The sequence below is a fragment of the Rattus norvegicus genome, chromosome 6 (assembly GCF_036323735.1).
Source record: "Rattus norvegicus strain BN/NHsdMcwi chromosome 6, GRCr8, whole genome shotgun sequence".
Taxonomy (NCBI): Eukaryota; Metazoa; Chordata; class Mammalia; order Rodentia; family Muridae; genus Rattus; species Rattus norvegicus.
The window spans coordinates 130,648,475-130,792,653 of record NC_086024.1 but is presented as its reverse complement, the minus strand read 5'-3'; the positions used below and the strand labels follow the sequence as shown (position 1 = coordinate 130,792,653).

General features: G+C 46.8%; 1 protein-coding gene across 17 annotated transcripts; it reads right to left on the bottom strand.

Moving 5' to 3' along the window:
- Positions 1 to 46,564: 46,564 nt before the first annotated feature.
- On the bottom strand, positions 46,565 to 113,254 carry Vrk1 (VRK serine/threonine kinase 1). 17 transcript variants are annotated; one of them, XM_063262129.1, is made up of 15 exons: positions 113,085 to 113,171; positions 112,717 to 112,769; positions 109,971 to 110,118; positions 84,208 to 84,372; positions 78,137 to 78,192; positions 70,873 to 70,942; positions 69,930 to 70,017; positions 65,932 to 66,040; positions 65,725 to 65,817; positions 63,848 to 63,980; positions 63,175 to 63,295; positions 62,289 to 62,347; positions 59,248 to 59,426; positions 51,268 to 51,412; positions 46,565 to 46,934 (listed from the first exon to the last, which is right to left on the bottom strand). In XM_063262129.1, the coding sequence occupies exons 4-15, from the start codon at positions 84,365 to 84,367 to the stop codon at positions 46,903 to 46,905; spliced, it is 1,245 nt and encodes a 414-aa protein (XP_063118199.1). In that variant the 5' UTR covers positions 84,368 to 84,372; positions 109,971 to 110,118; positions 112,717 to 112,769; positions 113,085 to 113,171; the 3' UTR covers positions 46,565 to 46,902. The 17 variants fall into 17 exon arrangements, with proteins under 17 accessions (XP_063118199.1, XP_038968462.1, XP_038968468.1 ...); XM_039112534.2 differs by having other exon boundaries at positions 112,717 to 113,254; XM_039112540.2 differs by lacking the exon at positions 112,717 to 112,769 and having other exon boundaries at positions 113,085 to 113,206.
- Positions 113,255 to 144,179: the final 30,925 nt, after the last annotated feature.

The window sequence follows — 144,179 nt, the reverse complement described above, 5'->3', positions numbered from 1 at the left end:
TCGCTCTCTCTCCCCTCTCCCTCCTCCCTCCCCTCCCCCCTCTAAATCCCTCCTTCCCCCTCCCCCCTCAGTTGATAACCTACAGGATCTGTCAGAGACCAGTGCATCACTCTACTCTGTTCTCATGGGGCCTGGCACAGTGCCTAGAAGATACCTCCCCTATGGAAGGGTAGGAAAAGAACTCTGGCAGCTAAGTACCACCAGGGCCACTGACTGTGCCGGATGCTCTGGCTGAGAACCCTGAACATGGAAGGTCCCACACGGAAGCTCTCAGCTAGCGAACGCAGCAGACTCCACTTCCATACACATCTGCTGAGTCTGATTATTTGTGCATTCAGGTCACATGCTGGGGCAGGGCACTGGGAATGAGATGAGGTCATGAGGGAGGAGCCTTTACTCAGGAGTCCCATGGAGTCAGGTCCTTTAACCAGAGAGGACACATAAAGAAGGTGCCATCTATGACCAGATTGCAGAATCTGTCACTGCCTTGGTCTTGGGCCTCCTGGCCTCTGGACCGTGAGAAGCAAAAATTCTGTCATCTGGGAGAAGCCCTGTTTGTGAAGTTTGGTTAGAGTCACACTTCAAACAGCACTGGGTCTGTTCTGAGCAGTGTGCACATTAGCTCACAGAGTTCTCCTCACATCTCTGATGAGCATGCACCAGTTTAATTCTCATTTTATGAAGAAGCTGTGACAGTCAAGGCCAATCAACAAACCCCAAGTCAACCCAGTAGCATCAGGACACAGACCCAGGGAGGATCCAATCCGGCAGTCCCCAGTCTGGACAGCAGTGTTGGCGAGGAGAATTTAGGTGCAAACCTTGGGCTATCTAATGTCCCACAAAGAATGTTTTAATTGATGTTGCCCTCTCCAAAAGGGTGCTGGACACACTCAGATTCACTTTTCATACACTGTGGCCAATCCTCTGTGTGTGTGTGTGTGTGTGTGTGTGTGTGTGTGTGTGTGTGTGTATGTGTGTGTGTGTGTCCATGCTTGCATGTAGAAGTCAGACATCAGCTGACTGTGTCTCCCTTGATTGTTCTCCATCTTGTTTCTTTGAGACAGGGTCTCTCACTGCTTCTTGTCCTTACTGGTTGGTTCAGTTAGACTGGCTGGCCAGCAAGTTGGTGTCCTCTTGCCTCTGTCTCCCTGGCGCTGAGAGAACAGGCACACACTGTAGCACCCATTATGAGAGTTGTACTCTCAAACCTTCTCAGAGGAATGCTAGGGACTGAGCTCAGATTCCCCTCTCTTGCACAGCAAGCTCTTCACCAACTGCACCATCTGCCCAGCCTGCTTTGATGGCTTGATCCTTCAACGTAACCACTGTGCCACAGCCTAGGCCCTCAGACAGATGCTGGTCCCCAAGGCCACACTCAAGAGTGCTGAGCACAGCTGTTGCAATTCCGGCTTCCAAGTCTCAGCACCCAGACACCAGCCCGCTGCTTCCTGAACTGAGAGATGAGGGGAAGTGGGGTGTGGACAGAACAGAAAAAGGAGTGGCCAGCTTCCTCTAACCCTTGAAGCCAGGGGATGGCACACTCAGAACTTGGTAACATGGGATGCCACTCGAATAAGCTCAGCAGAGGAGACATTTATTTGTTTGTTGGCTCTATTTCTTTTTTAAAGATTTATTTATTTACATATACTGCGTTCTGCCTGCATATGTGACTGCAGGCCAGAAGAGGGCACCAGATCTCATTACTGATGGTTGTGAGCCACCATGTGGTTGCTGAGAATTGAACTCAGGACCTCTGAAAGAGCAGTCAGTGCTCTTAACCTCTGAGCTATCTCTCCAGCTCCTGTTGGTTCTGTTTCTAATAGAGTCTTGCAATGTAGCCCAGGCTGGGTTTGAAACCACTATGTAGCCCAGGCTGGCCTAAAACCCACTAATATAGAAAAGTCTGTCCTAGAATTTGCAATGATTCTGCCTCTGCCTCTCTGCCTGTGCCTGTGCCCGTGCCCGTGCCCGTGCCCGTGTCTCTGCCTCTGCCTCTGCCTCTGCCTCTGCCTCTGCCTCTGCCTCTGCCTCTGCCTCTGCCTCTGCCTCTGCCTCTGCCTCTGCCTCTGCCTCTGCCTCTGCCTCTGCCTCTGCCTCTGCCTCTGTCTCCTCCTGAGGGCTAGAGTTACAGGCATGTAACACCCCATTAAGGAAAGTTACTTAGAAAGAAACAAGTATTTTCTCTTTTCCTAGGGCATTTTCTTTTGTTTAAGCCCCCACATATCCATGAAACATGTTCTGAGCAGGCAAGTGGACGTCAGGCCTCCATGCTTTGGACAGGGAACGTTAGGGGAAACGCTGTAGGAGCGGATGTGTAAGTGAGTCAGAACCATGACGAGTTCTCCAGAGGAAAGAAGACACCTTGGGCCTCTCCACCTGCCTCAGAGCTGCCAAGGATAAGGGACATTTAGTAAAACAGAGGAAATCCACAGCTTGCATGGCCCTCCTGGAGACCTAGCCAGTGCCGCAAACGAGCAAAACCAGAGAAGCAGATCAAGGTCACAGACCCTCCCCTTGTCCCCAGAGCAAACACAGGCTGGCACACCTGGTTCTCAGACATGAGACCGGGACCGGGGACCTGCAAAGTCACACACATCTGCCCCAGGCCCTCTGCAGTACTCTCTAACACTTACACAATTGGAGATACGATTCATCTGCATTTTACAGATAGGTAAACAGAGGCAGAAGGAAAAGTATTTGGGTCTCATTGGAGGCCAAGAAGACATGGTGTGAGCTTGAATTCCCCTCAGGTTAACACAAAGCCCCAGGAACCTGGGTGGTAGGGACGGTTTATTTGTGGTTTTCTTTCCATGTGTCGGAGATTTTCTGAAGCTGAGTCCTGGGGAGAGAGCCAGCCTTAGGAGCTGATAGTCTTTTTGCACTTAGCAGATAATTAGCTCACTTCATGATTATGCCCTTCCCAACACTCTGTGCTCAGTGGTCTGTCTTCAACTTCCTCATGATGGTCTCATCTCCTATTGAAAGCATAACCCAGGTCGGGGGACCTCTCACCTTTGCAGAGCAGTTTCCCAGGTCACAGCGGACTTCTCGCCTTGGCAGAGCAGTTTCCCAGGTCATCTACAAGCCAGGCCTTGCAGTCACACAAGAGGATGACCCAAGGTGCAAGGTGCAAGAACAAGATCCAAGGGTGTCCTGAAGGCAAGCGGAAATCTTTCACCCTGTGGTGTGCAGCTTAGGCCTTGTTGCGTCTTGGGCATCAATCCAAGAGACAGGGAGACAGGGAAGCCTGCTCCACATGCCACGGTCCTCTTTGGACACCAGCCCCTGTGTGGCTTTACAATGGCCATGTGCCAGCAAGAACTGTGAGAGATAGTCAAATGCCCCAGTGCTCCCCTCCCTCATACACCAGCATTGCTACACACACCCGCATATCAAATAACTCTTTCCACACTGTACCTCCCAGCCAGGTCAAGTCACAAGTTAGGAGATGAGAGCCGTGGCCTCCTTGAAAAGAAGGTACTCCTTGATGGAACAGAATAAGGCAGGGAGCCAAAGGCTGGCCACACCCTCTTCCCATGCCTTCATCCATCAAGAATCTCAACCTGACTGCCCCACTGTACAATGCTGATAGAATAATGTGATCAGTAAAAATGGGAGCTTGGAGACTAGTGACCCATGGGAAATCCTCTGTGGGTAGCAGGTGCTGCACAGGTGGAAGGAAAACACCTGGTCCTGCTGTGTGCTCTGCAGGGTGTCCGTTGACCCTAGAGGTCAACTCAAGGAGGGAAGGCTTCATCAGGCAGGAAAGTCATGGAGGCAAGAGATAGAAGAGCTGGTCACAGTACATCCACAGTCAAGAAGTAGACATAAACGCTGGGGCTCTGTCTGGGACCCCAGTCAATCTCACAGTGCTGTTCACAGACAGGGTGGGCCTTTCCCCGGCAGTTAACCTAATCCAGACGCTCCCTCCCAAGGCTTGTCTCCTAGGTGATTCTAGATCCGACCAAGGTGGCAGTCAAGATTAATCTTCACATAGGGTAGCTATGTTACATGCGTCTCCAACTTAAAGCCATTTTCGGCTCACAATGAGCCTCTCCGAGCCCCCTTTCAAGTGTGGGAGCCTCTGATTGCTTCTATGAGCCTTGTCCCACCCCAACCTCTTCTCCTAACAACTAACTCTTCTTTATGTTTTATCCTGGTACCATTGTCCTTCCAAAGCCCTCAGATACCCTTGCAACCATGCATAGCCTGCTGAGGCACTGTCTGCTCACTTAAACCCTGGACCTTACACATAACGAGTAGTTAATGCTGTTTGCTGGCCAGGCTCTGAGCTGCTGAGGGGAGGATGTCAAGAATGGCCTCTGTGTGTTTGTTAGTCGTGAGCCATGAGCTGAGAGATAGCCCAGCAGGTGGGCAGAAGACTGCCTGCACAGTAGCCTGAACTAACTCACTCAGTATCTGGTCCTGAGGTAAGACTGAGGGAAACCTCTTAGCTTAGCTACTTAATGACTATCTAGAATCTTGAACATGGTTCTTAAACTCTCTGCCTCAGTTTTTTCATCCATAAAAATGACTTCTGCGAACATTTCATGATTGAAACGCACACAAAAAATGAACATGGAGAGGCAGTGAAGCTGGTCCCTTCGTGTGGACAGCATGTGATTTTACTGTACAAACAAGCCTGCCGGTGTAATATAAGGGGCTTAAGTAAAACAATCCCCCACTCTACATCTCCCGACCCCACAGTTCATTTCAGAGGGCCATTCAAAATCCTTCCTCAGCACAGCACTGTCCAAAGTCATTTTGTTCCCATGGTTATTTTCTCCAGATTGAAACATTTCCACCTAGAGGGAAGAAGGGAACACAGAAGAGCAGGAAGTAAACATATAAGACTCAGGAAGTAAATGAAACTCACAATGCCCTGAAAGCTCCTTTAAAAGTTACAAGATTCATAAGGTCTGCTGCCCCTTATATAACCCCAAAGGTTATGTAAGCTGTAACAATTGCTGGGGCAAGGGGACTCTGATCTGCTGAGCTGTCACACTCATGAGTGTGGCCCATGCTGGGGTGGGTAACCTCACAAACCTAAGCTAGATGCAGATGATGTTATTTCTGTGGTCTGTCACAAGTTACCTATCTGGGAGGAGTAGACTTGGATTGTGACTCAATGGGGAAAGTTACAGAACCCATATCCAGTGCCTAAAAAAAAGACTGCAGTATGCAGAAGCCAGGGAGGCTGCAGTAAGGCAAGGACACCCCTCAAGGTGGACAAGCAGAGTGATTTGAGCCAAGATTTGCTGCTCTTCCTAGAAGGCTCTGGTTCGTCTGTTTTTACCACATTCAGGTAAATATTTGTTTTTGTGCCCAGAAAGCTATGGTGACAATTAGGATCCAGTTCTATAACAATGTCCTCTCCACAGCTGTCCCACACTCCCTGCTTGTTAAGGTGAACCCTTTGGCTTTGCAAGTTGTGTCAGAGAACAATGAAGAGAGGGTGCCCACAAGTGTCTGGGGCTCACTTCTTCCCCAGACAGCCAGCACCTCCCCTCCACCTCGCAGTAGGATTCCTCCCTTCCCTGGGCAGGTGAGGCAAATGCTTATCCACCACCTAATTGTTGAAAGGGATAATATGCTGGATTTCAAAATAATTAGGCTGCTGGTAATGAGAGTTTGATGGCTTCTGTGCAATTAGACGGATGGACACAAACACTTTGTTTTTAACCTATGCCGGGGTTAATGACCTCAGGAGGGAATATGACAACATTGCCTTATGAAAAGAGGGGAAAAAATATCCTGGGAACTGCAAAGAAAATAAATCACTGGGTGGGCTCCTTCCCGCGGTCTGTTGCTCTGGATACCGGGCCAGATGTTCCCTAGACATCAATAATGAAGAGTCTCAGGCGCCAGAGGAGCCGGCTCACTCTGGGCTCGCGTCGTCTCTGATGCATTTCATGGACTGCAGGCTGGAGTGTGGCACTGGCCTCATCGGACCCCAGATGTCTAGCTGTACAATGGGGATGATGGTTTTACTTCATGGGGCTGCTGGGATTTCCCAGCACCAAGGACACGTAAAGATGTGGTAGGGGCTAAGAAGGCAGGATGGACGAACCAGTACATATACATATATGTACACATCATGTACATCATATATATCACACATACATACATATATGAAAGAATGGAGAAGGGTGCAGGCACAGTAGCACATGCCTTTACTCCCAGCACTCAGAAGGCAGAGGCAGGGCCTCTGTGAGTTCAAGGCCAGCCTCATCTCCATAGTGACTTTCAGGTCAGTCAGGGCTACACTGTGAGACTTTTTCTCAAAACCAAGGTAGAACGTCCTTTTCAATCAACAAAGGAGAAACTCAAGACTCAGCGATGTTGGCTGTTCAGAAAGTCCCTCAGAATGGAAGAGAAAGTTGCCACTACAGGGCCGTGATCTGTTTTTAAAAATAGCCTCTCTTCCGTGAGCCTCAGTTTCTCTGTGGTGTCTGGAAAAACCTAGCTTGTTCTCCTCGCCTGACAGCATTTAGGAAACAAGATGCATGAGGTCGGGCTTGGTGACAGGAACCTGAAAGCAGAGGAATGGACAGGGGCAGGTGGTGTGGTGGCTGCTGGGAGTCCTCCAAACAGGTGCCAGAGCAGGTTAGCAAGTGATGAGCTCAGGGTCTGCACAGGGGACAGCACCGGGGAGGAGTTTATCTATCAGACACTTGTCTTCTGAGTCATTGCTCCCAGAGCCCAGGGCTTGGGGCCAAAAAGAGAAGAATTGGCACCCAGCCCTTGGCATGAGCTGTCACAGCGCTGACAGGCATTGTACGTGACATCTGAAACAGACAGGGGGCAGAGCGATCAACTTGGGGTGAATCAGAGCTGGCCCTTGAAGAATGAATCTGGGTGGTTGGGGGGTGGTGGAGAAGAAGAGAGAAGAAGAGGGAGGAACAAGAGGGGAGGAAGTAACGCTCCTGGCAACTGCGATACGAGATGAAGCTGCTTTTCTTTCTCCTAATCCATCATGGCTCTGACAGCCCCTACCCAGTTGTCCCTTAGCTTCACATACTTCTTCATTGTCTTGCCACCAATAGGCTAAAAACGCCGACGGAATGTGGGCCTGGACTCACCAGTGCCTAAGGAGAAGGCCATGAGAGGATGAGGGATGAGCCCATGGTGGGTTCTAACAGTTTAACTTAGCCAAAAGGTAGTGATAAGACTAGACAGGGTGAAGACTGGAATACAGGATCTCTCATGTCATCAAGAACAGCCATGAAGGGCCAGTGCGATGGTTTTCAACCTGGGCCATAACCCTTCCACAGAGGTGACCTAAAACCTGTGGGCCATAACCCTTCCACAGAGGTGACCTAAACCATCAGGAAACGTGGGCATTTTACTTTATGACTCATAACAGTAGCAACATTGCAGTTAAGAAGTAGCAACAAAAAAATAATTCTATGGTTGGGGGCTCACCACAGCATTAGTAATTGAATTAAAGGGTCACAGTATTCAGAAGGCTGAAAACCCACTGGCTTAGTGTTACAGAAAGCCTCACAGCATTCTCTTGCTGCCTGAGTTGAAGCAAAGACAGCGGGCAGTGGGCGGTCAGCACCATGGACAGAGGCATGAGCGCTTCCGCCCCTGGTCCTTGTGCTCAGGCTTCCATCCCGGGTTCTGATTCGTTTTCCTCCTAGGGCATTCCTCTCCTGCTAGCAAACCTGTTTTGCTGGGACTCATTCACATTTACAGGACCACACTGGGAAAACCTTTCTGGGTACTATTTTGATCCTAATTGCAGAATCTCTAATTAGATGGAGGGGTAGCCCAACACCCTTTGTGAGTGGTGGGGGTGGAAAACAGAGCCCACCAGGATTGTGAGTGTGGGGCCAAGGGGAGAAACAGGGCAGACGTTTAATTGATGACAAGGATCCAATGGCTCTCCTGGGACCTACTGAGTCCCAGGCTGGCGCTGCCTATAATCCCCCCATTATAAAATAAAAGCTCATGGGGCCTTGCACTGGTGGGCTCTGGCTCTCTTCTGGCCTTGGGGAGCTGTATCCCCCACAGGAAAGCTGGGGCAGCTTCAGAGAAACTCCTGAGTAAGGACTGTGCTTCAGGCAACTCCACGGAAGAACTGAAGCTTAAGAACCTAGGGTTGATCTAAAGCAGTGGGGGTTGAGGGGACACACGAAATAACCCATCCACATGTGGCTCAAATGTTTTCTTCCTCTGCAGCAAAAGCTGTGTGGGTATCCTGAGCTCCTGCTGTGAATACAGCTTTGTTCAAGGCATCAAACTAGAAGCCAGCCAGTAGTTCCCACAAAGTCTACCGCTAGCAGGGCGGAGCTTGGGAGAGGGACGAAGCCAGTCTCCTGGTTATGGCCTCATGGAGCCAGTTCCTACAGTGTGGACACTGCTCTCCTATGACCCTCTGCCGCTCTACTGGCCACCTTGATGATGCTCAAGACAGGTGCTTGGATCACAGGGTAGTTAGACGCATGGGCAAACTTATCAACACTCTCCATTTCTCCCCATCCCCTATGTCTCCCTGGGCAAGGCGGCTAACTCAGTGGCATCCCTTAGGGGTAGCCCACGATGTCCTTGATGTATGTGTGTTTTAACTTGGGGTATACCGCTACTTAGGGTATCTTCAGCACTACCATATTAGTCAGATCACTGCCGTGTGGTAGGCAGAGCAATCACACATGGCCAACCGTCCTGTGTAACTGAAGACCTTTCCAATCCACCCAGAGTCAGTGGCTCTCCGTGTTCTGAATCTATGGCACAGCCAGGTGGCTAACATGTAACAAGCCAGGGGCTTCACTGGGGAAATGAATTTGAAGATTGAAACTGCCCCAGAACCAGAACGTTACTGCACAGACATAGTCTGCTGTTAGGAAACTCAGCATCACTAAGCTCCCATGCTGCTTTTCCAAGGTACAGAAGCTGGGAGAGACAAGCTTAAGATGGAGGCTTAGCTCCGGCTTCAGTGAGGGAAAACTGAATCTCACCCTCCCTAACTGTGGAGGGCTGAGGGCTGAAGGTTGGAGGAGAAAGGGTGTTTGCAGCTGGGGTTGTGGATTCACAGAAGAGGGGACACTTCATAGCCTGGAGATGGAGAGATAGGCAGAAAGCTGTCACCTAAGAAAGAATGCGTGCGCAGGAAAGAGTGTTTGGGTTTGGCCAGACTGCCACACCAGGTCTCACTGGCTCTTCAAGCCCAGTCTCTGGGATCACCCAGGACTGATTGATGTCTGTGGAGTATCTCAGGGATCACAATTTGAATGCAGAAGCAGACCTCTGATGGACCCACGAGTCCATAAAAGGGTGTGTGTATGCGATTGAACAAGGAAAGATCACGATGGCCTTTGCAGGAAGGGAGCCACAGAACATTTGAGAGGCACTGCTGTGGACATAGGGGAAATATGAATTTAGAGAGGGGAGAAGCAAGGGCCAGACTTTATGGCATAGAATTGGCAGAACTCAACAATGATTGGATGGAGAGGGTAACTAGGGCAGACAGAGACATCTTACACAAGATGCCTTTGACTGTTTTTAATATAAAAGATAAATGTGAACTCACATGATTATATTCCTTAGGACTTCTCTGATTTGAAGAAACAAGCGCCTATCTCTCAGCGCCTAAAGACTCACAATGACTCAAGACGATGTTAATAACGATGTTCTTTACAGCATCTGAGCTTGGCCTTCAGCGGTGCAGGCATCAAAAAGTCAATATGAGTAAATTGGCAAGCTTGTCAATGAATGAAATTAATTTTCCCTTTCTGCTGCATCACTAAACAACATTTCAGGACGCCGTGGTAATATTTGCTGGCCATTATCATGGCCATGTGACAGAGAGAGAGTTGAGATACAGAGAACTCTTCTTCCAGTAAACTCCCTCCTGGATGAGCATTTGTTCCAGTGGCCACACGGCCCCCAGGATCTTGTCTCTGAATTTGTCACAGTTGCAGCCGAGAGACCTTTGTCCTTTGAACGTGAGGAAAAAGATTTTAACACATCTCCCAGTTTTAACCTAGACCCGAATTCTATCTAATAGAACAGATGGTCTGGCCTACAGCGAGACCTTAGGGATCAGAGAGCCCTGCCTCCTTGTTTGAAAACCAGAAAGAGACTGAGGGAGGATGCCACATGGTGGGGGCCAGATTGGAACCTGAGGCTTTCTGAGGTAAATCCAGCCTGGATCAGTGTGTCCTGTTGGGGATGGGAGGAGAGGGAGGTAGCCATTGGACAGTGGGAAGAAACAGTACACTCCTGGCATGTGGGCGTGGGTACATACATACATTCACACACACACTCACACACTCACACATACACACACACTCATACACTCTTACATTTTCTCACACACTCTCACACACACATACATACACACTCGCACATGCTCTCTCTCACACTTACACTCACACATACATGCACACACACTCATACACTCTTACATTTTCTCACAACACACAACCACACTCTCACACACACTCTTACAATACACACTCTCACACACACTCTTACATATTCTCACACACTCTCTCACATACACACATACATACACACTCGCACACGCTCTCTCTCACACTCACACACACTCTCACACACATTCACACATGCTCTCACATACTCCCACATACACTCTCTCTCACACACACACCTACACACACACGCGCGCGCGCACACGTTCTCTCACACACTCCCAAATACACACTCTCTCTCACACACACACACTCTCACACACATTCACACACACTCTCACATACTCCCACATACATTCTCTCACACACACACATACACACATGCACACACACATTCTCTCACACACATTCACACACGCTCTCACACACAATCGTACACGCACACACACGTGCACTCGTGTGCAAGCTCAGAGCACCTGTGACGTGCAAGTGCTTAACAGTGTCGATGTCGTCCTCTGAAGATGAGCACAGAGCTTCTCAGAACAGGCAGCTGACTTAGCCACGTGAGAGTCAAAGTCAGAAATCATGCTGCAGCCCAGGAAGAGGTGCTTCTAACATTTCCAGGCACCCCAAGCCCTCTGCCAGGTCTGCTCTAGCCACTCCCCGAGGGCAGGAGCTAGAGGTGCACAGGACGCCAGGGACTGGGGACTCCTGAGGTTCTGGGGGAATGAAGGCCAAGAGCGTGAGGAATCCCTTCATTCTGAAACTAGCTTCATACTCAGTCCCAACTCCAACATCTACTTGACTGTATCTACAATCTTCTTCTTTCCTTGTCTACTGGGAAAAAAAAATAACAAAAAAAAAAAAAACCTGCCTTCTGCTTTTCTCTTTAATGGCTAGAAGGGGGTTTTTGTTGTTGTTTTTGTTTTGTTTTTGTTTTTGTTTTTTTTGCCCTCTGGCTGACAATGTAGAGGACAAAGTTTAATTTGCAAAGAAGCGTTTGTGTTCCTGTGTGCGGGACTATGCAGTGGGAAGAAGGCAGCTGGATAACGGGGCCCCTGTGGGAGACGAGCCAGGCCCTTGTTTTTCTGCACCTTGGTCCTTTTGGACCATGCCACTAATTGGAACTTGCAGTCCCATTAATGAGCATTCTCTCCAGAGATCCCTATGACCATTTTGCTTCTAAGTCCCTGCCTAATGGACTATTGAATAACAGAGGACCTCGTGGCTTTTGTCCCCATTGGACATTCAACAGTCCCCAATTAACCCAGGGCTTAAAACCAGGGCAGCACAGCAACCCCCAGACCAGCCCTCGGGAGAGGGCTGATGTCATTTCTTTCTATCCCAGGAAAAGGACAGCATGGCTACCATCTGAGCAGTGGACACCAGGCTCCTTGGTGACCAAGAATCAATTTCCACCCTTTGGATGTTGTAGCTCCATCTGAAGTCATTAGGAGGCTGACCCTGACCTCAGTGGGTTAGGCCCTTGGGACACACTCTTCCCCTTGGCTGCCTGAAAAATGGGGTTGGTCATAAAAGTCCAGTCCACAAAAAAAAAAAAAAAAAAAAAAAAGATCAGCCCCTGAGGATCACCCAAAGGGAAAGGCGTCTCCCCCGCTTGGATTACAGCCACCAAAATTCAAAACATGTGGCACTCTAATTAAAGACATATTAAAATCAGTCTGGGCCTGCTCATCACCCTTCAATGGTCCCCTGTTACCCCTGGAGTAAAATACAAGCTCCTGGGGCAGGACGTGAGGCCTCAGTCTGCATCCCCACCATAGTCTCAAACGGTATCTCTGGAAATCCCATCACCTGTGGTGTCCAGACGCCTTTGTCTTTTCAAACCTGGGCCTTGGCTCCCACTGAGTCCATTCCCCGATGTCTTCATTGGTCCTGTCTCTCCTCCACATCTCACTGCAGGCTCGTCCCCTTGAGGAAAATGCCAGTTGAGCCCTCCCTCCCCAGACTCACCGCTGCTCAGGACTGTCTCTCACCTGCTGTTCCCACAACCGTTCTACAGACCACACTCACTGCGCACCCAAACCAACAGCTCTAGTGTCTGACCAGATAGACCAGCAACTTCCCAATTCAACGTAGTGACATCGGGGGGTCTGTGGACTACTGTGACAAAGAAGGGGGTCTCCAGGGATCACCAGGCATTCTGTGGGGTGAGAAGAGATCCCCTCGTTGACCAATGGGACAGACCAGCATTAGTGATACAGAGAGTCAGAGTGTGGAGAGAAGTGTGACTTCTCCCTGGTCTCAGGCTCCTGGTCTGTGAGGAGAGGACAATGAGACATGGCTTGCTGGCTACAGAGATCGAGCGAGCTGTCGATGCAAGAGAGTAACACACGTCCTTCTGCTTCTCCCACTGTCCCGCTCCCACCTTGACTACTGTCCATTTTGGGCCTGAGACTCAACCGAGATCTGAGACTTTACCTTGGTAATATACCATTGGGGTCACCCTTTGCCTCTAGGTCAGCCAGTGTTTCCAGAAACCAGCAGGTTCCTCCCCGTTGCCATTCTTCCTCAACCCCCAGCCCATGCCAGTTCCTCAGCTCCTTTTTGTCCCATCATGGCTCCTTCTCACAACCCAGCAAGAGAAAGATCATCTCTTTCTCCAGTACCCGGCTGAGCACTAACATTCACTCCATGGTGGGATAGACAGACGGACGGACAGATGGATGGATGGACAGATGGACAAACACACAGATGGACGGGTGGACGGATGGACATATGGAAGGACAGAGGAAGGACGGACATCTGGAGAGATGGATAGATGACTGACAGATGTGAGGTGTTCAGTAAGTGCAAGAGGAAGAAAGAGGAAAGAACGTCCTTTGCAGTGTTTGTACTGGGATATTCCAGCACTGAGTTTGAGAACTGTTTACTGAGTTTCTCCAGGTCCCCTCTCGTGGCTCCAGCTTCTGTGGATAGCTCTGCATCTCTCCCTGAGTTCCCCGGGGAGAGAGCGCATACACACACACACACACACACACACACACACACACACACACACACTTCATGCATGCAGAGTTCTGAGCATCTCACCCAATTGCAGTTCTCTCTCTAAAACCAACAAATAGATTCCGGCCCCACGATCATACCCGGCACCAGCAGGGTATCCTGGCAGAGTGGTGTACAAGTGTTTGCCCCAAACCATCCTTTCTCCCAAAACAAATGTAGAATCAGCTGCCCGCCTTGTCCCCTCCACCCCTGAGAGAGGCAGGGAGGAGGGATAAGCAGATCTGTGGGAGCCTTCGTGACTTACATCTCAGGCTCATCTTTACGAAAGGAGCCGTGTTTGCTGGGAAATATTGTACAAAGGATCTCTTCCCACAGGCGGAAAAATGTAATCATGTCTTTAGTGAGGGAAAAAAAATGCAGTCCCTTAAAAACACAACCATCGCCTGCATATGGTCTGTTTAAATGCATTTTATTAAGATTTATACCACTTAATGGTGGCTCAAAGAATGGCTACATAAACAATATCATTTCGATGTGGGAGGCCTGAAAATAAGTCCTTGCTGGAGCCAGTAAAAACTCAGAACTTGAGCATGCTGGTGTGGTAGCATTCAATTAATGCCAGGCCTTATGGGTTTCAATCTGGCTGGAAATATATTTAAACAAATGAATAGATACAAATGTTGGCTCTTCGGCCAGCCAGAGCTTTAAAAAAAAAATCCATTTTCCATCCCATTTATAATAAGAACTAATTTGAATGTAATTTATCTAAAGCACGACATTCCCTAATTTTTACACGCAACCATTACTTACAGCTTAAGTAATAGTTATATCCGTGGATCTCGGTGCCCTTAATTGAAAGTAGATGCTATTAAAATGCAAGACTTAATCCGTCAAAAATAAAAAGCGTTATCCTAAAGAATAATTGAATACGGAGGCTCAGACCAAGAGGGAAGAGTGGGGAAGGGCTTTTTTTTTTTTTTAAAGAGAAAAAAATACCTCCCCTTTAAATACAGCACTTCTCTCTCTTTACGGGGTATTAGAATTATGTCAGAGTGAAATTAGCCACTCTCAACCCGCTATTTCAATTCCGATTACCGTCGCCTCTCATCCGAATGTCAGACTTGGCACAGGAGTCAAATCCGTCTGCCGAGCAGTGACATGTCAAGGGTGACAGTGACAAATTGTCACTAAGTGGGGAATAACACATGACAGGGCGTGTGTCCGTAATGAGGCACATGCATGCCAGCCAGCCTCGGGACGCACGAGGCTGAGGGGGGATGCTGGAAGCACTCCGGATGCCGCGGGTTCTCATTAGGGCTCTGCGCCTCCCTGGATGGGGGCTCTCGTCATTAAAATAAATAAATAAATAAGTTAAATAAATAAATAAGTGTGCCTAAACGGACAACACACACACAAAGCCCCTCTCTGCATTGTTGTTTTAAAACAGAAATCCGCACTTTCGCGAACTTTGTTTTGGAGCGGAGAGCTTATGAATTAGGTGAAGCCCTTCTTGGAGACCTTCCCTCCAGCAACACGATGGGTTTCTTCATGTTCCCCTTCCACACCACCAAGATCAAGGGAATGGGAACGGCAGCGGGGAGAAGCGCCCCCTCATGCGTTCACGGTATCCCCGAGAGCACTCTGAGAAATGTCTGTCTTACCATGAGGATCTGCTTCACAGAGTTATTTAGACTGTCCTCTGGTCTAAATAACTTTGCTTTCACCCCAAGCAAAATGGAAAACAGGGATGGGGGGGAGGGGGTGGCAGGCAGCAAAAGCAGGTATGAGGTGTCTGTCCCAAAACATTGACTCGAGAGACCACGGGATGGGAAAAATTAGGAATGGCTGCCGGGTTAGTCTCATTCCGTTCTGTTGTCTTTCATTTCCCACAGGAGTTCACTGAGGTGTGGGTCCTTCCCATGAAAAAGCTTTTTATACTCAGCTGTGCAGATGTATAAAGTTCTGCTGGATTTTATTGGATGGATGGATGATGGATGGATGCATGGATGGATGCATGGATGGATGGATGCATGGATGGATGGATGGATGGATAGGTGGATAGGTGAATGGGTGGGTGGATGGGTGGGTAGGTGGATGGATAGATGAGTAGGTGGGTGGGTGGATGGATGAGTAGGTGAGTGGGTAAGTGGGTGGGTGGATGGATGAATGGATGGATAGATAGGTGGGTGGGTGGGTGGGTGGGTGGATGGATAGATAGGTGGGTGGGTGGGTGGATGGGTAGGTAGGTGGATGAATGGATGAGTAGGTGGGAGGGTGAATGGATGAGTAGGTGGGTGGGTAGGTGGGTGGATGAATGGATGAGTAGGTGGGTGGGTAGGTGGGTGGGTGGATGGATGAATGGATGGATAGATAGGTGGGTGGGTGGGCAGGTGGATGGATGGGTAGGTAGGAGTAGAAACCAGATGGGTATTTGGGTGGAGAGAACAGTAGATGAATACAAAGTGGATAGCTGGATTGGTGGAGAGTGGATAAGTAGATGAACAAAGGATGAAAAAGAGATAGACGGATGAATGTATGAGGGCCAGGCAGGGGGATGGGTGAGAGATGGATGGGGGATGGGGAGGTGGATGAACGGAGGATATCTAGACTAACAATGGATAGGTGTGTGGATGGGAGGTAGGCGAGCACAGGACACGGATAGATGGGTGGATAACAGACAGGCGTGGATGAAGGATGGAGAGTTGGGTAGAAAGAACATGGGTTTGTGGGTGGTGGGTGGATGGGTGGGAAATGGATTAGTTGATGAGTAGTAGTGGGAAGATGGATGGATGTTAGATGGATATGTGCGAATTCGAGGACATGTCATGAACGGGCTCACAGGTATGTCTGGGACAGATCCTTGGGAGAATCAATGATCACGTTGAGAGCTTAGACCATGTCAAGGTTAGGGGGTTGAAGTCAGAAGTAGCACAGTCAGGCCTGTGTGTAGAAAGATGAACTCGCTTCAGCATGGGTCATGAGTGGACAGATGAGGTAGAAGCTGGATGACTAGAGGGAAGTCTATGACCAGCATCCACGCATAATGTGACCAGGCGTGGAATGAAGAACTGAGGTAGAGAGAGGCGTGCCGACAGACAGGTGACAGAGCGAGCAGCACTGTAGGTTAGCTGGCTGAGTCATCAAGGGGAGAGACTACACTTTGTTCTCAGGGGGCACCCGTGCTGACCGCGGGATGATGTTGGAGTCCAAGGACACTGGATTTGGGAGCACTTGGGCAGAATGAAAACCAGAAGGGCAGAAGTGGCCTCTGGTCAGAGCAAAGCTGAAAAGGAGCCAAGGGCTGTGCTTACTCACTGCACGGTGTGCACTTCCTGCCTTTCTTCTCCAGTGTAAAGGGGACCCGTGGTGTAAATATCGGATACTGTATAACTGCACTTAAGAAAAATGTCATAGGCATTTCCTTTTTATCACTTTTTTTGTGATATCATTTTAATGGGTGTTCCAAAGACTGGAGACACCCTCAGTTCCCATTGATGGAAGCTACTTAATAATACCATGCCAAACGATAGAACACATTTTTTGTCAGAAAACAATACTCACGTTACGAGTATATTCAAGTTACTCAGGCTCAGACCCTGGTGTTCCCTGACATGCTTGTCTTAGCCTAAAGATGTGGACTGATGAGAGGGCACAATGGGTGTACGAGCTGGCTTTGTGCGTCAACTTGACACAATCTGGAGTTACCACAGAGGAAGGAGCCTCCCTTGAGGAAATGCCTTCATGAGACCCAGCTATAATGCATTTTCTCAATTAGTGATCAAGTGGGGAGGGCCCAGCCCATTGTGGGTGGTGCCATCCCTGGGCTGGTAGTCCTGGGTTCTATAAGAGAGCAGGCTGAGCAAGGCGGGGGAAGCAAGCCAGTAAGTAACATCTCTCCATGGCCTCTGCATCAGCTCCTGCTTCCTGACCTGCTTGAGTTCCAGTTCTGACTTCCTTGGGTGATGAACAGCACTGTGGAAGTGTAAGCTGAATAAACCCTTTCCTCCCCGACTTGCTTCTTGGTCATGATGTTTGTGCAGGAATAGGAACCCTGATGAAGACACAGGGTAAAGGCACCTGGCACTAAACCTGATCCTATATGATGGAGGAAGAAAAAGACACACACACACACACACACATACGTACACACACTCACACATACACACATTAACACACATACACACTCACACATACAAACACACATACACACACAAACACACATACACACTCACACAAACACACATACACACTCACACACTCACACATACACACACTCACACATACAAACACACATACACACACAAACACACATACACACTCACACACAAACACACTCACACACACTCACACATACACACTCACACACACTCACACACACAAACACACATACACACACAAACACACATACACACACTCTAACACACATACATACTCTCTCTTGAGCACACACACACTCACACACACTCACACATACAAACACACATACACACACAAACACACATACACACTCACACACAAACACACTCACACACACTCACACATACACACTCACACACACTCACACACACAAACACACATACACACACTCACACACAAACACACTCACACACTCACACATACACACTCACACACACTCACACATACAAACACACATACACACACACAAACACACATACACACACTCTAACACACATACATACTCTCTCTTGAGCACACACACACTCACACACTCTAACACGCATACACACACACACACACACACACACACACACACACCACACACACACCCTGGGACCACACTCCAGCATGTCTGCAGGAAGTTATGTTAAAACAGTCACCCCTGTGCCTCCAGAAGCCTGAGAAGGTGGCACCCCTGCAAGGAGCCTTTCTGAAGATGCTCCTGCTCACACTGCTGGCCATGGCCTTTGGGTTCGAGTGGGAAAAGCAGAAAATGGTTTTAGGAAATTGTGCGACTCCTCGGGACAGTTTCCAGGATAACACCGGGCTTGAACCACTGCTGCCATACTCAAGCAGCTCTCCTACAGAACTCGACCCGTACTTCCCAGCCTGGGAACCAGCCTGGGACCACACAGTTCCAGCTGGAAAAGCACATTCATGTTGGAGCCCACTGTCCTGGGAACCCAGAGAGCGGTGACTGTTAATGGGAAGAAGCCACTTCCCTGCTGGCTGGCACTTCTGCCTCCCTGTAGGATGGCTCAGCAGAGGCATCTGCCCACCCCCTGTCCCCACAGGTTTGCCCTCTGGTCCCAGGAAGTCAGAAGCTCCAGAATGGCTGGTCCAGTGTTGGCACAACGGTGGGTGTTCGAGGACATAAAAATCTCTATATAGTGTGCCAGCAAACTCCCTGAAAAGGCCAGGGTGGGAGAGCAATCCTGTGCCAAGCTCAGTGCTGGCAGGGGTGAGTCTCCAGCAGAGAGGGAGGCGCAGAAAGGCTCCGGTCCACCTAATTAATTTCAAGTGTTTGGGGAAATCAGAGAAAATTTGCTGAAGACAAATCCCAGGCCTCCAATTGGACCATGGCTCCCCTTGCTCATTCCCCCCTCAAGTCTAGTTCTCATGCAAATGTGTCCCCAGCCAACCCCTCTCCTCCTGTCATGGCCCCTCCCAGCCACCAGACTTCCGCGGAGGAGGGGGTGAGGTGGCTGCACCTCCCTCATGGGGGCGCCTCAGATTTTACAATCCTGGCAACATAGGCTGCCAGCCCTCGACCAGGCAACAAGTAAGACCTTCCTGCTTTCAGATTTGGATCTGTGACTTGTTTTTGGCTCTAGATGTTCCCCACCTAGGGATGCCCATTCGAGGAACACGGGCAAACACTCACTACACTCTGATCGCGCCGTTCTTGATGGACTTCGTGTCTTGGAACTAAAGGAGACACACCTCATGAAGCAGGCAAACTCTTAACACAACACATAACACCAGAGAGAGGCCGCCAGAGCTGTGTGAAGACAGTGGGAAAACGCCCTAGAGGGGTTGGGGGTGGGGTTAACATCCGGGGCAAGACAGCAGCGTGCTCGGTGAGCTCGCTGTGTTCCAGAAACTGGAAAAAGTCAGACTGCCAACAAGGAAAAGAATCAATACAGGAGCAGACTTGACCGGCAGCCCAGGGGCAAGCAAGGTGTGATTCTCTTCAATGCCGCGGGGGTCTCCAAGGGTAGAGAGAAGGGGCACCAGTCCTTTAGATCTGCCACTGCTCATCGTCAAACAGGGAAAGGACAGAGTGCCAGGCTCAGCGGGTCTCTACATCTGCTGGTTCGCCTCACTGACGATGGACAATACGGCTCAAAACCTGGTTTTCTTTCATCGTTATCTCTTAGTCGACACAACAGATATTCAGTCAGCATTTACCTTGTAGTTCTAGAGGTAATTCTAGAGATGACTTAGGATGCAGACTAGGTGACACGCAAGCACCACCCGCCATCCTTTTACGAAGGGTGCACTCAAAGTCACTGATGTCCTGGGACCAGTCCTCAATGGACAGTGTGCACTGGCTGTATGCCTCTTTAAAAAAAAAAAAAAAAAAAAAGATGGGGCTGGGGATTTAGCTCAGTGGTAGAGCGCTTACCTAGGAAGCGCAAGGCCCTGGGTTCGGTCCCCAGCTCCGAAAAAAAGAACCAAAAAAAAAAAAAAAAAAAAAAAGATTAGTTATTTACTTAATTTGTATGAGTGTTTTGCCTGGGTGTGAATATATGTACCGTATGCATGCAGTTCCCGTGGAGGCCAGAGGAGGGCACCGTATTCCCTGGAACTGGAGTTGTGGATGTCGGGAAGGAAACCTGGGTCCTCTGAAAGAGCAGTCAGCAGTCTTACCCACAAGCAATCACTCCAACCCATAGCTTTTCTTAAAAAATATTTATTTTATTAAGTATGTGGTGTGTGGGTGTATGTGAGCGTCTGTGGCAGGCAGAGGCATCGAATCCCTCCAGTGATGAAGTCCAAGGCGGTTGTAGGCCTCATAACAAGTTCCGGAAACTAAACTCAGGTCCTCTGTGGGAGCAGTGTACGCCCTTAACCACTGAACCATCCCTCCAGCCCCATCTTAGCCTCTCATGTAGGAGTCGAGAGGCAAAACCAGTGTGCGTGGAAACATCTATGACCAACAAGGTGGAGACAGGAACGGGTCAGCAGGACAGACAAGGAAAGAACTCAATCGTGCTTTCTGCAGAAGGCGTACACCAATAAGCCCACGAATACAAAAAGACATGGTGTGAATAATTGGGGAGCTGGAGGTCCAGCTCACTGGGGAAATACGTGCTTAGCATGGGCAAGACCTTGGGTTCAACCCCTAACACACACACTTGAATAAAAAAACTGGGAGATGCAAATTTGTGCCTGTGGTTTTGAGACACTGTGGAGGGCTCAGCAGGGGCTCTCAGTACACCAGGAACCAACTTTGGGTGCTGAAAGACAGAGTGAAATTATATTGCCATATACGAGCGGGAGAGAGTTCGTTAGTTGCCTTTCAGATGGCTACTATGTCACCGGAACATAACTACAGACTATATTTGGGGTCCTGATACTCACGAAGCACAGTTGTTGACTACTTAGTTTGGTTGCAAGTGCATGAGAAGACTGGGGTACACTAGGGAGCCAGACACTTAGGGACCTACGTTACAGAAGGTAGGACTATTCTGGGTTGAAGCCATGAGGCTGCTGACTACAGCCACAGAGCTCTGAACAAGGTAAGCCAGGGTCAGCACTCTGCTGGGGATACTGACAGAACGGACTGTCCCCATAGGGTTCTAAAGGCTGTGTCCCTTGCTGGGCTCTGTCCAAAGACACTCAACATGGCTGGCAGCTGGTGGGGTTCAGAGGAAGTGACGTAGACATTGTGTAGTGGCTTGAATTGGGTCCAGGAAGAGGTATGTCCAAATGTGGCCCCCTGGCAACTTGCAATAGAAACTTCTGGAAAATGAGGAATCCGTAGGTGCTGTTCTAGAGAGCAGTGCCACGTAAGGTCCCCCTGGATTGAGAGTAGGTCCTAACCCATGGCCATGAGCCTCTGGAACGATGGGTAGTGAAGAATTTGAGACATAGAACCAGGGAGAAGACTGAGGTGAAGAGAGAGCTAGAAACAGCTGCTTCTGTAAGCAGAGACCGGGTCTTGTCACAATTCAGGATGCAGTTTCCCCAGCTGGGCTGAAAGAACTCAACAAAATGAGTTCTGCCACTAGCATGGGCCTTGAGCTAGCAGACTCCTGGTGAGAGATCAGGACCTTCTCCAAGACCAGAGGTTTGAGGAATGTAACATTCATATGTGACCCTCAGTCAGAAGAGCAGAAAGAGACAGGAGAGAGACCTGCCCCGGTGTCTGGCTCAGTTTCCCCTGCTCTGAGCTGTGTGGCTTTAAGGTTGGTCATTCCATCTCTGGGCAGCCAAAGCCCATGTGCCAGTGGCCTTGTTGAGAAAGGTGTCAGCAGTTGGACCTTACAGACCTTCAAGGCCCTGGAGTGTGTCTGCCAGCCTGAGAGGACTCAGAGCCAGTTAGCCCAGGGGGTCATTTCCTCCTTGGGGAGGGTCTGGGACACTTGGTGGCTTCCCAGATGTATTGGGAAGATTGGGTGCTGCAACCAACGGGGCAGTAAAAACAGCGGAGTCCATGCTCACCCAGCTTTGGAGATAGCAGCATGAAACAAGATGTCAGTTGGGCTGGTTTCTCCTGGGAGTTGAAGGCAGGACCTGCATACCCTATGCTCACCCCCCACTCCCACCCACACCCTCCCACTCTTCTGGAGGCTATGGGCTAGTGGCATTCCTGGACTTGCAAACAGTGTGTCTTCTATGTCACCACATGCCAGCCCCTCTAAGCAACTACTTCTTTCGTGGGACCCCTTCCATGTCCCCACTTTATCCCAGTGCATCTGTAAAGATCTCTCTCTAGACAAAAATCGTGCTCCAGGAGCTGGGGGATTTGACCATATCTCTGTCCGGGGCTGTAGGGCATAAAACTGGGACTCCAAACACACGGCAAACCACTCCTTGTTACGCCTTACCCAGTAGAGTGCCTGAACCTTTCTAGAAGTCAATCCACCTCTGGCTTTCTTGGGATTTAAATAAAAGGACACAGGGGTGCAGACATGGGTGTGGAGACAGCATGGTTAGAGGCCATGCTGTGTGGTTCAGATTTCCCTGGGACTTAAGTGAGTTTTCTGTTTTTTTGTTTTCAAACATTCATGAAAACAAATAAACCTCAGCTCTCTTCTACAGATGAAGGGTAAAATGCTGTACCGCCCCAGAATGTCACGAACAGTCCGTGTGAGCATGCCCGGGATGCCCAGACCAGTGCCAGCACACTGACGGGCTTCCATCACCAGGGGCTGGCATACTGTGTGCTTAACTCACAGGCGGTGAGAAGGTGAGAGGTTGGGGAGGCAGGCGTGAGCTAACACACCCTTTAAGGCTTCGAAAGACTACGTGTTGCGGTTTGACTATAAAATGCCCACCCCACCCCACCCCACCCCCGCCCCACCAAGCACTTTTGTTGGAACACTTCGTTTCTGGTTGGTGGTGCTGTTCTAGAAAGTTATGGAAGGTTTGGGAGGTAGAGATTTGATGGAAGAAATGGGTCACGGGGGATGGGGGTGGGGGGTTAAGGTTAATAGCCCGGCCCCACTTGCAGTCCTCTGTTTCCTGACTGCAGAGCAATGTGACCAGCTACCTCATACTCCTACGCCTTCAACTCCCAACCTTCCTGGCCCCGCCTTCCCCACCAAATGCCTTCCTGGCCCCGCCTTCCCTACCAAATGCCTTCCTGGCCACGCCTTCCCCGCGTGCCTTCCCGCCTATTCCTTCTTGTCCATGTCTTCCTGGCCACGCCTTCAAAGCCTCACCTTCCCCACCACAGACTTCTCCTCAGGCATCTGGTCACAGCCACGAGTGGCTACTGCACCCTCTGCACTTGCTCACAGACAAACTGCCGCCCCTGCCGATTTGGAAGGATTGCGGATGCTGTAGCTGGTTCCCAGGAGCAAATCCTCCACGGGGAAAGGTGGGTTCACGGCTGCTCCCACTGCCGACTGGCAAACGTTTTATACCTATTTACAAGGCAGCGCAATTATGTGCAATTATTCCATAATGCAAACACATTACGAATACTTACAGCGCCATTTTCCCCTCCTCCTAAGGAATCTGGCTGAACTCGGGGTTAAAGATATTTTGTGTAATTGAAATTTGGAGCAGGTGTGAGAAGGGAGAGAGAGAGCCTTCCTGACTGAGGTTAAGGAAATTGCAATAAGCGTTCTTTTTAAAACAGGAAAGGGAGTCCAAAAGAAAATTCTTCATGACTGCAGTACAGATAGACCAGGAACTCCACGGGAGACACACCACAGCCCCAACCCTGTAGCGACCAATTTAATAATTATGTGTGTGTGTGTGTGTGTGTGTGTGTGTGTGTGTGTGTGAGAGAGAGAGAGAGAGAGAGAGAGAGAGAGAGAGAGAGAGAGAGAGAGAGGACATGTGTGTGCCACAGCATATGTGGAGGTCAGAGGACAAGTTAAGGAAGTATATTTTCTCTTTCCACCATGTGGGTTCCAGTGAGTTCCAGGCATGGAGACTCGCACCTTTACCTGCTGAGCGAGTCTTCTGTTTGCATTATCCCCATCCCTAGTGCCTTCCACTCCTGACATTTTTATTGTCCTATTTCAAAGAAGAAACTTAGTTCATTTCATCGACTCGGTCTCACACCCACAGCACACAGCACAGTGTTGAGCACACAGTAGACACCTAGTTAACTAAGTAAAATACCTAGTTAAGAAGCCAGTATGGGCCAGTAAGATGGCTCAGTGGGTGGACGCACTTGCTGTGATGGACGACCTGAGTTCAGTTCCCCCAAACCCACATTTTAAAAGCCAGGTATGGTGGCTTGCATCTGTGCTCCTACTGGGACACCACCAGAGAACCAGCCAGAGGCTCAGATGTAGTACAGCATAAGAAGCTAAAAGAGAGACCCCGTCGGGGTTGGGGATTTAGCTCAGTGGTAGAGCGCTTGCCTAGGAAGCGCAAGGCCCTGGGTTCGGTCCTCAGCTCCGAAAAAAAGAACCAAAAAAAAAAAAAAAGAGAGAGAGAGAGAGAGAGAGAGAGAGAGAGAGACCCTGTCTCAAAAAGAAAGGTGACAGAAAACACGTGGAGAATTATCCTCTGACATCACAATGCCTGCTGAGTCATGGGTGTACTGTATCGTGCAGGCACCAGTGTGCATGCACATACACACCTGCATAGATAGATAGATAGATAGATAGATAGATAGATAGATAGATAGATAGATAGATAAGCTAGTATATAAATGGTCAAATCATTCCCTGGGGGAACATGACAAAAAAAATCAGTGTGAGTGCACACTGTATTTATACACAAGTCACACAATTTTGTGTTATCCTCCAATACACTCTCCAGGTATGGAGTTTCATCCCCAGTACACAGATGAGAAAACTGAGGCTCAGAACTGTATGTGGGCTGCCTGAGATCACACAGGTTCAAAACTAGCAGTAAGGGCTTCACCGAGACCTTGGCCTTCTCACCCAACAAACCATCGTCTGTATCCAACCAAGAGTACCCTCAAAGCGTGATCGTTTCCTGCATTCTGTCATCAACGCCTTTAATCACACAACCGATAGTCCTTCTGTCACCAAGAAGCCATCAGACACAAGTGGTGTGTGCGAGGAGGATCAAGTGGCCACGGGAGGCTACTGTCAGGAGGTCATTTTCCTGACGTCTGGATGGAAACTGAGTCTCCCAGTCTAAACTTGCCCCTGGCCCAACTCCATATCAAGTCACTGCAGACAGCCATCTGCCCTAGGTCCAGCCCTCCGAGGGCATCAGAGATCCGATCTCCCTGGTTCAACTTCTTCATATGTCTTAGCCTGTTTTAACTTGAGAGACAATAACTCCCTGTTGTTCTGTAGCCTCTACAGAGAGCCCGACCCTCGCTGCCACTCTGCCTGAAGAAGGCAGGGACTGGGTGTGTTGCCCTGACAGAGATGAAGACATCAGGCCTTCATAGGCAGAATACTTCCTAGAGGGTGGGACAGTTGACACCTAGTTGTCTCTGTCCTTGTAATCCCCTGCAGGGGCACAGAGAGAAGAGGAGCCCCCAGACTTAGGTCAGATCCTGGCTACATATTTCTCTCTCTTGAACCAGCTTCCGAGAATGCATCCAGAAGGCTCCACACAGAGGCTGAGAGGCCTTAGAAATGAAAGAGTAAGCCAAGACCGATTCAGGGAGACGGTGACGTACGGAGGGGCAGAACCCCAAATCCCTGGGCTTTCCTCCTGATTTTCCTGCTGCTAAACACGTATCAGTTACTATCGTTGTATAACAGATATCTCTGAAACACAATGGCATGGGACCTGGGGAGGCAGCTTAGTTGGTAAAGTGTTTGCTTACAAGCATGATATCCGAGTTTACTACCCAGAACCCACACAGGAAAGCCAGGCATGCTAACACATGCTCACAATCCCAAGGCTGGGGAGGCAGACCCCAGCAGGTCCCTGGGGCTGTCTGGTCAGCCAGTGTCAAAAGCAAGGTGGGGAAATCCTGAGAAATGAATCAGGAGGCTAACTTCTGACTTCTGCACACACCCAGATAAGTGGCGTGCTTTACAGGGTCATTCAGCAGCGTTAGCTTTCGAAGACGAAGAGGCTAGAATAAAGAGCCAATTGTATTTCTGACCCTGGAGGCTGGGGGCTGAGACCAAAGCCTGCAGGGCTGTTTCTCCCCGGGTCAAGTTCCTTAGCTTGCAGGTAAGCTGTCTCCCTGCCACATTTTCTTTTTTTTTTTTTTTTTTTTTTTTTGGTTCTTTTTTTTTTCGGAGCTGGGGACCGAACCCAGGGCCTTGCGCTTCCTAGGTAAGCGCTCTACCACTGAGCTAAATCCCCACCCCCTCCCTGCCACATTTTCAACTCCATTGCTGTGCTTCTCAGGCGTCCTGTCTCCCAGGGACACCAGTACTGATGGGATGTCAGAGCCACCCTGTTAGAGCTGAAGTCTCCAGACCCAGCCCTCTCCACCCTGCCCCAGTGAGTCATCCTGCAGAAGTCAGGAAAGTTCTGGAACTTTCCTGGGGGGGGGGGGGGACACTTGCTTCACAGACTCTCACCGCTTTGGCGCTTTCCATAGAGAGAAAAGAAAGGATACAGGTTCAGACACTAGGCAGTGGGCAGCCACCCATGTTGATAAAACTGCCCTTCTGCAGGGACTCTGGTGCCCCGGCGTTGACTACACAGGGACCAGGGCAGGAAGCTGAGAGGCTGTCTCACCATGTCCACCTGAAGTTGTATTCTTTTTCTTTAACACTCCTACACACACACACACACACACACACACACACACACACACACACACACACTTTGCCATTTGATAAAATATAGCACAGTACTTTCCCCAGTAAAGCAAGCTATGGCATCGGTATTACTCATGGCTCCAGTTTGAACTCAACTTGTGGCCACAGCTGAGGACCATTCTGCTTGGAGTCACTCTCCTGTAGGATGTAGAGGGTAGAAGGTTATTCAGCGATACCTACTCTTTGTTCCCGGTTACGTGTCTTCCATTAACACGTGTCTTTCGTGACTCCTCGATATGACTTGAGCATACAGTACACACACCGACCGCTTGACTTGGGAATGGACAAACAAAGCAAAGTTGGATTGACTCTTTTCCTTGGCCTGACCATGGAACTTGGAGGAGGGGATGGAAGGGTTCTGTCCTACCCCTCATCTGGTGAGGAGACTACCAAGGCCTGAAAGGAAGGGAAGGTCTGTGGATGCCTCCCAGCTTCTGCTTGGGAATTCTGACTCAGCCCCAGCAGTCCCGTGCTCTGGCTTAAAACAGTTGGAGTGTATCAGTCAAGGGCTCATGTGCTGGTGGTCTGGTTCTCAGTGTAGAGACACCAGGAGGTGGAGGAACCTTTAAGGGCAGAGCCCAGTAAGAGGTGACTGGGCCCTGGGGGCTGCTTATCAAGAAGGGACTAAGGTAGGTCTCTTTGGACACGGGTTGGTTCTGAGAGTGAGTTGATGTTTTGCCTGCACCACCGCCCCGGTCACTCCCACCGCCCCGGCCACGCCCCCACGCCCCCTGCTCACCTTCCTGATTCCCATGTGATCCCAAACTTCTGGTGCCACCACTGTGACTTCAATCCACAGTAGGTCCTTACAGAAATCCTTCTATGGGACTGCCCATTAACTCTGTCGGCTTCCAAAACAATGAGCTAAATAAATCTCGCTTCTTAGTAGGTAAGTTATCTGCCTCATGTACTTTACTTAGTGATAGAAAATGGATACATACTCACCTCTTAGCCTACTTGGCCAGGAGGGCAGCTGCCAGGTGTAAAGAGGGAGGCACTGCAGGTGCAGGGAGGATCATATCCTGGGTGTTGACCTCAGGAGCCCCAGTGAACCTTGGGGAGGCCTGGTGAGCCTCACGACTTCCCTCTTACCCACAAGGTTCTGCTCCGGGAAGCCTTTGTCATCCTCCATGCCCTGCGCCTGGAGGGCTCCCTCTTGCTTGCCCACAGTGAGCATCAGTTAGTCATCAGTGTGGGCGTCTGTGTGCTTCTGCCATGCTGGACTCCCCCATTTACTCATAGCTTCGTATCTCTTCCACTCTTAGAGCTTACTAGCCAGTGGGATAGAGACACCAAGACCAGCAGGGGCCGGACCAGCCACAACTGTAAATGAAACAGCTCTGGCCTCCAAGTCAGCAACTGTAAGTTGACAGCCGGTCCCCATGCAATGTGAGCCTTCTCTAAGCGCTTCTTTGTGGTGAACGACTTTAGAGGACTGAAGAATACTGAGAGGCCAGAGAGATCGCCTGGCAATGCTGAACTCCATCGTGTCTCTGTCACCCCGAGAACCTAAATTAACAAGCTGAGAGGCAGGTGGCAGACAATGAGCTCTAGGGGACAGGAGTACAGAGGACAGCAAATTCAGAGTCGAAATGTCTAGGGTCAGGTAACCGGTTAGTCAGTAAGGGCTTGGAGTGTGTGATGGTTTGTATATGCTTAGGCCAGGGAGTGGCACTGATAGGAGGTGTGGCCCTGTTGGAGTAGTTGTGTCACTGTGGACGTGGGCTTTAAGACTCTCACCCTAGCTGCCTGGAAACCAGTGTTCTGCTAGCAGCCTTCAGGTGAAGATGTAGAACTCTCAGCTCCTCCTGCACCATCCCTGCCTGGATGCTGCCATGTTCCCACCTTGATGATAATGGACTGAACCTCTGAACTTGTAAGCCAGCCCCAATTAAATGTTGTCTTTATGAGAGTTGCCTTGGTCATGTTGTCTGGTCACAGCAATAAGACCCTAACTAAGACATCGTGAAATCATGGTGAGCTGAATTCAATGGCATTGTGTGACAGGTGTGACAGTGCATGAGTGTAACCCCAGCACCAGGAGGCAGAGACAGGGAGATCCCTGGAGTGAGAAGCTCTGTCTCAAGAAAAGAAAGCGAATGGTGCCTAATGACCAATATGCAAGTTCATCATCCTCTGACTCTATCTCTTTGTCTCTCTGTCTCTGCCTCTCTGTCTGTGTCTCTCTGTCTCTATCTCTCTGTCTCTCTGTCTCTCTCTCCCTTCCTCCCTCCTCCCCCTCTCTCCCTCTCACTCCCTCTCTCTCTCCCTCTGTGTTTAAGCCAGCAACACATTACTATCTAGAAGGTTCAAGAAACTCCCACAAATGGAAAAGAAAAAGAGGCCAGACCTAATAGAAAAAGACAAGCAGAAGAAAAGTACAGATGAATTACAGAAATGAAGACAGAACCAAGAGCCACACAAAGATGCTCATCTATGATGTTAGTCGGGGGGTGGGGGGGGAAGCATCAGAAGCAATGACAAGTGATAATGAGAAACCAGAGTGTCACTGTCACCCTTAACTGTCAACATGATGCAACCCAGAACCACCTGAGAAGAGTCTCGTTGTGGTACTGTCTATGTTGGTTGCAACTGTAGGCATGTCTGTAGGGGTTTGTTTTAATTATGTTAATTGATGGGAAGACTCAGCCCACTGTGGGTGGCACCATTCCTTAGGCAAGGGGTCCTGAGCTGAATGAGCAGAGAGACTGAACTCAACACAAGCAAGCAAGTTAAGCCTGCTACCTTCATTTCTCTCTGCTCTTGACTGTGGGTGTGTGTCACCAACCTTTGACATTCCAGCCTCAACTTACCCACAATGATGCAATGCATCCTGGGATTGTAAGCCAAATAACTCCTTTCTTTCCTGAGCTGCTTTTTGTCAGTGTTTGATCACTGGGAGTATTAATGAGAGTAAACCATAGAACCATGCTGTGTTGGTGACCACTCAGTCACTGTGGAAACCCTCGGCCTTGAACCAAGCTCACAAGGAGACTCATAAAGAAAGGAGTTCTCGCCCTGGCTCAGAAGGGAACCCACAACGTATGCCCCGCCAATGCACCACCCTTAGACTCTACCCACACCATAGCTCGTTCCAATGGATCTTATAATTTACTGAGAAAGGAAAAGATACCTCCAATTAAGGGCCAAAAGCTTCACGTCACCTTGAGTTCCCATCTTCATCGAAAGGACACTCTCATCTTGGTTTACTCTTTAGATTTGCTCTTGAACAGATATAAAGGCAGACGCTGTTACAAGACTCCACTCTTTGTCGTGGCCACCTCAGAGCTTTGCTCAGCCACCTCCTGAGTCATGTCTTGGACACTCAGAGTCACCGAGAGGCAGATGGTATGGTGTCCTTTGGAATGCACAGTTCATTGTTCATACAACACATTTCAGGGAAGGGGAAATGGCAAAAGGCCTAAGACTAACAGCCCAGCTCTAATTAATGCCGCTGATAACTGGAGGCAGACTCCACTCACAGACAGTAGGCAGGGTCGGCACAAGCAGCCACCACGTCCATGTCCACACCCACGGTGTGGATGGTGAAGGGAAAGATTCTGGGTCTACAGCAGTACTCAGCCAGGCCACTAGAATCAGAGCCAGGCCAGAGACAGGAGGTCCTGGCGGGGGATGCGTTCACCGGAAGGGTCCCTCGCTGCTAGCACACGTGGCTCCGGTGTGTTGAGGTATGTCGGAGACCAGTGTCTGCTGAGCTGCCTGGAACCTGGGATTGTATACCCTGCAGAGTCCTTCCAAGGTTTATCTCTGTCTGGTATTTGGTCTCTGCTCCTCCTGGGTGGGCAGCTGACACCCAGGGCTTTTTTGGTTACGCCCAGGAGCTCACTCATGATGTCAGCACATTCTGACGTCAGGACCTTGAGCAGACATCCATCTTTGGTTTTGTTTTTAAGTCTGTGTTCTAAGTGTTCCCCTCCCTAGTTCTTTTTTTTTTTTTTTTTTTTGGTTCTTTTTTTCGGAGCTGGGAACCGAACCCAGGGCCTTGCGCTTCCTAGGCAAGCGCTCTACCACTGAGCTAAATCCCCAACCCCCCCTCCCTAGTTCTTATGCTATCTTATAATGCTGTCTTGTCCCTCACAGCAGCTGCAACATTGTAAGTATGAATCATGAAGAGTGTGGTGGAACCATATTGTAATCCCAGCTCTTCCAGTATACCACACGTACCACACACGCACACATGCACACATGCACACATGCACACACACACATCACATACACACACACACACACACCACCACCACCACCACCAACAACAACAATTACAAAAGCAAACAATCAGAAAGTCCAATTCTCAGTTTAAGCCTTACTTTGTACAGTCAACTCAGGAGAGGACGACAGAGTGCTTTCTTTCCATTAAAAACACTCCCAGAATCATTTTCAATGGAGAAGCACAATTTGAAAACTAGACAGGTGACAGGGACGGAGAGCTCATTTATAAGTCAACTAGTCACAAGCTTCTCCTCCCATGCATGGAATGCCTGTCTTCGTTCATAAGGGAATCCCACACACCGCCACCGCCACCCGCCCACAGGCATCACCCAAGGAGGAAACTAGTTCTCAGAATTACATGCTGTGAACTATTGAGAGGAAAGCCGCAGAGCCACCCAGGGCATCTGAGAGGAGCCCTGGCATTTCTGGGCTGGGAGTCGCAGATTGGGTTACCTTGGTGAGGTCCTGAGCCCCTGCTCCCAAGGGTGATTGGGGCAGCAGGAGCTGGTGAACACTCTGACACTGTCACTCACCAGGAAAAGTCACTTCCCCAAATACCACACGCTGCAGGTAAATAGGGAAAAGGTCAGAGTGGTGTAGGTGTGCATGCTGTCACCCACCTCGTACATAAGAATTGCCTAATTACTGGGAAGATACCGAAACTCCGAGACTATTCCTCCGAGTAGCTCACCCTCAAGGCTGGAGACTCCAGAGCAATCTGGGAGTGGGCTAAACTCATCAGAGCGCAGGCTGCCCCCAGCCTTGCCCATGCTTACATATAAAGCAGGCTTAAGAACCAGTGGGAACCTGTCATAAATATCTAACTCTTTGCACTCATTTCGTACTTACCTGATGTGACTAATCATGTTTTCCCTCCTTGCCCTTTGATTTTTTGAATGAAGACTAAAAAGGTATAAATTCTACCAATTAGGTTTAGAGGCATATATCACATTCTCTTTGAATAAATTAAATTGTGCTGACTTCTCACTATTTGGCCGGATTTTTAAAAAGATTTATTTATTTTATGTATATAAATAGTTGTCGCTGTCTTCAGACACAGCAGAAGAGGGAACTGGATCCCATTACAGACATTTGCGAGTTCATGTGGTTGCTGGGAATTGAACTCAGGACCCCTGGAAAAGCAGTTGTGCCCTTAACTGCTGAGCCATTTCTCCAGCCCCCTTCAGCCAGATTTGAAATATGATGGATTAGCACTGTATCCTCCATCCATAATTCAAAGATCAAACCCATTTTGAAACCATACTTTTAAAAATTCTTTTAAAAATTGCTTCAGAATTCCTTTATCTAGTTTTACTGTGTTCTAGGCAGTGGGCATTGGAACAAAGTTAGAAAATAACGCTTCCCAGAGTTTGGAAGGACGTACTGAACTCAGATACATAATTGCAAAAGGAGCTGTTTGCCGGAGCAAAGCAGTAAAGTCAGAAGCCTGATTGATGGGATGAGGTAAGGCTTCCCAGAGGAAATGATGATGGACTCGGGTGGGAATCAAAGGAAGGCTTTGGGGTCATGAGGGTCATGCCCTGCAAAGATAGGGCAGGGGCGGGAGGCAGGACAGGGCAAGCAGCTCTAGGGAAGGGCAGTTTGTTGGGATGCTTGGGAGCTGAAAGCCTTCTGCTTCTCGCTGAGTGTTTATGCACAGAGGAAAGAGCTCTTTCAATCATCTTTCTTTTCCAGAACCTTCAGGATACAACTATGGATGAGGTCATGAGTTTCCCCATCTGCTCTAGAAAATGAGCAATCCGGGGGAAACAAAGCCAAGGTATCAAATCTCTAAAGGGCTGGAGGAACTTAAACTCCTGAGGCAATAGGAAAGCTCTTGGTCAAAGAGGGTTAGAGGTCACAGGGAACTTTGACCATCACACACACACACACACACACACACACACACACACACACACACACACACAGGTTGTGTTGATTTCCAGTTCAAGCAGCATCTTGAATGTGTCACTACAGAGGTTTATCTCCGGGGTTCCGGAGATGAGAATCTTGTCCTTGGCACAAACCTCATGGTCCCACAGGGAATGGAGAGTACACAGAAAAAAAAGAATGTGACAAAAGACAAGCAAGTGACAAAGATGCCAAGCCAAAAGCGCTGGCTGGAGACCTAAATGTTTGTCCTTTCCTTAGCTTCTTGGTCTCGTGGTGACCCAGTGGCCACCAAACGTCTTACAGACGCCTGGAGCACAAGATCGCCAGAGAGAGCTGGAAGCAAGGCATTTGGTTTGGATAAAGGATGGCACTAGGGTGTGACTATGAAGGGCCAGAGCTTCCAAGTGTTACACAGAGGATGGAAACTGAGAGAAAGACCACCTCCAGGTAGGCTTCTAGGAGGTAGATCCTTCCCTCCAGACCAAGAAGGACACAGAGGAACTACTTATACCCCGACTCTCGGGGACAAACCCAGGAATCTCATCTGGCCCCAGTCTAGACACTGGAGACCTCCCTGACAGACCAGGCAGACCTGGGAGCCTATGTTGTTGCCTTCGTTAAGAACAGCCCAGGGCTGGGATAGGTCCACAAGAGTTCCATTTTGTGCTTCAACTGGAGATTCAGTTGAAGAGCCAGCTCAGTCCCAGTGACTCTGGGGTTGGCTGAGGCCTTCCTTGTCCCTTATGGTACATAGATGGGTACCTGCCTTGCTCCCAGAAACCTGTGTGCCTGAGCGGACGGGCACCAGCTTGTGGAAATGATTGTGTGCGCTGACTGGTACAGAGGTCATGGTGGAACACTGTGTCAGAGCAAGAGACAAACTCTACAAACTAAGGCCCCGTATCCATCCCGAGGAATCACTAAGCAGTGGCCAGCACACCCATCTGCAGCAGCTGAGCCAAAGGGCCCCTCAGCAATGTCCTGACGGAAGACACCTTCCCAGGTCAGAGTCAAGGAGGATTCCCAGGGACCTAACTTAAAAGTACACGGTGACATGTGAGGTACAGCTGCAAGCCAGCCAGTAACACCCACTGTGACCCTGGTCATTTTATCAGCCACTCATCCCACCTCCACATGTCAAAATGAGAGGCCTGGCCCTGATCTAGTGGGGACGGGCAGTAACATGGGTGATAGAGGGCCTGGGTTGCCCTTAATATCTTGAGGGGAATGTCAAACTCCAAGTACCCTAAGATCTAGGAACTAGAGGCTTTATTTATTGGGTGGGGAGGGTCTCTTGGGCCAATAAGATCATAACCTCAGCACACAAAGACCTCCTATGTTAGTGCCCGGCTTAAGGAAACCTCTGCAAATCTATGCAGGCCAGGAAACAGCAGGCTCCTGATGAAAAAGTTCTGCAGAGGTAGGGTTCGCTACTTGGTGTCTCAGACCCATGTCAAATGATAGCCAGGACCATAGCAAACGAGAAAGTTCCTCATCTCAAACAAGGTGGAAGATGAGAAAAAGTTACCTTCTGACCTCTGCAGGAGTGCTGTGGCGCATGCCCGTGCCCCGCCCCCACCCCTCACACAGATAACACAGAAAAAAAGAACAAACGATCAGACCTTTATCTCCTTCGTTGATACCACAGATGAGAACTAGAAACATCTACGGCGGGCTGTTGGCCACCACGAGGCTATCGGGGTCGGTGTTGGGTTTGGGCACCGCTCTTGCTCCACAGAGCAGTCCTGCCCCTCCCGTCTCTGTATGACAGCCGCAGCTGGGCTAACGGCTACCATGGAGTATGTGCTGCTCAATGACAGGCATGAGAGTGGACCTGAGACCCAGAGCCACGTCTGATGGAAGCTGAGGCTCATTAGCATTCTGCCATGTGCCTTACGTGTCTGGGGATATAATCTGAGACTCCGCTAGGGCGTAGGTAGCTGCTTGGCACCGAGCTTCCGAAGCTTGGTCTTATGGGATGGACAACCTTACAAGCCATCTCCCCGTGCCAACCCCAAACCCTTCCATGTAGTAGCTGGTGGAGGCTCAGATACTACGAAACAGTTCACTCACTGTGTGAGTGGCGCTTCGGAGTCCTGGGAATTCATGGCGCTCTTGTTCAGGGTGTTATTAAGATTAAATGAGATCTTGCGACATGGAATGCTGGACAGAAGAGGGAAGGGTGGTCACTTAAAAAATCGAAGGGAAATAATTTGTATCTGTAGAGTCTATACCCAACTAGAGCTTCCATATGTAAAGACAGATCAAAGATATATTTTCGAAAGACATATAAATATATTGCTGTGAACCTTTTAAAAGAAACATTTAAGTACATCCTAGGGGAAAGCTGGAGATACAATTGAGAGACTGACTGATTGATTGATTGGTTGGTTGACTGATGGACGGATTGACTAAGATAGGAGCGGGAGACTTGGCATTCGGAGTGGGAGACAAGTCCAGAGTCACTCCAAGACGGAGCGATGGGTAGAGAGCTGGAGAAGGAGCCCAGGGACTCCTGGACATTAGAACCAACATAGAGAACGAAGGGCTCTAGGAGGAAGGTCTCCAGTTCAAGGGGGGAGGAGTGCTGAAAGATGCTAATGTTAGAACAGACACAGCTTGGAAGACAACCGGACAGCCAAACACACAGAGAGCTTATTGCAAGACAAATTAATAAGGCACCTTTTAGTTCCAGGAGAAAAAGGGGGGAGGAGACTTTATTTTTAAAATGGGAAACAATGTCACACATCACCAGGCAGTGGAAGTACCTAGTGGAAACAAGGTCGCCACAAAGAATCCATTTATCTGAAGACACACAGCTGCAGTGAGAAGACAGGGGAGAGCTAAGAGCTCAACTCCTACAAAAAAGAGCTCAACACCTAAGTTTACAAAACATCAGTTTCATAGGATGCAAGATCATCACAGGGACACACACACACACACACACACACACACACACACACACACACACACGCACGCACGCCTCTCAGTTTTTATTATTTCATATTGAGATACTATCTCACCAGGCTGGCCTTGAACTTATAACCTTCCTGCCTCAGCCCCCTAGAATTCTAGGACTGTGGCCATGAGCCACCCCACTCAGCTGCAATTAGACATATACACGAGCTATTTATACTTTATACTAACAGTGACCTGTGGAAGTTGAACCTTTTAAAAAACTACCTACAGCAATTAAGAAAATGAAATAGTTAAGTTTATACTTAACAAAGTAAGTACAAGGTTGACTGCTTACACTTAGACAATACAAATGAAAGAAACCAAAGAAATTGTAAATAAATGGGCAGACACACTCTGGGGTCAGTAGTCATACATGGGAAGAGACAGCCCCTCCTCAATGGGTCTGTAATTTTTATTCCATGCCTACCACAATCCTCAGGATTTTGTGGACATAATCATGCTTGGTCCAAAGCATGAAAAGCAGAGGTTCTCAAGCAGCTGTCACGAGCTTTAAAAGGGCAGATGGGAGGAATGGTAAGGCATACTGCTTAGGAAATATGTGTTGCACATGTGTGGGTGCATGTGCACACATCAGCCCCAAGGGTTATTCCTCCAGAGTCATACTCTTTTTTTTTTTTTTTTTGAGACAGGGTGCCTTACCAGACCTGGAGCTCACCTATCAGGCTGGACTGGCTGTCCACCTGTCCACAGAGCCACCTGTCCACAGAGCCACCTGTCCACAGATCCACCTATCCACAGAGCCACCTGTCCACAGAGCCACCTGTCCACAGATCCACCTGTCCACCTCCCCACTGCTGGGATCACAATTGTTCCCCACCAGTCTGGCCTTGTGCAGTTCCTGAGGATGGAATACAGGCCTCACTGAGCTACACCTCAGTCCCACATAGTGATTTTTAAGCAATACTGGCAGAGGAAAAGACAGCATTCAAGGAACTGAAGAGAGATCCCAGAATAGGCTCTCCGATGTCTAAATGATTTTGACAAAGGGGCAGAGCCAGTGGCAGAAGTTTCTTGAAAGCATTGCCCTGCAGTGACATCTCATCTATAGGCAAAGAGCTAAACCTATGCTAGGAAGCCGGGAAGTCTTCTCTAAGGAAATGCCTGGCCTCACTGTCCCAGAGGAGAAAGGGAGGAGTGGCCTCACTCCAAATCTTCACATCACACCCAGGCACAAGGGCCAAGCTCAGGGTTTCCCCTGAGTTTGGCTGTCAGCCCTCCCCCCTCCTTCTCTAGGGGTGACTCACGCACCTGCCAGGAACTGTGCACCTCCCTCTGTGCAGCTCAGAGGTGGAGGGATGCTGGCCCCCAAGGCCAGCTTGTGAGATGCTCTTTTGAGAAATACTGAGTGCCAGGTGCTCTCAGCTGAGGTCTTGGGAATGACTGGCCTTTCCCCCATTCTCACAGTAGCCCGTCTCTTCTCACGGAGACCACATGCAGAAGCCATCTGCACTGCACCAAAACCTTCATGTCAAGCTCAGCTTCCTGGAGACCCCAGGCTGGATGAAATTCTTCTAAAAACCACCAGCCAGACTAAAGAAAATGGCAGTTCCAAAAACCAACCCCTCACAGAAACTCCAAATGCCAGCCACCTGGCTGAGGGCTCATTCCTGCAATGCCACAGAGCACCATCCCAATGAAAAACCCATCGAATCCCTTGAAGAAGCACAGTCAGGACTGGAAGGATGGCTCAGTGGGTAAAGGCACTTGCCACCAAGGCCTGAGGACTCAAGTTCCATCCCTACGGTCTTCATGTTGAAGGGAAAGAACTGACACCTTAGAGCACATGTCCACACACGCACGCGCGCGCGCACACACACAGACACACACACACACATTTAAAACAAGTAAAATAACTTTACAAAGACAAGAAGCATTGATGTACTATAATTAAAATCTTTGGGGACGTAAGAGCCTGCAGCTACAAACTAAGACCAGGATCATATTTTTTAAATTAAACAAGAAAACAAAGAACTTCTAGAAATCGGGGACATAATAATTTTTTTTTTCATTCTGAAGACTTGGAAGAAAACATTAAGAAAATCTCCCCGGAAATACAGCAACTGAGAAGAGACAATGAATGTTCTGGAACTTCTTAAGAGAACAGAGGAAATGGAAAAGGGAAAACTGTCAAAAGACATTTCAACAGAACTTCCAGGGCACACCCAGGAAACGGGCCCACACCATCTCATTTTATGAAAATGAGGACGATTAGGGGAAGAAAGGAGGGAGGGAAATGTCCCACGAGGAACAGAAATCAGAGCGAGCTCGAGTTTGCTAAACAACAGTAACAGAGCCAGCAAAGTTCTTAAGACAAATTAATTCCTATCTATAATCCAACGTGAGTCAAACGATCAGTCAGAAGAAAGGTAGAACAAAAGCATCTTACATCAGGAAGACTTCAAAATAGTTTACCTCCCACACACCCATTCCTCAGCAACTGGTGACAAGCCACATGCATGACAGGGAAACCGAGGAAGAACACCGGCTCAGTCAATGTGACCCAACGCTGGAGGCGTGGGGCACCGCCCAGGTTGGGACCAGTAGCCGGGACATGGTGACCACTGGAGCAGATAACTGGAGCTTGAGGGTTTGTTCTCAGACCTCAGTGGACTCCAGAAGCCACTGCCCCAAAGCTACTCTGGTGAGAGGACTCGCAGGTGAGGGCAGGCAACTTGGCAGTGACCATGGGCTACTTAGCAAGCTCCACTGAAGTGCTCTGTCGGCTCCGTCTACCACGCCACCTGCAGTTCCGTTTGGTTTTGGTCAGGCAGTCTTTCCTTTCTCAGGGCAATAAGCAGCAGTTTTCTTTATCCAGATTCTTACAGGTTTGGAAGTCCTGATGCTCACCTTAATCTCCAATCCTTCTATCGTGCACCACATGTACACGTGACAGAAAGCTTCCAATCCTAGATGAAGGCTGTGATCTGCAGAGCCCACCAGGGGACAATGACCAGCTGGGGGAGGGGCCCCATCTTGTTTTACATAGGAGCCATCCCACCTGACCCTTCAGAAGAGTGTATTTTTTTCAAACAAACTCATAGTTTGTTTTTTTTTTTGTTGTTGTTGTTGTTGTTTTTTTGGGGGGTGGGGGTCTCACTGTGTATTATGTACTTTCCTGGAACTCACTATATAAACCAGGCTAGCCTGGAACTCACAAAGATCTGACTGCCTATGCCTCCTAAGTACTAGAAACAAATGTGTGCATCACCAGGCCCAGCTGGGGAAAAAAATCTTATAATGTTGTTTTTATCCAGGGTACTTTTGAAAAGAGTTTGTTTTGTGGCCGTGGCTCCACAGGGGCTTGAACCCAGGACCTTCTCTGTGTAAATCGGACTGATGGCATGACACATGCAACCTTTGGTGGCCTGAATTTCAAAGCCAGGCTCACTTTATTCAAGGCTGATTCGTGTTTCACACACATTCTCATTGTGCCAGGTTCATCGCATTGATCTGTGGGGATAAAACAGCCCCTTTTGCCTTTTCCATCAGCATCTGGTACAGGGGAAAGGTCAGCAGAGAGCCCTGGGGCGAAGGCAGTCTAGACAGGGGGACGTCTCCTACTCCACTCAGCCCTCAGGCAAAAGCTGTGAAAGTGAGTTCGGTGGAAATATAAGAATCCCAGCACCGTGTGTGTGTGTGTGTGTGTGTGTGTGTGTGTGTGTGTGTGTGTGTGTGTGTGTGTGTGTGTGTAAATAGAAGAATCCCAGCACCGTGTGTGTGTGTGTGTGTGTGTGCGCGCGCTCGCGTGCACGCGCGTGCGTGCCTGGACAACTGGGCTAACTTTAGGAGCAAATGCGGGGCTGTGAACGCTCTGAGCAAACTTGCCTCTTTTAAAAGCAGCGGGACACAATCCACGAAGGAACACTATGGCTTACAGTTGGGTTTTCAGTTTGTCTATTTTTGAAACAGAAAACGAGGATGGCAACATGGCGCTGCTTGAGGCGGGATGACTGCTGTGGACATTCAGCCTGGTCAAGGAGCAGGATGCATCTGCCTCCAGCTTCTCCCAGAATCTGCATTCCCAGGGTCATAGTGATTAAGAGATGTAAACACAGCACCCCCCAGAACACTTAATTTCTTTTGACAGTCAGTAGCACAGATTATAAAGATCTGGGAAACAGTGTCTGTGAGAACAGAGAACTGAAACAAGGTTACAATTTGAAGGAAGGACTTGACACAGAAGCTACAATCTGGTAAAGCTAGCACTAGGGTGGGACTGCCGGGCCAGCCTTCTGAATCTAACCAGGGCAACAATGGGCCTGTCAATTAGGCAGTGAGTGCTCTGGGCCTGTGCTGGCTCCACTACAGACTGTTTTTCAGAGCCTGCCAGAATGTTTCACAAAGCGAACCCAGCAAGACTACAATCCTACCAGAAGGTGCCTCAGATGGTTTTGCTAATAATTCTGATCAGTCGAAAGGAAAAAAAAAACCATCACTTCAATTACTCACTTTTCAAAAACTGTCAATTTTAATTTGGAGGATTCAGTGTGTCTTTCTTTCTCCCTCCATCACCACCAACCAAACTAAAGCCAAACCTGAGAAAGAAGCCTCCTCCGAGATAAAAAAAGACAAGGCGGGGCCAATGTCGGGTATGCCCACATGCTAACCATCTTGCTGACCACCTTCTCCCCTGGGGAGGCCCAGACCAGCCCTGGGAAAAACTTTGTTGAAAAGGAGCACATTCCTTTAGGCTGTGACGGATACTGTGAAGATACAAACACGAGCCACCATACATTGGCTTCGGTTTTAATAGCCTTTTAACCAACTTTGTTAATGGACTGAATGCAATTTAGATATGGGACTTGGCTAAAACACAGCTTCAATTGGCTATTAAAATTTAAGAGCCAACTAAGATAGCTAATTACAAAAAAAAAGGGGGGGGGCAGCGACGATGCTAAGCAGAATTAGGAAGAGCAAATGACAGTCTGTCTAGTCTTATTCCCATAGGGAAAGAGACTCTTAACTGAGAAGCCAGCCTGATACTGCACAGCAAACCTAATTGCATTCCTGGTGCGGTGGCATACAAATCTGGCAGCTTGCTGCAATCAGACAGGGAAGGCGACCTCGGAGCTCTAGTCCGAAAGCAGCTGACCTCTTTCCATACAGGCTACAGTCCATTTCAAAGAAGCTCCCTTGACTGGGGCACAATTCTGCAAAGCTCAAGTTGGATGAAGCAACGAGGAGAAAATGAAACACCCTCCAAAAAGCAGCATGCAGAAGGAAGGATCCCTTCACCTCCACAGAGGCCATTGTCCCTCTCATAGTTAGGTCTAAAGCAAAGCCACAGTAAACACCCGATGGCTGGCAAGCTGAACTGAGGGGTAGGTCCTCTGCTTCATTACAGACCCCCTCGTTACAGCATCAACTGAGCGCCGCCCAGCTCTCCTGTGAAGATTTATCCTGTGTGGTGGCCACTTTGAATGGAGGTACCCGAGTCTTTAACATTCCCTAGTCAAGTGTCTCCCTGCTGTGCCTGTAAATGTCAGTCCAGTTTTTTCACGGCTGTGCGCACAGATTAGAAACAGCGGGAGAGCCGGGTAGTATGACTACAGTGCCAGGAAGGACACTTGTCTTGTGGCACAGCTCAAGTGATTCTTGGGATGCAGGACCCTGCTGTTTTCTAATATTTACACACAACTGGAGTCATCAAGAGCAGTAAATGCAGCCCAAAGACAGCTCGCTTCTTTTGTGCTCAGAACTTTACATTCAAATAGGGCTATCAACAATAACACCAAAAAAAAAAAAGACACCCATCTTAAAGTTTCCTATTTCCCCTCCATTTTGCTACACTAATAGATACTGGGTGTCATGGTGGGCTGCTCACTTAGCCTGACCCCTCCAACACTCTGAGTACATCACACAGTCCACTGGAACAGCAGGTGTTAGGATTCCTGACCTCAAATTGTGTTTCTGCAGACTGTAGCTTTTCTGACCTCCACAGGGACGGGGCCCTGGATGCGATTTTGATGTAATTTCAGCCATCCGATTTAAAAAACAAAAACAAAAACCACTTTGCATGGTATATTGAAGGCACATTTGTGGACCACAGTGCCCTGGATTACAAAGCCCTGGTTAGAGAGCTTTAGAGAAACAGAAGCAGGGGGTAAGAACCAAAACTATTCACATCTTAAATGGCTAAATGGCTCTTCAAATGATGTTGTACCGAGATTGTATTTTCATAAGCTATTAACTATCTGCTAGGAATTTCTGTGTGTGTGTGTGTGTGTGTGTGTGTGCATGTACACACACACACACACACACACACACACACACACACACACACACACACACGCAGGCACACGGGAGTCAGACCATAACTCTGTACAACTACAATACCAACCACAGTGGGATATGCTCCTCTCCAGTTCAATGGAAGCCCTACTCTGTAAGTCACTGGATTAAGACAGAACGTCAGGATGTTTTGTGTTACATTCTTGGTAGGGAAAGAAGCTGTAAAATGCTCAGAACACATCAAGTTTTCTTGTTTAAGCTTTATTCTTATTCGTATGCATGTGTGTGTGGGTACACATGTGTGAGCATGTGTGTACATGAGTGCATGCATGGGGGTTGCATGTGTATGTTCACATGGACATGTGAGTCAAAGTTCAGCTCTCTCCTACCACCATGAGTTATCAGGCATCTGTGGTCGAGTGCCTTTAACCTGCCAAAGCACCTGGCTTCCCAGCCTTGGGGAGACTAATCTCTTTACACGCTACTCAGTGCCTCTCGGCAGCTGTCACCTGACACACATGGTCCTCAGGTGTGCAATGGAGGCAGCAGGCAGACACAGCTCTCTGGAGCTGCTGCACACCAGTGCTGGAGTGTCACCCCTCCTAGGCTTCCCAGGCAGCCTACAAAAACCACTGGGATCTCCCAGGTAAACTCTCCCTGCCAACAGACACCTCAGGCCTTTCCAGTCCTTGGATTAGCAGTGTCGAGGAGCTCTGACCCTTTGGGACTACAAGTACACTGGCGCCTGATGGGGAAGCCATAAGGACACATGCAGGGCCTCTCAGACATGAGAACTGTGTGATGAGATGCCCTGGATTTTAAACTAATTTTCATCAAGGTCAAAAAATTAAAATGAGAAATTTCTCATTTTATAAGTTCTTATTTTTATGTGTATGAATGTTCTCCTGGTGTGTATGTCTTATGGTATATCTTGAGTGTCAGGTACCCATGGAGATCCGGGAACAGGCATTGGATCCCTTGGAGATGAAGCACAAGACACTACAAAGTTAATGTTCTGTAAACATCCGGTATGGTCTATCGGTAGCTGTATGTAAGGTACATCCGTGACCACTTTTGGGCTCTCCTCAGATGTGCCAGCCTTGCCAGCTGTACTTCCATGAACACACGCATGGCTCTTCTGTGTTCACAGCGGTTTACAGCCAGTGACCATTCCTAAACTCAGAGTGTAGCTTGGAAAGCACCTATCTGTGCTAGGCAAACTCAGCTATGTGATCAATCACTGGAAAAAACTATCAAAAAGTCGTCCCTTGCATGGTGTATGTGTGGTGTGGAGTGGTGTGGTGTGTTTGTGTGTGTGATGTGTGTATGGTATGTGTGCATGCACATGTTACAGAATGACCCTTTAAAAACCATTCATTATCCGTTCAACCTCTCCAGTTAAGTAGTCACACACACATGGTATAGACTAGGAATGGCATAATCAAAAGTAAGAGCTGGATGTTTAACTTTGTGGAGAGTTTTCCATGGGTTCTGGGGACCAGTCAGGTCACCATGCTTGCTTGGGAAGCGCCTTTGCCCACTGAGCCATCTCACTGGCCCAAGAGTTTGACTTTTGTTGTGGGAACAGAATAAGTTAATTTTTCCCACTTTTATTTGTTTATATGAGTTGGACCATGAGTTAGAATCAGCACGTTGGTGGCACTTATGTGGCTGTGGCTGGCATAAGGATCTATCAGTGAAAGCAAGCACTGTCCAGTGACAGCCCTGGGATGAGAGCTCGACATAAGTGAAGCAGAGGGAGAAGCTACTGTGTGTCCTGGAGTACCAGTCAGCCTTGCCTACTGACACATGCACACACGCCACAGCCAACTCCACTTTAACTGCAAATCCAGAAACTTTGCCACAAAAAGTCACATTAAATACTCCTGATTTCTGGTTAAAAAAAAATATTTTAGAACACTGGCAGAAATTAGAAAGCAACAGACTAAAACCATAAAAATAAATCCTTTTAAAAATTTTAAAGTAATTAGAGACAAATAAAAAAACATGGCAAATGTCTCTGGTCAGTACTCTACAAGCAGTATACACAAGCACACAGACTAGAAGACAGGAAGCTAGTTTATAAATACAGAATTGTTCAGCTAGCAGCAGCAACAAACTCACCTGACCAAGAAAAACAATCTTGTCCTGGCTGAGGCGAGAACAAACCAGAAGCTTAAACAACAGGCATCAGGTCCTAGGCCAAGGTACACAAGATGCTGTTCCTAGTGGAGTCACACACAGGAAAGAGGTCATGTCCTCTGCTTCCTCGTACAAAGGCACTGATCTCACTCAGCAGGGCCCATCCTGGTGACCCCATCACTTTCCAAAACCCTCCTTCCAAACATCACATCTGGGACTCGACGTCAATAGTGGGGAATAAGGTGACTCAGGTAAAAGGCGGGTATGATGCAAACTTTCTGCACAAAGCATTAGATGCCACCATGCCAAGCGGGTCAAGTGCAAACCGACAGACGTTGATGGAACAGGAAGTGCACATCATTCAGCAACGTTCAGTCTTTGGCCTAGTGTCCACTTTTTGTCTGTCACAAATGACAAAGATTTCTTCCCAATTTTGTTCAAGAATGTTGTTTATAATGTGAAACGCTTTATAAAAGGATTGAAAATTTAGAAGATGCACCACTTCTACACAGTACATCATAAAGATAGACTGTTATATCCAATGTAGAACTATGACATTAAAAACATTGTAGGCTTTAAAGAGATCATGGAGTGGTCTATGAAGTATTCAAAATAAAGCATAAAAAGGCAAAGTGTGACTATGAACAGTCAGGGCCTGAGAGTGGTACTTAGGACATTTTCCTGTATATTTTAAATCTTCAACAAGGGCTGTGTATTATTAAAAAAAAAAAAAAAAACCCAGTCATTGTAATACATGTTAAAAAACAAAAATACAATACAGCTTACGTGCCTAGGCACATAGAGACAAAGGGCACGCGAGGCCTTGCTATGCAACTTCGGTCTCTGTGGGCACAGTTAATCAGCAGCTCAGGAAACGAGGGCGTGCTCACGGCTCTGCTTTAACAGTGCTAAGAAATCGCCATCAGAGAGCAGGGGAAGCTGAGTTCCTGGTAACCATTGCTGGATCGTGCGCTTCACAGAAGACTGCGCCCCCAAGGACCAGGATACATCAGGTCAGTAAGGACATGAATGACAATATGTGACGAAAACAGCACAAAACTAAGTATGTTAGAGAGTGCAGATACCAGATAGTGGCCTGTTCAAGGAGAAGAGAGGCTGCAAACTCACTTGCTCAGGAACTGGCAAGAAGACAAACTCATGGAACCGAAATGGGCAGAAAACAGCAACAACTGTGGGTGCTGATGGGGCTTGACCCAGGAAGAACCGCACGCCATCAGGGCTGAAAACACGGCAGAACAAGGGACCCAGCTGATGATCCATCGGGCTACTTCTGGCTAGTAGTTTCTAACTAATTTATGTAGCCCTGCCAATATAGTAACATTTGAGAAAATGTCAGCACTTGTTTAAAACAATATGTGAGGAAATATTTGTTTTCTTAATATTTAACCAACAGGTTGTGCTGTTGTGTGTTTTAAAAAATAAAAAAGGCTACAGCATACAGACAGAAACATATCACACACATTTTATCCTATTTTAAGCAGGAATGTGTTTAAAAACAGAACTTGGGAGCTGATTTTAGGTGTTACAAATACACTTGGGACCAACCGACACACTATTCAGAACTACAATCCTATATTCTAAGGAAACAGGAGTCTCTAAGCCCCCTTCTCCGTAGGACCCACGGCTAACTCTGGGACGCTGAGAAACCAGCCTCAGCTTTACACTTAGGACTCACCTTATTCCAAGAACGTCCGTGTCATGTGACAACTCAACAGCCCACAGAACCAGTCACAGCTCGGTGCTCCTGTCCAGCTACACAATGGTTTGCTTAGTACTGTCCTCACAGTACCCAGTCTTTAAGCACTGAGGTGATGACTTTGGGCCTGTCCTAGGCCATGTGAGTTATATTCTGAACACACCACGGCTGCCCACATTACCGGACACATACACACGGTACCAGCAAGCAACTTGCTTAGCCCTGACAACACGTGTCCAACCCTGATTGCTCTAAGTGTAATTTTTGAGGAAGGTCTCTTGAAAGTGTTTATAAACATGCTAAGTTTTCTGAGCTTTATACCCAAATAACTTGGAAAATACTGTGTATCTTACGTTTCTAACCACAAAAATCTTGCATCTAGTGTTGGGGGTGCGCCCTATAATACCTGCAGCTAGTGTGGGGTGCACCCTATGATCCCTGCAGCTAGTGGTGCAGGACCACTGGGGGGCTGTCGAGTGTCCGCATGCCATTTATCCTGCATACTTACTCTTACATAAGCTGACTTTAGAATGTGGGGGCTTCTTTCAGACACGCTGTACTTACTGTGCTCTTTGTGCACACAGCAGGTATTCAATAAATGCTTGTATAAAAGAACAGAATCCAGGTAGACCAAACTTTATTGTCGCAACAAATTGTATACTACGTAAAGCAAAAGAGACCTTTATTTTAAGTTCTTCATTCCGTAAAAGCAAGGAGCCTGTAGAGAGCTCTGCCCAACCTGGGAAGTGCAGAGCGGCCAGAGCCAGCACACGCTCCCAAGTCCCAAAGCACGTGGGTTGTGACGACTAAAGATTTGAGACTTTATAAATAATCCTTCAATAAAGTACACAAAATACTCATTTTAATAAAGTTTGCTTTTCAAAAAAGTAGTCATTCAATTATTACTCACACCCCACAAGACTCACATGAAAATAAAACATAAAATAGAAAAGGAGGAAACAGTCAAATGAACAGGCAGAGAAGACGGTTTCTGGCATCTCAGTTATTGCTGGGCTTTCTTTCTGGTTCGTGAACCTTGAAGAGGAATCAGAGAAAGTCACATAAGTAATCATTAACTTACAAAAGCAAGGGATCAGAAATACAATCTCTTCATGTCTGACTGACTGACTGACGGCTGTGGAGATAAACTCCACACAACAGCCAAACTGAGCTGCCAGGTTACTTTCTAGGTTTAACCCACCAGTAAAAATGCCCCAGTGTTTCTCCCACACTCTGTGTTATGAATCTGAGACACTGACTTCCTTTATTACTTCCGAGTTTACACTTCCTGGGGACCCTGGGGTCACACGTGACACGGAGAGTAAGAAGTCCTCCCTGTAGGCAGGCACTCAGGCTCCTCCTGACCTAAGGTCCTGAGGAAGGAATGCTCCTATCCACCTCACAAGGGGTTCTGCTTCAAACCTGACCACAATGCCCAGCCTGGCCTCCTGTTCTTCCCAGCCTTAAGCTCTCTGGGCCAGGAACGACCAGAAACATTGGAATGAGGGCATCCCGGTATTCAAGAGTTAATCAACTTCTCTTTGGAAAAGAACAGGATTTTCTTTGAATCTGAGAAAAAATGTCTAATCCCACACAAGTAATTATAGTTTTTAAAGGTATTCTGATTATGGGCGTTTTCAGTTACTTAGCTGGAAAATCTGTTTTAAAATTAAAATTTTTTCAGATGGTTTCTGTTCAACTGTTGTTCAGTTCAGTCACAGCAAACCTTAGACTTCTGTGAGCACCGTCCCACCACTCACACAGCCTGTACAGTGCGGCTGACACAGCCTGTACACTGCGGCTGACGGGACAGCTGGAGGGGCTCGTGAAGTCCCACCCCTGAGCGTGTCAGGCAGTCAGTGATTGCTGGGGTAGTGGGAAGGAAGGAAGGAGCCTTGGCCCAGGACCCCATGAGAACAGATCAAACTCCCCGAGCAGGAGTGGGCTGACTGGGTAAGGGAACAGATGAAGACGGGAAAGCAGAAAGGGAATGGGGCTGGGATCTGAGGGGATTTGGGGGTGGGGGTGGGGTGATGGAGAGGGTGAGGGGTCAGCAGCATCAAAATACATTCTATATCAGAGTGAGCTCACACCATTGTCATGTATAAGTGACTCACGCTAATAATAGAAGAGCTACTGAACCTCGAGGAAATAAAAGGCTTTTGTGCTGAAACAAAACAAAACATTCCATGGTATATTTGAGGGTTTCACATATAAAATGTTAAAGTTACATCTACAAAGAGAATCAGAAACGCTGCCATTCTAGGACTGTCCTAACAGCCAGATCAAGATCGGCCACAACGCTGTTCTTACAGTGTCCTGACCACACTGCACTCTTAAGCGCGATTGCTTCTTGCCCCTGTGGTCTAGACTTAGCATTTCTTGCTGCAATTCCAAATGCTGCTGCCTCCTGGAACCTAAAGAAAATCAGAACTGACTGTCACCAGGAGGCTGATGGATTCTGCTATTCTTATGTCTCTAATATTACAACCATGTTCATAACGCAATACAGTTAGTAACAGAGCCAACTGCAAAACTAATGTGTAAAATCTGATACTTGAAAAATAACATACTGAGTTTGGGGAAACTCGTCCATCTTTTCATAAATCAAGGTGAAAGTGGAAAGGATCTCAGCAAGGTTTTCTTAGAAACATCTGGTCCCTGGCAGGTGGGTATTCTCCAAAGAAGCTCTTCAGACAGGCCCAGCCTCAGTGCTTCACAGCCAGCTAACCTCCAGAAGAGCAGCCTCTACTGTCCAACAGGGGACAGCCACAAAGCCATAGGCATCATGGCCACATCAATTAATTTCTAGTATAATTCTGGAATATTGGCACAGTTTTAAAATGCCAGAATACACATAGTTTTTAAGACTTATCATTTTGTGAGGGGGGAAAATTACTTGCAGCAAATAACCAAATTTCTTCAATTGGTAAAAATTACGCCTTGCATAAAGATAAAAGGCTTAGAGGCCTATTCTCCCGTCAGTACCCGTCACCCCCTCACAGCCTGCGCGTCATACACAGAAAGCTTTCAGAGTACGCTCCCACACAATAGACCCCCAACTATTCAAAATGAGTTTAGGTGTATCAAGAAAATTACACACGGCTCTAAAATGGTCTAAATAGATATTAAAGGAAAGTTGCTCCCATTTTGCAAGGCACAGCATTCTAAAAGATCGCTCGGCGAGAACAGTCTCTTACCACACTGTAAACCATAAATTGTGTTTGAAAATAAAATTGTTAATGAAGAAAGTGACATTTGTAAAGCTGCCATTAAGGCAACCATTCTTGAAATACATTTAAGACACAAAATCCTAAAGCCCCAAACCACAAAATTCATTGAATTGATCCTATTTCTCAAAATATTAAAGAAGTCAAGCCCAGCAATGTGCCTTCTCCACCCAGTGCCTCAACTGGTGAATACAGTGTACACGTCTGCACAGACCTTGGCCTGCTGGCTTGTTTGGTTTGTTTTTTTTCTAGAAGCAATAACGATTACCAACCACCTCAGGCAATACTTCTCCCCATGAATATTCTGACAGTAAAATAACTACTCTAGTACTTTAGGGGGAAATAGCCTTCAACAAGAAAACACAAAAGTCATTTAAGCAAATGCTAGGCACACTGGTGGGCCTCTTTAATCCCAGCTCTTGGGAGGCAGAGGCAAGTGGATCACTGTGAGTTTGAGGCTAGCCTGGTCTACATAGAGTTACAGGCGTGCCAGGGATACATAGGAAGACTGACTCAAAGAAAACAAAAAATTAAAATAATTCTGAGTTAGCATGAATGTAGAACCTAATTATTCTTCATTATCTTATAAAGTTACAGTAGCCTAGGGTGGTGGCACACGCCTTTAATGTCAACACTTGAGAGCAGAGGCAGGTGGATCTCTGAGTTTGGGACCAGCCTGGTCTATAGTGCATGTTCCAGGATAGCTAAGAAGCTATCCTGAAAAACCAAAAAGGAAAGTGATGCAGCAACGCAGTCTGAGTAGGCCTTATGGCAGGAGTCACAGCTCAGTGACACTTTCTTAGCAGCCTGCCAGCCACAGGGACTACAATCCTACCCCAAACTGGCAGGACTAAGACAAGTTCTCATGGTTACAAGTAGAGTTTTAAGTCACGCACTCTCAAAACAAAGACATCTGTGTTCATCAAGCAGCATACAGGCTGCCGACACCCACAGGCAGCTAAGAAAGCCTGTCGGACTACAGCACATCTGGGACCTGTCTGGATCGACTCCTGGCTTAGCCTACCACAACCCGGGGCTCGAATAAGCTCCTATGAAAAGGGATGCTTTAACGCTTAAGGGTGTGTTCAAAGTAGAACAGAGCTGTCTTCATCAGTGCTACTTAGTCCGTCCCCACTCACTGTCAGAGCTGCTGCAGCCCGCCTCTGGCTGAGACGTGCTTCCATATATTGCTCCTTGGGGCTCCTCACTTCCTAATAACAAAATGAACAAGACAGGGGAGGAGGCAATAAAAAACAAACAGTAGCAGACGGGAGACGGCAGCGTTAGAAGGAAAGGGATGACTGTGAAGCAAGCGCTGGCCTCCGGAGTGAATGACATGCCCCTAGCTCCCAGGGTAAATGCCGATGAATCTAACCAGATTAGATCCATAACACAGACGGGAAAATACTAATGAATCTGGATATAGGTGGCTGCCTTCCAGAACTTGATTTCCAACATGTACCAGGGCCAGTGTCAACAGAAAGGCAAACTATAGTGTTGGCCTCTGTCACTGGGGCATTTATGCTACTGTGACCTTTTTGCATAAAATAAGGCTATTTATCAGAAATTAAGAAATGCCCAAGGACCAGCAAAATAATAAAACTGAGAGAGAGAAAAAAGTCTTTTAAAAAGCACTCGGTCCAAGAGAGCAGCGCTTGGGAATACCCGGCACAGCAGACCACAGACCACGGCCAATCTCGGCTGGCCCGGGGATGCCTCTGCTGACACCACCCCTAACTGTGACTTTATGGGCAGGAACTGCAGCACCAGCCCCTAAGTAGAAGTGACTTCAAATCTTTGCTTCTGCACCCCTTGCTTTAAACAGTGAAGTTTCAAAGCCTGAATCCTCCCCTCCTGACCGGCATGAGTGCACAACCCCACCCATCCCGGCTGAGGTGGCTTCCAGCCCAGAGGCAGTGCTGGTTTCTCCCAAATCTCTGCCCCAACTGCTATGGCTCGGGAGTGACATAAGTGTGTGTGGAAGACACCCCTGTATGCACAACGCAGTGCAAACCCTATCCCCAAGGTATTTTATACTCAAATTGAAATATTATGACTCGCACGGCCAGTCCATCAGGCAGCGGGAGGAAGTGCGGCCTGGGGCTACCCAGAAGCAATAAGCAAGGGGCTTCACTTACGAGTCTGTATGGCCTCTTGCGCCTGTGTGTCTGCGCACTCCATGTCTTCCACGGCGCACACTGGGCTTTCTTCCACAGCGCACACTGGGCTTTCTTCCACAGCGCACACTGAGCTTTCTTCTTCCACAGCGCCTTTCTTCCGCTTCTTACATAGAAAACAACGTTCAAAAGAAAGAGAGAAAGCAAATATACATAATTATACAAATTAACATATATATGAAACTATCTAAGGGTGGGAGACTCAAAAACACCCGAAGAACCCAAGGGAAGGAGCAGCAGCCTCCAGCCACAGCCAGCTGGGGTGTGGCCTTTCTTCTGCCACCTGAGTCTCACTGGTCAACAGGACATGAAATGTTTACCAACTTGCTGTCACCTCCACAGGCCAGTGACACTCACTCTTCTGCTTAACATGGGTGGAGGGAAAGGCAGAGGCTGTGAGCCTGAGAGACAGAAAGACAGACACCTCTCACCTCACACGTGGAATCTAAATTTGGTGGCAAATTCTGCTCATAACCCAGTGTTTCCCTAGAGTGCTTCTTATCAAATATTTGAGTTCCATAAACTTGATGTGTGAGCAATCACATGGGTCCAAAGCTCTCCTGCTCTCTGAAAGCCAATCGAATTCTCCACACTGTCCCTCCATCTTCCACGTTCTCGGCTGTGGCATCAGGAGAATGTGCTTGCACTCCACTGCCTGCCACTTCTCGAAAACACACGGAGGCACACTAATCCAATTCTGTCCCGAGCCATTTGTTTAGATAACAGCTCTCTATAGGTGTATCTATAGAGGGTATCTATAGGTTTATCTATAGAGGGAAGTTGGCAATGAGTATACAAGTTTGTGGTTTTCATGTAGCCTTATCCTATGTAGGTACAGATGTAAATGTGTAGGGCTCTGAATTCTCACTCAGAGCCCAAGTTCCCTGACGGAACTCTGCATCATTTAGGAAGATGTTTGACACAACCAGACTCACGGCATGATGCAACAGGATGTCCTCACTTCACTGTAGAGCAAGTAATATTAAGTTCAACTTCATCTGAAAGTGTTCCTTGCTTCAGGCCATGCTGTGTACAGCTGCAAAAGACAGCACGTGCTGACAGCACAGCACTCTTCCCTAATGGTAGCCGTGGGCTCCTCCCTAGATAAGGAAGCCTGCCTGTGCCGGCAGCTAACACGTTTCATCCCCAGTGCCGAGAACCACTGTCCGTGCATGACGCTCAACTCCACAGTTTTGAGGCATGGATAAGGTGGCAGCAGAAAGGCCGGAATCAGAGAATCCTGCTGCCACATACCTGGTGGAAGGGCCCCACACCCAGAAACAACCCGATTAAACCTTAAGGAATTTTCGATGGCATTCACCTGGGAGATTTGTGTAGGAAGGTACTGCTTCTCAAACACAGCCATGAGAATGACTCTAACTTCACACTGCTGATGAGGAGAGAATGCCTTACATCTTTCTTTCCAAAGTGTTGCTTCATGATTACCATCTAAACCCTGCTGGGCTGAACAGATTGGCTCGATAATTACACACAATAACTGCAGTGGGCAGGTAACCCTCAGCTGGCACGGGCAGCTCCCCCGTGAGAGCTTCCATATGCAAGTGCACTGACGGAGCGAGTTAGGTACGTCTTTCCTGCCGGTTCACAGGCCTGATTAACGGCGGCCAAGACTCCAAGGTTAGCGTGTCAGCAGACTTGTGATGCATTAGGCAGGGATAAACACAGGCACTTTTGTTCCTTCAGACCAAAATTAAGGAGGAATATTTCAGCACTCTACTCCACGTTCCAAACAGAACAGAAAGCAGAGTCTCCAGATTTTACAGGGTAGTTTTTAAATGCTTATTATAAAGGGAGTTAGCCAGTATTTCCTACCAAAGAGCCTAGCACGTTCATTTTGTTTTGAAGTGTATTTAAAAAGTAAGCTTTCTTAATCTCCATACAGGTGAATTACAAGGAATGAAAATCAGACAGCATTCAGGCAAGGAAAGGAACACCTGTGTATTGGGGACAGTGGTGGGTCACATTCATCCCCCCTCCAGCTCCCACCCAACTTTCTGATAGCACGTGCAGTCTGGGTAGAAAGGGCCCGTGGTCTAAGCCTGCCCAGTTTAACTTGGGTCATACAGCGGCACACAAAAATCCCCAACAGCAAACTGCTGAGGCTTCTTCTAAGCCTCAATCAGTCCTTAGACTTGGGGTAGGAAATATGGGCTCCCTTTGAAATGAAACACTTCCCAAGAGGTTGGGCCAATCTCTGATTCTGCGACAGTCTACACCATGTCTCACAGGTACATTCATTTGCATTTATAAATGAAACCAAGATACTATATGACACACAGGGGCAACTTAACAAAATACATGTGGGACAGAGTTTGCTTTTAATTCAACACAGAAAAAGTCTTGAAAAATGGGCTTATTTCAAAGGTCATTAGTAATATACTACACATTATATTATTAAAGTGTTCAGATATGCTAGGTTAAAATTTAGTTAATTAGCTGCTTCTCACTTCCAATTTAGAAACAGGAAGAGAAATCAGCTGGATACATTTGGACTGAAAATTTACTAATAGTCTAAACACTGACTGGAGACCAATAAAGCTGCTTCAACAGAAAGACAACAAAAATCTTCAGAGGCAAAACCAGAGACCAGCTCCTTGCTCAAGTCAAGCCTGAGATCATGGCAGGAGACCAGGCCTAAGAAATAGCCCCAGACCATGGCCATCATCAACCACGCAGGCGATGCCCTGGGGTGCCCTGCCCCTCACTGCAGCCATCAGACGTGTCACTGTAAAAACAAAACGCCTAAACTTCCCAGGCTTGGTGTTGACCTGCAGGCACAAACACACATGCCAACTCGATGAGTCAGAGTCCAGTAAGGTCACCGAACAAATGCGCAGTTCGAAGACGACTAGAAGTAACTGGGGGAGAATGGCACAGGGACATAGATGACTAGAAGTAACTGGGGGAGAATGGCACAGGGACACAGACAACTAGAAGTAACTGGGGAGAATGGCACAGCTCACAGATGACTAGAAGTAACTGGGGGAGAATGGCACAGCTCACAGATGACTAGAAGTAACTGGGGGAGAATGGCACAGCTCATAGACGAGATGACTAGAAGTAACTGGGGGAGAATGGCACAGGGACACAAACGCGGGGTGCCACAGAACCTGCAGACCAGCAGACTCAGTTAAAATGCACTGCGTGGAAACAGTGGAGAGATACAGGAAAGCCAAAGAGAGTGCGCACTCTGTGGTTGTTGCCCGGGGACAAGGAGCTTACCCACTGCAGCATGTAGCAGAAGCGGGACAAGTGCGTGTGCGCGTTATAGCCACTTTCACATCCCTCTCCCTCTGACCTACGCTTGTCCAGGGTGGGGGCTCAGTCTTGCCCTTTCCTAACTGCACCAGAAAGCACCCCAGTCCACAAAGTATGCACAGCACAGAGCAGGCTCCACCTGTACCATCCACGGCTTGTTCTGGAGCATAGCTGTGTCCCTTTGGCTCAGCCCCTCAAGGGCCCAGAGAAGGAGCTGTTAGAGGCCCTCCTGGCATTTATGAAAAGATCAGTTAGTCAACAGATGAGCAGAAACCCCTAGCCAGAGCCTATAGGCACCCCAGCTGCACGAGTTTCCTAGTAAAGCAGCAACTCAGACCCAGAAAGCTCCAGGTGCCCATGTGAGGACAGCATGTCTGAGGACAGCACGTTTGAGGACAGCACACGCTACCCTGCAGAGAAGGCTCTCCAGGACAAGTTTCAGCACAATGAGCAGACTTGACAACAGTTAAACTCAAGATGCTTCTAGAGTCAGAGACCTTAGCTCTAGAAGTTAAGTCTGCATTCTCTACCATGCTGGAACTAACGGGATACTCTCCTCGGAGGACACTCTTGCAGCACTAACATCAAAAACTTAACATGCTTTATGGACGATTCAAGGGAAAAGGCAAAACAGGCAATGAGTTATACCTTAATTATCTGTAAAATCACTAGGAGATTTCCTTTAAGTGCCATGAGCTTCTCTGAGGAAAACTACATTATAGCTATAGAATGGTAGTTGCAAGACCCTAGGCAAATCAGTTTGCCCTTTTTTGAGACTCCCTACCTGCGCACACACACACACACACACACACACACACACACACACACACACACGCATGCACGCACGCACGCACGCGTCATCATTTGCAGGGTTGGGTGGATGGATATGTGGGTACATGTGTGGGTACCTGTGTGGGTACATGTGTGGGTACATGTGTGGACAGAAAACAAGAGGAGGCCAATAATACTGGAGCTGGCACTCTACTTCACAATTACATGGATACCGAAGATCGAGCTCAGGTCATTGGTTTGCAAGGCCAGGGGAAGGAACCCTCACTTCAGAGCTGTCAGCCTGACTTTCAGTGTAACAAAGTGTCTCATGTGGATGCCACAATGTCCACCTGAAAGCGGATAGAAGGTGGCTCTGTAAGGTGCTTCTGAAGCAGAAGGGATAGCCTGAACCTTGAAGGGTTACTTACCAGCAGTATCAAGTCCTCTGAACCCTCAAGGAAGAAGAAAACCCTGAGGCACCCACTGCAGATGTGATAACATGGTCACACTTTAGAAGTCTTTCTCCCTGAAGATCAGTAAAACCAAACCTTTCCCTTCCATATGGTGGTAGGAACCACCCCAGGCCTTGTGAGGACAGTTCCTTTTTTTTTTTCCTTTTCTTTTTTTCAGAGCTGGGGACCCAGGGCCTTGTGCTTGCTAGGCAAGCGCTCTACCACTGAGCCAAATCCCCAACCCCGTGAGGACAGTTCCTTACAAAACACATAAGCCACTTTAGAATTACTAGTAAAAACAGTTCCCTTGGCCCACAAAACCCCAACTCACTAAACACACAAACAGCAGACATAGAAACCAGGAGTCCTGCACCCATACCAATCAACAGATTCAAAGGAAAATGTACCACAAACTCATTGCTGTGGTGTATATGTGATACATATGTTTTAACATACATTATGTTGTATAGATTATTTCATACCAATTATCATCTTGTCTTTTGCTGCAAATCAGCGTTTAGCAAACCAGGACCATTTGAAATCTATCACATATGCACTCGTCAGTAAAATCTAAACCAGGCTTCATCTTTATCTATCCAATAGCCAAAAGCTGAACTCAACTTCAAGGCTGGCAGCTCAGTTCTTAAGACGGTGGCAAGAGAACGGAATGAAAACACTGCTGTTTTCTGAAGGAAGGGAGCAGGAGAGTTACGCGTAGGCACACAGCACCGATACCGCCCTCACTCTGATGCTTGCATGTGTTACGACGGTGCTCAGCATCCAGGCTCCATTTTGTCTTGTGACAGACAAGCTTATAAGCAAGGAAGAATGCACTATTATTTCCACAGAGAATGTGTTTTTAAATTCATCCCTTATCAATGCAAAGGCATGCTGAGCATCCTAAACCTTGGCCATGATTAAAGACCACTGAGTTCACTGACTGAGGACATCTGAGAAGACGCCCTTGTGTTGCTTCCACAGATCAATTCTCTAAGAGCTCAGGCACTGACACTGCACCAAATGGTCTCCTGTGCCTTCCTGAACATGAAGATCAAACAGGGTGTGTGTGCCTCACTGGCACATACAAAAACTGGTTGTGGAGCCAAAACGTCTACTTAAAACCCCAAATGCTCAATACTGAATACTGGATAGGCTTACTTCTAAACAGGCTCCCATCTCCACGGATCTAGTCAGACCCCCGCCTCTGATGCACAGTAGGCCTCACCCGCAGCTGCATGGCAGAAGCACCTCAGAAGCCCATGCACCTGAGGCTGAGGCCCGCCCCATGGTTTACACTGGTGTAGCTGGTGTGAGCAGTGCAGTCCACAGCAGGAAAGCGCCAGAGTTCTGAGGTAATCCAACACCAGTCAGTACCAGGACAATCTTGAAATTCTGCATTACATGACCTGAGGTATTCCATTAAAAGGACCTCCAGACCAGACAGAAGAAGTGGAGAAGTCATGACACCAGAAGTCCCCATGTGGCCCCCAAGCTCTCACATCTCTGGTGACAGGCACTGTATGGAACCAGTGAGCAGGTAATAGCGTTCCAACTGGAGTGAGGAGCAGAACCTAAGGAGAACTATGGGGTGGGGCAGGGAGACACTAAACTCATGCACACACAATGCCCGTGCTCAGAGCTGTGATAAAACAGCAACCTCTACACACAGACGTAAGAGCGACCATGCCAGGAAAACAAGAAGAAACTCCCTGGCTTCAGTAAGTCACAGATGGGAGGCAGGCTCTTGGGCCTTACCCATCCATTCCTGCTCATCTACTGTCTTGGGAGAAGGGGAGTCACTGTCCTCAGCTGTGTCCCTGCTGATCCCACCAGGCTCCAATCCACAGCCGCAGACCTATGGCCACCCAGACCGCCCTGACTAAACTTAGTGCATCCCAGAACATATGGCACAAAGGTGAGAGAGTCGCCTGGAGGAATGAAGAAGCAAGGAGAGAAGAGCGGTCAGCATGCACTGTGTGCATATATTACGGTGCTGAAAACTAACTTAGTAATGAAAACAGATTAAGAGACCCAAAGAAAGTCACCAATTCCTCTAAACTGTGAAAGAGAAGTCACAATGAGGGAGGTGAGTTATTAAGCACATAGATCAGTGTCATGAATAGAGTTAGACGGGCAAAAAGAACTGCTATGCTGTGTCAGAGAAGGAAAGAGAAGCTGATTCCAGTTTCTCAGCAAAGACCCTGAGGGGAGATGAGGAGGAAGCACCTGTGTGCTTACAAAGACTAACTTCAAGTTCCAGAATGGGTGTCATGTCTTCAGGCAGGGTTCACTAAGCACCAAGCAGATATGAAGTTTAAACTAAACAAACAACACACACTCTCTCTCACATTCTGTGATGAAAAGCAGAATGCAGGGGTAGAATGAAAAGCAAGAGGCCTCAAATGTAGGGGGAAACCCAGAAATCAGGTAACAAACAAAATTACCCAAACTGGAAGCTGAGGGACAGCTCAGCAGTGACTTCGACCAAATCACTCTTTCAGTGAAGCAAATAACACCATTTGTGAGCTCTACCATTTATAACTACCATTTATAGCTCTCCTCAAAAAAAAAAAAAAAAAAAAGGAACTGAGCTCATACTCTAAAAGATGAGTCCAAGAGAAAGGACACAGAAACAATAAAAAGTAGGAAGAGAAATGCAAGGCTAGGGAGCGCTAACCACTAAGAACACAGCACACAGAGAAACAAGAGGACAGCTGCCCTCTTAACAACTTGAGAGGTGGGCTAAGGAACGGAGACATTCTCTCCTCTTGTGGGATAATGGATACAGACTCTAAGTGTTCACACACAAACGAGTCAAATTGTGTCAGAAAATCAGGTTGGGGACTTCTGAGAGATCTAAAACCTGAAGAAATGGGCCCAGATAAGCATTTAGAAACAGCTGCTGAAGCAGGACCCAGGAAGCACAGAGCCCCACTCAGGAAGGGAGGTGTCCTGTTCCGAGCCTCACTACACTAGGAATACTTCTCTGCAACTCTTCAGCAGTGATCCCCAATCAGAACAAGAGAGCCAGCACATGGTAGTGGTGAGCACCTTTACTCCCAGTCTGGAGGCAGAGGCAGGTGGAGCTCTGAGTGTGAGGCCAGCCTGAGAGAAACCCTGTCCCCACAAAGCAAAAAGGAAAAAAGAAAAAGTACTGGCCAGGTAGTAAGAGTGTGGGTAGAGTGTTGGACTGTACATTTAAAACATCTTTGAAAAGAAGACACCCCCTCTACAGTGGCCCACCTAGGACAATGCCAATGGCAGAAGTGTCATTGCCCTACCGAGACATCTGACCTCAGGTCACAGGTGAGGCCATTTCAGATACTGACTAACCTGCTCCTGCCTCTTTGCCCAGCTAAGGCCTCGCCTACGTGTACTGCCTGTTAGGTGGGGTCAAGGAGACCCAAAGCAGCGTCCTTCCTTCCACACCCAGACCCACCTTTGAAGCTGGTTTTGTGTTCACACTTCCGTTCTCCACAGCACTAAAATCCAGTTTGCCGTCATCCTTACTTCCTATAGCTTTTAGTCCTTGCAGAAGGATGTCACGTAGGTTTTGGTAAAGCGGCTTTTCAGTGTAGTCCAGTAGTTTCACAGTCTCCATGTACTTAGCGATCTCACCTAAAATAACAACATGGTCATTTTACTACATTAGGTCATGAACCCGCTATGCCCGTCTCACTCCTAAGAAGACAGTCACAGCCAACACAGAACTACCAGTGTGTACCATGTTGAAATAGAATCCGGGCTCTCATTCAGAGCTCAATGCAAAGCATGCCCGCAAGTCCGGGACTTTAGGTAAGTAAAGTAAACAACATATTTTGAGTTACAATGTAAAAGACTTTTCTGCAACCCTAAGAGACATAAGAGAACATAAATTAAATTTGGACACACACAAAATGTATATATAAAAGGAATTCAGAATGTAGTACACCTGAGTTGCAATGACACCATAAGTTAGCAGTCTTGAAAGAGAACATGCTATGAAGTGAGAAACAGAACCCGGAGAGCAGACTCAAGAACAGCAAGACAGGTCCACAGAACATGAGAAGAAACTTTACTGACAGGACCGGCCCCACTTACAAGCATCCACCTTGATGGAGCATCCACTGTTCTCCCATCATTAGTTCCCTGACATGCAACCATTGCCTCAGACCCCACCCAACTCCTGTGCTGGGAGTCTCCCTGGTCTGTCACTGAAAATGCTGCCCTCCTCCTCCCAGGCCAGGCCAGCATCTCATCAGTCTTCCTCCCACTCCACATCCAGCGCAGAATGTTCTCTCCCCAGGCAGGACCCATCACAGACACACATGTAAGCACTAGCTTAACTATTTAAGTGCCACAGTGTGCCCAGGCACTATCCTGAACAGTTGGTGGGGAGGTTGGGGGAAGAGGGGTGTTGAATTGCCAAACATCCACTATCTTAACTGGATAAAATGGAATCTAAAATACCCAAGACAATATGATCAAAACATACTGCATAAAGTTATGAAGCATACAAAAATAATAAAATTCTTTTAAAAAATATAAGAATATATAAAAAATATGGAACAAATATCAGTGTGTCTGACAAAAAGAACAAAGTTCCTGCTTTACAGGAGAGAACAGCATCCACCTTTGCCTCCATCTACACAGAACAGAGCAGCCAAGTATGTTTCAGCTGTACAGAAGGCAAGACAGCAAGGCAAGGGCATCAAAGCGCCTTAAGGAGCAAACAGCTCAGCTGCACTTGTCTCACAAAATGGTCTTGGTAACCAGACATATACTCCTAGCTTTTAGGAAGCTCAGGTAGGAAGAGCACAAGTTCAAGGCCAGCTAGGGCTACACGGAAAAATCAAGTACTGGGAGGGAGGGAAGGAGGGAGGGAGGGAGGGAGGGGAAAGGGAGAGGGGGGAGGGGACAGCAGAGCAAATTCCTACGGAGCCTACAAAGCTGCTAAAGCTAGTATATAGCTACGGCACAGCACAGAACACAGGGTAAACAGAACAGAGGGTAAATACATAAAGATCTGCCTTATTTTTAGATTCTGTTAAAAACTAGAAATGAAATGTTCAAACCAGAGCAGTTAACATAAAAAAAGCATCAATTACCCAATGTGACTGTGCAAAATTTCTGCAGAGACCAAAATACAACCAGAATTTAAGGAGGGATTTAATGGAAGAATTGCCACAGTGTGCTGGAGGATTCGGTATTGCAAAGGCAGTGGCTCTCAGAACTCAAACACAAAGCACTCTAAGCTCAGAGCCCAGCACACATGAGAGAGAGTGTGAAGCTGACATAACGGCACTAGAGCTCCAACAGGAACGCAGTGAGGAACCAGGTCAGAGCTGGGGAGAGGCACAGCAGTAGGAGCCCTGGCTACTTCCCCACGGATGTGGGCTCCAACCAACACCCACGAAGTGACTCACAACCATCTGAAACTCCTGTTCCAGGGGACCAAACACCCTCTACTGGCTTCTGTAGGAACTAGGCACACATGTGGGGTATAGACATACATGCAGGAAAAACACCCCACACATAAGTTTTAAAAAATTCTTTAGTTTAAAAAGAAAAAAAAAAAAAAAAGACCAAGTTGGGATTAAAACCAGCAACACTCAAGGACTTGAGGCTCTGGACACTGCTGGTCAAAGTCTTGAGGAGATGATGCCAGGTCAGCTGACTGAGCCCTTCTCACACAGTGCACGTGAGCTCTGGCAGCCTGTGGGAAGCTGGCGCTGTGCGGAGGGCAAGGTCTAGACGAGCAGCAGAGTATGTGAGTAATGGACACTGGAAAGCAGGCGCCACACAGACACACAGCAGGAGTCTGGGGGTCCTGGGGCCAGGATTGGGGCCAGGATGGATGGTGACAGAAGAGCACATTGCCATGTGCTTCCCCACTTCAGCCCTCGGCAGTCTTCCCTCAACCAGGAACCAGACACACTTCATGTCTCTAGAAGGGGAGGCCATTGGCATCCTTCTCCTATTTCAAGCTGTAGACTCTAAAAGTAAAAGCCAATGGCCTCACGATAACCAAAACGAGCTCACCCCAACTCCCTCTGAGATCGTCCTCCCAGTCTCCACACAGCTCGCTTCATTACCGCCTTCCTTCAGCTGCTACAGTAGCCCCTTAGCAAGGCTGTCCTTGGCCTCTCTGATCAACATTTACATTCTCCCCCTGCTCCCTGTGCCTTCTCCACATTCCCAACTCTATTTTCCTATTTTCTTACTCTGCACAGATCTACAGTATAATGTGCTAACAAAAATCCCTGATACACCCTGAGGGAGGGGTCTGGTGCAGCCTGCACAGACAGTACTCCGGCCGGTGCATAATACAACCTCCATAGACACTGCCTAAGTGAAAGCCAAGGGCAACTGCATAAAGCTCTGAGTGCACTGCACCTCCAACAGCAGCAGTCCTGAAACACCCAAACTCACACACAGGCTGAAGGCTTTTTCCTCGCAGAAAACAAAAACCATACAAAGGACTACGGAAGCCTTCCTTACCTGGCTTATTCCTCTCAGGAAAGCATTTCTCCATCAAAGCTGCGACATTGTCTCTGTATCTGCAGAGGAAGGAAGGAGTCCTTAGTTATGTTGTGGTCCCCAAGAGCCTTCAATAATAGGACACATCTCAGGAGGCAGTGCGTCTTAGGGGAACAGCAAAGTTCAAACAGACATGCTATCTAACCTGCACCTTCTAACTTACATCACTTCCAGGTGTGCTAACCCGGGCAGGAGGACTACTCAACAAGGCACTGCCTATGAAATAAAATAAAATAAAACAAAATAAAATAAAACAAAACATAATATAGAGAATAAAACTCTAGAGACACTATCAAGAAATGCTAACAAAACCCTGTCTGTGCCTCTCTCACCACATGGCAGGCAGGAGAGCTGGCCCCGGGATCATGAGAGTGGGAGAACTGGCCCTGTCCCTCACTGGCTGCAACACTCAGTAGAGTGGGCCCCGCATCTCTCCTGGGCAGCAGGGTAGAGGTGGCCCTGGTAGCAGCCCAGATCTAGGGCTTTGAATCAGCACACCCACAGGCGGGCCGGTCCTACAGATTGAAAACTAGATGATCTCCATGACACAAGAAGCAACAGGATACCCCAGAAGAATCCCAGTGAGGGTCCAGAATTGAGAAGTCAGAGGCCTCCCATTTGCAGCAAATGAGTGTAGACAAAGGGGTACAATGTGGCACACATTATGACACACTACAGCTTCCACAAGATTGTTTTCTCTGTTGAGGGGCCATGGGTGGAAGGTGGGTATGAGGGGAAGGAGAGATTAGTAGGATTGGGGTGCATGATTAAAATTCACAAAAAAATGTTTAAAAAAATCTTTTGTCCCATCACCACTCAACCCAAAACAATGTAAGTTGTTCCTTGCCTAATTTTGGACTGTCTGACGTAGTTGGGGTCTTTCAAGTTATCCTCCCAAGGAAGACAGCCGCTGAGCCACTGGATCATGCAGTAACCAAGTATTTCCAAATCACCACGTCGAGATGGGGCTGCAAAGAGAACAGGAGAAAGCACAGTGAAAGAGCTTTCCAGAAAAACATCAAGATAGAGCAGTCCCCTCAGGTCAGAAACGTCCGCCTGCATATAATAAAAGCACTGAACAACGGGCTGAACGAAACGAATCTTTATCTCTAAGTCATAACTCACTTAAAACCCAAACTGCTAACTGAGGGTTTGAAACTGCTCCTACTGGTCTAGGAGGTAAAGTCTGAAGACATCTCACACACACCCAGTTGTCTTGGGGAGACACGAAGACACCGACAGACACTGTCAAAATGTCCTTATAAAAACAAAAGCCACACAGAAACTGGACACTAGAGAACAAAGCAGCACTGAGCTAAGCTGTAAGGCCAGAGGCATTCATTCATTCATTCATCCATCCATTCACAGGGCCCTCAGGTGCAGGAGCTGAACCCCCGCCCTCCTCCTCCACACCACTCTTCCAGTACTCTCTATCAGTCTGTGTGTTTACTTAGCATGGCTCTGCAGAAATTCAGACAGAAACATCAGCACTGTGGAGGCACACAGGCCACTGGACGTACCCACGCCATTGTGAGCATCGATGCTGGTGAACTCCAGTGTGCCGTCGTGGCACCTTTTGGGATCTTCCTTGTACTCTTTATGAACTCCATCTGGGCAGTACCGATAAGCAAGTCCATAGTCAACCAAATACACCTATAAATTTCCAAGCACCGATTAGAGACGAGAATCAATGCACGTGAATTACTAGAAAGTACCGAAATAAAATACACTTGCTTGGACGTAGGTTCACCTACTGGGGTCAACAGCAGCTCTCCAAACTGGCCAGATCTAAGCTGAGCACTGCACAAGTCCTGAGCCTCCCCGCCTGCTCCCGCAGTGCTGGGGACCACACCTAAAGCTTCACCCGAGCCAAGCAAGAGCTCTGTTGCGGCTGAGCCGTATCTCAGCAACTCTTACTTGGGAAAATCTTACTCTGTCTGCAGCACTAGAGGTCTAACAGGACCTTCCTCTACCTCTAAGCTAGTCCCAACCTTCCGCCCAAGCACTCTTTACTTTAATAAATGCTAAAGAACCACAAAGCTGCCGTGCCTGAATGTTAGCTCACTGTGCTTTCTCAGGCAAGCATGTGCGAAAGTAATTAATCCTGTCTCCTTGGAAAGGCTTACAGATGCTGTTTCTCTTACAGAGTCTAGAACAAAACTATCATAAAATGTAAATTTTCAAGACTCTCCACAAAGAAAAGGGTCATGAGTACTGTTAGTACACGATACAACAGCTGGCTTCTCCCCTTCATTCTTGTAGAATAGTCAAATGCCTATTTACTTCATAAAAGTGACTCAAGGACTATAATGACATTCAGAACTCTTAGATGAGATCTTTACCTGCATCTTAAATACTATATATTCAAGTCTTCCAGATTAAAGGTAACTTTAAAGAAAGACAGAACAATCGTGTGGGTACAGCCTGCTGCTCTGACTAGCATGCAACATTGAAACATGTGACTTCCATCTGATAGCCACACATCACCCCTGATTCTGTCCCAAGGCATGCACACATGTGCATGTGAACACAGAGGTGGAGAGAACATGTCTGAACAGTTGGAGAACTGCACGTAGCTGCTGTGTGAACAGAAGCTGCTCACATCAGTCAAGTGCAAACCAATAGGAGTCCATTTTTAATAGTACTCTGTAAGTCCTTCCTACTCCAGCTAAAGGGAGCTGTACTGCACAGGTCCAGGGCCGTGTTCAGGGAAACAGCTCCGATGGGCTGGCATCACAGAGGATGCCTCAGAGCGCTCCAGCATAGCAGCCTTCTCCTGGTGCACTACACAGACCCCTCACACTCGCCATAGCTGAGAGCGCAAAAGCAAACACACTGTGGCAGAAAAGGAGGTGACCACAAGAAAGAAGACGTTAGCAGAAGGGGGTAACAGAGCCAAGGACAGAGAATGCTGACAGATCACTGTCCCGAGCCAAGCACTAAACTTCCTTTGTGCATAAGATCAAGAGGCAACACTAAGCAGCCTTTATTGTCACTAGTGACTGGGCTGACCCCACATTACAGACCAAGTTCTCCAAGTGACAGATGTGTATATCGATGGGTTTTTGAACATAGGAAATAATGAGGTGACAAAGGAGACCGGCAGATCTAAGTCACTGGTGCACTTATAGTTTAGCTTCCACCCCAAACAGCTCTTTGAAATGCGGTTGTATCAAGCATTTCCAAATATTATGTAGGGCAAAACAGCCAACTTGATAGAGTGCCAGCAAACTGCAACAAAGATACAGAATGGCAACCGGATACGAGTGTCTGGACAAACATCCAGTATTGTTAGGGCATCTACTTCAAAGTAGCAGAGCTTGTGGGGTTCAGCCCAGAGTACCCCACTTGCTCTCAAGCAGCACGATTTACAACAGTAAAGACTGGTTCTAAGGACCTGGTCAGGGTTCTTGTAACTCAGAAGGAGGTTGGAGGCCTTGATGTCCCCATGCACATACTCGTGCTCGTGGATGTACTCCAGGATATCCAGCTGTGAAGAATGAATACACAGGGAGTTAGTGCAGTACCTAACGCGGCCAGCAGAGGACTGCGCTCCAGCGGAAACCAGCCCTTAACTGTATTCAAAGGAGCATAGCTCACATACAATTCTTAAGCTTAGCTGCAAGACAGTTTTCCGAGAAAACCTTTTGGCATTTGCTTCATATATTTTCTGAAGGTCACTCCCAAAGCGGTCCATTATCATAAACCTGTAACTGAAGACAAACAAGAAAAGTCAGTGAGGGAAATAACTAGGAACATGTACTTGCAATGAATAGTCCCCTTTCAGATTATGTCAAGTTAATGCTTAATAAGGCAGTATTATAGATTATAAACAAGGAGGAAAGGGGCGCAAACACACACTATAAAGAATCTCTCTCAACTACATAGAAATCTCAAGAATTCAGGGTGTTGCACCATCTTGCCCTGGACTCGGCTAGACAACATTGAACTTAAGACAGTGCTCACCCAGGACCGCACACTCACTACAAGGGAGCACCTCCACCTGCTTCTCACAGCTAACTGCTCTTTTCAGACAAGAGCTTCTGTCTCGTGACTGTGCCTCCATCATTAAGGCACATTTCAACAATAAATGTCTGTTAAGCCTAGGCTTAAACTACATTCCATCAAACTGTCCAAATGGTATTAAGCGATTACATATTAAACACTAAATGGTCAGTTCTGTAAAAGGAATACCCTACAAAAATGAAGATTTTTGGTTTTGCCATCACCCTACCATGTCACCTGGACCAGGTGACATTACTTCCTGGGACCATCATTTTTGGAGAAGTGAACCGAGAAGGCGGGTCTCATCCTTCCTAGGAATCTGAAGTCTAGGAGTACACAGAGATGCACCAGAGGACACTGCCCAGCTCCTCTGAGCTCCACCTTCACCGTCAACAGTTATCCAACTCCTAATGTGTCTATGTAAATCATTGAGACAGACAAAAGGACAAGTCCTCCCATGGGATGCTCATGCCACGGCAGCCAGGCTCATGATGACAGACTATAGTGAGCTTCCAAGGAAGGAGCAGCCAGCTAAAATGAAAGGACAGCATGGGAATAGAAAACATAGGGTCCTATCAATTTCTGAGCCAGGAGACTAGAGAGTCTGTCTATGTATCTTTTAATAATTAAGTTGGCAATGTTTTAACTGGTAAAGTTTATGTCAAAGTCACACTATCACGTAGAAGCAAAATAAATTCATTTGTGTTAAGATTCCCATAACCTGACCCGTCCAGCCATGTGTCTTCCCAACATCTTGGGTATGGCAAGTTGTGCAAGGCTAAGAGAGCAGAGCAGGATGCATACATTTGCTTTAACAAACAAGTTAACCTGTGTGATCACTACAATACTTTGACTAACACAGAACAGCCTGTGCCAAAGTCTGTGTCTTAGGGTTACTACACTACATCGAAACACCATGACCAAAGATCAAATCGTGGAAGAAAGGGTTTATTTGACTTACACTTCCATATCATTGCTCATCACCGAAGAAATGTCAGGACAGCAACTCAAACAGGGCAGGAACCTGGGGGCAGCAGCTGATGCATAGGCCATGGAGGGATGCTGCTTACTGGCCTGCTCTGATGGCTTCTTGCTCAGACTGCTGTCTTACAGGACTCAGGACCAGTAGCCCAGAGGTGGCACTACCCAAATGGACTGGGCCCTCCCACAATCATCACTAATTAAGAAAATGCTCTATGCCAGATCTTCTAGAGGCCTCCTCATTTCAGAGAACTGTGGTATGTGCCACACTGATAAAGATTCAGTCAGCACAGCCTGGAGGAGGACACAGTTTGCTTCAACACAGGAGCTACTAACCCAGAATACACGGGTCTGGGCTCTATGCACAGATCACCCTGTCACTAACTCTAAACGGCCCCTAAATGTTCCTTCCTCACCATCTCTAAATGATAAACAACTGATGGGCACAAACTGTTAGCACATTCCCTGAGAGAGCTCTGGGACTGAATAGTGAGTGAAGGCTACTCTGAAAATGTCTATCAGGTGAGGTCTTTGTTGCTTTCCTTCTAGGGACTTAGTTAAATGCTTCAAGTAATAGGGAAATACCAATCAGTTCAAACATTCCAAATGGAAACAGTATTTCTGTGATCCTCATACTGAACTATGAGCTATAAACTACCTATCTCTCCCATCACTCAAACCCAAGTTAAGGAAAATTAAGGCCACCAGCAGGGGACAAGGCTAGGAGAGGGATCCTCTTTCTGCTTCTTTCCTCCAGAAAGTCCTACGCAATCGTGTTTAGTACTTCAATCTAACACTTCATCCATGACCAGTCTGAGTCTCAAGCTCCACTGAGGAAGATCTGGCAAACGTGCATTTCGAGAAGGACTGGCATCAGTGACAATCACCAAGGCACACGCGGCACTTGCTCAGTTGTAGTCCCTCGCTCTTACTATGCTAAGGCTCCTGCCAGCAGTGCCCTCCGAATACAGCTATCCTTCTGCCCACTGCTTCTCTCTGGCTTCGATCATCTCACAGCACACTGTTCCAGTAAAACTACCTGTAACAAAATTATGTAAGAGTCCAGGGAACCCCAGACTCCCTGAAAGATGAATGGCTTTCCAGTAAATAAAACTGGCAGGCCTTCACAATGGCTATCTGTCATGGTTTGAATATGCTTGGCCCAGGGAGTGGCACTATTAGACAGGGTGGCCTTGTTGGAGGAAGTGTGTTACTGTGGAGTTTCGGGCTTTGAAACCCTCCTCCTAGTAGCCTGAGAGTCTTCAGTCTTCTGTTTATCTTCAGATGAAGATGCAGAACTCTCAGCTCCTCCCGAGCCAAGCCTGTCTGGGTGCTGCCCTGCTCCCACCATGATCATCATGGACTGAACCTCTGAACCTGTAAGCCAGCCCCAATTAAATGTTGTCCTTTATAAGAGCTGCCTTGGTCATGGTGTCTCTTTACTGCAATGAAAACCCTGACTAAGACACTGCCTCATTCTCAAGTCTAACACAGCACCAATCTGGCTTGGGCATTCCAACCTCTTCCATATAACAGTGCCTTTCACCAAGACACTGATATGACCACTTGGATTCTGTCAGCAGCAGGTTTAAATGTACGGGTCATAAAACTGTGATCGTGAAAATCTATGAGGAAGTCACACGGGACAATGACATAAAAGGTGCCTTCGTAGGAAAGGAAAACTCACAAGACAATGGCACCAATTTCTGATGCTGGGCACTGAGTCTGCATGTGAGGTCTAGAAAAGGAACAGTCCTCCAATAATATCAAAAGGAACACTAACTAAGAGTAACAGCACCGTGAAGGTTAACTGTCAAGACAGGCAGAGATGTGCCCAGTCATACAAATGAGGAGTAGGCGGAGGACTGAAAGGTCTGTGCCAGCCCAGGCTCCATAACTACTTGAGGTTAAATGTGGAAAGCAAGACCCTAGCTCAAATAAAAGCAATGTATGGAATCGGGCTTTTGATGACTGCCTAAGACGGCCGAATCACAGCCACAGCACAAACGCCATTCTCACTAGCAGACTAGCCTCCAGGTTCTAACTCAGCCTGGCCTTCAATCTCCTCCAAACTTTGCCCCATGAAGTTTAACTCATCCACTGAGATATTTAACAAGAGCAGGCTGCTAAGTGTTTTCTTAACTCTAATTCCTGAGACATCTAAGCAGAGAAGTCACTAAGTAAGCATCTAGCTTTTCCCTCATGGTTCAGAAATGCTATCTCTAAATGATTCTCACCTCTAACTACTAAAGCCCTCATAAAGAAGAACACCCTAGTTTCCATGGAAGATCAGGCATTCAAACTGAGATACAAGACAGGATCCTGAGGGCTCTTTTGCATAAACAACAGGAGATGCGGGGGAGAGGGGTGCCCTGCTCCTGTCCATGGGGTTCTAGTCACCTGGGGCTGCTCCACAGACGTGCACAGGTTAGACTGGCATTCCCATCTGACACCGCCCTCATACTGTGGTGTACGGAGAAGAGCAGAGCTAAGATCTTACTGTTCCCCTCCGCGGCCCTGCAGTCCAGAAGCACACCTACAGATACTGTGGGAGTCCGCAAAGTAACTCCTTACTAAACCAACTCAACAGCAAAGGCTCAAAATGGAGATTGTTACCTTTTTCCATTTTTATCATGTAGACCAGATCCCCAATACTTAGGAACACCAAGATACTTCAATTTATGTGTATGAATCCATTTCTGAACTAGAAGTTAAAAAAGAGTCCTGTGATTTCAACTGCTGTATGTAAACGGTCATTTCAGAACAAATTACTAAGAGCAGAACATACTTATAAAGGCAAAAATCCAACCTCTACTCATAAAACATGTTGCAAAGGACACAGGATAACCCACACAAAGTATAATTAAAAAGTTTACCAATCTGCAAAAATAGCACCGTGCCGTCGCCTATCTTGGAACTGCCCATCTATGAAACCATTTTTAAAGCAAAGCAATGGCACTGCCTCTCTTAAGCACGGAGCCAAGAAGAATGGCTTCCACCCCAAACTCCAGAAGTAGGAGGTTGGTTATCTCCTTTAGTGTTTACATCTCTCCCTCCCCTTTCAAGACTCAGGAGCAGAGGCGGGAGGGTCAGCTTCTGCTCCTTCCTGTGAGGAGTTGGGGCCTCAGATGAACACAGATGAGAGCAGCAGTCCAGCTCAGCAGCCTGAGGCTCAGGCCTCAGGATCTGTCAGAGTCCTCACCTCACACTTGTGAACTAGGCCTGCTCATGTATTTTAGGCCACATAGAATTGATTACTTCACATGCCAACAGACTATAGAGCAAATACATCAATACATCAGAATGACTCGGCAAGTACCATTGGAATAATGTTTCTGTATAAAGCAAATGAAAACAGACATAGGATGTAACATTTTAACCTCAGCTTTGTGAAATAAAGCCAGTAAACTGCTTATTTTAAAACGTTCAAACCTTTAACAAAACAATTTTTTTTTCTTTTCTTTTTTTCGGAGCTGGGGACCGAACCCAGGCGCTCTACCACTGAGCTAAATCCCCAACCCCTAACAAAACAATTTTAAACGCATTTATGATTTCTTACTTTGCTCTGGTTTAGCAGCCCTCTGGTAGAACTTTAATTCAGTGAAAAGAGGTCCATTGTCACTGGGTTCCTTAGAATACAAAAGTCAATTAAAATTATTGAATTATTTATACTGAGCTTTCAAAATGGTGTAAATCTAATTTTTCCTACAAATACAATGTAACTTTGATACTTAAATTTATAAACTATTAAAAGATTAAGTTCAACTCCTTAGAAATACTTAATATGTTCTCACAATAATTTTTCTTTCTCTTAAGCTCAACTTTCATAATTGATACATTATACAAAATCAGAAATACAGTTCAGTCTTTGCAGAAGTTTAAGGCAAATGTTTAAACTAATTTTCATCTTTATTAAGCAAAGGCCAGTGACCATGCTAAGTGTATCACCACTAAGAGGCTACAAGACAGTTCAGAGATGTAATAAAATCCCCATAGCTGACGCAGCCAATTAATAGTAGAATCAGTTCTGGGAAGCAGAGGGGCATGTGCATCGCAGAGTGAGACCGTAGTGCGCTTCTCTTTCTGACACTGAATCCTCTTTATCAGACCAACAACCTTAGGGCTTTTTTTTTTTAAGTCAAAAAGAAACTGGAGCTAAATAAATAACTCTTTTCCCCAACTTGACTAGACAATCCCTTCCCACTTCAAGGAATATTAACCATTTGAATTATTTGTAAAGAGGCAAACATTTATAAAAAAGATACACAACAAGCGATAACAGCCCTTAATGACTTTTATGTTGTTTAACAAATATGGGGAAGAAATCACTTATAATTGTGTTGGCTTTTTAAATAGTGAGTTTTGTGTGACTAGTTGATATAAAATAGTATTTACTTAATGTCTGATATTTTATGCTGGTTTAAAGGCAGTGATAACCTCAAATACAAATGCAAAGATTTCAAAACTAATCTGAGCAAACTATTTGGGGCAGAAGACCTGCATGGCTGGAGTGAAGGCTCAGAGCTCATCAGAACTGGCAAAGACCCGAGCTGTGAGGTGGCAGACACGGTATGTTCTCCACTCAGAGAGGTCTGCTCTAAACGCTGAAATTAATGTCCACTCACTTCTTCTTGAACCTCAACTACTACAGGAGTTGATTTTGGTCCTTTAAGTGTCAATTAAAACTTTATCACCTAGACAGTTCTATCAGCTCAGATGTCTAGGAATTCAAATGGCAGGCATCTCCAGGTAACGTGTTCACAGGACTCTGCTCATCTACAACCAAGCAGTCCCTAGCCACAAGAGAACACTTAAGCCACAGATGCCAACATTCGGATAGGAAAGCACCTGAGCAGACCACCACCCGTGTACAGCTCAGCCTCAGAAGAGTGGTGCTCAAGAGCTTAGCACGTCACCAAGCCCCACAGGATCAGATCCGTGCACACAAATGTGAATGCAGAGCCCTGGATCAATGTGCTATGCAAGAAACTCTCCCACACCCGGGGCTCCTTACCTAGAAGCAACAGACACCAGAAATGTAAGCAAATGCTTCAAGCCCATAAGCAAGCAAGTCACAGAAATCAGTGTAAAAAAAGAAGAAAGTGAAATTAAAGAAAAAGAATCTTGGTTAACTTTCAGAATGACTCATTAATAAAACTCCAGCTTAAAAGATGCTCTCCCAAGACCACTCCTGGCTTATTACCAACAGTATAAGATTTTTGATTTATTCAGTTTCAGCCTACATCATATCAACTTTAATTTTCAAGTTCCCTTCAAGCAATAATTTATTAAACTTATAATGTGAATTAACCATATAAATCAGGACACTCTAATGAAGGCTCCTGAGCACTTTCAGACATTTTTCTGTCCAATAGGCTTCCATTATGACAAAGTAAAGGAGCTACTTCTTGGTGCCGTGCTCCAGCTGAAGCGAGATATCTATGGAGAAAATACCTTAACTCAGAACTAAAATTGTATTAACATATTTCAAATCTAAAATACTTTGCCAACTCTATAATAGCCAAGATTTAGAAAAGAAATTGGGACTGACATTTTAACTAGAATATCACTAAACGTTTCCTTAAGACTTCTAAGTGTCAAAATGACGATGACAACAGGAAAAAAAATTAAAATGTGATATATTTCAATGGCACCATCCAAAAGCAACTGGCTGCCATTTAAAAATGAAGCTGTACAAAGTTTCTCCTTCTTACCAAAAAAAAAAAAAAAAAAAAAAAAATCTGCATTGAAAATTAGAAACACTCATCACAACATCAGGCAGAGTCTTTCCCAGGAGGCTGTGAAATACAGACCCCGTCAGTTGTTCCCCAAGAAAAGGACCATCACACACCATCTCTTAAGTGGCATCAACTGGAAGACTGTCTTCAGGCTTCCAACGCTGCTCCCACGAAGGTGAGAAGGACTCAGAGAACTAATTTCTTTCTTACTGACTCTTAGGTTTGAGGGGAATTGAGAGTCAGAAAATTCTCTACTCATATTGTCCAAGTTATTTATTTACTATTTCTTCCTGGTTTGTGTGTGTGTGTGTGTGTGTGTGTGTATGCACGCATGTGTGTTTCTGTGTATGTGTATCTTTGTGTGTGTGTGTGTGTATGCATGTGTCTCTCTGTATATGAGTGTTTCTCTGTATGTACGCACATTCAGTGTGTCTATGTGTATGTATGTAGCTGTGTGTGTACTTGTGTGCCTGTGTGTGTATATGTGTGCCTGTGTGTGTGCATGTACTCTCATGCACAGCTCTGAAAGCGAACATAAGCTAACATCCTGGTGACACAGCAGTGCTGCCCCACAGCTGCTTGCATCAGTCAAGGATGAAGGCCCCCAACAGAAACAGAGACCACTCCTGTGTGAGAAGGAGTGAGTAGGAGATGCTGAGACATTTAATTTGTATGTGTGTGTTATGCTCATGCCAATGCCAAATGCAGGAGCCATGTGTATACATGCTATGTAGAGCATGTCAAAAGCAATGGAGCTTTTGAGGTGGAATCTCAGAGTACACTATTGGAAAGGATCTCAGAACGAAGCTACAGGACTACAGAGACACGACCTCACCTGTCACAGCTAAGGAGCTCCAGATTCCACTCTGCCTCTCAATCTGGATGCAAAGCAGCACCTGGCAGACTTATCAAAGACACCAACGGCCAGGCCCTACACAGGCTCATGACAACATGTGAGAACTAGGAAGCATTTCTTCACAGAGCCTCCCCATAAAGGACTTTCAAATACGCAGCTTCGAATCTTGCAGTTCTGTTACTCACACCCAGTCAGTCACTCATGGTCTGTGAAAACACGAACCAGCCAGGAGGCTTTGCACCCGTCTCCAGCACCACACGTAACAATCTTCATGTGTAGTCTGAATGGCAATTGTTCTGAGTTTAAGTCAGAAAAGGTGTGATGATGGTTCTGTGTGTTTATATTTGCTGTCTCCTTCACCTTTAAAGACTACAAAACTGTCAGAACAGAAACGACAGCCTGGTCCACTCCCAACAGAGGAAAGTAAACGGCATCAAAAGGATAAAAGTGAATGAACAGAGAAGCAGGAAGAGGGAGGGGAAAATTATACCTAAAAAAGTGTAACAAATAAAATAAGCGTGCGAGAACAGCGTAAGTCAAGGACATTTAAAACAAGGTCACTGTCCAGTAACTTAAAACCTACTTAGAGAAAATAAACACAAACATTCTAACTGACATTAGGAGAAAGGTATCAAAAGCAAAACTGTAATAAAGAGCAATTCAGTGATTGACACAGGAATTTAAAGGACCCAAAGACTTCAGCCACCAAGGGAGCAACAGCCGACTCTGGCTGGGGTCCCTCTGAGGGTTAGGCAGCTGCTCTTCCAGGACCACAAACACAGAAGAGCGACTGAAATATGAATCATGGGAAAGCGGGCACTCACCCGCCCTTCACAAAGAGAAGGATAAAGGACAGTGGAGATACAGAATACCAGACTAAGTCTGAAAACAGACATCCTTCAAACCTAGAAATTCAATGTGCTCTGTTAGAGTAACTGGAAATTCAGATCCAATGCATTTTCCTCCGTAAGGTAAGTGAAAAGGATGGGAGGTGAACACTTACAATGAGGTTCACAATTCTAAGACAAAGCATCAGTGATACAGAACAAACATGGTCGTCTAGTGCACTCCCTCCAAAACAGGCAAACGAGTATGGCAATTATGCAGGGCAGAGCAGAGGGGTCTGGGAGCCTGGACCGGTTTGACTCACATGATCATGAGTCAGAGGAGGCTTGCTTTCTTCTCACTGGAGTCCTTTGAAGATAACTGAGGAACTGATCTCCTCTCCGAACCCCCAGGTATCCTGTTTTCAGGTGTATAGAAGAAGGCATAGAATCTCCCCGCAATCCCAGACACAGGACTAGCATCACAGTAAAAACTCTAGCTCCTCTGACTTGGTGGCAACCACCCCTGTGGTTCAGAAGTCAAGTCAGAGCACAGTGCGAAAGAAAGCTCCACCCCAGAAGGACTGGAGACAAGGGACAGGCAGGAGACAGACACAGTGAGGGGATAGGCAGGAGACAGACATAGTGAAGGGACAGGCAGGAGACAGACACAGTGAGGGGATAGGCAGGAGAAAGACATAGTGAGGGGATAGGCAGGAGACAGACACAGTGAGGGGGATAGGCAGGAGACAGACACAGGCACTGAGAAGGAAGGGCAGAGCTGACTAAGGTTTCCCACTGCAGACACAGAAGCTCTAGCCTCACAAACTCCACCACGTCTCAAACCCTGCCTGCTGCGTTCTGGGAGATAAGATGGGAAGTGCTCACCCAGAGGTCCTTGGGTCCAGTGGAACACTACAGGGACCAAACGGCTAGTGCAACTGACAAGCAAGTCAGACTGGAAGAGTCTAATACAGAAAAACTTCTAGAAAAATTAAAGACCATGATGCTTTATGAATAAAACCACAAAATTCCTGCAAAAAATATGAGCAAAGCAGCTCCAGAATGGGTAAGGAGCCTACCTTAGCTTGCCTAAGTAGGGTGTGCACTACAGGCTCAGTTCAGTATCAGAGCCATATTAACTGAATAAAGGAGAAAAAGCTTGAGTCAGTCTGAAAGACATATTAAACCATTTAAAAATGAACAGGTAACCTATCGGCTAGTAGGAAATAGCTACAACACATATCTGAAAATAAGACCTATATAGAATAACTCTGCCTACTCAATTATAAAAAGCTACACAATCCAATTATTAAAAATAACCTTCTTAAGGAGAAAAGAATCAAGGGACTGAAGAAGCACTCATCACACAATACCACACATGGCAGACACACACAAGGAAAACAGGCTCAACAGTGCTCACACAGCAAATACAAACCAACAGCAGCCAGACACGGCCCCCTGCCTCCTGGAAGGGCTCACAGGCCAGGCACACCCACTTTGGGCAAGCGCTGCATCAGGGAGAACTGGCAATACAAAAACCAACATAGCCACTTTGGAAATATGTCTAGAACTTTTTTTTTTTCTATTCTTTTTTTCGGAGCTGGGGACCGAACCCAGGGCCTTCACTACCACTGAGCCAAATTCCCAACCCTTAGAACTTTTTTAAAATTTGAATGTGTATTCTCCCTATTGACAAGTAATTTAGCTTCCAAGAGACACAGAAACCCATCCCATCAGAACATTACTCCAAGAGTTTTTGAAGTTTTGCTCCAAGTAGCCCAAACTGGCAACAGCCCAGATTCCTATCAACACATCAATAAAAGGCAGTGAAAGAGCTGGCTGATGGCACACTCCTTTAATCCCAGCACTCAGGAGGCAGAGGCAGGAGGATCTCTGTGAGTTCAAGGCCAGCCTGGTCTACATAATGAGTTCCAGGCCAGCCAGGGCTACACAGAGAAACCCTGTCTCAAAAGAACAGAGGAAAACAGTAAATGACTGATATGCTAAAAGTACAGGTGATTCCTTTAAAATACTACACTACACACACAGCACATATCTGACAGTACCTATAGATAATACTCTAGACGGGAAATAACCAAGAAGAGTTAGGGCAGGGCTCAAACACAGGAGCTCTCTAGAGACCGCAGGATGTTCACAGAAGGCATGAGACACTTACACATGCCTGTCTCAAAGTGTTCAAATACTGATTTATGTAGCTTGCTGAAAAGTTACACTGCTTAGTAAATATCTTTAAAATGTTCACTAAAACAAAGGCAGCGAGGGCTCAGTGGTTAGAACACTGACCATTCTCCCAGAGGTCCTAGATGGCTTCCCAGCACCACATGGCAGCTCACAGCCATCTGTAACTCCAGCTTCAGGAGACCCAATGCCCTCTTTGGCCTCAATGGCACCATGGATGCACACAACGCAGACATAATGCAGACAAAACACACAAAATAAACAACTTAGAAAGAAAAAATTATAAAAAATCTGGTCTAAGATACCTGGTTCCTGGGGAGTGGGATATATTTCTATTGACTACAACAAAGTGGGCAGTGAATTCTGAGGCACTCCTGACTCCCAGACTGTATAACCTTTAAACAGAAGAAAGGGCACAGGGAATGGGGCGCTCGACTCTCCAATGACTACTCTGTGGCTCTTCTGTTTAACAAGGGTTCTCCTGGATAAAAAATGGGGCAGGCAGAGCTATAAACAATGTTGATCAAAACGAGGAACGAGTGTTAAGGAAACACAATCTGTGACTGACAAGAACACGCCTCTTTGTTCTCCAGTCTGTAACTGGCCTAACTACTCAGTGGTTGCCAATCCTGCGCACCCAGAACTTCGGTGTGAGTACTGCAAAGAGAGCTCTACCACTGCAAAGAGAGCTCTACCACTGCAAAGAGAGCTCTACCACTGCAAAGAGAGCTCTACCACTGCAAAGAGAGCTCTACCACTGCAAAGAGAGCTCTACCACTGCAGAGGAAATCACAACTTCTTAAAATGAACAGGGAAGGGAATAAAACTGACAGCAGACAAAGTAAACAAGTAAGCAAATGCCCAGAACAAAATCAAGTCGGCTCAGCAGGGAGGTACAGGATGTAAATATAAAACACACCCGCCTGAGGCGAACAGCTGAAACAAGACGTTCCACCTTGCAGACTTCTGTGGTCTCTCAGACATCCTCAAGACACACTGTGCCACTCTAGTTCAGGGGAGCTGGAGACTCTGAATTCAAGTTGCTTCAAACTATAGAGCTACCCTGTGTCTCATTAAATATTTATGAAAGATTATTAACAATGCAGTACCTTATGGCTTAGCTAAGTCTAGTCATCAAAAAGATGCCTTACAAAATAAATACCAATTACATTGAGGAAAGAAAAATAAGCAATATTTTCTTACCACTTTCACAACACAGGGCGCATCACTGCCGACCGGTTTGGAAGAATTTGTGTCCGCTGTTTAAAGAGTGAGACATTTACATCAGAACAAGGAGTGTTGCCACAGACGGGATATGACAGACACTTGGGTCTACAACCCTGAGACCCTCTGAGGTGTGAATCCCAGATTCCAAATGGCATTTCAGACCACCATTACAACCTAGTCTACGACTTTTCATATGTAGAATGTATCTAGCAATTCTAGGATCTTCAATCTAATCAGATGTTACAGGAAGTTGTTACACTAAGTTAAACAATTTCTCTCATTCAGAAGTCCTCTGGTGTTGGTGCTGATACACTGTGAACTCCTGGAGGACGGGCTGTGGGGTCCCCAGTTCTGATGAGCTGCAAACCCTTAAGGAAGGAACAGCTGGAGGCAGAGGAGCAGACTCCAGTCAGTCACTGGTCAGTGCACAGCAACACTTGAGCCATTGCCATGAAGAACAGGAAGTCTCTCCAAGCTCATCAACAAGGATCTTCATGTCATTTTTCTAAGAAATGAGAATTTGCAAGTGAACAGGAAAAAAATCCTTCCACTCCTGGCTATTATTTGAGCGGTAAATGCAGACATCAAGTAAAACACATAAAGTGTACTAGGATAGAAACATCACTAAGATGTGACAGAAGAAATGGGGGAACAGTTAAACAGCGATGGAGGCAGGCAGTGCTGTAGTGTGCTAAAGAGCCTGGGGTATCACTGAAACTATGGAGCAAGCAGTTCAGGCCATGGGAGTTCATAGGAACAATATTCCACACAGACCAGCACCACAGCCCCCAATATGGGATTGTTATATGAATTGCAAAGCCAGGAGACCAATGCACACAGAGACCTGTTACACAGGGAGCAGAGAGTAAACAAGAAAGGCTTAACAGACAGGATGAAGGCTGGGGCTGCTGCTGCAACTGAGACACGGAGCCTCCAAGGTTTTGCCAAAAGGACTAGCATGGTCCAACCTAATTGGTCTGCTTAGGAGGATGTGTACCAGCCAAGAGCAGAAGCAGGCAGAGCAGTAGGCAGTGTGGCCTGACAGCTGCATAGACCCAAGGTAGTGCTAGCAGACTGTGGTCACAGACTGGAAGGGCAAGACCTTGATGGGCTGGATGCAGATGGTAAGGCACTTCTAGGGTATGGGCAGAAAACTGCACAAAAGCTACAAATAGAGAAGCTCAGGAGAGATGCTTTGGGGTATTTTGTTTGAGATGCTTGCTAAACATCCAAGTTCAGATGTTATTATGGTTTTAATCTAAAATGTTCCCCAGCTTTGTGATCTGAACACTTAACTCTCATCTGGTGGTACTATTTTGGGAGGCTATGAACCTTGAACAGGTAGAGCCTAACTCAAGGAAGTAAGCTACTGGCCAAGAACCTCTGACGGCTAGTTATAGCCCACCCTAGTTCTGACCTGCACTCTATGTATCCTAGTCTGTGCACTGTGGACAGCCACCATGCATTCCTGCCACCACCATGTTCCCCCATGTATATAAGTACAACTGTAGACCCAAGGTCTAACTGTGAGCCGAGGTAAATCCTCCCCCTTAGGGTATTTCTGCCATTGCAACACAAGGTGCTGATGCAGATCTTAGCCCATTACAGATACACGTCTTGAGCTCGTAGTGATTAGCAGAGAAACGCCAACTATCAAGGTGAGGCTCTAGTTCAAAGGGAGAGCACATGCATGCTCCACGTAGGTGAGATCTAGGTTCAGTCTCCAGCACAGTTTAAACGCAAAGGCCACTTATTTAGAGCCTCCCACTGACAGAAATCTCCTTGGGAATGAACAAAAAGAGAAGAGTGCTAGAACTGATACCAAAGGCATTGTCGCCTTAAAACAGAGGACAGAGGGGCTGGGGATTTAGCTCAGTGGTAGAGCGCTTACCTAGGAAGCGCAAGGCCCTGGGTTCGGTCCCCAGCTCTGAAAAAAAAAAAGAACCAAAAAAAAAAGAAAAAAAAAAGAGGACAGGCAGACTGCAAGAGCAGACAGGCAGACTTCGAGAGCAGGCCACAGAAACCAAGGAAGAAAACCAAACGAGCTGCAGCCAAAGCACCTCAGACACAGAAGCACCAGTTTCTAGAAACACTCATCAGCTCCCTATTAACAGCCCCAGGGAGCAGCATTTAGATACTGAATTAGTAATAAGGCAGGTTCAGAATCTTTAGCAAAACATAGAAATGAAGATAGCATCCCATTAACACTGCACTCAAATAGGAGGGTAAAGAATCGCAACCATATACCCATAACACATGTACACACTATGCCAGGCACCAAGGAGACAGAACGAGGCCTTGTCAACAAGTACCTGTTTATCCTGGAACTGAGAAAATATTCAAGTGTGAAAAGCATCATGAAATGTTTGGAAATGTCAGGGAATAAGCATGTGCACGCCCTGCTCTAACCTCAGCTTTGGAAAAGCAGCACTGTGTAAAAGCAAAATGGAGAGCAATGCACACTTGTGTGTTCAGACATGCACACTGCCGTTGCTGATCGCACACAGAGCAGCATCAGTGTATCGGTGCGCACAGCAGTGAAGGCACAATCTTCAAGCAAATCCTCCTCTCCAGACAGAAAGCAAAGTCCTAACTCACAGATTGTTCACTGGGTACTAAAATTTCTTATTAGTCAACAGCACCTGCTAATGACAGAAATAAAATATCCAACACACACACAAAGCAAGTTCCAGATTTGCAAAGGGCCACAAAAGCAAGGACACTGGAAAAAGGACCACATGGGAGCACGGTGGCTGGAACACAGATGTTGAGGAGATTAAATGGGACAACCTACTTAACAACAAGTTCTTGTTAATGAACTCCAGTCTCCTGCAGCAACCACAGCACCTCCTCTAAATGACAAGTTTGAAATGTGCGCTGGGCTGATGTAACTACGTAAAGGCATGGATGGAGACAAATGCCCTCATAGAAGGATGCAGCATACGCAGCTGATGGCACCATCGGGGAAGTTCTAGAAACCTAAGGAGGTAGGCCATAGCTGGAGAAGATTGATTACTGGGTGGTGAAAGCCATCAGAGGCATCCTGCCCTGGGGCCTTCCTCTGCTTCCCGTGGGCCAGAGGTGAAACCCTCCTTCTCCTGCCCACTGCCTAAACGTATGGGTCTTGGAGCCAAACAGCATGGACTGACCCCTCTAAAATCAGGAACCACAGTGACATTGTGGTTCAATCACCACACCCACCTGGGGCATTTTATCATAACGATGTGAACATTTCCTGAACAGCTACTTCTCCACGGTTTATGAAGACTTTCACCTTACATAAATACAGCCTACTTCACTAGGACAGCTTTATGTCCAAACAAAACCAGAGAAGCAGCATGTACGTCTCCAAAGGCCAGCACAGTCTCCATCAGGAGGCTTGTGTGCAAGACATGGTGAGAAGTGCTGTTTGCCAGCTGCGTTTCATGGACACAAGTGCAGAGGAGGGTGTCCACTGAGGGGTGTGAAGTAGGTGACCGAATGAAAGTAGCTATCTCCTATCACGGCTCTCAAATCCCAGAAGCCCCATCACTTGGGAGAGCCTGTTAAAAACAGCACTGCAAGCCTTCCCCATGGTCTCTGAATCACAGGTAGAGTAGAACACAAGAACAGCAATTGTGACAAGTTTCCAGATGATGCGAACCTTCACTGTAATATTAGCATAGCAAGTCAGACACTGCTTGAAAGAAGTTTTCACTTTACAGCAACTAGTTGAAAGGAAAAAAGTTAAGTAGCTTCATATTATAGATGTTTGCATCTGTGTGTGTTTTTTAAATGTCTACACATTTCATTCTATGTAAACTACTATTAAATATAGCATTTGAAACTTTCAGGGTTAGAGCAATGGCTAAATGGTTAGGGGCACAGGCTTCTTTTCCAGGACTGGGACTAGGTCCCTACCATCCACATGGTGGCTCACAACCATCTCTAACTCCAGGCTCAGGGGATCCAGCTCCTTCTGACCAGTACCAAAAACAAATAACTTCTTAAAAATTGTGCCAGGCAGAGTGACATATACTCTTACTTATTCAATGCTTGGGACACAGAGGCAAGAGAATCTCTAATGAGCCCAAGGCTAATCAAAGTCTCACAAGTACATAGTGAGACCATGTCTCAAAACCATTTATTAAGAAATTAATGGCTGGAGAGATGGCTCAGAGGTTAAAAGTACTGACTGCTCTTCCAAAGGTCCCGAGTTCAATTCCCAGCAGCCACATGGTGGCTCACAACCATCTGTAATGAAATCTAGTGTCCTCTTCTGGCCTGCAGGCATATATGCCAGCAGAACGCTGTATACATAAACAAAATTTTAAAAAAGACATTAAATAACTAATTAACTAAGTCAAGATTAGATATAAATGCACAGTCAAGACCTATCTCAGCTACATGATGCCTTAAAAACTAAAATTTACAATAACAAAAATGAGAGTAAGGTAAAAGCACAGAATGCAAAGACGGAGACAAGTGCCCAAAGCAAACAGGACCTATGGTGAGTACACTCCCACTAGGGTTCCTAGCAAACAGGGCCTATGGTGAGTTGACTCCCACTAGGGTTCTTAGCAAACAGGACCTATGGTGAGTAAACTCCCACTAGGGTTCTTAGCAAACAGGACCTATGGTGAGTACACTCCCACTAGCGTTCTTAGGGAAGATGACAGCTGTACCTACAAGCAAGGTTTTTGCTTTTCATTTCGTTCTCTTTTATCATGGGGTCTCACTATGTAGCCCTAAATGGCCTGGAAATCACAGATCTGCCTGCCTCAGCTGGTGCTGGGATGAAAAGGCTGCCAGGTAGGAAAACCTGCTGCTGCTGTCCTTGTTCCTTTGCTCTTGGTCTTACTGTCTGACTAGGGTTTCTTTGTGTAGCCCTGGCTCTATAGACCTGGCTGGCCTCAAACACAAGAGATCATTTGTTGAGGTTTGGTCTTTTGCTTTGATGTGTTATAATGCTGAATACTAGTGTGCCCCCCCTCCCCGGCTCCCACCCCCTCCCCAAGGCCTGGTTGCCCCCAGGGATAAGAAAACCTGCACACATACCAAGTGATGTGTAACCTCCCCCCCACTCCCTCCATGTCATCCCTGACTGGTGAGTAAAGATGCCTACAGCCTATTTCGAGACAGAAAGAGAAATAGGCAGAGTTTGGGTTCCTGGGTTTGGGGTCTAAGAAGAGACCATAGGCAGGGAGAAGAGAAGGTGGAGGGAGGAGAGGATGCCATGAGCTAGGTGAGTCATGGAAATATGGCCATGAGGGCTGGCCAACTGGATTTAAAAGCAGCCGAGATAGAACGTGACAAGTTATAATTTGGGATTACTGATGGGCAAGTAGATTCTAATAGCTTTGAGGGTAGATGTCTGCCCAGTTGTGGTGTATTAAAGGCTTATTATAAATATATAAAAGTTGTGTCTTTTATTTGGAAACTAAATGACCCGAGGCAGGGTAGAAACCCTGGAGTGAGATTAAATTCCTACTACAACAAATACTCCTGCCTCTGCCTCCCAATGCGGGGATTTAAGGTGTGTGTCGCCACTACCTCCCAGCAGGAAACCCTTTCTAATGGTGATAACTCAATAAAGTCATAGAAGATCAGGATTCTAACTTGGTTTCCAACTATCCCAAGATAAGCATGCTAACTAATACAACTAACGCAAGCCCAACAGGAAGCACAGACATTAAAAGCAGATAGCTATATAGATGTGTAAAATGAGCTAAACCCAGAGTTGGAGTCCACTGTACCTAGCTGAGGTGGAGGAAAAAGGATGAATACAGATCTCTTTCAGTCTCAAGAGAGCAAGAGAGTCTGTGTAGCAATCTGAAGATGCTAAGGATACTGTGTTTATGAGTGACAGTATTCAGCATTTTGTTCTTTTTGTATCATAAGATGAGCCACCTTCTACTAATACCTCAAAGGTGAACTTATTTGTGACCAACCACACACTCCTAAATTAAGATAGCTATCAGCAGTGCCTTGCAGTAGCTCAAATGAGAAGCAATCCCATAAGAGCATTTGAACCTCCCCATTGATGACTAGAAATCACAAGCACTCACCCAGATAGATGCAGCCAAAGCCTCCTTGGCCAATAGGCAAGCCTAGTTTCCATTCCTTTTTAGACATGTCGGTTATGATCTCTCCAGCGGCAAACTGCTCTGCGAGGCGCCTCTTTGCAGGTCCCTGTCTTCCAGCCTGAGCTGCTTTTACACGAGGCATTTTCACTGTAACACAAAACAAAGCAACTTTGCTCACAATTATAACCTTGGAAGTGTTCAAAACAATCCCCTACAGAAAACTCTACTCCAGGGGATGTTCAAGACTAGAGAAGGGTGTCTACTAATTCTGGTCTTTAACAGCTGGGATCATATTTGGTTGTCACTAAGCTTGGAAGAGGAGACCATAAAAAAACAATTTTCTATGCAATTATGGAAAGCACTTTAAGTACCGGTGGCATATCATCTATGACTAAAATACTATTAGTAACAACAAATCGAGAACTGTTTAGTACAACTGAGGTAAGACATGCAGTTAGAACGCACACCATCTAGTAATGCAGCCAAGAGACCCTTAGTACAGATGTGCAAGCACAAGTACAGAGACTACAATACCTATGTCAAGGCGGGGGACAAGGGCTTCTGGGGCACAAGAGTGGGTACTGAGTAGGAAGACTGCAGCAGCCCCACTCACAAAGGAGGACACAGGCTCAGCAGGCTAGTCCCACAAGTTCTAGACATCAGATGTGTCCCTTCTCCCTGGGCATTCTGGAGAAGCAGCTCACTCACTTTTCTCACCAGCACAAGTGTTAACAATGTTCTGAGAAAACTGTTTTACTGGGGAAGAGCACGGCTGGAATCAAAAGCTTTGGATCCAAGTATGTGACTGGCCAGTTGGGAGATCTTGATTAAAGCACATCTGTCTAAGTTTCAAGTGCACTCAGGCATAACCACTGCACGAGTACAACTGTGTGTGCACATGAACGTGTGCCGTATGAGTCCAAATTCTTCTATCAACACTGACTCAAAAGATCTCCTTAAGAGTCTACAGTTCCAGGGTTGGGGATTTAGCTCAGTGGTAGAGCACTTGCCTAGGAAGCGCAAGGCCTGCGTTCGGTCCCCAGCTCCGAAAAAAAGAAGAAGAAGAAAAAAAAAAAAAAAAAGAGTCTACAGTTCCCTAAAAACTGCAGAAGAGAGAAGCAAAGGAGGACAGAGATTAAAACAGGCTGGTCTGCAACACTGAGAATGCTATTTCAAATGGGAGTCTGCTAAGATGTGTAGGATATAGTAACATACAGAGTGTATTAAAAGATTTATTTTCTTGGAACTTGAAGAGGTGGCTCAGTGGTCAAAGAGCACTGACTGCTCTTCAGAGATCCAAGGTTCAACTCCCAGCATCCACATGGTGGCTCACAACCTTCCGTAACTCCAGCTCCAGGAGATCCCATGCAGCCTTCTGGCCTCAAGTACAGTCATGCATGCACATACTCATGGACAAAAATACCCATAAACATAAAAATAAAATAGACATTAAGAAAATTAATGATTTGTTTTCTTGTCTCTTAGAGGATGTGTACAAGTATCTGTGTGGGTGCATGAGAAGGTCAAGGGTACGAGATTTCCCTGGAGCTGGTTACAGGTTTTCAGTTGTGGGTGCTGAGAACTGAGAACTGAACTCAGGTCCTTTGCAAGAACAGTATGTGCTCTTAACTGCTAGACTATCTCTCTAACTGTATCGCCACCTCCCCCCACTCCCCACAGCATCAGATTGGAAACTTTAGCAAATACCCACCAATTATCACTAATATGCATGAATCCCACATATGCCATATATATGCACATACTGTGACAGCTAATCGTGGTTGACAACCTGACTACACCTGGGATCAACTGAAACCCAAGCAGCACGACCCAGGATGAAGGCGTTTCTTGATTATTTGAGTTGGGGAGATGTGCTCTACATCGATGGGAAAGAAGGGAGCTCTTGCTTGCTGCCTGTGTGCCGTCATTCTCCTGTCAAGTGCATCCATCCTAGTGCTTAGACACTCCCTCACTGGAATTAGAACCTACTTCTTCAGGACTTCCCTGGAACCCCAGCTCCAACCTGGGGCTTTTGAGACACCAGCCTTCTCTTTCATCCAGAGTCAGCCATCAATAACTACTCAAACGACAGTCAACAGCCACGCTAGTAAATCTCCTTTCAATAGATGTGTTCACCAGTCCCACCCCCTCCTGCAGAGAGCACTAATGCAGACACTGCATTAACTGACTGATGGGGAAATCTTTAAATCTAACTTTTCTCTTAAAAAGAAGAAAAAAAGCTTTCTGCGTTTTACAATTTCAAACTTCTCTGGGGTGAAAACATCCTCAAAGGAAAGGAACTTGGGGCTGGCACTTCCTCAGATGGGTTCTCTCAAGGTACTTTTTAAAACTGTGCTGAAATCTTGCCCAGCAGTATTTTGGTGACAGCCATGGCAACCAGGACTTAAAACACGGAAAGATTAACTTCTACACCTCGCACCTCAGCGACGACTCGACTATAAGGAAGCTGAACACCCAGCAGACCTGGCACTAACATGATTCCTTCTAAACTTTATCCGGCTTTATCAAATCACAGCAATTTCCTATTTGATTATTTCCTTATAGTTGTCAAAACAGTTTTAAATGACTTTTAAAATCTTCTTTCGGTAACTGAAATGTCTGGACAATTTTTTTTTCTAGAATTCTCTTTCCATGCAATAAAAATACCATCTTGTAAGTGAAAACCCTGCTTCAGCATCCACTTTGTATAGATTTCTTGTAAATACAGTGGGCTTTTTTTCCATTCCAAATAAAACTATTGGCTTTTAGTTTTAGTTTTACACTTGAAGCCAGCTATCTGGAGCTTCCTGGGATAATTAAGATCAGGGATGCCACTCCTAAAACCACGTGTACAGAACAGTGTCTCGTGACTGGTGAACTCTGAAGAGCACTGGGTGTGCTAAGGCCTCCGGGAATCCCTCCCCTACGTACCCCCAAACCATCCAGAAGACTGGAGTGAAGCTCAGAACCTTAGGAAACATCCACAGGAAAACTGGGAAACACTTCCTGTGTCCACAACACCATCTAAGTAGATAAAGACAAGGCTGGTCCACACCATTCCCAAAACTTCAAAGCAGTGCACACACTGAGAACCCGCCTCCTCCCCAGCTCAAGAAAATATGCTGGGGCTGCAACCAAAGTGAGCCTCACAAGGACATCACAAGGTAACTCCCGGGTGTCAAACATGAAACAAACCTGAACACAGGAGAAGAGCAAGCAACAATGTGCAGCTGTGAAGCCGCACTCCGCACAAGGGACCATGGGTGCTGGGGGCGGGGTAATCCCTTGAGAAAAACACCACCCCCCCCAAAAAAAACAACTATGGCTATTTCAAAACAAAATAAAAATCCCAGTTAGGGTTTGGTGGTTGCTAACCAAGAACAACTGTGTAAAAGTGGAACGGCAAACAGGAGAACAGGGATTGCTCACTAAGTCTTCCGTATCCAGTCACGCAAGGTCAAAATTGTAAATGCAAAATTCCAGAAATAAACAATTCATAAAATATAATATTGTGTGCCATTCTGAGTATGGATGCATCCGGAGCCAACCCTCTGTCCAGCTGTGGATGTCGTTCACCCTTTCTGATTCACCCACCCTAAGCTGCCCTCCCATCAACCATAGGAGCCATCTGTCTGTCTGTCTCAGTTTCCAAAGCCACAGTGATTCTTATCACAGTGCTGTGTGTGGTAAGCATCAGCTCTCCACCACCGCGAGTGACACAGATGTCTGTCTGAGATGTGGAAACCACAGGCACCTCACGTACAGACCCTCTTCTGATGGCTTTGCTCGCGGTTACTGCCACACTCTCACCTCACAGAACCAAGTAGGATCCCTATTACAACTCCAGAAACCACCAGCCATGGTTTCTGGGATCCACTGGGATCTTGGAATGACTCGCCTAGGACAACAGAGGACTGCTGTAATTAGGTGACATCCAAATTATTCCTTCGTTCCTTAAAAGTCATGAATGTGAGGTAAGAAATGAGAGGTCCAATTTAAAATGCTGTACCTGAAGTAGACACAGGTGTATGACAAGCCTAGCCTTCGGAAGTAAAACACAAAAGGATCCAGAGTTCAGAGCCTCCCTAGGCTACATACAGACTGTCTAAAAAAATGTAACTATACGTGAAATTACATCTCTTATGTGTAGAAACAATAACCAACCCAGTAACTTAATACACGCATCCCTAGCATATGAACTATATTACTGAAATACTATTTCCAGAAAAAGAAACCTCTCCATGTCACACTGACTCAGCCAGGAGCAAACTTGTCAGGTAAGCACAATGACCTAAGTTTACCCCCAACGCATAGGTGAAAAGCTGCCCGGTGGCCAGCACTGGCAACCGCAGCACGTGGAAGCCAGAAAGAGGTGGACCCAGGGGGTGGGGGTGAGGGGCTCACTAGCCAGCCAGCCTAAACCCACTAAGAAAGACACCCTTCTCAAAGGACATGGCTCCTGAGGAATAACACCCAAGATGGGCCTCTGCTCTCACACATATGAACTCAGAGTCTCTTCCTGCCATCATGAACATTCCTAAAGCCTCTTCTGTTGGTTCCATCCTGCTCTAAACAGGCACACTACCAGGAGGCACAACCACCGTGAGCACACAACTATCGTGCCAGCTTTATCTAAGATCTAGACCTGCCCCTACCCACTGCACTGGAATCCCTTCTCATTTTCTGGTTAAGAGCAACAGGAAGCCTCCCAGTTCTGAGAACAGGAAAGCAGGCTGCCCCAATCTACTGTTGCTTTGCTGGCAATTTTTGAAATTGACAATTTCTTAAACCCTGGAACCCAAGCTCACAAAAATAAGACAAGCACAAGTGCTTGCCTTATTACGTTAGTGAGTGCTCAAAAGAACTGCAGACAAGGATTTCAATTAAACAACTACTTAAGTACATTAGACTATCTTCTAATAAGGAAACCAATTCTAGCCCTGAGGCTTCTATTAAGGAATTCACAGACAAGCCAACCTGTAGGAAAGTTCACTTTCTGTGTAATTTCAGAACACTCAGCTCAAGCCTGTGGTAGTAACAGCCTAAGCAACAGAGAAGAGAGTTGGTTCATCATCACATGATGGTTACATAATCTGACCATTTCTTTTCCCTTTGATTCTAAATGAAATGCAGATGTAACTGAAAAGCACATCAAGATGCAAATCCACACTGCCCTTTGCTGAAATCACCCACTGTTACATTCTATATTAGCATATTCACCAAAATTTAATTGTAAACAGAGTGATTATAGTACTAAAGTTATTAAATACACAAAGCAAGCTTGGAACCATACATATTCAAATAGAGTTTTAGCGGCAGATCAACTTTTATTTCTGAAACAATATCCTAATTAATAGTCAGTACTGGTGATAAAATGATCTTCAGTTTTTCAGATAACAGTCCAAAAAGTTCCCTATGAATATTAAAATAAAGTTTTGTGAATAGATCTAAAATCTCAATGGCTATATTTATCACAATACGATACTGTATTTAGATAACTGGCGCTTTTTCAAGTCCTGGATTCAAATTTGGTGAGGATTTAAAAAAAAAAGCTGGAGAGAGGGTAAAAAAGCTTCAATGGATCATGACGATGACACTCACTAAGGTCTACAAATTCACAGCCACATTGGACACCACAGTGCAGTGTGATGCCCACTACACTCTGGATGACCACTCGTGAGCTTTCCCTAAAATACACATACATAACTCCTTGAGAGGGTTATATAGTTTCCTGGAATTTCCTCTAAAGCCATAAACTTCTCTGATGTTTCATACTGTACCCAAACACATTTCACCCAGGAGAACTTAAAACCTCTCCATCACCACAGTACCAACACCTCTGCACTAGCCTTTCTCCACTCACTTCCTGTGCACACTCACTGAGACTGTCCCCACTCCTGAAGGCCACCTCAGGCAGACTGGTCTCCTCAAGTAGAACCTGCCTCTCCCAGACACATGGTGAACCCTCCCTCATGTTCATAAGCTCCTTGAATGCAGGAAGTGTGTTCTCTACAAGACACCGTACACTGCAGGAACTACACCACTACAGACAGCATCATGTCCCAGGTCCTCTCACAGCAAGTGCCTGGTATCCGGCTTTAGGCTTACTGCACACAGCAGACTGTAGTGAATCCTGGCATCCTCTCGAAGGCTCAGCAACTACCTTCTAAAATGACAATGCGAAACCCTCCGGCTTTCCTCAGAACGCCCAGTTCCCGATCTCACCTGTAATTCTCAGCAAACGATGCAATAACCTCGTTCACAAAGAAAACACAGACTTCATAAAGAAACGCCCATCCTTTCTAAGACAGTGCAAACCACTTAAACTCACTTCACATCCAGCTCAGTGTCCAGACCTGGCCTGCTCTCCTGTCACAATGGATGAAGCCCTTCCGTTCCCTACAGCTCACCTTCCAGCCTGTGAGATGAGCGGTGCCAGGGAAGGGCAGTGGGGAGAAGGCTGGCTGTGCTCAGAGGACACTGCAGGCAGCAGTGCTGTGACATGTTGGAAAGGCACAGGTGCATCTTGGGATGTAAACGTGACTGACAACTTACCATGAATGGAGCAGCTCTCTGAACACCTGAGTCAGAGAGCGCCTTCCTACCAGCCTAGTTCTTACCACAGTTCAGTGTTTGTTGTCTTTCTGCTAATAAGCATAAATTCATTTTCAACATAGGTTCCATGTGTAGAGTGAATGTCGACAATCTTGACCCGAAGTTAAGTGCTTTGCAGTACCACATCACAGGTTACGCTGAGGTGCGAATGAGCTTAAGACCCAATTCCACTCATAAAAAGCAGAGCAGGACTAAGCCCTGTTATTGCCACCATGAACTTCTGACCATGCACACCCCACCTGAAGCTGAAACGGAGACTGCTGCTGCTGTCTGCCCTGTGTTTGTGTAGTCTTGGGTCCCTCTGTCCTTGCTGCATCACTGACAGCACACTGTGCGGGAAGCAAACCATAATTTTAAAGAATCGAGTGCTGGGCTTGCTCATCTGTGTTCATTGCGGCTCTATTCATAGAAGCCAGAGACTGGAAACAGCCGAGACGTGTCAGCAGATGAACGGACAAAGAAAAGCTGGTACATTTACACAATAGACTCTTACTCAGCTGTCTAAAAAAAAAATTCCAGATAAATGGATAGAGCTAGGAAAAAAAAATCATCCTGTCAGGTAACCCAGACCCCAAAACCAACATGGTAGGTATTAGCTTATATGTGAATGTCAGCTCTTTAAGTCTTTGATAAACAGATAACCACAGAAGTTAGATATGGGTGATGTGGAGGTATGTGTGAGGATCTCCTACATGCACGGATGGATGGATGGATGGGGAGAAGAGACTAGAATAGGAGAATTAAACAAAAAGGGGGAGAGAAGACAGAAGGTAAGGGAGGAACAACTAAAACTAAGGACCACTTGAGGGGTCATGGGGAAGCCTAGTCCAGTAAAAGCTTCTTAAAGAGCGCATGTGTGGGGTTGGGGATTTAGCTCAGTGGTAGAGCACTTGCCTAGGAAGCGCAAGGCCCTGGGTTCGGTCCCCAGCTCCGAAAAAAAGAAGCAAAAAAAAAAAAAAAAAAAAAAAAAAAAAGAGCGTGTGTGTGTGTGTGTGTGTGTGTGTGTGTGTTGTGTGTGTGTGTGTGTGTGTGTGTGTGTGTGTGTGTGTGTGTGTGTATGAAAGAAATCTAAATGGAATCAAACAGGGGAGACAAGGCCCCAACTAGATGTTTCTCTCCACCAGGTGAAACTCTCAGTGCCAAGAATCGGTTACATCTAATTGAGTTGCTGGCCAAAGTGGCCCCAAACTATTGCCAAAGCAATTGGTGCTCTCCACAAACTGACGGTAATACCCTATGGTTGAAGGCAATACCTATGTAACTCATTGAACATGGAGAAATCAAGCTGGGGCCTTCCTAGTGCCTCTATCCCTACAGGAAGGTCCGCTGCAAGACACCAGAGGAGAAGGTAAACACCAACCCAGCTACAAACCCTTAATCTACAATGGTGACCCACGTGCATAATGTGCTGCTGTGACAGCACAAAGTTGTGGGAGTGACCACCCACTGTCTAAATGGTTGTGGTTCTACGGCCCACTCTGGCCCACTCCGGCCCACTCCGTGAGAAGGAACCCATGATTGACTCTGCTCATTCAGGTGGCCAAGAACCTGAGGCGAGATAAGCCGTGGCCTAGGGGAAAACCAAAGGCTACTGCTATGCTAAAGGAACACAGCAATAGAACTGCTAACACCACTCTTCTCTACTCACAAATCAATGCCAGCTCAGCCATCAGAGATACTCCCTCCCACAGCAGAAAGGAACAAATACAGAGACCCACAACTAGACGATGTGCAGAGAGACGTGAGAACACTCTTTCATACACAGGGTTCATACTACCTTGTGGAAGAGGAAGAAAACAGATTGTAAGAACAGGGATGGAGGACACCAAGGAAACAGACTTTCAGATACAACAGGACTGACATGGATGAACACAGAGACTGGGGCAGCACAGATCTTCAGCAAACGGGATCCCAGGGCTGAAAGGAGGAGTGGACAGAAGCCCCTTTCCCTAACCCAGAAGCTATTTCCAACTGACAGCCACTCCCAAAGGAAACACTAATTTTCTTCAATAGTCTCACTGAGTACACAAACCACACTTCAGGGCAGGCCATATATCCAGCAGTAGATGGCCAACACAAAACAAACTCACAGCATATATGAGGGTCTCTGTCTCACAGTGCTTTGTCTCGGCATTTATTCACCTCACAGATCTTCTGCTTATATAGTATGGTTCCTGAGTTTATGTTTTTTGGGGACTTCGGTGTGTGCAAGTAAATCTGCATCTGTGTGTGTCAAGACCATCTTCTTTCTGTTTCCTTTTGGCCTATTCTTTTTCTGATACGTTTGTTTTAGGTTAGGGATATGAGAATGAATGAATCTGGTGGGTGAAAAGATTGGGAGGATCTGGGAGAAATTTGGGAAAAGGAAACCATGACCAGAATGTATTGCAAAAGATCAAACTTAGTGGGTAAGCTTCTAGTGTGCATACAATGGTAGAGAGAACTGACTCCACAAGCTGTCCTGACTTCAGTACACACGCTATAGCATGTGCACCAAAATATTACATCATGCTCACATGCATGCACACACGCCAGTAAATTTAAAATAAAATTTTTAAATAAAACGTCATCTATCCAACAGTAGTAACAGAGAAGGCGGGAACCAATGACACCAAGTCAGGAGGGTGGGGAGAGAACGGAATTTAAAATGTGGTCTGCTGACCGCACAACAAAATAAAGTTAGGGCCAAACACCGGGGCCATAGCTGGAAAAGAGCTGGCCAGGAGAAAGGCTGAGGACTTCAGGAGTGACATGCAATTGGAAGGTCCTGAACAGACCCAGTTTGCTTGCCTGCACCTCTACAGGATCGCTCGGCTGCAGCATGGAGAGCAGCCTGTGAGGGGCAAGGCAGCAACAGCTACCATCGATATGAGGGCATTTCTAATGAGGTCATCAATGAGCACGCTTGGCTTTACTGATAATGAGAACGTCGATTTAGAAAAGCTGTTGAACCAACTTTTAGTAGCTAATCAGAAATACACAATAACTTGGGGGTTTTTTGTTTGTCTTTTTAAACTTTATAGAAGCTACTCCACCCTTAAAATTGAGTCCACAGAACCAAGCAGAAGTAAACATGAGAGACTAGCAGCCTTGGGAATGCCCATCACCTCTTACTCCTGGTGTCTAAGCTCTAAGAGAAAGCAAATTCGTCCACCAAGAAATAACCAGTGAGCTCATGGATTTCAAAGCCTGGGTAACTGAGAGGCCAGAAAACCAAAACTAAGTAGAACATAACCTCTGGTCTCAATAAGTTATAGCTGGCTTCATGCAGACAACATCAGTTAGGATTCAGCGTCATACCACCAGCTTCACGGAAGGGTCAAGAGTCTGTCAGGTAAGGAAGTTTCTAAACCTTCAGCAGAACTGTTTAGTAAAAACAAAGGGCAGCTGTAGAGAGCTGTGAGATTAAATCTTGCCTGGGACACAAAGGGGAAGGATGCACCTTCCAGACATTCGAGACTATGCTGTCCCTTGTTTTGTTCACAAAGTCATTCCTTTCTGGTGCATTCCCCTCTGGTAACCACAAGTGACTGTACCAGAAGGCTTTAATAAAAGCCCAGTCGGGGCTAGAGAGATGGCTCATTTGGTTAAAGCACTGTCTGCTCTTACAGAGTACCAGGGTTCAATTCCTAGCACCCACATGGCAGCTCACCACTGTCTGTAACTCCAGCTCCAAAGGAACTGACACCTTCTTCACATAGACACACATGGAGGCAAACACCAATGCACATAAAATAAAAATAGTTTTAAAAATAATTTTAAAAATTAAAATAAAAGTACCCTCTATGGTATCTTAGAAATTGGATTTAAAACATATAAATTATTAACTGAATGATACAGGTAATACCCAACTCAGGCTGCCCCGGTGCACACGTCTGTCTGCCCCTGGTCACAGCCACAGGCCCAACTGGCTCGCATTTACTCTAAACTTACTAGGGGTTAAGTAACTGCATATTTCAACAGAAACAACCTTCTGCCAAACTACAGTTAAGTCAGACAGTAAAATCAAAAGATAACTGGTCAACAAAGAATGCCATCACTTCTTTAGCTTAAACTCCACACCCCCCCCCCCAGAACAATCTGGAAGCAATGTATCTAGGGACAGTTCTCTCACAATAAATAAGCTAGTAAGAAGCTGATGGTGCATCCGAGCAGTGCTCAGAAAGTAAGTAGTCACACGCAGAAAGCAAGTCCACAGAGCCACATGCCACCCACAGGGTTCTGCTCAGTCCCACCCCATAAATGTACAACTGAGACAAACCTGTAAGAATATCAGTAAAGCTGGCCACAGGTGCATGCTTTTAATCCCAGCACTTGAGAGGCAGATGGATCTATGAGTTTGAGGCCAGCCTAATCTACAGAGCAAGTTCTGTACACAGCAAGAGGTACAGAGAAACCTTGTCTCAAAATCTCATCCCTCCCCACAAAAAAAAGAGACTGTAAGAAAAGTAAAATCAATCAATCTCTCTCTCTCTCTCTCTCTCTCTCTCTCTCTCTCTCTCTCTCTCTCTCTCTCTGCAGCAAAAAAAATCCACCATACAGGAAAACCCTGGGCTCCTGTTGGGGCGGCCAGAGGGTGTTCTAGTCTACTCATATGAACCAAAGCACAGCAGTATCCACGACTAGCCAGGACTTCTGTTACATAAACTGAGTGAGTATCAGACTGAGAATACAGAAGCAAACTGGAGCCGACAGCCCCAGAACGTCATGGACTCTTCCTGAAAGCATTAAACTGAGCATACTGTGATGGGTGTTGGACGTCTCTCACACCCATTATGCTTCCCTCCTAAGCTGGAAAGAGCTAGGTGATGACTCACACTGCAAAGTCTGGGAAATGGAAGTGGGCATTGCAGAGGGAAAAATGGTTTCTAGTCCCATTCTTCTCTTGTATTAGAAAATTAGCGGGGTTGGGGATTTAGCTCAGTGGTAGAGCGCTTGCCTAGGAAGCGCAAGGCCCTGGGTTCAGTCCCCAGCTCCGGGAAAAAAAAGGAACCAAAAAAAAAAAAAAAAAAAGAAAAAAGAAAAAGAAAATTAGCATTCCAGCCAGTGGTGACACACGCCTTTAATCCCTGCGCTCAGGAGGCAGAGCAGGATCTCTGAGTTCGAGGCCAGCCTGGTCTACATAGTGTGTTACAGGATAACCAGAGCTACACCGAGAAGTCCTGTCTTGAAACACCAAACAAAAGAAGAGGAGGGGAGGGGAGGGGAGGGGAGGGGAGGGGAGGGGAGGAGAGGGGAGGGGAGGGGAGGGGAGGGGAAGAGAGGAGAAGAGAGGAGAAGAGAGGAGAAGAGAGGAGAAGAGAGGAGAAGAGAGGAGAAGAGAGGAGAAGAGAGGAGAAGAGAAGAGAAGAGAAAATTAACACTGGACTATAAAAATTTTGTAGGGTAAAATACTTTAAACACATGTACTTCTTCACCTTGTATTTCCTTAACTCGTTTCTAAAGGGAATGCATTAACAGCAGAACTCACGGTTAACTGAGAACTGAATACAATCATTTCCAAACACAAATTTAAGCAACCTTTCTGCTACCACTTCCACAGAGGAGTGGGAGGCCTCCACAGGCACTTCTCCTTCGAACCTTATGTGTGCAGAAGAAAACCTACCCTGAGATTCCTACAGGTTTCCCAGAACCAACGCCCAGTGAGAAAGCCAGTGCAGAGCATGGGTGTCTAGCACACTGTTCATACAGGGTCAGAGCTTCCAGACTGCAAGTCTAAAGTGTTGCCCCCAGGGAGGGCCAGCCCCTGGCCCCAACCCAAGGAGAAGTGCCAGAAGAGATATTTGTTTGGGCAAAGTAATGTCAAACCTTCTCACCAGTTAGCAACTCAAGTATATTACCAGTGTTTTACACAGTATTTTGTTTTTAATAAAATAAGTTAGACATGCTACGCCCTTCTTGAACCCTCCAATAAACTGTCCACAGTTATTCTTCTGGGGATCCTGGTTAAACCTATCAATATCTTCCCAGGACAGCTGTGGAGAATTCACCTAGACATAGTCCTGATGCACAGCTCTAAGGAGGATAGTCCCAACTATTCTAGGAAAATGATAACAACTATATAATGAAAAGCATCAGTAGTGTACTATAGTCATTTTAAAAATTCATGAAAACATGAAAAAACTTTTCAGAGTCTCTGAAAAAAGCTTTTTATAAGAAACACACAAAAACACTTAAGCCATAAAGAAAAGTGGTAAATTGACAAAATAAAAATGGAAATTCAACCACAGGTTATAAAAAACAAAAAGAAAGCACCATGAACTCAAAAGACAAATGAAAACTATCTGCAAAACATGACAAAAGACTTGTTTCACATTATTGAAAGAGCCCTTTAAATTTTAAGGAAAACTAGACAAAAGCCAGCTAAAAACGAAAAGTGACAAGGACGTGCAGGCAGCTCGCAGAAGCAGCGCACCTGGCTTAACAGTAGCTTCCTACTTCAGGGATTCCAGAACTGAGGAGCTGGCGGCAAAGGGACACAGTGCACAGCCCCAGGGGCTCACCACCTCAACAGCTATCCACCAGCCGCTCCTAAAACCATCTTCTAGCCAACTCCAGACCTCATGGCGCTTCATATGGAAACAAGGAACTTCTTTTTTTTTTTTTCTTTTCTTTTTTTCAGAGCTGGGGACCGAACCCAGGGCCTTGGCAAGCGCTCTACCACTGAGCTAAATCCCTAACCCTGTGAGTCAAGTTTCAATACACTGCATGTGGCTCTTTAATCCTGTAGGGCTTTTGTTTTGGATCTGTGCTTAAATTGTGCTGCTTCTGGTGTTGCCACTCACTGCCAATGGCTGCCACAAACACACCACATTAGAGTACAGTTATTGTCCCTTGCAGGGGAGGGGCACACATACTACAGGGCACGACAGGAGTTACTGACTCTCGGGGCTTGGCACTGGTTTGGTAACCTAGGAACAGAAGACTCTCTGGATTGCTACTGTCATGTGGATCGGCTCTATCACTGTGTATCCGCAGTGTGTAAACCAGCAGCCAGGTCCTTCCTTGGCTGCCCATTCAGTAGGCAGCAGCAACCTTGGTTTTGTTTCTGCTTCAACTCGCTTCCTTCCCATGGCCTCCCTGTGGGCACAGACCAGTGCCATAAGTTCAGGGATGCTCATATCAACCTGTAGCTTGCAACTCACATGTACCCAAAGTGGCTATGAGTGTGGCCAAAAACGAAATCACAGACTCCCTTAAAACACAAGACTCTGCAACTTCTTTTTTTTTGGGGGGGGGGTTCTTTTTTTCGGAGCTGGGGACCGAACCCAGGGCCTTGCGCTTCCTAGGCAAGCGCCCTACCACTGAGCTAAATCCCCAACCCCGACTCTGCAACTTCTTTTGAACTCAGCTGAGTAGTTCTCCAACCTGAACTCTGTGGATAATACCCTGTCTCAATACAAACAGTGACATAGCTGCTGAACTATTCAACAACCATTGAACTATTGAACAACCTCCAAGTTGACCACTATACCCTTTAGACAAGGCCCAGAAACCTTGGAGAAAGGTGTTCCAGTCCCCTTATGCATTGCCTTTCCAAACCTCAGCCACACTCCTACAGGGAACCTTGTTTCCTTTTAGCTGAAAAATGACTATTTGGAGCCCAAACCAGGGCCAAGACTGCCCCTGGCCTAGACGTTGGACAATAATGCCATGCTACTGCCGTAGCACTGTGTAATACGATCACTTCAAGGTCTTTTGAGCAGAGAGCTACAAATGAATTTTAAAACAAAACCACATCCTACATTCGCACTTCCCATCTCCTCAGACTACATGTGCACTTCACTTTTCTCTGCCATTAAAATCTTGGTTTCTTACTATTTTAACCCAACTATAATATGTTTTTCTCTTTGAATTGTTAAAATTCTATACAACATTTATGAGGCCAAGAACACAGGCCAAGCAAGATAAAGTGGATTCAGGGGACATCCTCCTCTGCCTCTTACTTTCTCTCCTCACAATATAAACACTTTCCCTGGATTCTAAATTAATCTCTGCGTCCTTTTTTAAGTAGCAGACACTTCTCAGCATCGCTGCTAGGTACCTATCTGCTGCATCACATGACCTCCTTCCTTACCAATACATCCTGAACACTAGCAGTGGATTCAATACAGATACAAACTAAAATTACTGTCAAGTGGATGGTTTCAGCTACAGATTACTCAAATTCAAAGTCAGAAAATACACTGGGTTGCTAAGAGTGTGAGAAAAAGGGTACGTCAATTTGGCATTATCTACCAAATCTGTAAATAACATCTTTGGTACCTCAAGTACGCTTGTAACAATCATCCTGTTATAACTGCAACATCCCATAATATAATCCCATAGCATAACAAAAGACCAGAGCATCCTCAGCTTACATCACAGGAATTTAGCGTGCGTTTGTTTGAGACAGCCCCTCACCATGTAGCCTCAAACTCAGGAGGCTCGCCTGCCTCTGCTTACACAGCGGTGGCATTAATGGCAAGCACCAGTGCTCCTATCCAGAAAGCCGTTTGGAAATGAGGTGGCTCGCTGTCTTAGATGCAGAGTGGACATGAGGTGGCTCGCTGTACCTAGATGCAGAGTGGACATGAGGTGGCTCATTGTCTTAGATGCAGAGTGGCCTAAAAAACTGCAAGTGAAAGTACCAGGGTGTCTCTCCGCGTCCTAGTCACGTACCGCAGCCAGCCAACCTCCAAGAGCTTTGAAATGCTGTGTCAATGTGTGCACATACAATGAATTAATAACAGAATGCCTTAGAGATAGAAAACTTAGTCTTTATTCTTTAATCATTTATAACTGACTTTATTGTGTATTAATTTTTAAAGTAAGCTAATTTTAAAGAATCTTTGGTTAACAGTGGTTTATTAATGTCAGGTGCAGTTTTTCCATGCTCTTAATCTTGCTGATACTTGGTACACCAGGACTGCATGAATCGGTCCTGCAAACAGCCTCGAGTCACACCACAAGCAGTGCATAAACTGTAGAAAATAATTCTCAGCATCCCCCAAAGAAAACCACAATCAGACCTTCATGCTTTGATGACACAGCTTAGGTCAGTCTTTACAGAACACTCCTTCTCTAGCTTGAAGATAGTAATATATTGTAAAGACCAACTGAAATTGAATCCTGGCATAATGTTACTACATTAGTATGATCAGTTATTTTTGCTCAATTAATCCTAAATGAGTGAAAATATGAATGAATGAGTCTACACTGGAAAGAATCAATTAACCATTAATTACAACACACAGCTCTTACATACAAATGAACATATCTAAAACCATCACTGTTAAATGACTACATAGCAGACTCCATGTTGGATGACTTAAACACATCATCTCTAATTTTACAGTTACAAAACCTAAGTACTACCAACAGAATGTACACACAGGGAAATTGCTTAAGTGAAATTAAATAATCTGCTCATGGCCTCACAACTAAGAAGCAAAGCAAACCACCTATACAAAGTGTTCATTTTTATAAAAACTATCTTTCTACTCCTTAAAGACAACAGAATGCAAGACAAGTCATTTGCAAAAAATCAGCCTAAAGTTGATTAAAATAGTCCCTTTAATGGCTACACACACCCATCCACATAAATGCCATAAAACTACATGAGCAGAACAACAGGATGCGCTATGTTACCACAATCCACTTCCATGACCTAACCACACTGCTGACCAGACACAGGGCTTGTGCCTAGAGTTCCAGATACTTGGAAAGCTAAACTAGAGGGGTCACATGGGACAGAAAATGTGAGGTCAGCCTGGGCAACATAGTAAAACTCCCTTTGCACACATCAGTGTGTGTGTGTCCAAGTGTCCATGTGTCCATGTGTACCCAGGTCCTGTGTGTGTAAATATTAGCACAACAAAACCACAAGATATAAAGAAAACAATGGATCAATAATCATGTGCCCCATGATTGTATTCCAGTCAGTCTTCGGCAACCCACCATGGAAAGGACATTTTTTGCTTGTTTGTTTGTTTTAATATCTAAAAATCCCTAAAAAAAGAAACCTACTGAAGTCATATCAGCTTACGTACTGAAGAAAGCAGTGTTGTCGGGCATCACACACACTCGGCACTCCAGAGGAAGAACAAAGAGTGTCTCTGTGGGTTCAAGGACACCCCAGTTTACATGGCGAGTTCTAGGCCACCTACAGCTACACTATGAGACCCTGTGTCAAAAAACAGAGAAAGAGCAAGAACACTCAGGAGCACATGAGCACATGAAGTGCATATGACAGCCTCTGTTAACACAATCCAGATGGGAACCCCGCCTTCCTCCGGAATTCCAGTTTAATGAGTAGATGTCTTGACAAGAAACCAACACATACTTCCTAAGACCGTGCTGAATGCATGCAGGTCCTCTACCCCAGCCCACCCCCACCCTAGCCCACAAGCTCAGTCGTCAGCCTACTTCTCCAGTTTGTCCTTCAACCCTATAAAATGACGAACTTGAAATAAGCTCTGGGCCCGAAAGGCAAGGAACAGCAGTTTTTCTAGAAGCAGTGAGAACCACCGAGGTGCTATCAAAATGACCAGCAGATGTTCATTTCTAATCTGAGATTCCTAGGAATGGTCCCAGCAGACTGTTGATCTAATCTGAGGGACCCAGGGAGGTGTGCACAAGCCTAAGAACTCTCTTAACCTACTGATACTACAAAATGAATACTCCCTGAACGGAAGAAAAACAAAGAGAAAAAAATGTTTTAGATTAAAAATAAATCAATGTAAACAATGCAACATTAATGAAGTCAATAAAAAATTGAAAGTAGACAAATGATCTGAATAGACATTTCTTGGTCACAGACATGCAGGTGACCTAACAATTACAGAAAGGACTGTAATGGTCATCAGGGGTGAAAGCAAAGGTACAACCTGCTTCACTCACCGGACTACAGCCCTCCGGAGACACTGCGAGCCACTGCCCTGACCTTGATGAGCTGAGCTATGCTCAACAGAGAAGCTCTCGTGGTTTTGCATCAGCACAGGCAAGATTTATTCCTACTGCACCACACACCAAAACTACTTCTGAGGCACCCAGTCTGACGTGAAAGCAATCAGAGAAGCTTCCAACGTAAATGACAGAGGAGCTGCTTCCAGAGTACCTTCAGGACCACAAAGTAGCATAAAACCAATGAAAAAGAACACACCAGAGCACTGACTGGAACACAGGAAGTGACCAGAGTTTCAGTTCACCCAAGACTGAAACGGCAAGCCACACTCAGACATACAAACACGCCAGCACTTCAGTGAGGCCTGGGAGACACAGCTCTTCATTAACTGTAGGGAAAGACCCATTCGTTTACTAGTTTGTCTAGTGTTTAGCTGCTTAGGCACAGTGGCTGAGGCAGGAGGGTAGCTGCTAGTTTCAAGTCAGCTTCCACTATAAAGTGAGGACTTGTCTCAAGCAATCAACAAAGTATTTAGCCAACTGTAATCCGTGGAGGCCAGAATGGCTGGAGAGTGGAACTGTCAGATGCAGGCAGGAATGTGAACTGGTTTGACTGCTTTGGAAAACTGTGCTAGAGTTTTCTACTAAAGGTGTCACACATCACAGTCAGCCTAGACATATGAAATGCATGTTCCCAACACATGTATTTGTTGTTACAGTGTAAGAGACAATCATTGTGCTAAGAATTTGCCTCTGTTGTTGGGCAGTTCGGCTAGTCTGGATTTATTTTGTGAGAAAGAGGATTATCATTATGTGAGAACTACTCTGTAAAGGAAAGCTGTACACAGCTGAGGCTTCTTGCTCACATTTGTTTTCCAAGTGTGGAAAATCTTACAACCAATGGTTTGTTTGTTTTTTAAAGATTCCTTCTTCAGTTCTGAGAGATCCTTCTGATCCAAAGTACATGTAAGATTAACATGGTGGGGCTGGAATGCAGGTTAGTGGTAGAAGATTTGCCCACCATGCACAAGGTCCTATGTTAGATCCCCAGCACCACCACAGAAGGAAAAGACCAGTACTGCAGCAGATTGTCATTTTGCAACAAAAGCAATCCCACTGAACCTCTGTTAACAACTGGTTCCAGGTCAGAGGTCTGAGAAAGCCAGATACTCTCCTACAACTGCAGCCTCTACTACATCTCACATCCTGACATAGCAGGGCTCTCCCCTTTAACTGATACCCTCATCTATCTCTGGAACGTACAATCTGGAGCTGTCTGCACTTCTCTTGTTATTAGGCCTTAATGATTTGTCTGTATTGGAAAAGAAACTATTACAAAACCACTTTACTACAATTATGCAGTCTAGTCCAATGTTTACAGTTAAAGCAGAAAGGCAGACAGAAACAGGAGAACACCTATCCCCTGTTCCACATACAAGGACCCACCACAGTACTGAACAGTCTGGCAGCTTACAAGGTATTCACATCTGATCCCCTTCCCACTGGTCTCTTGAGCCACATTTCTACCCAGCTGCCTAAGAACGAATCTTAGGACTCCTCAGGCTTTTCACCTCAGTCCTCCCAACTGCAGAAGATATTGTGTGTGTGTGTGTGTGTGTGTGTGTGTGTGTGTGTGTGTGTGTGTGTGTACACTTGTTCCTTCTATTTCCAGACTTGGCTGACAGCATTATCACACACTTAAGCATGAAACATCCAATCTGACCAAGAACTGGGATTCTAAAATATCTAAAAATGTTGAAGTTAGGTAGCTCAATAAAAGTAAGTTTAACATGATAAAGCAAAAGTCCCAACACTTAACAGCCCAAAACTAATTCGGATCCACAGCAAAGCCAGTTGGGTACAAAGAAGACTTAGTCCGCTCTAGGCTGTGTGCACACTGTGGTAAAAAGCCAGAAAATATTAACACAATGTGGTATGCAAGGAAAGTCAACAACCATTCCTAACACAGGAAAGGGACTGCATTACAGTTTATGTCTTCTGCATCAAGCCATGCCTGGAGCACTGACTCCATTCTATATACTACAGTTCAAATACAGAATTTAGAAAAAGGAAAGCCACTGGTGAACAGACTCAGAACCAGATCATATAACAAAGGGCTTACAGACTGGAGGTGTTTCTGTTCAGACTGACTGGGAATGTCTGACCCTGTCTGAAAGGATCCTGTGTCAAGAGGGATTCTGCTGCCTCCACACCGCTCCAAAAGACAGAACAGGGTAGGTAGGTTTCCACAGATAAGAATTTTCTTACAATTCAACTTTAAAGTAGTGTAGGCTGTCTCTAGAGTGGGGGTTCCCAAATAAGGATCACTTGCCCCTCTGGCCGCACGTCTTAACAATGCAGAGAGCCCCCAAGCAAAGAACAAATGGCCAACAACCCAGAATTGAGAAGCGCTACACTGGACGCAATGAGTTTGCTGTCAATGAAGTTCCCTGTCATCTACAACAGAAAATAAAATCCAAGGATGGAAAGAACTGAGTTGAAAAAAATATACTGTTTTTGATAACTTTGAAAAAAATAAAAAAATAAAAAAACTCCCATGGGCTCCTAGTGCACTAAATGATGACAGACTCTGTGTCCATTTCAGATTATTCTGACAGTCAGTTGTACGAACCATTTCACCTTCATATGATGTTGAATTAGGCTGTCCTAATGTACTTGATGCATACTTGATCTGAGATCCGACTCTAGTTATATAGATGTTGGTATGTATATACATACATACATACATACATACACACACACACACACACACACAGAGCGTAAACAGATTACTCTGGAACCTTTCATGATCTGAAAAGCAAAGCCACATTCAGTCCGGAAGTACCAGAGCAATTTCTAAATGGGTTTACCTTTGTTACAAAGCTCTCTGGCTAGGAGAAAGAGGAAAGGATTATTTGAAGTACTCCTGTGAAGGAGACAACAGCTATCCTGAGTGTCCCTAACCACCTACTTCTGTAAGAGCCCAGGAGCCCTTACAGACCCATGCAGTCGCAGTCAGAGCTGGAATTAATGATGACAACCCTCTATCCACAGGCGTGAAAGCTCAGGATGGACAGACGTTTGAACATCCCAACTGGGAATCCTGCCCTTAACAAATACACTAGATGCAGATACATGCTTTCTTGGCTGCCTGTACTCACACCCATCTGTCAGCATGGCAGTGTGCCTGCTCACATGTTGGTCAAACTGTCACTAGGGCATAGGTGCCAAGCAATGATAGTTTTAAATGGGCAGCTTGCACAGCACTGTAAGAGCCTGCTCTTCTGCAGGGGGGAAATTCTGCAACAGTACTACTGAAGAGTGGTAATCAGGAGTTAACACTGAACGGTCTCGGGATGTAAGTAGACAGGATCTGGACTGCAGAAGGGAATCTTGAAAGTAAGTCAGCAGAAAAGGGCCGTGAGCACAGCTGAGCAGCTGCAGAGCTCTGCCTGCCCACCCTGCATCCGTACACACCAACCAGCCTCTTAGGAAGCAAAAGCCTTTAGTCAACAAGTCATCACTTTTAAAACAATGAAATGCTATGTTTTCCATCCTAAATAAAGCAAAACTGCACTGCTTCAAGTAGTGTAACACTATGTAAGTTCTATTAGTTAGCCGGCTACTTTTAAAGCGACAGTGTCTAATGTATACATTCAACATGACCTTCAAATGCAGGGAACAAATGAGATCCCCACTGATGAGCAGAAAGGACAAGGTGTACCTGGATAAGAAGAGAAATCAAGAGCTTGAGTGGCTGCTAAACAGAAACCAAGTAGTTTAAGGATTAAAAGCTTGGGACACAAGAGCATAGGCGCAGGACTGGTCCCTATCACACAAACGCCCCGACCCAGTTACCAACCTACTGCTAGAGAGAGCTTTCAGACAGCAGGAGGAGCCTCACAGACCTTCCTAAGACTAAAGCACGTCGTGACATGAGGATGCAGTACTCCTCAGTTGATGTGACTCTCATGATGTAGAAGAGCAACTGGGCATCACCACCCTCTGCACGGGTGAGGACACACGGATAGAACCCCTGAGCCCTGCTCTGTCATCACGAATAAATCTGCTTCTACAACTTTTCTTCGATGGATCAGTTTATCATCTCTTTTTTATCACCCCAGTGTGCCAACTCTTGGACCCTTTTCAGACTTAGTCCAAAAGTCATAATCTACAACAACAGTCAATGGGATCTACTCTTCTTTCCATGCGCAACTTGCTAGTAGCAGCACCGAGGAAAGTCCAGATCTGTCCACATCCATCACTGAGAACAAGAGCAAGTCTAAAGCACACCATTAGCTTTGTAGTGTTCTGGATAAGCTCCCCTCAAACGTCTTTGTGGGAGCAGCTTGAGCACCAGTCCATGGCAGTGCTGAGAGCTGGTGAGACCATTAGGAGGTGGTGGGATCCAAAGACAGTAGTACCCTTAAAACGGATACTGGGAGCAAGCCAGCCTCTTTTTTTTTTTTTTTTTTTCCTCTGATCCTTGGACATCAGGGAGTGATCAGCTTCCTCCACCACACTCTCCACACAATGGTCTTCCCTGCCATGACCCCAAAGAAAAAGAGTTAGCCAATGATGAACTAGCCAGTGATGGAGTAGCCAATGATGAACTAGCCAGTGCAATGATGAACTAGCCAATGATGAACTAGCCAGTGATGGAGTATCCAGTGATGAACTAGCCAGTGCAATGATGAACTAGCCAATGATGAACTAGCCAATGATGGACTAGTCAATGATGGACTAGCCAGTGATGAACTAGCTAATGATGGACTAACCAGTGATGGACTAGCTAATGATGGACTAGCCAGTGATGAACTAGCTAATGATGGACTAACCAGTGATGGACTAGAACCTCTTTAATCCTTTCCTCCTTCTAAGTTGACTGTCTTAAGCATTTTGTCCCAGTGAACAGCTAGCACATCCTTCTAAGACTATGATGTATTACTCTCTTAGCTTTCTAGTGGACCTTTGTCACACAAAGTGGTAGGTCAAGAATCATGGTTATACCTGTTCCTCCTTCCATGGCCCTAAAATCATCTTTTAATGTCATTTTCCTGCTCGAACTGCCACAAAGTCAGCTGTTTCTACTCATAAACTAACCGTCCTTCCTTAAACTGTAGCTCCAAAATACCTAGTTCTACCTGTGACATGGCTTTGTTCTAAATATATTTCCATTTTTGTCAGGACTCAGGCTATGTTAAACCTTCCTACACCTGTGTTCATACTTCCTACATCTGTGTTCACACTTCACACATTTGTGTTCACACATAACTGCCCATTTGTGTCCTGCCTTCTTCATTTTGATACTCAGTCTATGTTCTATGGGGAAAGAATAATCTTTTCAACTGATGGTTTGAGAATGAGTAGGCATCCACAGAGTAAAGCAAAGAACAAAGATGTAAAAACATTAACCCAAAAGAGATGACAGAGACAGAAACATAAAATATAAAATTAAGAAATAACTAAAAGAAAATATAAGAATGTTCTCCTGACCAAGAGCTAATCACAGACCAGCTAACAACATGGGCACAATTCATAAATAATGAACTAAAATTCTCCAAAGGGACAGAGCTTGGAAAGACACTTTAGGATAATGCAAAGACAAGCCCAGGGACTGAATAATATACTCACGAGCCCTGCATTTGGCAACAATGGATCTAGAGCACATGTTAAAAGCTCTGAGAAAACAAACCATCCAATTATAAAGTAGGCAAAGACTTGAAGAGTCAAGTCATCAAAGAAGATGTGGGAGGCAAACAAGCAGAGACCAGCCCTCAGGGAAGTGAAAGAGAGACTGAGAGCTGGATCTCAGGAGGAGGGACTGAGCTAGAATAGCTACTCTGGAAACGTTTGCAATTCTTTCACAACCCAGCAGTTACTCCTGGGCATTTATCCTAGGGAAAAAAAAAATGAAGTCTTTACACTCACACAGAAACCTGAAAATGAACACTCACAGCAGCTTTACTTAGAATCACCACACCCTTCACTGACTGTATAAAATGACAGACAGCCATACAATGCATAAGCAATTACCAAAACAGGCAAACTGACAATCCAGCACTAGTAACTAACTCCTTATTCAAATTTCAGCTTTCAGACTGTGGTTCTACACTTCTACACTGCTCCTTTGAAAAGTGTGAGAGTGGAGGCAGGAGACTGCTGGTAGGTGAGCTCCCTACATGGTATAGGCAGAGAACAGGCTCCCACAGGCTGCCCCTGACCTCCGCATGTAGACCCACACTCACACAATAAGTAAATCAATGTAAAACCTCAAGGTTGTTTTCCTTTTGTCTAAGGCTCTTAAGAGAAACTTGCAAGCAACCAAAGTCATATTCTCTATTTCAGATGAACAAGAGTAAACTTAAACTGTCTTCACTGTTGCCCTAAGTGTCCATGAGAGCTGTCCGTGGCTGCACTGTTTAATGTGCTTATGCCTCAAACTGGGCATGTTCATGAATGGACTGCCTCCACACATGATGCCACATTTCCCCATGGGATGACACAGAAACTTACCTTCACATAAAGCCCCTTGCTAGCCAGGTGGTGGTGGCCCACAGCTTTAATACCACCAGTGCTTGGAGGCAGAGCCAGGCAGATCTGAATGCAAAGCTTGGTTTACAAAGCAAGTTCCAGGACAGCCAAAACCCTGTCTTGAAAAAAAGTAAATACAAGCAAAAGCCCCTTGGTTTCTTTGCAAAGAATCAGGCTTTGTAAACCAACGATGGCAAACTCTTCTGTGCAAGGCTCCCTGTTCACACCTCGCACGAGTCTATGGGCTCCATTCAAACTGCTCTGTACACCAACACCTTCTCCTTCTAATGGGGCCTGGTGCTGTATGACTGTGCCGCACTCTTCTTCTCTGTCATCCTGAGGCTGGGGAGTTCTCTCTGGTTTGGGGCTATTATAAAGTGTCTATGGGTATGAATGAGCAATTTTTTGTACAAATTCAAGTTTTTATTTATCTAGAATAAATGTGTGGGATACAACTGTGGGATCATATGTTAAGTCTATGTTTAAATCTTTTAGAAATTGCCAAATTAATTTCATAGTATCTGTATCTATACATTTTACAGATGAATTTCCAAATCATGATTTCTTAAAATTATTATATAAACCTGAAGAAACAAGGCTAAATCTCTTTAGCATTTAAAAACCAAATAGAGCTTTTATAAAAAGATAATTTAAAACTTTTTTGATGTCTAAAAAGACTTTCTCATTACCTTGAACAGAGAACTTACAATGACAAAGAATCTGCACATTGATGGCCAAGGCCATGTGTGAGTACTGATTGTCTGCAGTCTCCAGAAACAGTCTATAGCCCATGAGGACTAAACGGTTAGCAGTGCTCTACGTGCTCAGTACTTTGAGAAGCCCACAGTGCCAAGACACAGAGTATCACTAAAAGAAGGCACTTGTTCAGTATATATGTGGTAAAATAACTTGAGAAATGCAACCTCAAATAAAGTGGTCATTTATTTGATTTACATACATACATACATACGTACGTACATACATACACAGAGAGAGAGAGAGAGAGAGAGAGACAGAGAGAGAGAGAGAGAGAGAGAGAGAGAGAGAGGAGAGAGTGCACAAGCGAGCTTATCCTGGGTAAAAGATTCCAAGCTCCTTGTTTGTTTAATCTTATGTGAAGTCCCTAGTTAGTTATATAATGCGGCTTCTCTGAAGTTCTTATAGCAAGAAGCAAAGTCTAGAGACGCCGCTGCTCACCCACCAACGGCCAGCCAGAGAGAATCTGATGCAGACAGCAATTATAAGGCCTCTTTTTTTTTTTAGTTCCCATGCAACCATTCTGTTCCTGATACTGAGCTCTGTCAAGTGTGCTTCCTTCCAAAATCAGTGTGATAGCTGCTTTAAAAGTACCTGGCAGAACTCTGGAAAATTTCAAACTGATTACTCTGCCATTTAATTATATGACTTCCATTTAGTTTATCTCCTACCTAATGCACCTGGTTTACTGATACATTGATTTTCATGTACATGTTTAGTATTACTCAAAATATATGTCCATCTTAATTTTTAAATCCTGTAGCGCAGGTTCCCATCCTTTGATACGTGAGCTGATACAGACTCATCAAGGTGCAGTCACCAGCCGCCTAACAACTGCCAGTCAGTGACTGAGGATAGACAAAGGAGTCCCATAAAATGATGTCCCCTAGTGACGCTAGTGGAATCAACCTTCAAAAGTGTCCTGTGAGGTCTGTAGTCAGCTTGTATAAGCATACCTTTTGTGTGGTGGCGGTTGTTCTTTTGTTTGCTTGCTTGTTTTCAAGACAGAGTCTCCACTGTGTAGTTCTGGCTTGTCTGAAACTCACTATGTAGATCTGGTTGGCTGGAACTCACAGAGATCTGCCTGCCTCTGCCTCTGCAGCGCTGGAATTAAAGACTTATAAGTATACTGTTAAAATTCCACATGCCACACAGTCCCTCTGATGTCTGAGCTGTCTAAACAGCTGCTACTTAGTAACACAAGATCCTCTCACTTGAAGGGAAAATATGACTCACAACATCCCAAGCCCACAAACCACTGCACCTGAAGTTCTTACGTTTATTAAAGAACGGCAGTAAAATGTCCTTCCTATAGTTAGATCCATTTATTGCCTACTCTGAGGTCAGGACATACCTCATCCCTCCCCAGGCTCTGAAGAGCTTCTCTTAAAGCACAGGCCTAGCCAGGTGAGGCATGCATCTCCCCACCACCACACCATGCACACATCACTGGCCACTTGTAAATCAGGAGACTGCAGCGTGCTCCAGCCAACCTAGTGAGTTCTAGGGCAGCCCCAGACCACACGCCAAGACCCTGTCTCAAAACTAAAGTTAATAAAGATCACGTACTACATGTGTGCCCCCAAAGGGCTGACACACTTGGGTTTGAGAACAAAGGTTGCAGGCGATGTTTAGAAATACAAGTTACTTCAGTGTAGCAACCTGTGGACACAGGGCTTGGACTCCATTTTCAGAGGGAATATTAAAAGACACTGGCTGGCCTTATGACTTTATAATGACAACTGCAAAGGCAGTTAAAGAAATATGGGCCAAAAGTTTCACCACTGAGCTAACGGCTTGGCTGCTGTAGTTACCACCTTCTAAACTCATCTCACATCCTTACTGCTTCAACCAAACAGTAGGATAGCAAGGGTTGGTTTTGCACTTAGCAAGTGCCACGTGGTCTCGGGTCTCAGGTAGCTCTCATGATCATCAGTCTGTGTCCTCCTGTATTTAAATAGAACCTGGACAGCCCAGCAGTGGTGGTACGCACCTTTAACCCCAGCACTTGGGAGGCAGAGGCAGGCAGATCTTGTGTGAGTTCGAGGCCAACCTGGTCTACAGAGTGAGATCCAGGACAGCTAGGGCTAATAATGAAACCATCTCAAAAACAAAATAAAACAAAAAACAAACAAAACCCTTGACAAGCATGCAAAATGCCCGACCTGTCTAAAACATGCTTGAGGCCATCCCGTTAAATCCATTGAGGACCCTCGCAAATCATCTTCCTCCACAGCCTCACCTCATTCTAGCAGGCTCACTGCCTGATACCTTAGGATGTGAGCCTTTGCTCGTTTGCATAAAAGCTCTGGGAGTCACACTTCTGCATTTGATTGCAAGATAAATCCTACTTTCAAATGCGTTTCTTTTTTTAATAAAAAATATTTTAAGGTTCTATTTTTCCAAATCAAATCCTTTTCATAGTATGTCTACTATGGATGCCCTGGGGGGGGGGGGGTGTCTGAAAATTTATATCTTTGTCTTTTCTAGACACCTGGGACATTCACTCATTATTATTTTACGTTAGTTCTCAAAGTTAAGGGAAGTTGGCCTATTTCCTGTAAGAAATTTAACTTTAGGGTCTGTCAACATTTGACATGCACTGCCGCTATTTTTAAGATACAAGCATGCATACTTGAGTAAGACTCTGCCTAAGCTTTCTATATAGCCACTGCCGGGCGCTCGATAATTTATAAGATGCCAGGCTCCCTGCTTGACACACTCTACCGTCACACTTGTTTAACAAACGCTTGTCTTTTCTGCCACACCAGGCATGAGCAGCAGCCATTGCAGTTGTCAAAGTGCATCTGTACTGGACACCAGTGCTGTACCAAAGGCCTAACACCTAACACACGCTTAGTATTCGGCTCAACCCATGCCACTGTGAGCACGGTCTCCGTCAGCGACGCTGAGTTGCAGTATCTGCCATTGGTGGTAGCACAACAGGGAAAGCCATTAGTTAAGTGATGTCAGCTTACATTCCTTTCCACAGGGAGATCAACATTATCTTAGCCACCCAGATACTTAATTCCAATCATAATTGTAAATTAAATTTCCCCAAACATTATGATCGGAGTATCACAAAAAAGGGAGAAGCCCTTCTCCTGAACTCTTAAGACTGGGGATGGTGGCCCAAGCCTTTAGTCCCAGAACTCAGCTGGCAGAGGCAGGCAGATCTCTTGTGAGTTCAAAGCCAGCCTGGTCTACAGAGCAAGTTCCAGGACAGCCAAGGCTACACAGAAAGGAAAAAAAAAAATCCAAAATAATAATGATGATAAAGTTCTGATCTACATTTTTTTCACTGTTTTGAATTCCACATTCAACAGATGGGCAATTCTAGGGTTGGGGGGGGGAGTGCCGGGAGGGCCGATTGGGGACTTTTTGTTTTTTGGTTGGTTTTTTTTTTTTTTTTAAGGGAAAGCAACGACGCTCTTCAACGATTCCCTAGGTTTAACCACCACCTTCCCAATGGCAAAATCGTGTTTCCAAATTACTCCAAGAGCAATGGGGGACAGAAAGGAATAATACAGGCAGAGACTTAAAGAATGGTTAACGTCAACGATAAGACAATGGGGGGGGGGGGATGGGTAACCGGATAAGGACTAGCTTGTGTCCCCAGCTCTCAAAGACTCTGGCGCACTTTTACACCTAGGCTGTGTGAACTGGAAACGGTCTAAAACAAACTTGGGCGCTGGAGCAAACCTGCTTGCCTCTGAAGACACTGCAACAGGAGACAGGTCACCGGCGGTGGAGACCTGTGGAGCAAGGCCAGGGAGGAAACGAGAAGCTAGCGGCCGCGGGTGTGCCCCGAGGCCTCACCTCACCGCTGCTAAGGAAGAGGCAAGCTCGGCCGGTCCAGATTCCTGTCCCGGTGTCCGCCACCTGGCCCTGTCCAGGCTTCGGGCGGCCTTCTAGAACCGGGCTTCCGGCAGCTCCGCGAGCGGGCAGAGAGGCGAGGGTTCCCGGGCTGACCCGACCCAGCAGCCGCGCCGCCTGACACCCGGATGAGCAGGCGCCTCTCTGATGCGTCGCTGTACCCACCGTCCCGCCGCCACCTCAGGGCTCCCTACCCAGAGCGGCCAACTCGCCGTCCCACAGCGTAGTACGAACTTCCCGCCGCTTTCTAGACTTGCGACTTGCCCACGGCGCTGTCCCCTCTGCACCTCGTAGTACAGAGCCTTCCCATTGGCTGCGAGCGGCGGGGAAGGCGGGGCGAGAGAAAGGCCGCGCTTCTCTGTCACCGCGGTGAGCATGCCGGGAGTTGTGGTCCTTGTGCTTGCTTCATGCTGGGAATTGTAGTCTTTGGACCTCTAAGAAGAGGGGCGTGTTCCTCTGAGCCCGAGGGCTTCTGGGAAGTGTGGTTTGCAGCCCGCTTGCTGTTTTACCAGCTACTGGCTCTCAAAGCCGTAAAAACCGAAATAAATATAACCAGTACTCACTGTTGCTTATTTATTAAACGGATAGACAAAAAGAGAGTCATTTCAAATACCCGAAGCATGTCTCGGTGTTTACCTAACCCGCCGCAGTGTTTAGGCTGCTGTTCTCTAACGTCAGTTTGCTTTGTTTCACTGTCTCCTTCCTAGAGGCTGGAAGCATGGACTTCAGGCTGCACTTTGGATCTGCGGCTTCTGAAATCCTGGGAAAGGCCTTGGGTTTGGCGCTGTTCTTGTTTATTGCTATTGCTTTACCAATTAAAATTTTTGTTCTTTTTGTTGTTGTTGTTGTTTGTTTTGTTTTGAAGACACGATCTCACTATGTAACTCTAGCTCTCCAGGAACTCCCGGGATAGACCAGGCTGGCCTGAAATTCATAGAGATCCACCTGCCTCAGACTCCCAACAGCTGAGTTAAAAGTGTGTGCTACCACTCCTGGCCTGTGTTGTTTCTTAAGGTGGATCCTAAAACACTGTATGAACTTTAGTCCCTACAAAATCTGAGTTATCGTCCAGTGTGCAATTTAACATTGATCTTCATATCTTGAATTCGCCATCCCAGGTACCTATACTAACTCCCGTTTCTTTCCTATTTTGCTGTCTGCCCCATATAGCAGCCCCACAAAACAACTGCACCGCATGTCCCACAGCTCCCAGGCTTCTGTTGGGTTTGATCCACGGGGGACCCTAGAATGAAAGAAAAAAGGAAAATCAGCTAAAGAAGGTGTTTCCTCTGATTTCTTCCCAGCAAACACGAAAGCTCGCGTTCTCTCTCTCTCTCTCTCTCTCTCTCTCTCTCTCTCTCTCTCTCTCGCACACACACACACACACACACACACACACACACACACACACACACGCAGGTAAGTCCCTTTACTGAAGGTGACTTCAACTGGGCTTCCCGTACACACCGAAAGCAGCGTACCATGGTGATTGTGTTAAGGCTGGAGCTGGTAACATAGTGGCTGCCCCTGAGCCACAAGCTACAGCTCCATCCTGTGTTGCTCCGACCCCACACCTTTCTAAACAGCCTCCTCGAACAGAAACCCTCCTCAACAAATCCTCTCATGGCATCTGCTTTCTGTACACACCCCCAAGGAAACGCAGGCACAAGGTAAGCTCTTGATGAATATTTGTCAGCAGAGAGGCCTCAAGATTCACACATCTTGTGAGTGTGAAGTCCCCCAGCAAGACTCTGTGGTCAGAAGGCTTTGACTGAGAGCCATTCTGCAGGTACAAACAAGTACACACATGTGCTTGGAATGGGACTTACTTGTTACATTGTGACTGAGTTCCCCCAGTGCAGAAGAAAGGTCGCTGCTTCCACACTAGCTTGACAATTGGCTGACCTTAAAGCACAGTTAAGTCAGCAACACTGCCTGGACTGTTCCAAGGTGGGAATAGAATGTATTCCAGAACTCATGGCTCCGGCGTTATCAGTTGGATGGCTCTCAGTCAAGTGCTACTTTGCTGAGGCTATGTTCCAAGGCTGTTGCCAACACCTCCAACACCACCCACACGTGCTGAGAAGTCCTAACAGTGTAGAGTGGTAGGAGACCAGTCCAAGCTGCCGTCATGGTGACAGCATGTCTGAAATACCACTGGTTACGTTGCAACTCCTAAGACTTAGGAGACCTTCAGCACAGCCTATGAGTTGATAGGTTGCTCTGGAACAGAAATAGACAGGCCAGTGATCGGTCCTGCTGAGCTTTGGAAATTAAGGGCTGAGCTCTGGGTGGACAGGCTTGAGAGTATAATATACCTCTACAGCCAGGCCTGGTGGTACTCGCCTTTAATCCCAGCTTTCTTGAGCCAGAGGCAGATAGAGCTCCATAGTGAGTTCCAGGACAGCCAGAGCCACATAGACCCTGTCTCAAAAAATCAAATCAAAAGAAAACAAAAAACTAACCTCATAGTCCTAACGAATATTTTGGTACATTTACTGTAAACCAGGAGTTAGAGTGTCCACCAAAGATTCCCATTTAATTAACATTTAACAAAGCCCTACTGTGGGGTTGGGGATTTAGCTCAGTGGTAGAGCCCTTGCCTAGGAAGTGCAAGGCCCTGGGTTCGGTTCCCAGCTCCGAAAAAAAAAAAAAACAAAAAAAAACAAAGCCCTACTGTGAGACAGGAATTAGGTTTCTCCATACATTTTGATTTTAGGGGATTCGTGTTCCCTGACTCTGCTTTCAAAAGCTCTTCTGGAGGCTACTTTATACACAGCCTCAAAACACAGGGGCGACTCCTTTCATGAAACCCTCTCTCGGCTCAGTGATAGAAGTGTGGACAGAGCAGAGTCATAGGTCATGAGATTCCTAGTCCGGGGGCCATCGAGGATCAAGCAGGTAACGCATATGAAGGTTAGGCAGTGTGAACCACAAGTCTTCAGCAAGGAAGACTAACTACAATTTGTTGTGTAGAATTGCATCGGCTTGCCACACAGTCGGGCCCCAGGCTGCCCTTTTTCAGCTCTAAGAGCCCCTGTGGTCTTGGCCATGGGCATTCCTTCTAGGCTCCGCCCCACAGTTACCTGGCAACAGCCAGGTGTGCCTGACTCACTATAAAAGGGGCTGCTTGCCCCACACACACACACACTCTCTCTTCTCTTCTCCTCTTGCTCTTGTCCACTTACCCTCTTCCCCCTCTCCCCATTCCCCCCCCTCTCTCCATGTGCTCATGGCTGGCCTCTCTATTCTTCTTTCTCCCTCTCCTTCTCCCTCTCCCCCTCCCTCTCCTCACCCTCTCCCCCCCTCTCCTTCCCCCTCCCCCCATCTCTGCCTTTCTCTGTCTCTACTCCCTCAACTCCCCTTCCCATTCCCTGAATGAACAATAAACTCTATTCTATACTATACTGTCCTATGGCTGGTACCTCATGGGGAAGGGATGCCTCAGTGTGGACCTGCAGAGACACCCCTTCCCCCACACCATACTGCACCTCCACCAAACATACCCTTGGTTTCTGGCTTCTTTTCTCTTTATAAAACACAGAGACGTGAAGAAGTCAACAGTGGGAGTCACTTTGGGGGAAAGAGTGGAGGTTGGCACCATTTTCACTCGTGGTGGAAACCCCAAGCAACCAACATAGTCATTAGTTCCTGGCAGGCTGCCACCAGGTGCTCCCTCCACCCACCCACGAGTCAGTTCTTGAGTCCTTGCCCTTGTTCTCATCTGTGGAGCGGGGACAGTCATCCCAGGGTAACTAGCAATTTGCCTTTCCCAGACCAAGGGGAGGACAAGGTAAAGCTTAAGAAGAGCTTTGATCTATCTGGAACAAAGCCACTGGGTCTCCTAATTAATTACAGTAACAAACTTAGGAAAATACTACCCCTGGTAAGGAGGGAAATGAGAGGGGAGCAAGGAGGAGAATATGCAGGAGTCTCTAGCCCTGGTTTGTACCCACCCAGTCCCTTGACCTTTGACCATCTATTTGTCAGGCATAGAGCCCAATACATTTAAGATCTGGTGGGAAAGCTAGTACGTGCGCAAATTCCAATAAACAGGATTTTATGAACATCAATTACTTTCTGAGAAAATGATTTCATATACTCTTGCAGGGCAGATATAGGAACCCAGTGTCTAGATAAATAGACCAAGCTTCAAAGCCACCAAGATAATTAACCTTAAGATCTAGAATAGCCAGAGGGGGCCAGGCAAGGCTTTAAGGGACTGCCTTGGTTATCTGAACTGGTGTGGGAAGACCCTCCCACTGTGGGCGGCACCATTCCCTGGCTAGGATCCTGGACCTGTATGGAAAAGAGGCTGAGCAGTAGCAGGCGTTCATTGCTCTTTGCTTCCTGATTGTGTGCAGCTGCTTTAAGCTTCAGAGGGTCCTCTCCCACCATGAAGGACTTTACTGTGAACCATGAGCTAGAACAAACCTTTTCTCCTGACAAAATATTTTAGACAGCAGCCGAAGTAATTAAGATACTTATGAACTGACCTTGATCCATTCAAGGCCACTGCGAGGGCTAAATGTTTTAAGTTTAAATCATTTTAATTGGGCTGGAGAGATGGCTCAGTGGTTAAGAGCACTGACTGCTCTTCCTAGAGGTCCTGAGTTCAAATCCCAGCAACCACATGGTGGCTCACAACCATCTGTAATGGGATCTGAAGCCCTCTTCTGGTGTGTCTTCTGAAGACAGCTACAGTGTACTTATATAGAATAAATAAATACATATTTTAAAAACTTATTTTGATTAAGAGATCTATAAAGCTAAACTGTCTCTAACCCTGTATCCCCGCTTGCCCAAGGACAGACAGTTTCCAGGAATGCTGGAGGCCATTGTTCATATTAATGAGAGTCATGCTTTCACTTCTGTAAACAAGCTGGGTTGCTCCAACTGAACAAGACTTGCTTGGTCACATATAGGCTGGAGGTAGATAAGCAGGAAGTACCGCAGGGTGAATGTTTGCCGAGTACCTCAGGATGAATGCTTGCCCCCATCAGACAAAGGCAGGAAGTAATGGCCTTTAGAAGCCTCTAACTACTAGTCTTTGGTGCCCTACTGAGGGAGACGAGAGTAAGGACTTAGCCAGTGTCCATCATCCTCACCAGCACTTAATAAAACATGCTTCAGGGGCTGGAGAGATGGCTCAGTGGTTAAGAGCACCGACTGCTCTTCCAGAGGTCCTGAGTTCAAATCCCAGCAACCACATGGTGGCTCGCAACCCTCTGTAATGGGATCCGATGTCCTCTTCTGGTGTGTCTGAAGACAGCTACAGTGTACTTATATACAAAATAAATAAATAAATCTTTAAAAAAAAAACATGCTTCAGATTTGGCTCAGAAATTACAGTTAGTGGTTTTTTGTTTTTTTTTTCTCGCCCAGTGGGATTAACACCACCCTATGGAAACAACTGTTCCAAATCCTTCCAGATGTGGGTTACGGCTTCCAAGGTTGGAAAGTGTAACGAGGTCAGAGCTGCTATGGAGCCCCTGGATGTCGGCAGTGCTAGCCAGTGCCTGCCAGCCCAGTCAGCCCTCCAGTGTTAAGTTCCTTTGTCCCTACAATTATCTACCCTGCTTTCTACCTCCCATGGTCAACCTCATTATAGGAGGGAAGCTGGCCCCACAAGATGCAATCTCTCATCCATTGTTGCTTTAATTACATCATTTAATTAATTTAACTACAAGCATTTGTTTGTTTGTTTGTTTGTTTGTTTGTTTGTTGTATGTGTGTGAGCACATGCCACAGGGCACAGGGAAAGGTCAAAGGGCAGCTTGCAGGAGTCAGTTCTCCCACTCCACTGTGCAGGTGTCTGGGATCAAACTTGAAGTTTTCCTGCTTGGCAATAAGGGACTTAACCTGACTCCCCCCCCCCCCACCCCCTCATCTGGTCTAAGTTTTTCGATCAGTTAATCTCTGAAATTTGGAACCATCATGTGGTCTGCACCTATTGCAACCAACGGCGATCTTATTATTCCCCTATTAGTAGCACATAAAATAATGTCAGATTTTAGGCAAGGTGAAGACTTAGACTGATTCTAAGGTGCTGCTGCTTTGGCTTCCTTCTTGGAAATCCAGGACGTTTCTACACTCCCTTCTACTGCCCACAAGGTGCCTCTCCCAGAGTCCCACGGAAGTGAACCTGTCTTCCTGCTTCCCATCTTTTGAAAGCCAAGACAAACCTCTTTAGAGGAAGCGAGAAGCAGACTGTTGATGGGAGCCAGTGTGGGTTTGTGTGGCGAACGTGATAACCACCACACTACGGAAACTAGCTGTGGGTTTGTGAAGAAGGAAACACCCAGGTTGGATGGCTCATCTGCCACTTACATAAATGATTAACTTTACCAAACCTGCCACCTTTCCCCCACCCCCCATCCCTGTCTGTTACATCTGCTCGTGAGAGATAGGGAAGGCAGCCTTCCTGTGTGCTCAGACCTCTTAATTCCTCCTTCTGAGCACCTCGGGGTCCCCTTCTCTCATCATCCCATCTCCAGGACAGGGCTAGAAGCAGCTGTCGTTAGGTGTCCTTTGTGGCTTGGGTCAGATCCGAGTGCATGCTCATACCCGGCTGCCAAGTTACGAACTGGGAAGGGAAGTCGAGCTTGTTCAAAAACAAAAGCAAATTGTCACTTTCCCTTTTGCCACCATCCAGTCCTTGTCATGTTTTGATTTCAGAGCTGCTCCAAGATTCTGGGACAAAAGGCACCATCTAAAAGCATGATTGTGAGACTCAAGGGGGCTCTGAGCAAAAAAAAAAAAAAAAAAAGTCCTTTTATTACCAGAAAATTGGAGAGCCTCGTTGCTAAATATAATTACTCCATGGAAATGTGTCTTCTCCCTTTTTTCTACCAGTGATCACCTACACCCTATCAGTAACCTGTTCAGAATGGTTCTACCCGTTCAGCTCTATGTGATGGATGTTCCCATAAGTTGCTAAATATAATTACTCCATGGAAATGTGTCTTCTCCCTTTTTTCTACCAGTGATCACCTACACCCTATCAGTAACCTGTTCACAATGGTTCTACCCGTTCAGCTCTATGTGATGGATGTTCCCATAAGTAGCTCACCCAGTCCTCTCCACAGTACTTTGAGGTCAGGCACCATTGCTAGTCCATCTCGCCACTAAGAAAACGGAGTCTTAGAGGTCTCTGGCAACTTAGCCAAAGCCAGAACTGGTAAGCATCAGAGGCAGGATCTGAGCTGTCTCTATAGTACCAGTGAGGGCTATCTTCCTTTGTGTCAAGGGGAACACTGGGAGGCACCACAAATAAGGAGCTTGCCACCTGACCTTTAGCGAGCAGTCATTGGGTTACCAAGGCAAGTGCCAAGAAAGTGGTCCAACAGTGGTTCCTTCCTTGGTTCAGGGAGGGGAAAGTCTTGACTGGCCAGGGTTCTCTGAGAGCTCAGGGCTCAGGGCTCTATTTTAGCTCACAGGAAGCCACTGAGTGTCCCTCCTCATTTCCCTAAGCTATGCCCAGACCCTGTGGCTCTCTTGACGTTCAGAAAGAAGGGTATTTCATCTTGAAGCTTCAGAGGAAAGACAGAAGAGAAGGAACAGGGATCACACTTCTTGGCTTTGGAACTGGGAAATACGCTGGTTTTTTTTTTTTTTAATTACTCTGACAACCTGATGGTTTGCATATGCTTGGCCCAGGGAATAGCACTATTAGAAGGTGTGGCCCTGTTGGAGGAAGTGTGTCACTGTGGGGGTGGGCTTGGAGACCCTCCTCCTAGCTGCCTGAGGATGCACAGTCTGTTCCTGGCTTCCTTCGGATGAAGATGTAGAACTCTCAGCTCCTCCTGCACCATGCCTGCCTGGATGCTGCCATGTTCCTGCCTTGATGATAATGGACTGAACCTCTGAACCTGTAAGGCAGCCCCAATTAAATGCTGTCCTTGTAAGAGTTGCATTGGTCATGGTGTCTCCTCACAGCGATAAAACCCTAACGAAGACAGAAGATTTCATGCTTTTGGAACTCTCAGCAGAAGCAATAGAACTTAGAGACTTTCTTGAGCTTGGGCATTAAAGGGCTCTCTTACTTTATTCTCTGTTGCTATGGTAACCAAAAATAACTTGGGGAGGAAAGGCTTTGTTTAGCTACCACTTCCACAGCACATTCCAGCCTTGCAGGAACTCCAGACAGGGACTCAAAACAGGAACCTGAAGACAGGAACGGAAGCACAGACTACGAAGAAATGCTATTTGCTGGTTTGCTCAGCCTGCTTTCTCAGATGCCTCAGAACCACGGGCCCAGGGATAGCATCCTCCCACATTAACCATCAAGACTTGCTGACAGCCAATCTGATGCAGGCATTTCCCCATCCCATGTTCCCTCTTCCAAAATGACTTTCGCTTGTGTCAAGGGTTGACAAAAATCTAACCAGGGCAAGAGCTAGGAGTCTACTGTCCACCCCGACACTATGGGCAAGCTGGGAAAGTACAGGAAAAAAGTCTAACAGTGTGGAGAGTCCCCTGAAAGGGCTGGGTGTGTGTCCACCCCCTCTCACATCAAGAGCAAGTCCCAGTGGTAGAAACAGAACCACAAAGGAAGCATATCTGTGTGTCTCAGGGAATGAGGTCTCAACTTGCCTTCTGGACTCTGAGTCATGTGCTGTTCCTCCAGTGCCCATTCTGTGGTTTCTCAGACTGAACTCTGTCCTTTTTCTTCAAAGTCCTGTGCTGAGGTCCTGGCTCCAGGACCTCGGAGTGGCACTGTGTTTAGAGACTGAGTCTTTGAAGAGGTGACCGAGTTAAGATAAGGCTGTATGTACGGGTCCAATATGGCTGATGCTTTCATATAAAGGAGGAGGTCAGAGCAGAGACCCACACAGAGGGAAGACCATGCAGAAGACACCATCGGTCAAACAAAGAGAAAGCAACTCTGCCAACATCTTGATCTTGGACTTCTGCTTCCAGCCTGTGAGGAATTAGGTCCCCGCTGTGTAAACCACATGGTCTGGAATATTTTATGATGACGGTCCTGACAAACTAATGAGTATGGGACCCACCCTCAGAGTCAGAGTTGACTGGGTCTCAAAGGAAGTTGTGTTTGTGATCCCTAGAGCTGTTCCTCCATTGCTCTCAGTTCAGCAGTCCATCTTCCCCTCTCATCAATGTCTCCTAGCAACCTGTCTGTGATCCAGGTCAGGAATCCTTTCTTCTTCACTTGGGATGGGGGGAGCCCTCCATGAAACCGGAAATGTGATCTGGAGGTGACGTGTGGGCACAGATCTACTTCGGACAGTTAAACACATTGACAGGCTTCCTAGGAAAACATCAGCAAGGGGCAGGGGGAAATAGCGATGAACTTACAGAGCATGTGAGGCCCGTGGAGGACATTGACTTATTCAATCTTCATGCTCAACCCAGATAGACGGTGTGATTGCTATAGCCTCCCATGGGAGAAATGGGAGCTGGACCTGAGGTTCTGGTAAGGGCTTGGCGTGTTTCATCTGTCCAAAGTTTAGTGATGCTCACCAATGGAACACTGTTAAAAGATACTGAAAGCCAGACACTACTGAGGCCGTAAGATCTCAAGTTCAAGGCCAGACTGGGGAACAGAGTGAGACACTGGAGAAAGGAGAGGGAGAGACAGAGACAGAGACAGACAGAGACAGAGAGACAAAGACAGAAACAGAGAGACAGAGACAGAGAGAGACAGAGAGACAAAGACAGACAGAGACAGAGAGACAGAGACAGAGAGAGACAGAGAAACAGAGACAGAGACAATGACAGGGACAGAGAGAGACAGAGATGGGGCGGGAGAAGCACTATAACGGGAGACTCTTGGGTCGCTGAGCACTGTCCATGGAACCACTGGTGAGTTCTCCATTCTCCCCACATGTTTCTACCATCACAACATTGTCTGTCACGCGCCGACTGTAGTCTTGGCACCCTTCCATGCCTGTCCCTCATTGCTCGCCTGCCGCCCTCCTAGACTGAATGCTAAATAAGCTTCGCTGCTGCTCAAGGTACTCAGCTGCAGGTCTGCCATTAAAGCAAAGGAAACGGACACATGCAGGCAGTTAGTGACAGAGCACCATTTGGTAGCCTCGCCTGTGTGCCTCTAACGCAGGGATAACCGCCACACTGCCTCCTTGGACTGGATAAGTGGCCACTTCCCTCTCTTTCTGCACAAATGTCTCTTGCCTAACACCTTGGGAAGAATGAATAATCAGCAAGTTGATAAATTAGACTCACTTCACACAAATAAGCCGATTGTTATTTTGCCTCTCACAGGTGTGGCTTGATTGCAGACCATTAGTGACCATTAATAAAAAGAAAACTGGGCTGCAATTGACAGGTACGTTTGAATTTCCAGAGGCTTGCATTTCACACCAGGGAGCTGAGCTCAGCCAATGTTTTCACACTCTAACACCTGCAACAGAGCGTAAAGCACATTTAACCAGGGTAACTTTTTTTTCCCCCACTGGGAATTTAAATATAAACCCAAGGATAATTTGTGAACTTGATCATGGCTTCCCATGATCACTGTAGGCCCTGGTTCATGACAGAGATAAGCCCAAAAGGTCTTGGAAATCTATTAAGCTGACTAGGGAGGTTCTGGACATATTGCAGAACCCTTTGGTGCCTCACCTGGCTCAACCTAAACTTTATTCATTCACTATTAAGTAATCATTGGCTGAGCCCCAACTATGGCCCTACCGTAATGCTCTCTAGATAGGAATGAATGAAACGAGATCAATGCCTGAAGGGACAAATCCTGACAGACAGTTGTAGAGCGAAGGGATGGCCACATACTGAAGGGATTGATGTTCCTATCTTTGAGCTTCCATGAGGAAAATTCCTTCCAGCCAATAGGGGAAGCTATTGGAAAGGAATTTCAGCCCCCTTTCCACAAACCTCTCTGAGAAAGAACACTAGGTGTTTTCTCTCTTCCTCCCTTCTCATCATGCTATAGTCTTCCTCATGTGAGAAGAGGTAGATTAGGTGAGGTGAAATGAGGTAAAATGAAGTGAGGTAAGGTGAGGCAACATGAGGTGAGATGGGAAGAGGTGACGTGAAGTGAGATGAAATGAGGGAAAATGAAGTGAGCTGAGGAGACGTGAGGTGAAGTGACATGAGGTAATGTGAGGTAAAGTGAGGTGAGGTAAGGTGAGGTGAGGTGAGGTGAGGTGAAGTGAAGCGAAGCCTTATGAGACAGCGTAAGGCTGCTATGGACTGTCTGACAATGAATGTATCAGAAAGATAAAGGACTGAGCAGATGTCTCAATTGGTAAAGTGCTTGCTGCACAAGCACAAGGACACAAGATCCTGAGGTCCCACATGGAAATGCTGGGCTTGGTAAGGTAAACTTGCAATACCAGCCCTGAAGAGGCTGAGACAGGAAGAGTTCTGGGGGTGACTAGCCAGTCAGCAGAGCCAGGCCAATAAGAGGACATTATCAAGGGAGGCAAAAGAGGCGGACAGCATTCTGAAGATGAAACCCAAAACTGTCTTCCAGTCTCTACACATACATACAGCACACACACACACACACACACACACACACACACACACACACACACACCACATAGTCATTGGTTAAAAAAAAAAAAAAGTGGGGCAGGAGAGATGGCTCAGCAGTTAAGAACACTGGCTGCTCTTCCTACGGGTCCTGAGTTCAATTCCCAGCAACCACATGGTGGCTCACAACCATCTGTAATGAGATCTGATGCCCTTTTCTGGTGTGTCTGAAGACAGCTACAGTGTACTTATATTAACTTATATATTTAGATTAACTAAATAAATCTTAAAAAAATTCTTAAAATAAAAAAATGTCATCTTCTCCAGGTGATCCGGAATCATCATTGGTATCAAGAAGGTAGCATATAGAGTGTGGACACGCTGGCAAAGGGATGATTGCTAACCTGCGTGGGATGGAACAGGGCAGCTGGAGACTCTGCTGCAGCACGCAGAACAGGCATGACTTAAACCTCACGAGCCGGAGACAGAGACGCAGGGATGACCGCATTGCTCCCTGTAATAGGCTGGGAGTGGGAATGGTCCCCTGAGACTGGGGAGCTGATGGAAATGGCAGCTGTGGGGTGAAAAGACAGACCAGAGAACACGGACAGGATGTAGGGAACAGCAGTCAGCTACCAAGCATGTCCTGGGCCGACCGATGAAGAGCAGCGGTGGACAGTGACCGGTCAGACACAGTGGAGGGACAACGCTGAACTAAGACAGACTCGAGTACAAAGGTGACAGCCCAATGGCTCAAGACCATGCTAGAGAGGGAATAGAGAGAAATATTTAAAATCTGGGGAGATGGAGGGCACAGGGAGGGCAGAGGGAAGAAGGGAGACAGGGAGGGGGGAGGGAGAAAGAGGGAGAGAACAGAAATCTAGAACTTTGTGTCCTGTGAAATCATCCTCCAAAAATAAAAAGGAACTGAATCCTTTCTGGAGTAGAAGAAAACATGTGTCATCCCTGACCTGTCTTGCATCATCATCATCATCATCATCATCACCATCATCACCACCACTACCACCACCGCCACCACCACCACCATCACCATCATCACCACCACCACCAGCATCACCATCACCATCATCATTACCACCACCATCACCACCACCACCATCATCATCAGTTCTCCAGAAAGAAAAAAAAATGGTTTGGGTCAGAAATTCAAACACACAGAAAGGAAGGACATTAGAGAAGGAAGATGGGAGGGGAGAATTTAAGTGTTGGGGGCTGGCAGAAGACAAGGTGGGAGGAAGGGAGGGGAGAGGAGCAGAGAGGAGGGGAGGGAAGAGGATGGTGGGGTACCTCCTGGCATAACATCTACCTACTACTGTACCAAAGCAGACAAAACCAAAGGACCTGCCCCTGAAAGAGAGCACCGCCTAGGGAGACCCTGCTGTCTGACATCCGTACCAACAGTACCTGAAGTTTCCACCTCAGGGGGCTGGACCTAGAAGGGAAAACCACCACGTGCTGTTCTGAGGAGTTAGAGGATGGGTCTCCCTCTCCCTCTCCCTCTCCCTCTCCCTCTCCCTCTCCCTCTCCCTCTCCCTCTCCCTCTCCCTCTTCCTCTCTCTAAGAGTTGGTGAGTGCCAAGGTCTCACCATCTTTTTTTTAAGATTTATTGATTGATTGATTGATTGCATGTGAGTATACTATTGTTCTCTTCAGACACACCAGAAGAGGGCATGTAGCTGTCTTCAGACACACAACAGAAGAGGGCATCAGATCCCATTACAGATGGTTGTGAGCCACCATGCGGTTGCTGGGATTGAACTCAGGACCTCTGGAAGAGCAGTCAGTGCTCTTAACCGCTGAGCCATCTCTCCAGGCCGAGGATGGGCTTCCTCAACAGCATAACTGGATGAGGAAAAAAGGAGGATATGGCAGAATAGAGGAAGTCATAAGGAGTGGCCCTAAATCTTCCATATAGCGTCCCCAAAATCCTGACTGATGAATGACTCACACATGTAAGACTATGACCTCCAGACAACAGTTGGAAACCTGAGTGAACTTGGCCTAGGTGTTAGTCACTGCCCAGTGTGGGGACACTGACTTGGAGTTTGTGCGAGAGGCCTTTAAGAAAGATCTGAGAGTATGGCTGGGTGGTGGAGAGCTAGCCTAGTGTCCTAGCTTGCTTGATAGAACACCATGACTGAAAGCAACTCGGGAAGGAAGGGTTGGCCTATATGTCACAGGTACAGTCAGTCCATCACTGAGAGAAGGCAGGGCAAGAGCTCAAGGCAGGAACCTGGAGGCAGGAGCTGATGCAGAGCCCATGGAGGGACAGTGCTTCCTGGCTTGCTTCTCATGGCTTTCTCAGCCTTTCTTATACACCCCAGGACCACCTGCCCAGGGTGGCACCACCCAAAGTGAGCTGGGCTTTGTCACATCAATCATTAACCAAGAAAATACCCTACAGGCCTGCCTATAGGCCAATCTAATGAAGGCAATTGTAATGGCTATTCCTGGTTGTCAACTTGACTATATCTGGAATGAACTACAATCCAGAATTGGAGGGCTCACCTGTGATCCTGATCTTGAGACTGGAAGACACACGGTTCTGACCTGGATCTTGGCATGGAGAATCCCAGGAGACTAAGGCAAGGAGATCTCTGAGTTCAAGGTCATCTGAGACAAAGCAAGTGGAGATCCACACCTTTAACCTGGGCCACACCTTCTGCTGGAGACCTACAGAAGGACATTGGAAGAAGGAAGATGCATTCTTCCTTGCCTGCCTACCTTGTGGGGGCTGAACCACTGCTAGATCCTTGGACTTCCATTCACAGCTGCTGCTGACCATTGTCCATTGGGGAGTTGGACTACAGACTGTAAGTCAGCATAATAAATTCCCTTACTATGTAGAAACTACCCATAAGTTCTATGACTCTAGGGAACCCTGACTAATACAGCAGTCCTTCATTCAACAGTGAATTTAGGGGCTGGAGAGATGGCTCAGTGGTTAAGAGCACTGGCTGCTCTTCCAGAGGTCCTGAGTTCAAATCTCAGCACCCGCATAGGGGCTCACAACCATCTGTCTGATATAGGCACACATGCAAATAGAGTACTCATATATACATAATAAATAAATCTTGAAAAGAAAAAATAGGTGATTTAGGTGCCTCTTGCCAGATAATTCTAACTTGTATTAAGTTGAGAAAACTAACATATAAAAGCCCTCCGTTCTGTTCCCTGGACTGCAAAGCAAATACAAACACAGAAAAGGCGGAGGAGAAACGTTATCTACCACTGACAGAACAGAACTCAGTGGTATTCAGGAGCTCATTTTGCTCCAGGTAGGGCTAAGATATTAAAAGCCTCTGGGTCTAGGTCCCGCTCTCCAAACCGGTCGTCCGGGACTCCCTTCAGCCAGCTGCACCCTCTTTCAACAACCTGTCACCGACTTCACACTCCAAACGGACCTGGGTCTGTTGCCATGTCCTCTGTGCAAGACCGAAGACCCCAGGGCAGAGCTCTTGCATGGCGGCTGGCTCACGGTCCACACCGAGTGTTGTCAAATGAAGAAATGCATCGTTTGGTATGGCTCAGTAAAGCCCAAGCGTGTATAATGTGTGCCATCTTCCCGATTAGTTAGAAACATATCATTAAAAACCCATTCCTGCCGAACGATTTCACCCTCCTCATGATCCCAGAGTGAATTAAATCACCGATAATCACTCCGTGTGTCGCCCGGCCTGTTTGTACATATCTGTTACTGACTATTTTTAAGCACGATCAGGAGGAAGTGTGATAGGAAGGACTTGGTATTTTGATTAATCAGCTCGGTGGGGGGAAATTTCCATGGGTAATCAGACCGAACGTCAAGATGGGGTGCATGCTGGGACTGAACGGAGGGTGGGGGAGAGGGAGAGCGAAAAAGATAAGAAACCCTCTGTAGACAGAAAGCCTGTCTGAGACCGATGCAGGACTTGCCAAGTCATTGATTGGTCCTGAAGTCAGGCGGCCCGGGCGCTCATTTCCCAGAGCTGTTTCCACCAGTTGCCTCAGACTCCGGGACCTTTGTCGGAAATCCTGCCTGCCACAGCTCTGGAGGAAATGGGAAGGCTCTTGGGGCCGTATCCGTAACACTGCAACCCTGTGACCCTATATTACCTCATGTTCAGGTGACCCCTCCCCCCCCCAACGATGAAACTATTTTGTTGCTACTTCAAAACTATAATTTTGCTACTGCTGTGAATCTTAACCTAAATATCTGATGCGCAGGATATCTGATACGTGATTCCCAAGGGCGGTCACAACCCACAGGTTGGGAATCGATGCTCTAGGGCAACCCCATCGTGCCTCCCTAGGTTTCTGGCAACTCCTTACCTCCCTTGGGCTGTTCCACTCTAACTTCTGCCTCTGTCTTCACCTGATTTCTGTGTCTGTCTTCTCTGTGTCTCTCAGATCTCCTTTCCCTTTTTTTTAAAATTTATTTATTTTTATGTATATGAGTGCACTGTATCTGTCATCAGACACACCAGAAAGGGTATCAGACCCCATTACAGATGGTTGTGAGCCACCATGTGGTCGCTGGGATTTGAACTCAGGACCTCTGGAAGAGCAGACAGTGCTCTAACCACTGAGCCGTCTCTCCAGTCCCCCACTTTCCTTTTTCTTCTCGGATCAGTTAAGGGTACACAGTGAATTTAAGGTGTTGTCATAGCAGGAGCCCAGCAACCATCTTCTCTCTCCGTTAACGCCTCGTGAGCTCAGTTTCACAAGGGGAGAGCAGCATACACACTGACACTTCTACAAGGCCGATTGGCTGGTTAAAGCATCAATGGTTGTAGAGAGCTGGAATGATGCAGACTTGTGGCCAAATTCTCTTGGTCTTAATTCCCTAAATAGCAATTTATCCCTCAGCCCCCTGTGTTGCCTAACACTCCTGTGACCATTAGGTAAATTCTTTGAGAATGCTCACACAGATCCCCCTAGAGTCCGCCAAGGGAAAGATTAAGAATGCAATCAGACAGCGCCTGAGGCCTAGAGCACAATCTTCGCTATGGGTGAACCACCCACTCCATGTTCCCACCAACATAATTGAAAAGTGTCTTGACTTATTTCTTTGTTTTGTTACCATTTAAAAAAAAAAAAAAAACACAGAACTCTCACCACATTGTCTTAGGTCTCAAAAGAAACCAAAGACAAAGGGCCAACTTGAGGTGCCGGTTTAACTTAGAAGAAGGGCTCCTGAACTCCCACACACTCTGTGTTACAGAGTCAGGGGCTGGCATCCTCTGCCCCTACCCTAAACCTCCCCAACCTCTGAGCTTCGCTCTCCTTCTCTCAACTTCTGTTCTTTATGTAACTCAGCCACTTTGGCTACATGCCCTCTTGGTCTCTTGGTTCCTCTCTCTCACACCCCACTTCCCATCCCTTCACACCCCCACATCCCACTCCTCTATCTCCCCAGTCCTTACCCATCCCTCTACCTCCCCACCCTCCAATCACCCAACCCCCCAACCCCACCACCTCTCTCCTCTCACAGCCTGGTTCGCTCTACTGGTCCAGTGCAGACCCTTGCAGATGCCGCTGGCTGTGTTCTCCCTTACATCTACAAGAAACCTTTCCAACCCTACCTGGGAGTGGTCATGTCCTCGGTTTTCACTCACACTGGACTATGATATTTGGGGTGACCGGATATGTGTTCCCAGGCCATGGTCGTCCATAGGTGGGTCTAGAATAAAGCATTTTTTTATTTCCTCTGAGGTGAGGCCAGTTTAGTTCTTGGTGACAGGGGACAGTTGGTGCAGGGGCAAGTGTGGATACTGTATTCCCCTCTAGTGGGATTAAAGGAGGATGAGGCAGGGTCTGCTTTCTGGGCTCCAGGGTGTCCTGGACACTCCACCCTTGGCTACCTGCTTCCCTGTGGGGCCACAAGTCTGCCTCGCAGCTGGGGTGCCCAGCGCGCCCCTCAGGGGAGGCAGAACACAGTACACACAATAGGGGTCTTCAGTTGGTGTTTTCTAGGGTGGGAAACAGCGGTTCTGAGATGATTGTGGTGATTCTCAGTCTCCTGTGTACCCAGACAGCTGGGTACCCCTGGGAATTGGGAATGGGCGTCTGTGTGTCCGGGCTTCCCCTCAGGACATCAATGCACCAGGCACGAAGGGGATGGCTGAGGCCAGGATGGGGCTGGACCCAGTTTGTGAGTTCTGAGAATACAGAGGGGCTGGAAGAGGGATGGCCTTCTCTGGGAGACTTAGGCCGGACTCTTTACGATGAAGCACCCCTCCCCAAGGTGATCCTTGATGAAGGTGCGATCCTTGCTTGTGCAAACCGTTATTTGGCAGATGTGAATATATACATCTTACTCAGGGTGAACCACGGAAGGATTAAACACCTTTTGTAGGAAGGAATGGCGAGGAAAGGAAGCTCATTGGCTACTGAGCTCATGGGGCCTCTCTAGCATGGAGAACTCTGGGGTTTTATGTTACCTGACTGATTGTCACGGTCCTCTCAGTGGGGCGTCATGGTTACACGTTTCAGCGGCTGGCAGGGAGCTGACTCCATGCTTGCTGGTCTCAATTCTGAGATTCCCCGGGGTTCGAGCCTGCTCAACCTTACAGTTCTTCTGTCTGGTAGCACGGTCCACTTACCTCACAATTCCCCAAATTAGACTTTGCTCTGGCCTCAGCCTAGCACCAAGTGACCTCATAACTGTTCTGCTACAGCCTGCACCGTCTCTGTGGGCCGCACAGGCCCCAGAGAATCATCAGTGCAAGGCCCGAAAGAACGGTCAAAGCTTGAATCCAGGTATGTCTTCTGCAAAGGGACGTGGCCGTCCCTCACTGTCCCAATCAGCCTGCTATGATAGACGCCAACTGCAAAGATGTGGCACAGGCCCCAGCCCCAAGTGGGCCGGGCACTCCTCATCAATGTCTATGTGAGAAAATGCCCACAGGCTAGAGATATTTCTACAGTAGAGGTTCCCTCCTCACAGGTGAGTGTAGCTTGCGCCAACTTGACAGGAAACTAACTGGCACAATGACATTGGCCTTGCGTTGACCTTTTGGATGAACAGAACCCTGGAGCAAACATGTAACCAACAGCCAGCCAGTCAGCCAGCCAAGGGTCAGCGAGTTTTCACTCTGGAGATGGCGATTTGTTCAAGGACAGTCAGGCTACCCAATCCCATCTGAGCCAAGGAGATTTGACCTCGAAGCTTTTGAAAAGATCGGGAGGGAGAGAGCAGTTCTTTCCTGCCACTATCTGAGGGCGGTGAGACCAGAGAGGGCAGCAGGGAGGACTGCCTGGATGACTGAGCAGAGGAAACTGAAACCCCAAAATGCTGGAACTCGGACTGTGACCTTTCCTGAGGCCATTTCCTTACACAGCGTGAGCCTTTCTTCTAAGCAGCTCTAAGTTTCCTGATTCCCGAAGCCCTCATTTTAGGATGAGAAAATGGATGGCCAGAGTAGAAAGAAAGCTTTATCATGGAAGCTCCTGAAATCCATTCAGTCCAATCATCACGGCTCACGGATGAAGAAACTGGTGTCCGCAGACGAGACATGACTCGTTTCTGTGTAATCAACATACACACACACACACACACACACACACACACACACACACACGGAGCCTTGTATAATGAGTCCCTTATAATCTGGAGAAACTGTTTGTCATCAAACATTTCACACGTCCCATTGCACGTGAGAGAATTATTCTCAAGGCTGGCTCAGTGAAATGCTTTCTCCCCCCATAATGGACTCTTACGCTGGCAGTGTGTTTTGGTATTAAAAGGCTCCACTTTACAATGTCGATGGTTCAATCTGTGATCTAAAAGGCACTTAAACGCTTTGAACAAGAGGCATAATAGGCTTTTACTGAGAAAGCCTTGCTCGGTCTACCTCTTCTGCCATCGATCCCCTTTTCCCAGAAGGCTGCTCTGGAAGGCAGCCATGCAGGAGCAAATCCCGTGGCGGGACTGGATCTCCAGTGGGATGAGTGATGCACGTAGGAGGCTCTGCTTTCTGGGGTCCCGTTGGCAGACATCGAAATGTTCTGAGAGTTAACCAATGTCTTCAGCACAGCACTCTGGGCAAAAGCTCTTGGAACTCGATCCTGCCAGCCCTCGCCACCCCCCAAATGCAAAGCTTCGGTCTGTTCCCTCATCTACGAGTTTCTTCAACGCAGCCGGCTCCCAGTATTCCGGGGAGGCATGGATCCATAGTAAGGAACTGACCTGATAGGTGTGGGTTCTTGGCGGTCAGTGACTGTCTGCAGTTCCCTGCTTCTGGTTGACGTTCTCCTCCATGACAGAAGGGGCTCAGGTCCCAACTGAGAGCAGTGACATAATACAAGGAGTCAGGTGACCACTGCTCCCACAGTCTACTCTCTGACCTTGGCTTCTCCTCCCAAAGGAGCACTGGAATACACCAAGGGATTGTCGCTGTTCCTTGTGCTTGCTGTACACGGACCGACCAGAAAACCTGCCTGCACGTTCAGTTCTGCGGGCCTGCCGGTTCAGCACAGTCGCTTACCTTGGCCCTCTCTGCTAAAAGCTGAGAAACATGCCCAGAATTGCCTTGGCCAGTGAGGCACATAGAGGGATATCCTCTGCAGAGTCTGTGACACGGCGGCCATAGACAAGCTTGAGGAAACAACAGTCCCGAGAGACTGGTTCCAGGCACCAGTGACCTTGCCAGCAAGCACAGGACACATTGCAGCGGTCCGATTTTAAACGTCCATCCCTACACAAAGGGAACACAAATCTCGATTTACCTCACAGCTCCCTAACCTATTTCACCAAAAAAAAATCTCCCCCTCAAGCGACATTCCCTACTGTTTCTCAGTCCTCAGGGAAGGCAGAACACATCTGAGGGAGGAGGACTAGAAGGTTCCAGAAGCTCGGTGGAAATTCTGAATTATTTCTTGCCTCGGCTCTGCCCAGGGATGCTTCTTACACTGTCTCTGGCGTATTCTAACGTGGAGTTATTCTTTTTTTTTTTTTTGAAAGATTTATTTAATGTATGCATGTATATGAGTATGCTGTCAAACACACCAGAAGAGGGCATCATATCCCATTACAGATGGTTGAGAGTCTCCATGTGGTGGCTGGGAATTGAACTCAGGACCTCTGGAAGAGCAGTCAGTGCTCTTAACCACTGAGCCACTTCTCCAGCTTCCGAAGCTGTTCTTTCAGGCATCTTCCCACGCTGTAGCTTTTCAGTCATTAAGTAATAGCTCATTTCTGTAAGATCTGGTATCCAAGGTTCTCCAGTGTTCTGCCGGTCTCTTTCTTTGTGGCAAACTACCTCAGGTGTGAGCGGCACCAAGCGACAGCTCCACTATGTGATGTGTTCAGTTCTTTGGGCTAGGGACTGGGACAGGACACCCACTGTTCTCGGGAAATTTCTCTCTCTCTCTCTCTCTCTCTCTCTCTCTCTCCACACACACACACACACACACACACACACACACACACACACATGCATACACCACACATACACACACACACATGCATACACCACACATACACACACACACACATGCATACACCACACATACACACACACACACACACACACACACACACACACACACACACACATGGAATACCCATTTACTAATTTCTCTGCACCCTCCCAGACAAAGAGGACTCTGAGAATACGGAACTCTTGGCCGAAGAGACTTGATCGTCTAAAAGAAAGATAGACAAGACATGCAAACACACAAGAACGAAAATATCTATAAGGGGAAGCACATTGGGTGGGGCTGAAGTTGGCTACAGGGAGGTCTCCTAAGAAAGAGGATTCTAAGAAGTGATCAGGAAAACGACACCTATAGTGCTGTAAGGAAGCGCCTCCCCACCCCCACCCCACCCCCACCCCAGCCACCGGAGAAGTGTCTGTGGAGAGGTCTGTGGAGAGGTCTGTCCAGCATGCCCTGCTGTCCTAACTACTGCAGACACGCAGAGCAGTCTCCATCTTGGATAACTCAACCCTAATGAACATAAACATAGTCATTAGGTTGAATCAAGGAGTCAACGGGCCACTAGAACCAAGTCCCTGGCAGTTCTAGTCATTAAACGGCCCTCACTGAGGCCCAGCCATTGTGAACCAGAGACCAGCTCTCCCATGTGTCCTGTCCCAAATCCTAGCCCAAAGAACTGAGTAGGGTCCTTAGCAGAAGGGGGTTAGGGTCCTGGAGGACCACTGAGGACTTCTGGGGTGCCCCAACTCCTTGTGAATGCTACAGGCTGGGGAGCACTGTACTCCCTGACTCCAAACACAGCATGGTCTAGTTGAAGTCAGATTCCATAGGGCCTCCAGCTTTGCTCATGAAAATGAAATCTGAGCAGTACTGGACTAGGCTACCCCATCCCTGATGTCGTGGGTTCCTGAGGTGGGTTTCAGCACTTAGACAATTTTTATAGACAACCATGGACCCCCAACACACAAACACACACACACACACACACACACATACACCACACACATACACCACACACACACACACACACCACACACACCACACACATACACACATACACCAGACACACACACACACCACACACACCACACACACACACCACACACACACACACCACACACACACCACAAACATACACCACACACACACCACAAACATACACACACACCACACATACACACACACACCACACACACACCACACACACACATACACACACACACACCACACATACACACACACACACACACACACACACACACACACCACCCCTTGCACTTGGGTATGATCTACTCAGCAAGTCTGAATACCTGCAAACAGTGCCAAGGGCCGGGAGTGCCAGGGTCCCATCATAACTGTGTGTTTGACCCAAGCAGACCCAAGAAGTCTCTCTACCTAAGGATTTTTAATAAAGACGTGGAGAAGAGATCGTGAGTCACCTCAGGTGAGTGGAGACCCACCCCGCATATACATTCACACACCTGTATACACAGGATCCCCCCCCACCCCATATGCATGCATGTGTCAACTAAAGACCGGTCTGCCCTTACCTCCAATGCAACGCATGGGCTCGTCCACAGAAGAATCCCAGAGATGCCAACCACCAGGTGCCTCTGTGGGGTGTTTCACACCCACACAATGGAAACTAAATGAAATCTTGGCAAATTTTAAAGAAAACAGGGCTAATTGCTACTGGCATTCTCCCTAGTTGAACGAGCAAGCTCCGGGTCTAATGACATGCGTTATTGTAGTCGGCCTGCCAATCACACTGAAATATTTCATTTTTGACATAATTACAGTAGAATACCCACAACCCATCAATACCGGGATAAGGCTAGATTGATACTATGTTTCCAAATGGGACGGGAGAGATTCACCATAGCTTTTGTCTGGGGGGACAGGCGGGAGGGGCCAGGTGGGAAGAGAGGCCGTCTGCAATGTTACTCACGGGAGGCGGGGAACAGACCCCACGCGTGGGACCATAATGAGGAATTTTCAGTTATGCAAGTCTCAGGTTATTTTCCCGGTGCCACAAACCCAGAATGAAAGCCATAACCCAGGGCCTTTGTACTCCGTGGTACCGTGGGAAGGGGGCCTATTGTGAACCTCTCTTTTATGTTAACCTACGTCGTTTCTTTACTTGTTAGCTCCTTGCCGTGGACCTTTTTATCCACACGCATGAGTCTCACGGGGGAACAGGCCAAGGAGAAACTGCACAATTTGGACTTTCAACTTCTCCCAGTGGTGTGTTGGGGACCCCATCGCCCACCTCTGTCTCAAATCCCTTCCCTACCTCTACCCCAACCCCAACCTCCACCTTTGTCTCTTTCTTTCCAGGTAGAGCTTTGAATGGAGCCGGAAACAAACCGGAAGACAGGTTGTCCTCTTTTGCAGGTAGTTCTTTCTTATGGCCCTCCCCTCCCCCACCAGTAGGGGTTGACTATGAAAAGAAGAAACCAGCTTTGCACCAATCCTCCTTCTAAGATCCGGTGAAAATCTACTTTGGGGCATGTTTGACCGTGGAGAGGTTCAGTTCAAAAGCCAAATCCTGAGGGGGTGGGAGGAAGGAGGTTAAAATGGGAGGATGGGCATGGGCTATGAGGATTAGAAGCAGCTAGACGTGATGGGGGCCACACAGTGCAAAGCACCTGCTCTCTTTCCCACAAAGAAAGTCACAGAAAACTCCACCAGCTCTTGGGGCAGACATATCTGATGGGCAGGCACAGAACCAAGCCATGCTACCTCCAGAAACATTTGCTTTTCTTTCAAAATCTTTCAGTTTATGGGAGATGTTTCTAGGCACAGTATTCACATATATCTTGATACTAAAATGGGCATTCAGTAAAAAAAAAAAATCTAACTTTGAAAAATAGTACGTGGCTGGGGAGAGGGACTGCTGGGTCCCCTGGAACTGGAGTTACAGCCAGTAGTGAGTGGTGATCGAAGGCGCTCTGTAGAGCGGTACGTGCCTGGAACTGCTGAGCTCTCTCTCCAGCTCTCGGAGATCTTCCTCCTTAATTACATTCTTTATGAGTTGTGTGTGAAGTGTAAATAGTAAACATCTTGGGCATTTTTGGCTCAGACAGAATCCAGTACAAACCAGTTGTTCCTGAGCATCCATGTGGGTACTGGTTTCCAAAATCTCTGTGGATATCCACAACCCTTATTTAAAGAGGCATGGTCCAGCTCACATTCTCCTACAAACCACCAATTACACACAGAGGTTCACAGCAAAGCCATGTCAGTAGCTATTACACTGTGCTGTTCAGGGATGCCTAGCCAAAATGCTATAGTCTATACCTGTTCGATAGAGACACAACTGTGTTATTTTTTCAAATATTTTTTCCATCCGTAAAGGTGACACTCAAGGATACACTGTGGCCTTTATTCCACTCAGCAGTTGGACTAAGCCAGGGTCAGAGCTATGAAGCCAAGATCTGGACAGCTATGGGCTCAATACAGTCTTCTTAACAAAACCAGGCCACTGGATCCTAGGTGGAAAGTTGCAAAGCACTGCACTATGATTTTAGCCTGCTGTTTTCTATGGTTGGACATTTTGTGGTGCAATTTTTTTTTTGTCAAAGTCATCCTTGGCTACGTAGGGAGTCTGAGCCCAATCTGGGCTAGAGGAGGCCTTATGTCAAAGGGCAAGAAAGAGAAAGAAATGCCCCTTGCTATGGTCTGGCTATGCCCCCCTTCCTCCCAGGTCATATGTAGAAACTCCCAATATAATCAAATTGTATATAGAACCTTGGGAGGGCATTATGGATGAGACCAGTGACCTTATTAAAGGAGTAACAGAGTTTTCTTGTCCCTCCACCCTGTGAGAACCAGAACCAGAAAGTGTGCTCTCACAGGACACTGGATCTCCTCCCTTGATGATCTCCCTCCTGCTATACAAGGCACCACAGTCTGGGATTGGCAGGCCATCAGGTCTACAGATCTGCCTTGGAACCCCTTCCACTGCAAGAAGCAAGATGTCAATGTCGGGAGGCTTTGGGGACACACAACTTGGCAACAGTTCTTATCTGAGCAGAGTAAGAATATTCATCCTGATTGATGAAAAGAACATAGGCCTACATGATATTCTGTGGAAGGGCAGATGCCAACACCTATGAAAGGGAAGTAGACCTTCTAGACTGAAGCCGGGCAGAGAAGCTAAGGGCACCCAACATATCAGTGAAAAGATAAACAGGAGTGCATTAAACTCCTTCATCAGCACTCGGGGTCTTAGCTGAGTCTTCAAACATCCAGACGTGTCTTCTTTCAAGATAGAGGAACTGAGAAGTGAGGCAAGAAACCTGGGCACTGAGAGAAGATGGAGGCATTGTTAGCGCGAGTTAACAGTGTCAATGGAAAACCGTACAGGAAGTGGTGAGACGTGTCCCACACATAAATGTTTCCGTCCTGTGTTTCAGGAGATCGTTGCATATGCAAATGATGATTTGAAAATTCTAATCGAAATGGGAGTAAAGCAGAGAATTTTTATGTAAAATTAGAAGAGTAATCTTTTTTTAAATATTAGTTTTCAAATGAAGACCAAGGACAGGGAAAAGTGGGAGGAGACTCACGTGGCAGCCTAACCCGCCTAATGCAAACAGATGCACGGAATTCCAAATGTTGCAACTGTCCTTGCCAAGGCACTATGATTGCCACAATATATCCTGGGATCTACTACAAAGTATCTTTTTAAAAGAACAAAACAGGAAGCACAATGGAAACTGCTTTTCTGACCCCAGTTCATTAAAAGCCGGAGGTGCTAGCAACATTGAAGCCGGTGAAGTAATGTCACGTGGGTTGAAATAGTCAGATACCTTATAAATACTCACGGGTCACAGAGAAAAACGTACTGAAATTAAAAACTATTAAGATGTGAACAATGAAGGAGCTTTACATAATGAACAACACTTCACAGGCAAAATAAGACCCTGAGGAAAAGTGATAGTTATAAACCTTCTAGTTGGAATAAGAAAGATGGAAACGAGAGCAAACATTTATCTCCGGGGAGTGCAGAGGTGGGGGAAAGAGTAAGCCTGAAGACAGAAGAGATTAATAAACAAAATCAGAGTTGATAGAAGAAAAAAAAAAACAGGAAATGAACAAGTGACAGTCAGTAAAACGGGAAGCCCGGGCCTCAGAAAGCAGTCACCATGTCACTATTTTGAAATGGATGCCTCACGGAGATTGAAGGGGGAGGTAGGGAGGAGTCATAAACAGACAAGTAAAATCCATGTACATCTGATGACTCTGTGTGTGTGTGTGTGCGTGTGCGTGTGTGTGCGACATAAAGTACATGTAGACCCAGGCCATATGTCATCCTGAGGAAGAGCGTTTGGCCTTTCCCAGAGAATAGAGCCACGCAGATACCTGGGAAGAACATCCCACGCAGAAGAACCAGAAAGTGTGAGTGTTCCAGCTTAGCTGGTGTGTTTGCAAAGGAGACAAGATAAGGTGGCTCAATTGTTAAGAGCACTGGCTGCTCTTGCAGAGGATCTGGGTTCGATTCCCAGCACCCACAAGGCAACTAAAAACTATCCGTGACTCCGGTTCCAGAGGATCTGGTGCCCTCTCCTGGCCTCCTTGGGTACTGCGTGCACAGAGTGCCCAGAGGTTCGTGTAGGCAAGACGCAAAAAATAGAAATAAATTTACTGTAAAAAGTGAGAAATCTAGACACTGATGAAGGAAGACCAAGGGAGGAGAGAGGTAAGGGGAAACAGGGAGGGGAAAGACCTGACAGAAATGGAAGAGAAGGGCCTGGGGTGTCCTTCAGATGGCAGAAGGGTTGCTTAGCCTACAGGAAGCCCTGGGTTCTCCCTGTCATCACACAAACGAGAATTGGGCATTTGCTGGCTTGCAGTCCTAGCACTTAGAAAGGAGAGGGAGGGGAATTGAAATGCAAGGTCATTCTTGTCCACATAACAAGTTCAAGGCCAGCCTTGGCCTTATGAAACTCTGTTGAGGCGGAAGGAAGGAGAGAGGAGAGGAAACTTGAGACAGAGTAAATTTTGAATTAAAGAAACATTGTAACTCCATTGAAGTACATTTAAACTCTGGATGGAATGGACATTTTCTACACAAACATATCATTTAAAAGAGATACAATATATCTTGTACAAAACATACTTGACCTGATAGTTACAAAGACTCTGGAAGCAGAGCTTAGTCATCATGCATAGCCTCAGAGGTCATAGCAAACCACAAAAGGAGTAGCTCACACCAAAGGAAGCCTGACGATCAATCGCTGTCCAGAGCTGGGACCTGCCAACTCTGCGCCTCAGACCCAGGTCCCTTCTGCTTTCTGGATCTGCCAGGCAACCTGCTTCCAGCTGCCTCCCCAGCAGGCTCTCTTCCAAGAAGCAGACTGAGGGGAGAAGGCAACGCCCACATTTCCAGGCCCGCGCCAGAGTGATACCCACACATCTCTTGGTCTCTCTCACAGCCTGAACTTGGAAACTCAGCCACATGTAGCCTTCAGTGAAGTGAGTTAGGACAAATGTCTCATTCCAAGCATTTGTATCCACCTACAAGCCCAGGGCTCCCTGATAGCAAAGACAACCTGTTTGTGTACAATTTAGCACTCTGCCATGCTAGTCAAAGCCTTAGAAACAGTCACCATGCCAGATGGCTTCAAAAACAAATCCTCCCAACCAAACTCTCAGAAAAAAAAAAAAAAAAAAAAAGAATTGCAGACATAGGAGCTGAGTTCCCAGGACTCAGGGAAGAACAGACAGTTCCCGGCTCACCCTTTCAGGTTAGCACAACCGGGATACAAAATCAGCCCCAGGACAGCAAGCACTTACAAACCTAGACACACATCCTGAGTAAGCCGTGTCCCTACAGTCCGATAAGAGAGCCATGCAGCACGGAGGCAAAAAGTCAGCTCTGCTATTTTTCATCCAAAGTGGAGAAAAGTCATGTGGTTATGGCTAAAGACAATCAGGGAAGATGGAGTCTCCAGTCTCAGGCTTGAAACAAACCAAACTGCCGTTTGTGTCTCTCGTGGTTATGGACAAATTCCTGTCAAGAAACCATGTAAGAGAAAAAGGGTTTATTTTGATTTGTGATTTAAGGGTGCACGACCCGGGTCCTCCACCATGGCTGGGAAGATGTGGTGTTCGACAGGAGGGACTTGAAGCTACCAGCCAGGGCTTGGTTTCATCTGGTTGCTCCAGGAAAGAAAGCAGAGAGGAGAAGCAGCAAGGGGATGGGTGAGGGTGGTGGTGTGGAGGGGTGGGGGTTGGGGAGGGTGGTGGTGGTGGTGGTGGTGCAGGGGTAAGGGGGTGGGAGAGTAGGGATGGGAGGATAAAGCTTCCAGCCCCCTCCCTGCAGGCTCCCACTTCCTCCAGTTAGCCTCTATCTCTAAAAAGTTCCAGGAGCGGTGCTGCTGGTTTGTTAAAATGGAAGAGAATTCATTTGATAATATTGTTTGTGGCAGTTTGCTCCAGAATCTTAATTACTTTCCCTTTGTTCCTCTTATACTGGCCCTATGCCCCCCCCCCCGCCACCCGCACCCACTCCCCCCCCCAGCTCCCTACCCCAACCCCTACCTTCCCCCACCCCATACATCCTTATTAGCTGGGCCTCTGGCAGCTAGATTAGAAACTACTTCTCCAAGCCTTCCTTGTAGTTGGAAGCAATCAGGTGACTATGTTCCAGCCAATGGGCTGTGAGCAGAAGTGCCGCCTACAATAGTCTTGGTGTTTCCTCAGGTAGAAGCTGTTGGACAGAGACTTCTAGCCACAGAGCCAACCCTGCTGCTTAGGGAGCTTGTGAACTCTTACACAGAGAGATATTAGCTTCTGCCCCACTGAAGGCAGTATGTTTGGAATCTCTTAGTGCTCCTGGGTTGTCTGGGCCCTAAGTATTCTAATACGGTCGTCTCCAGACGTGTCCACTGACAGTTGGTGCCTATGGCAAGTCATGGACAGTTCCCTCTGTGAAGGCAGGGGCTACAAGGACATTTGCCTTCCGCTTCATTAGTCAGATGTGACTCTCCCCGTTGGAAGTGCTCCATCGCTGTGGCCAGCAGCAGAGAAAACATAAAGGGGCAAGAAATAGACACCGTTAGGAGATGTGCGCGCCATGTTTGAAAAACACTAAGCTGTTTTTAGAAGCTGGGCTCTGCTATCGAAGGGCTTGTGTTGCTATACTTAAATACTTGTGGTTAAATATAAACACTGATCGACAGACATGAAGAAATAGCTACCAGCTCTTGTACAAATGGCAGTTTTGCAGAGGACCTGGTGGCCCTTTGTGAAATGCTGACATAACCTAGTCAGGACGTGTCCTCAGGACAACTCTCTCTCTCTCCATTAGGAACACATTTTGAGCCCTACCGCATATTTTGTTTGTTATTTTCATACCTATGACAGATATCTGAGGAGACGCAATTTAAGGAGAAGAATTGTTTATTTTAGTTCACGGTTTTAGAGATTTTGATCCACAGTCCTTGGTCTGTAGACTCTGAGCCTGGCTGTGGTGAGGCAGAAAATGATTCCCGAAGGGAGCACACGGCAGAGAACACAGAACGGACAGTGTCAGAAAGGGGCCGGCAAGATACAGCGCTCAAAGTCACCCACTTCCTCCAACAAGGTCTGCCCTTCCCAGTACCGCCTCACACTTCGACCTCATCAGTGGACTAGTTGATCCAATTGGAACACCCTTGTAGACACACCCAGGTGTGTGCTTTCCAGTCCAACCAACTTGGCAACCACCGTGTATAGACAATGGATTCTAGTGAAACTGAAGAGCTGAGAATACAGTTCTTACTAAGTGCCAGGTCTGCAAACCTTTCTAAGAGAAATACAAAACATGGAGACCGTGAGGTAAACAGTGCCAGCATCTCCTCCACATAGGTCCCTTAGCTCTTTCTGACATCCCACCTTCACCTCTGGCATCTATCCATTCTGTCACCCCCTCTCCCCTTTTCTACCTCATCTGTGAACTTCTTCCCCTAGACTTTGGTTTCAATGTTATCTTATTGACAATGCTATCTTATTTCTATAAGGGCCTTCCTGGTATTCAGTCTCTGTTACACAATATCTGGGCTGAGGCATACCCTACCTACAGAAATGCAGTAGGAGGGACTCCCTGGCTGGAAAGAGCTAACAGTTCAACTTATTTAACAATCCATCTACGGTCTAAGGCTTCTCTACAACTTGCATGTGAACAATTCCAATTCTGTAGAGACTGGCGTGTTCTAGAAGGTTCTGTTCTTCCAATCTTTTCCCCAGCCCACCCTCCATTCACTCGTTCATCCATCCACCCACCCACCCACGAGCAACCCACCAATCCTCTCATCCACCCATTCGCCATGTCCTACATATTCATCCTTCCTCCATTCATCCACCCCTCTGTTACCCAGATCCATCCATCTGCCATCATCCACACATCCATCTGCCCATAGCACCACGACGCTAACATCTGTAGGGAACATCTGTGTCCAAGGCTGGGTGCGGAGGTTTCAGGACTGAGCATATCTCGGTTGGGCTGTCGAGGAAGTCAGTCTTGTGAGTGTGAACAAATAATAAGCTGTGACAAGAGCTATCACAGAGCTCCTTTCAAATTTCTGTGGGAGAGAGGATGTGACGACACCAGGGAGTGTCAGAGTTCAGTTCCAACAGGGGTGGCATTTGAGCTGGAGGCTGGCAAATGTCCAAGATACCACACAAGCAGAGAGGAATGGAAGGGTAACAGGGCCAGAGGAACTAGAAAACTGAAGACAGACCTGTACACACACAGCATGTCCAGAACATGGGATGGTGGAGTTGGGGGTCTGGGGGTCGGGGTTAGAAGATGCAGACAAGAGAAGGATTCAGACAGAGGGCCAAGCAAGGCGACAATAGATGAATCTGAGAGACTGCAGATCCTACAACGTTGGGGGTTTGGGTGAACAGTCATTCTCTAGAAATTTCTGTACAAAATATGCAAAGAATCCCCATGATGTTCTTACATTAATCTGTGCTGCAGGCTTGGGCTTAGATGCAGCTTTGCAGAATATATTTTTTTTAAAGTTTCATTACGCCACTGTACATCAAAATAGGCCAATATAAATTATAATACGGTCATGCCAGTAGGACTTGCAAACACAATATTTTAAGTTTATTTTGCATTCCAAGACCCATAAAAATTATTCCGAATGGCTGTTTGCTTTTTGAAGCCAAATGAAAAGGTATTTGCAATTTGATTATTAACAAATCAAATCACTGATAGGATATTGGATTCGGTACATCTCGGACTGACTGAGAGCGAAAAATCCTCAGTGGTCCATTACATAGCATAGCAGCTTTATTGCTTCCACGTGTCATTAAGAATAAGCCCACAGCCAGCTCCAATTTTATTTTGATTTATTTTAACCTTTTCCTTGCTCCGAGGA

Coding starts and splice junctions, on each gene's coding strand:
- Vrk1 (XM_039112534.2), bottom strand. CDS start 84,367: ATGCCTCGTGTAAAAGCAGCTCAGGCTGGAAGACAGGGACCTGCAAAG. Junction 70,018..70,872: donor GGCTGCTAAACCAGAGCAAA/GTAAGAAATCAT, acceptor TTTAACTTCTAG/TTCAGAAATGGATTCATACA. Junction 65,818..65,931: donor TGCAGCTAAGCTTAAGAATT/GTATGTGAGCTA, acceptor CATTCTTCACAG/CTGGATATCCTGGAGTACAT.